General features: G+C 43.1%; 1 protein-coding gene across 3 annotated transcripts; it reads right to left on the bottom strand.

The window, feature by feature from the left end:
* Positions 1 to 1,960: 1,960 nt before the first annotated feature.
* On the bottom strand, positions 1,961 to 65,417 carry CSNK2A1 (casein kinase 2 alpha 1). 3 transcript variants are annotated; one of them, XM_037993992.2, is made up of 14 exons: positions 65,299 to 65,417; positions 48,573 to 48,689; positions 28,003 to 28,212; positions 25,302 to 25,413; positions 19,714 to 19,815; positions 19,137 to 19,187; positions 17,610 to 17,669; positions 15,618 to 15,701; positions 11,819 to 11,929; positions 9,820 to 9,921; positions 8,420 to 8,520; positions 7,116 to 7,264; positions 6,065 to 6,151; positions 1,961 to 3,355 (listed from the first exon to the last, which is right to left on the bottom strand). In XM_037993992.2, the coding sequence occupies exons 3-14, from the start codon at positions 28,101 to 28,103 to the stop codon at positions 3,240 to 3,242; spliced, it is 1,176 nt and encodes a 391-aa protein (XP_037849920.1). In that variant the 5' UTR covers positions 28,104 to 28,212; positions 48,573 to 48,689; positions 65,299 to 65,417; the 3' UTR covers positions 1,961 to 3,239. The 3 variants fall into 3 exon arrangements, with proteins under 3 accessions (XP_037849920.1, XP_037849919.1, XP_037849923.1); XM_037993991.2 differs by lacking the exon at positions 48,573 to 48,689; XM_037993995.2 differs by lacking the exons at positions 28,003 to 28,212; positions 48,573 to 48,689 and having other exon boundaries at positions 65,299 to 65,401.
* Positions 65,418 to 110,102: the final 44,685 nt, after the last annotated feature.

Below are 110,102 nucleotides of genomic sequence, written 5' to 3' on the forward strand. Positions count from 1 at the left end.
GTGGGACAAAATTAGGTTTTTCAAGAGATACTTAAATGGTCAGTTCTAATTATAACCATACTTGTCAAAAGGCGAAACAAAGATGAAAGTTAAAAACTGAGAAGAAATTAAAAAGCCCAAATCTGTCACCCAATCTCTAATTTTCTCTGCTACTTTAGGACTATAGTAATTAGCCATACCCTGAGGATCTACTTTACAAAATATATTGTCTGACAGTCCCACTCTAACAATTTAATCTATCTCATGTAAGTTGGACAGGCATTTCAAGTACAAGAAACAGAATTCAAAACGTGAAAACTGAGCCATCTATCACACACGGTGTCGGTTGGAGAAGCATATTGCTCAGGCTGCAGGGACATTTCATTTATTTAAATGTTTTTATTAAAAAAAAAAAATTAAAGACCTTCATGGCACAACTTCTTCCCAGCACAATTACGTTTTAGTTATACCAATTACAATACAATTACAACCAATAAATCAAGGTGGGGGAGGGACTTCTGGCTTCAAACTTAAAGAAAAGCAGAGGAAGAGGGGAGGGACCACTTCAAACAAAGTTTAAAAATATTTTTAAAAATCTTTCAGAGTAATTGCCAACATAACTTTTTATATCGGCCATTCCATCTCCTGCCATCTAAGCAATGCAGACACAGGTAGTGCTGAGAAATAAAGTGTCCCAATACAAAGTATACAGATGAGGTAATTTACAACAACACATAAGTTGTTACTCTGTAAACCCTTGCCTCCCCCCCACCCCCCACCCAACTGGGTCTTTTGTTTTTTTGTTTTTCTCTCTCCATGCTTCTGCAGTGACTCTAAGTAGCATTTTTAAAAACTTCTATTTATTTTAAAAGGCTCTTGGGTGGCACCTCAGAGTCCTCTGCATTCACCTTCGGTTTCTTCCAAGGTCTGATGGGTGTAAGGAGGTCCAGCTGTCTGCAGCTCTCCGCATCAGCCTAAGCCACACCTAAATTTCCGAGCTACAAGGATCGGGTGTGAAGTCTTGATTTACAACCCTCTCCCCACCTCAAAAGAAAGAACTCATTAGTTATAAGTGTCCTGTTCAAATCACAATCCAGTGCAAACATAATCACAAATTGCATCTCTGGCACATCTGGTGCTTTTAGCTTCTGCACAAATTCAACATGGTAACCCTCACAGCATTCTAGGGCATAAAAGGGTCAAGTACAATAAATATCCACTGTAAGTGGTCATAAGGAAGAAAATCACCCTGCCACACAGTCAGAATGTTTTCCCTTCAACTCTCCCTATTGTTGAGAAGCGCTATGAAAGGAGGCTTTAGCGTCCTCTAAAGTTAACCATTAAATTCACTAAAGCCACCACCTTGATAAAGTTACTAAAGCCAAGATGGGTTACAAAGTTAGATAAGTTCATTAAATTCAACTCCCCAAACAATTACGTTTACCTATGATGCCTAGGTGAGAAAGGCCTGTGAATCTATAAAGGTAGGAGAATGGGGAACTAAGATTTTAGGCCTTAAAGTATGTTGGAAGAATTTTTCCTAGTTCCCACAAGCAGCTACTGTAATGAATTAACAGGAGAAAATACAGAGCTGATGGTTTTGCTATTGTGCTTAAAAAACTAGGCTTCCTCAGTGAAGCACCTGATAAACTTAGGTGGTTGGATTACAGTGGAAAGTCCACTTTACACACACACACACACAAACACACAAAAACTGGCGACTTTTTCCATCCCCAATCCCTGCACTGCTGAGACACAAAATAAGTTTTATGGCAAAGGATCCTTAATCCCCAGAGACGCTTTGGCTTGTGGTGCTTTTTTTTAAGGCCTCTCTGCCCTGCCCGGTACCATGGGTCGAACAAGGGGTGTATAAAAGTGGGGGCCTTGGGAAGCCTCCACGGTACAGGGCTGCAGGCCCCCCAGATGTGAACATGAGACACCCACCCAGCAAGACCTTTACACAGGGAACTTAAATCTAACCTTGATAAATAAAACCAAACGTTTATTTACACCAAAGAATTCCAACACTGGATCTTTCACATATGAAGGACAAAGTATTATATATATACACACAGCAAGGGGTGGCAAGGCTGTAACAAGAGAGTTTATAGTTTTCCCACAATTACAGGTCTACCATTTCAGCTTCAATGGAGATAGTGGCTTTGCTCCTATCTCTCAAGATACATTTACAAGACTGAGGAGCAGGTCTTCTCACTGGATGGCATGTGAGGGAAGGGGAAGGTCAGAGGAAAAGAAGGTAGAAAGCTTAAAATGGAACTCAGTGTGGCCACATCTCCCATTAGCTCTAGCATGAAACCTGTATAGACAATGTTTGTTTCTTTTGTAAAAAGCAATAAGTTATGCCCAGTAACTAAATGAATTCAAAATGGCCAAGACAAAGAAAACTGAGAAAGATTTGCCTTCCCCCTCCTACCAGCTATGGAGCACAGCATATTGGGAGATGAACAGGGAAAAGACCAAGGTAAGGAGCCTGGGAGGGAAGGTATCAAAATTTTAAACTGAACTAAAACTAAAATTATAAATGAGTTGGATTTAGGGGTAGATCAATAAGACATGATTCTTACTGAACAGAAGTTTTTAGTATCTGTCTGCATTTTGGGTAGATTTTCAACATCTCGATGTAACTAAGACACACTTCCACGAGAGCCATTAAGATAACCCCACTGAAGCGCTTATGGAGTAAAGTGATGTAAGTGACCAGCAAGCAGTCCACTGCTCCCACAGATTGGGTCCTCCCTTCCTTCTTTCCTTCCTGCCTCCTTTCTTCCCGCCTCCCCTGAGAAGCTACATTTTTGTAATCTCTGAAGAAGAGCACGAGATACCAATCCCCTAAAGTGTGGGATGGTGGAGGACAATGGTGGGAATGGGAAGAAATCTCCATCCAAATGCAGCAGCCGGGATTGAGGCTGGTTTATCTTTGCTCTTTTGTAATGAGGAACTAAATTTGGGAGGGGAGAAAAAAAATTTGTCCATGAAATATTCCACCTGCAGGTAATTTTTCAGGGAATCCCCTGAGTTATGAAAAGTTCGAGTTAAAAAAAAAAAAAAGAAAAAAGAAAAAAGAAAATCAGCCTATTATAATTTTTTTTTTTTATGACTGAACTACTATAAATCCACAAGCAACGGTTCAGACACGGTGCTTCTGAAGTGTTTCACCCCTCCCCACCAGGCGCAAGCTGCATCAAGGAGAGGGTGGACTCCCCCACCTCTGCTCAGGCATCAGGAGACAGATAGGGCCGTTACTGCTGAGCGCCCGCGGCAGCTGGAACAGGCATCCCAAGGGGGTTGGCAGCAGCAATCACTGGTGAGCCTGCCAGAGGTCCAAGGGGTGAAGGGGTTGGCACTGAAGAAATCCCTGAAAGAAAACAGCTGTCAGTGAGCCAAAGACACCAACCATGGCAATATTACCAGTTTCTCATAGCACTCACTGCAAAAGGAATACAATAATTCTTTATTGAAGACTTCTTCTTAGCCAGATTTTTACTTATACTTCAAGTCTGATCCTCAAATATTCAAGTTAAAGTGTCAAGTCCTAATCAATTTAAGAGGCAGGTAAAGATATCTAGGCTTGGACAGCTTAAGGAGTTTGTCCAAGGTACACGATTAGCAAGTGGCAACCATGGTTTGGATGCTAACCCAGGCCTGTCTAGGGCAGAGATGTCCAACCAGGTGACCAGTAGCCAATCACATGTGGCTGCTGAGCACTTGAAATACGGCTAGTGTAACTGAGGAACTACATTTTAAATTTTATTCAATTGCAATTAAATAGCCTCACATGGCTAGTCACTACCATACTGAACAGCACAGGACTGCAGTCAAAGCTCATGTGCTCTTACACCATGCTGTCTTGATAGCTGGCAGCTTTCAAAATTACTAAAAGTCAATTTGAATGGGGAAAGAGCACTTTCTGTCTAAGCTAAAATTGTGTTTTGGAATTTATTTCCATTTGATTTCTTCTACCTCTCTAATCGTGTGTGTGTGTGTGTGTGTGTGTGTACACACAGCTAATATATTCACATGGTTCAAAATACAAAAGGTTAAAAAAAGTATACAAAGGCCAGGTGCAGTGGCTCACACCTATAATGTCAGCACTTTGGGAGGCTGACGTGAGTGGATCACCTGAGGTCAGGAGTTCAAGACTAGCCTGGCCAACATGGTGAAACCCCCCCCCCATCTCTACTAATAATACAAAAAAATTAGCCAGGTGGTGTGGCACACGCCTGTAATCCCAGCTACTTGGGAAGCTGAGGCAGGAGAATCGCTTGAACCCAGGAAGCAGAGGTTGCAGTGAGCCAAGATCGCACCATTGCACTCCAGCCTGGGAAACAGAGTGAGACAAAACAAAAAACCCAAAAAAGTATACAGTGAAAAATCTCCCACACCCTACTGCTTGGCCAACTTATGGCACCATTTTTGGGGGCATATCCTTCCAGAGATATTTAACACATGTACATGAATATAATTTTATAAGAATATGCATATAAGAATCATATATAGGCCAGGTGCAGTCGTTCATGCCTATAACCCCAACACTTTGGGAGGCTGAGCTGGCTGGATCACTTGAGATCAGGAGTTCGAGACCAGCCTGGTCAACATGGTGAAACCCCATGTCTACTAAAAATACAAAAATTAGCTGGGCATGATGGCAGGCGCCTGCAGTCCCAGCTACCTGGGAGGCTGAGGCGGGAGAATCACTTGAACCCAGGAGGCGGAGGCTGCAGTGGCTGAAACTGTGCCACTGCACTCTACCCTGGGTGACAGAGCAAGACTTCGTCTCAAAAAAAAAAAAAAAATCATATATGAGAACACTATTATACATTCTTCTCCACTCCTGCTCTTAGACCTGGCTCTGCATCTCACTTTTTTTTGAGACAGACTCTCACGCTCACCCAGGCTGGAGCGCAGCGGTGAGATTTTGGCTCACTGCAATCTCTGCCTCCCAGGTTCAAGCGATTATCTTGCCTTAGCCTCCAAGTAGCTGGGATTAAAGGAGGGATTAAAGGAGCCTGCCACCATGCCTAGCTAATTTTTTGTATTTCCAGTAGAGACAGGGTTTTGCCATGCTGGCCAGGCTGGTCTCGAACTCCTGACCTCAAGTGAGCCACCTGCCTCAGCCTCCCAAAGTGCTGTGATTACAGGCATGAGCCACTGCACCTGGCCCTGCATCTTGCGTTTTAAATTTCACATTATTATATTGGAGTTGGAGACCTAACAGAACATGAAACACTTATTCATTCTTTTCTCTGGCTGCATCATAGTCCATTAAATGGATATACCATAATTGATTTAACCAGTTTCCTACTGATAGCTATTCTCAATGTTTTGTTATTACAAATAAGGCTACAAGTAAGTTTGGATATACATTACTGTGTACAGAGGTAGGATACTCAAGGGGTAAATTCTAGAAGGCAGCTAGTTCTTTTTTTTTAAAAAAAAGGGGGGGAGGGGAACAGCAATTATTTGAGGGTATGTAAGTAAATGCCTTCACTACCACAGTGCACCGACTTGGATGTTGCCTACATGTCTAATTCTTATGCTACGTGCCTGTAGTTCCTTTGGAATAATTGGGTCCTCTATAAAGATTCACTATACATCATAATGATTCAATAATGAAAAACAATTTTACTTATGTTTTTACAACTGATAGGCACTCTATAGTTACTGTGGCAAATATCACAAAACTGTCCTTGTACACATATACACCTATGCACAAACCCCACCTCTATACCCATTTCTTAACATTGTTTCTAAGGGCCACGTAACTACTGTCATTTCAAACTACAAGATGAAATGGTGTTTTTCCTTTTCATGGCTTGGCATTTTCAAACCCCTATGCCAGAAATTTTCAGTTAGGAATGCTGGAATTCTAGCCTAGAAGGGGATACCCTACTCAAGACAGTATTATTAAAGAATACCAAGTGTCAAGCACGCAGAAACCTGGTTAAAAAAAAGTCATAAGGCCACCAGTACAGAGAAGAGAAGGTATACAAGAAATCAGATCACAAAGCTAAGAATAGTAATTGACTTCCACATTTTTTTGAAGAAAATTTACCAATGAACTGACCTGACATCATATTGGCGCTGCTGACGGGCGTACTGCCCCCTGGCATGCTAGATGAACCCATTCGAGCCTGGTCCTTCACAACAGTGTCTAAAAAAGAGACAAAAAGGCTAGGTTCTGTTTTGCTTGAAAGATTAAACTAATGGTCTGGGAGCCTGAAAGCAGCCAGCTTCATTCTTTGCATTTTATTTATACTCTACATTATTCCCCAAAGAACTTAAGGTGGCAATTGCCTGCACCATTAGACAAGTGGTAAAAAATAGAAATAGCTTTCCTATCAAACTGTGGTAAAAGCTAACCCTTCAACCAAATGGTAGAAAGATGAGGTAATTATTTATAGTAGAGCTAATTTTAAATGAAGCTGGTCCTGTTGAGGTTTAATAGAGACAAGACACTGTAACTTGGCAAAGACAGTAATATATTACCAGTGTGCCCACAGCTCAGTACCAAGTAGGACAAAGCTATAGGTCCATGTAGGTTAGGGCTATGACCACATTCTCTATCCCAATCAGCCTGTCTGTCTGCTTCAGGTACAGGAGACTGGGCAAAAGTATAAATGATTCACTAGAAAACCATTACACTATTATCAAAGGAAAAATGTAATGTTGTAGCTAACATCACAGTAAGGATGGGGTGGATCTAAGTGGTATTTTCACTTAGAAAGGCACAGGTGGCTATATGCACAAATCTAAGTCAAGGTGTTCATACAATATTAAGATTTGTAAGCCTCATTAGCCCTTTCCAATGAATGATTACTAGAGAAAGGACAGATACAGGGCTGTGTATTTTAATTCAAACCATTCCAGACTGAGGTGTCATCCTCACAGTATGAAAGAAGTGTATTTAGGAATGCTCTTGTGTCATGTATTCTATTAGAGAAGAATTCTTCCAAAAATTCTGCAATGTAGTTGCCATCACTATCCCCACTGAAAGAATCTGAGGCTCAGTGTGGGTGAATTAACTTTGCAGCAGGCCAACAGGAGCTGGGATTACGACTCTGTTCTATAGGACTCTGGGCCTACACAAACTCAGTGGGCTAGATATCTGGACTCACAGAAATAGGGGTGTTCCATGGCCTCTCTTGCAGTAAGCCGTGACTGGTGGTCATATCGCAGCAGTTTGTCCAGGAAATCCAAGGCCTCAGGGCTGACAAGGTGCTGATTTTCACTGTGGACAAAGCGTTCCCATCGCTTTCGAGAGTGTCTGCAGGACCAAAAGAGGGAATGAGAAATGGGCCACGTGGGCAGAGAAGTTCGACATTTCATTTCTACATTTTTCTTAGTGGCTAAAAGCCCAGCCAAAAGCAAAGAGGGATCAAAACTCAAGAGAGTAATCTTGCACCACTGTGCCACTGAGTGGGACAACAAAGCTAACTGGAGACTGGAAATAACATAGGTAGAGTAAATAAAGACATCTGAGTCCTCTCAGTTTCAAGAAACATAATTCAGGTTACTTGACAGGACGTAACTGCTTCTGTGTAGCAAGGAGGGTCAGGTGGCTGAGCTCACCAGGCCTATTTCCCATCCCCACACATATTCCTGGCATCTCTGCCACTTGGCCAGAAAAAGCCTTTGCATCAGGAAAGTTCGTCTCCTCCTGTTAAGTGGTTAAGTGTTTAAGTACTGTATCTAGTCACTACTGTTAGAGTTGGTTGTCTGCATACAGTCTTTTTTGTTTGTTTGTTTTTGTGAGACAGGGTCTCACTCTGTTGCCCAGACTGGAGTGCAGCCACATGTTCACGGCTCTCTGCAGCACTCCCTCCTGGGCTCAAGGGAAGCTCCTGCCTCAGCTTCCTGGTAGTCTGGACTACTGGCACACATCACCATCCAGGGCTGACTTTTTATTTTTTCATGGAGTCGAGGGTCTCATTATGTAGCCCTGGCTGGTCTCCAACTCCGGGGCTCAAGTGATCCTCCTGCCTTGGCCTCCTAAAGTTCTGGGATTACAGATATAAGTCACTGTGCCCAGCCTGCACATCAGTCTTAAAGCATGCATTTTCTATTTCAATTTCTTTCTCTTGGAGAGAGGTTTTTCACTTAAAGAAGCAAGGTAAATGAAGACAGATTTTGATTTTTGCCTCAACTGTAACCCTTCTACTAGAATCTACACTTCATTCATTTTGTAGGAATCCTCTAGCTATAATCCCTCCATCAGACTCCTGTAAGTGAATTTGAATAAAGGGCCATTCAATGCAATGACTTTATCAGAGGCCTGCTCAATGCAGCATCCTGTGGCACTGGACCACTGACATTCTGACAGTGTTGGCGAAGAGAATGTAACTGTTTTGAAGATCCTAAGTGCCAGTTCACACCCAAAGTGCTTAAGCCACAGACGCACATATTTTGTTTCATGACTTACCTGCCCAAGATATCATTGAAACGTGGATCTAATTCAATGTTGTATTTGTCAATATAGTCATATAAATCTTCTGTCCCCAGAACCTTGGCTATCCTCACCAACTAGTATTAAAGAAAGACAAAAACCCATACCACAAGCATATTATATGATCAAATCAACAATTAATAATGACTGAATTAACATAAAGGGGTCATCATGTCTATAGGTATGAATGCTGCCTCCTAACAGTTTTAGACTTCAACTCAATCGGATAGTGTTAGAAAAAGCAAACTACTTTATAAACCGGTTTCTTTCTCTTGAAATGTCATCCTGGCGAACTCATTTTTCTCCCCTCAAAACCCAATTGAAGATGTCACTTCTTTTGGGAAGCTCCCATTGCACACTCCACTACTCATCGCTACTGCCTTTTGTGCCTTGTCCACACTTCTCCTCTGAAGTTATGACTATAATCTATTTTGTTGTATGTTTGACTCCCTTACAAGATCAACTATGAACTACTCGAGGGAAGAACTATTCTTTCTTTTTCTGTATTCCTCAGTACTGCATGACTTGATACAGAGTTATTGACTTTAATGGAATTCAGGTTGTATTCTTTAAACACATTAAAATTGGACACGGTACTCAAAGGGAACAAGGCAATAGTACCTTCCACAAGGTCCTAGAATCATTCCAGGTTCTTGTGAATGAAAGAGCCCTTTGATCTTCAAGCGGGAAGTGGAGTTAGTTTAAGAAACATCTATAACTCAACCCATATAAAGAGACAAAAGGATCACAGAAATAATAGGCTAACATATTAGAGAAAACTTCGTATTGGAGAATAAGGTTGTATTAGGAGAATTCTAAGGTAATGTCCTATTTTAAAAATCTGGATAACAATTTGTATGTATTCTTCACAATAAAACAAGCAATGCAAACGACAAGGACTAAGAGGGAAAGTCTGATTTCTTTTTTTTTTTTTTGAGACGGAGTCTTGCTTTGTCGCCCAGGCTGGAGTGCAGTGGCTGGATCTCAGCTCACTGCAAGCTCCGCCTCCCGGGTTTACGCCATTCTCCTGCCTCAGCCTCCCGAGTAGCTGGGACTACAGGCGCCCGCCACCTCGCCCGGCTAGTTTTTTGTATTTTTTGGTAGAGTCGGGGTTTCACCGAGTTAGCCAGGATGGTCTCGATCTCCTGACCTCGTGATCCGCCCGTCTCGGCCTCCCAAAGTGCTGGGATTACAGGCTTGAGCCACCGCGCCCGGCCCAAGTCTGATTTCAAAAGGCTAAGCTGGTAGCTCCCAAAACATCAATCTAAGGATCAGTATCAGGGTGGCTGAACAAACAGTGAACTGAAAATTATAGGCAGTCCCAACTATCATTGCATTAGACCAGTAAATTTTTCAATAGCTATAACGTATATTACCTGATCATAATTGTCATGTCCATGGAAAAATGGCTCCTTCCGAAAGATCATACTTGCCAGCATACAACCCAAACTCCACATATCCAAACTATAATCGTACATCTGCATAAAAGTAAACTCACTGTTATTATTTGTGAATCCCCAGGCTTGTCACTTCAAAATAAAAGATTAAAAAAAAAAAATTACTCCACTGACTCAAAATCAAAACACTAATAACATCTTCATCTATTTCTTTTTTTTAGTCCTTTTTTTTTTTTTTTTTTGGAGACAGAGTCTCACTCTGCTGCCCAGGCTGCAATGCAGTGGCACAATCATGGCTCACCACAACCTCCGCCTCCCGGGTTCAAGTGATTCTCCTGCCTCAGCCCCCTGAGTAGCTGGAACTACAGGCACGTGCCACCATGCCCAGCTAATTTTGTATTTTTAGTAGAGACGACGTTTCACTATGTTGGCCAGGCTGGTCTTGAACGCCTGACCTCATGATCCACTCGCCTCAGGCTCCCAAAGTGCTAGGATCACAGGCATGAGCCACTGCGCCTGGCTAGTTTTTTTCTTTCACGCATCTTTCACTAGGTTTTAAGATAATTTTTACTTTTTAAAATTTTTTATTTGAGACAGAGTCTTGCTCTGTCGCACAGACTGGAGTGCAGGGGTGTGATCTTGGCTCATTGCAACCTCAGCTTCCCAGGTTCAAGCAATTCTCTGCCTCAGCCTCCCGAGCAGCTGGGATTACAAATGCCCACCACCATGCCCAGCTAATTTTTTTGTATTTTTAGTAGAGACAGGGTTTCACCATCTTGGCCAGGCTGGTCTTGAACTCCTGACCTCGTGATCCACCTGCCTTGGCCTTTCCAAGTGCTGGGATTACAGGTGTGAGCCACTGTGCCTGGCTTTTTTTTTTTTTTTTTAAAAAAGACACAGGGTCTTGCTCTGTTGCTCAGGCTGGAGTGTAGTGGCACGATCATAGCTCACTGTAACCTCCAACTCCTGGGCTTAGGCCTTGAGTCGGTAGGATTACAGGCATACACCACTATGCTCAGCTAATAAACATACTATTTTGAATTGTTTTCTTCACTTACACAAAAAAAAAAATCCTCCAAATTGTTAGCCCACGGAGACCATCTAATGTGTATCATTAGTATTTTATTACATAAATGTTTCAGAATTTAATCTTTAATTTTCCTATAACAGGACAGTGTTCTGTTTTTCACAATTATTAGTAAGACTGTACAAACTATTTTTATGCATAAAATGCTTTCTGAGCTCAGGGCTATAGCCTTAAGATCCCAAGAAAGAAATTCCTACAAGAACAAAGAGTCTGAAACTTTTAAAAACAACTGGTAATAACTTGGAAAGACTGGCATAAAAGATACTCCCAAGAAAACTTCAGATTTTTAAAACTTGGCAAATCTATTATTAATTTGGTTCCTTTCTCCTTTTTCTGTGAGGAGAAAGAAGGCTTCTCGGGGGAGCTGGGGAGAAGACCTTTATACTTAGTATACAATTCAGAAGAACAAGAAAACATTCTTGAATTTACTCTGAAGACTGGTTAAACTTAGTTACAGGATGGGCATGGTGGCTCATGCCTGTAATCTCAGCACTTTGGGGAGCCAAGGTGGGAGGATGGGTTGTGCCCAGGAGTTTGAGATCAGCCTGGGCACTATAGTGAGACTTTCTCTCTACACACAAAAAATTAAAAATTAGCTGGATGTGGTAGCGCACGCCTGTAGTCCCAGCTACTCAGGAGGCTAAGCTGGGAGGATCACTTGAGCCCAGAAGTTTGGGGCTGCAGTGAGCTATGCACATGGCATTGTACTCCAGCCTGGGCAACAGAGGAAAACCCTGCCTCAAAAAACGAACAAAAGGCCGGGCACAGTGGTTCACGCCTATAATCCCAGCACCTAAACGTACAAAATGATACTTTTTTTTTTTTTTTTTTTTGTAAATTATGTGCGAAATAAACACAGGACCAAAATTATGCCTGCCCTTCTCTTCTCACCTGATAGTCTACAAGTAGCTCAGGACCTTTGAAGTATCGGGAAGCAACTCGGACATTATATTCTTGGCCAGGATGATAAAACTCAGCCAAACCCCAGTCTATTAGTCGTAGCTGAAAAAGAAAAAATCATGAGCAATTTTATCTTTCTCTAAGCTACCCATATTGTGCCATTAGCATACTCTTGATAAAATACACCAGATACGCCACTCTGTACTGAAACCCCTTCACTGACTACTTATGGCCTTCAGGATGAAAACAAAACGCAGCTTGACATACAACTTTCTCCATGATTTTGTTCCTAAAAGACACAATCTCATTTGTGCTTTTACAAATTTCTTAAACTGCTCAATGACTAAAATGTCCCTACGACCCAGCCTATAATCCTATTGGTAAGCATCTCCTTAACTTTTGGGATATTTAAGTTAGCTCCTCAATGAAGTCTTCTCTAATTATCTAGATAGAACTGATCATTGCCTTCAGCCCCCTGAATTTTAGATATATTTCTTTAACAGAACCTAAACTCTTTATTACATGTTTTCTACCTTTCTTTTTCAATATGGATGACAAGCCCTAGGGGGTAGGGACTGTTTTATTCACCTTTGTAATTTTCAGAATTCAACATAATGCCTGGTATACAGGAGAAAAACGAATAAATATTTGCTGGATAGACGAAATAACAGAAAAGTCGTACAATACAGCTTTTACCAAAACGCATCTTAAATATGGAAAAAGGGGTAAGAGGCAAGCTTATCTGCCCACTGTGCACAGCACGACCATGATCTGAAGTACCAGCAGTAGGCCCTGAGGAATAACATCAGACTCCTCTGGCATTAAGTTTACTGCCTACATCTCAAAACTAAACCTTTGATTACTCCGTGCAAAACTACCTCCACTCATAGTCTCCCCCTGCTCAGTTAAAGGTGATATTCATCCTATCATATAAGCCAAAACTTAAGATTCACCCTGGATTCCTGTTTCCCTCAGACCTCACATTTAATCTGTCAACAAATCCTGAAGCCTCTACCATATTCTGACCATTATCATCACCACCTCCACTGCCACTGCCCTGATCCAAGCCACCACCAAGTCTTGTTTGATATACTGCCATAGCCCCTTATCCTAATCGGTCTCACTGCTTTCATTCTTGCCCTCTAAACAGTTTAATAAATACTAAACAAATAGTTTAATAGTTATTTAAAAAATAATTAAATATTTTAAAATAAACATAAACAGCTTTTTAAAAGGATTGTTCAGGTTGCTATGGAGAGATTATAGATTCACAGGAAATTGCAAAAGTAGTAGAGATTCTCTGTACCCTTTACCCAGTTTCCCCTAATAGTAACATCTTACATAACTACAGTACAATATCAAAACCAAGAAACTGACAATTCAGAAAGATCTTATTCAGGTTTCACCAGTGTTACATGCACGCGCATGTTTGTGTGTGTGTGTGTTTCTATGCAATTTTATCATATGTGTAAATTCATATTATTTCAACAAGATATAGAACTGTTCCATCACCACACACGTCTTGTGTGTTAGCCCAACCCCTGGCAAGCCCTCTGTTCTTGATCTCTACCATTTTGAGAATGCTACAGAAATGGAGTCACTGGCATATAACTCTTTTTAAGATTGCCTTTTTTCACTAAGCATGAGATCCACCCAAGTTGTTGCAGGTATCATAGTTCTCTCCTTTTTATTGTTGAGAAATACTACTTCATAATAATAATATATGGTATGGATATGCCAGTTTGTTTAACCATTCCCTCATTGAAGGGCACTTCCCCACCAACCCCTTTTTTTTTTTTTTGAGATGCAGTCTTGCTCTGTCACCCAGGCTGGAACGCAGTGGCACGATCTCGGCTTACTGCAACTTCCACCTCCCGGGTTCGAGCAATTCTCCTGCCTCAGCCTCCTGAGCAGCTGGGATTACAGGTGCATGCCACCACACTCGGCTAATTTTTGTATTTTTTTAGTAGAGACGGGGTTTCACCATGTTGGCCAGGCTGGTCTCCAACTCCTGAACTCGTGACCTGCCGGTCTTGGCCTCCCAAAATGCTGGGATTACAGGCCTGAGCTACCGTGCCCAGCTTTTTCCCTCAATTTTAAGCTATTAAAAATATAGTTGCATTCATATACAGGCTTTTGTGTGGACCTAAGATTTTGTTGCTCTGAGATAAATGCCACTACAGGATTGTATGGTAAGCATATGTTTAGCTTTTCAAGAAACCAACAAACTATAAAACAACAGTTTAGCATTTTCCAAAATGCTGAACTTTACATTCCTACCAGCAATGTATGAAAGATCAAGTTTCTTCACATTTTTGTCAGCACTTGGTACCATCACCATTTTTCACTTTAGCTGTTCTAATAGATGTGTAGTTAACTGTTAAATTTCAAGTGAGAACACGCCAAAGCTTAGAATGTGCAAAAGCTTGGCCGGGTGTGGTGGCTCACGCCTGTAATCCCAGCACTTTGGGAGGCTGACGCGGACAGATTACAAGGTCAGGAGATCGAGACCCTCCTGGCTAACACGGTAAAGCCCCATCTCTACTAAAAATACAAAAAAATTAGCCGGGCGCCATGGTGGGTGCCTGTAGTCCCAGCTACTTGGGAGGCTGAGGCAGGAAAATGGCACGAACCTGGGAAGCGGAGCTTGCAGTGAGCCGACATCGCGTCACTGCACTCCAGCCTGGGCGACACAGCGAGACCCCGTCTCAAAAAAAAAAAAAAGAATATGCAAGAATATGCAAAAGCTCTCTATCTTCAGAGAAAAGGCCTAACAATGACCAATAAAGTTTTACATGATTTGGTTTTACCTCTTTGATCTCATTTCCTTCTTTCCCTGCATTCATTCTGTCCCAGCTTTATCCTTGAGGCTCTTCCAACATGCCAAACACATCCTTACCTCAAGAGATTTTGTACTTGCTATTTACTCTGCCTTGGGACATGTTTCTTCATAAGACTGCATGGCTGGGTCCCTTCCAGTGCTCTCTAAAATGTCACCTTTCTAGTGAAACCTTCCTTTACAACTGGTTTAAAACTGCAAATACCCTCTTGCCATTCACTATTCTTGTTTTTGATTCTACATCACAATAACTTTCTATCCCACCAGCCTCCCTAAATGTAAGCTCCTAAAGACAAGCGTTTATTGTATGTTTAGTTCACTCATATATCCCTAGCCCCTAGAATGGTGCCTTTTGACATACTATGTGCCTAAAAAAATTTAGTTGCATAAACAAATCACCTACCTCCTCAAAGACCACAACAGATAAATCATCATAGCTTGGTCACCTTAAAAAACTGAAATGTTACAGTATGTGGCCATTACAGCTCTCATGTAAAAACATTTGTAGACAATAGGGGCCTCATGACCAACCTACTAACAGAAATAGCATTTTCTGTACATTTCATCCACTTAACTGTGCACATTTAATTCTCATGAATACCTAGTTGCCTGCAGGGCAATTATTACCCACACTGTACAAGAAAGAAAAAGAAGGCAAATGAAGACAAAGTAGTGTCTCAGTAAACTAGTTATTCAACAAATAAGACTAGAAGCCACGTTTCTGGGCTTAGAAGATGAACATTTTGCCCACTATACTAATGTTTCCTTCTTGGTAGCATTCTTAGGAATATAAATAATGGTTCAAACATATTGATTTGTAAATTCATTCATTCATCAAATATTTATCAAGGGCCGAATAGGTACTAGGGTCTGTGACAAGGGATAAAGTGTTGAAAATGGGCAATTAACTACATCATGGAGATAAATAACACTTGTCGTCTATCACTTTACCTTTCTGTGCTCATGATCAATCATGACATTATGGGGCTTCACATCTCTGTGCATAATTCCCATGCTGTGACAATAATCCAGGGCCTGTGGGAGCAACAGGTAAGAAAGGAGTTAGCCTGAATAATAGTTAAGAGTCCTTTACTTTTCCCTCCATGTTAATTTTCCTTTTAGCCTCACAATACCCCTGGGATTCAAGTTGAGGACAGTCACTTCCACAGGAATGCTTCAGAGACTTGTTCATGATCTCATAGTCAAGCAAACTCAGTTATCTGAGCTTAGAGATCTTTTACTGATATAGTTGTTTCAACATGTTTTCTGTCTTAAAAAGACCCAAAGTATACCCAAATTGCACCACTTCAAATTTTTCCGTCTTGTACAGATCCTAGATTATTTTCACAGACCCCTCAAAGAAAGAAAATAGATCTTTACTACAAACCTCTTATTCAAAGAACAGTAATTCTTTAGCAACTAAGAGTCTATAACAGAGGTTGGCAAACCACAGGCCAAATTTGGCCTGATGTCTGCTTTTGTAAATAATGTTTTATTGGAACATAGCCATGCATATTTGTTTGCACACTGTCTATAGTTGCTTTTGTGCTACAACAGCAGAGCTGAACACTACATGGCCCACAAAGCCTAAAATATTTACTATTTGGCCCTTTAAAGAAGTTTGCCAATGCCTGATTTAGGTGATCAAATCCAATCTGAAATGTTTCCAACCTCAAGCTAAAGGGAACTGAGTTACTATAATCTTCGGGGTTTGTTAATACCAGCCTTTCAGTCAACCGATGTTATTGGCCAAATTCTTGTCCTTCCTGAAGGGCAACTTGGGTTCCTACAGTTCCCAGGGCTAGGCAATCATATCTGTAACTTTCTAAAGCCTTGCTTGCCACACACTGCATGAGCCAATGGAAAGATCAAGTATCTCTGCTGGCACAATCTCCTCAGGGTACTTCTAAGGCTCCAACAGCAGACTTTATGTCAACTCTTGTTTAGTAAGAAACCTTAGCCAACTTTTAGCAATTCTCTCATCTAGAAAGCTGACCTTGTGACTACTGGGAACAAGATATTTGGTGACCCCACTTCAGAAATGAAAGTAAATTTTCAATTAGCAATCTGTAAGCAGAAATTTACACAATCCTTAGGACAATTACCCTTTGAGAACTGAGTTGAAGTTTACTGTTTTATTTGTTGAATCTTCAGTGAAATAAAGTATACCAGAAGCTAGCACATCAGGTGTTTTCACGAGCTTTGAAAAATTAATTTTAACTTACATAGGGGCACACAGAGATTACAAATATTTGTTAAGGGGTCAGTCCCAGCTATTTTACAAACACCCTTTTTCAAATTGTTCTAAATTATACTCCTACTAGACCCCATTCCATAACCCTTGGCACAAGGGTTCTGATCTTATTATTATTAATTTTTATTTATTTATGTATTTAGAGACAAGAGTCTCACTCTGTGCCACTGCACTCCAGCCTGTGCAACAATCATAGCTCACTGCTGCCTCAAATTCCTGAGATCCTCCTGTCACAGCCTCCCAAGTAGCTGGAATTACAAGCATGAGCCACCATGCCCAGCTAATTTTTAATATTTTGTAGAGACAGGGTCTCATTATGTTGCCCAGGCTGGTCTTGATCTGCTGGCCTCCAGCAATCCTCCTGCCTTGGCCTCCCAAGTAGCTGGGACTTACAGGTGCACACCACCATGCCCAGGTAATTAAAAAAAATTTTTTTGAAGAGATGAGGGTCTCACTATGTCACCCAGGCTGGTCTTTTGATCTCCCGGCCTCAAGCAATCCTCCTGCCTCAGTCTTCCAAAGTGCTGGGATTATAGGTATGATACTATTAACTTATTAAAAACTTACATAGAGGTCTCTTCTTTCAACATACTTTACAAAGTTAATTTGCTGGCTTTTCTACCATCAATTTACTATTTAACAAAGAGAAGACCAATTTAAAAAATATTTAGTATCCAAGGTTCACTTACCTTCAGAATCTCATACATGTAAAATCGAATATCATAGTCTGTTAACGTCTGGTACAATTGCTGTTAAAGACAAATGTTTGAGCCATGAAATAATGCTGACAGAAAGGCATTTTTCACCCTCACCCACAGTAATTCAAACCAAGACTTGGCTCATTTACCGTTGTTCCAAGATCTGTCCATTCACTGCTCTCTATTTCTCCAACATTACATTAATTTTAAAGAGATACTCTGGGTCTTCAACTCTTAAAAGTGAAGAATTACTTAAACATATATTGCAAAAGCTATAATCCACTGTTAGAAACATACCGATCTAGATACGTTAATATGCACTGATACACACCTATAATTTAGTTTGTTTTTATCTTCAGACCTTCTCAAAAAAGACATTTTGGCAAATATACTGCCTCCTTACTAGGGAACTAACTCATTTTTGGCTTATATAGTTAGCCCTGCAGATCACCAGTGGGTATGCAGATGGCATGATGCCAAACCTGTTAAGTCAATTTAAAAAACTATTCTTGTTCCAATAGGAAAGTAAACTCTGTGAACAATTGTTATGTATCCTTTCCAGTTTCCAAAGAGTTGCAGAATGTTTTTTACATGGACATGTCTTTTTTTTTTTTTTTTGAGACAGGGTCTTACTCTGTTGCCCAAGCTGGAGTGCCGTGCTGCAATCATTAACTCACAGCAACCTCAAACTCCTAGGCTCAAGCGATCCTCCTACCTCAGCTTCCCCAGCAGCTAGGACTACAGGCGTAAGCCACCATGCCCAGCCATATGTACATCTCTTTAAATGGTTGGCAATGTCTTCTGACAAAGTTTTTCTTGAAATTATCATTCCGACTCTAAAATAGCTCCTCTTCCTTTTTCGCTATCTCTGCAAAAGAATTCACTAATTTATTAATGTATAACATTCTGTATCCTGGAGTGGTGGAAAGGCAAATCAAAGATCTTCTACAACTTTTACTCCAAAAGAGTAGCTACATTCTTCTGTAAAATTGGAACTGTATGAAATTAAGTAGGCCACTGGATAGATTGGAATTCTGAGATATCTCTTATAGAGGTTTGTGTTATGGCAGAATTTGACATTACCCTTCCTCGATCCCTGCCTTTTAAGATCTATCGCCCACAGTTCCTGAGGAATCCTAAGAAATACGCAGTCCCTATTTTTATATATACAATATATTTCTTCCTGAACACTATTGTTTAAAGTGAATGCCATAAGGCCAGATCCTAAGTGAACATGTGTTGCTGCCTTCATTAGGTTGAACATCAGAAGAAACTGTCAACTAAGTAGTGAGAAGTAAATGTATTGGTCATTAAAAAAAACATTAAACAAATGGGCAAAATATCAAGATGCAGAAAGTGGACACTGCTTGTATAGGAGTTCCTCTATCTTAATTTGCACTGTAAGGAAGAAAATCTTTTTAAAAACAAATTCGAAGCAAGCTCTTCTAACAGCATCATCCCCAAAGGCTAAGTGGTCTAAAAACCCACTAGCCCGAAACAGTTGGTTATATATTATACCTTGAAGTCTGTGTTGTTTACGTGTTCAAAAACCAAGGCGGGGGTTCGTGACTAGGGGAAAAGAACAAAAACAAAAACACACATTAGCAATAGCCCTGACAGCTTTAGTGGGGACAATGTTTGCGGATGCTGCATGGTGAATTTGGCAGTCCTCGCCTCAGTAGTAAGAAACCCTCTATTGCTACAAGCCCTCCCCGCTCTGATTATCACCACACTTAGGTCATTTTTGGGATGGATTTCAAACAGAAGACATGGAGCTGAAGTCTCACCAGGCTCTAGGCAGCCCGACAATGCGCCCATCGCCCATCGGCATCGGACCTGAGTTTGCAAAATGGATTAACACATTTCAGTTTCCAGTGCTATCAGTCTCTTAGCCTAGAAGAATAAGAAATAGTCTGTGGGTGGAGGTCTCTTTGAAAGAAAGACCCAAGCTAGTTAAATGGTATATCTGATTAAGCACTTTCAAAGCAGGACTTAATGATGAGGGTTGGGGGAGGGAACAAAAAGAGGCCAGTTGTGCTCCAGGTCAAACACCATCTCAGCCCTGGTGGGCCTTGCTAACACCTACTATACTCACCACAGGGTCTTTTACAATGTCTGCCAGTGTGATGATGTTGGGACCTCCTCTCAAATTCTCCAAAATCTTTATTTCACGCTTAATTTTCTTCTTTTTTACTGGCTGAAAGGGGAAAAGTACATCAGCAAAAAAAAAAAAAAAAAAGACACTCTTTTTCAGAGTATTTCAACATGTAGTGTAATACATAAATGGCTTACTTATGAGCACCCTGAAGGAAGAAAATGTCACATTCGTCTCTGAATCCTTCTCCGAGCACTGTGCCAGGTATTCTACAGGTACTTACAAACGTTGAATTGAAAGAAAAAAAGATTTCTATTCCAAAGACCAGACTTCTGCAGAATTAGTATTTCAATCATCAGTCTTGATGTTCATGTTTTAAAACATGTTAAACATGTTAATGTCTTAAAACCTTACAAAGTAGCAATTTAAATGGTAATACTAAAGTATATCTTGAAAAGCTTTTTATCAATTAGGATGAAACATGGGCCCTTTCCATTTCTTCCTCTAATCAGGGCCAACAACAAGGATGGTCAAAACATCTTTATGTAGCATAACCCTGAGGGTAAAGTGTGGGTCTTGGAGTCATAATGCCCAATGTGAAACCTACCTTTACTACCTGCTAGCTGTAATGGCAAACTACATAACCTCTCTAAGCCTTTCGTTGTAATGGCAAACTACATAACCTCTCTAAGCCTTTTGTTAAGGGTAAAATGAATAACAAGAGTACCCATCTCATAAGATTGTTCCAAGACTCAAATGAGGTATTTGAAAGACTTCGGAATATGGCTAGAACATAACATAATAATAACTGTCTAGACTGATCACCAATACTCTTTTTTTTTTCTTTTTGAGGTGGAGTCTCGCTCTGTCGCCCAGGCTGGAGCGCAGTGGCATGATATCAGCTCAAGCTCCACCTCCCGGGTTCACACCATTCTCCTGCCTCAGCCTCCCATCACCATGCCCAGCTAATTTTTGTATTTTTAGTAGAGACGGGGTTTCACCGTGTAAGGCAGGATGGTCTCGATCTCCTGACCTCGTGATCTGCCTGCCTCGGCCTCCCAAAGTGCCAATACTCTTACAAATGAATCCCTCCATTCTAAAAAGAGTACTCTGCAGAGTGTATCTTAAACATTCCTTTGTCCTCACCCATCCTTTCCACATCTGTTCTAGTATAGAATCCTTTCCATTTTTTTTCTGAGGAGGGCCTTGGACCAACTGTACCTCCTTTATAAAGCCTCCTCCATCTTTTCTTTTCTTTTCTTTTCTTTTTTTGAGATGGAGTCTTGCTCTGTCGCCCAGGCTGGAGTGCAGTGGCACGATCTCAGCTCACTGCAACTTCCACCTCCCAGGTTCAAGGAATTCTCCTGCCTCAGCCTCCGGAGTGGCTGGGATTATAGGCACACGCCACCACGCCTGGCTAATTTTTGTATTTTTAGTAGAGATGGGTTTTACCATGTTGGCCAGGCTGATCTCGAACTCCTGACCTCATGATCCACCTGCCTTGGCTTTCTAAAGTGCTGGAATTACAGGCATGAGCCACTGTGCCTGGGCTTATAAAGCCTTCTCCTGAATAGTCTAAAACAGTCCTGGACCAAAGGAAATACAATGCAAACCACATATGTAATTTTAAATGTGTTTCTTGTGTAGCCACATCAAGAAACTTAAAAAAGGACAAAATTAATGTATTTTATTAATCTAAAAATCTTATTTTAACATATAAATCAATGTAAAAAATTACTAATCTATTTTACCTTCTTTTTTCTGTATTAAACCTTTGAAATCTAATATATTTTACCCTTACAGCATATCTCAATTCAGCCCAGCCACATTTCAAGTGCTTAACAGCCTCATGCGGCCTGTGTGCCTGCTGTACTGGACTGTGCAGGTCTTTTCCGTGAGTGCTGGTCACCTCAGACTGGATGCCCTGCATAGAACTCTTAGAAGTTAAATACATCTCATCTCTTCATTTACAAGATTGGTAGTTACTAAAGTTTGATGACCAACAATTACCTGGATTTTTTTAACATACAGACTCACAGAACCCACCAAGATTTACTAAATCAGAATCTTGAGAGGGAAACGGGGTATTTATTTTTAGATACTTTCCAGGCTGATGATCCAGGTCCAGAAACTACTAAATAATATACTATAAATTCTTTTAACTTTGTCTTAAGCCTCAAGCACATGGTAGCAGAAAGCAAGCAGATTTTGGAAACACTGACAGTTCTCAAAACCTGGCTTTGTGGTTGTGCAGTGTTCAGAAAAGCATTTAAATGTTTCTCATTGCTGAAAGGGACTATACTTGCCCGTCAGTGATTTACATACCACAGTTAGAACAGGTCCAATGCAAAGGGGTACCCAATAAATAGAAGCTATTTTACTGATGACTTCCATGTAGTCCACATTGAATTCAACCCACGACCTCTTACCCAATACAATATCTACCTAAGAAACAAGATAATAGAAGTTTTCTCTTCCTGCTGGGAAATCTTTCTACCCTGCAGAGACTAACCCAACAACTTACCTCCTGTTTTTCATTAACCCAATTGCTGGATTTTTTAGTGGGAAAAAAAGCTTCTGGTTGACAAAACTATTCTACAGAATCCTTCGAATTTATAAACTTAAAAAGCTGGTTTGTGACAGACCAGGCAGCTGACTCAGGCCCTAATTTAATGCGATCAATGCAACTTTTTCTTATTAAATACATAGGGGAGATTAAAAATTTTAAATATGGTTTACAAAGGAACTTCATCTATACTTACACCACCTACCCACAGTTACAGTAAAATATACAATACAGTTAGAAAAACTGAGCTGAAAAAAATCTTTCTAAATCACCCTTCACTCAAAACCATCAAGGGCTCACAATTATCTACAAGAGACAAGTCAGAATTTTAAGACTGCAAGGAAATGCAGAGATTTTTTCCAGGCCTTCACCAACTTAATCTCTCTTTCCAAGTTCAACTCCTATATATGGTCACATAACATCTTTCACACGAAATATTTCTCTCACTTTTCCCTCTTCCTCTTTTCTTATCTTGGTGCACTCTATAGCCTGCTTCCCTTCACCACTTCCACCCAACACCTATCCAAATCCTCCTCCCATTTAGCCTGAAGACAGCTCCAGGGAGCTTTTCCTAACTACTACCCTCTTCTGAACTGTAGACCCACTATCCATGCTTTTCATGTGGCTCTAAATAATAATATATCACCTCATTCTATCATATACCTTTCCATATGAATATCACCATACAATCATAAAGAACTCTAGTCTCCAAGGTATGTATATATGCACACAATTTTGTATTTAATCCTTTCTGTTTTTCGACACAGGGTCTCACTCCCATCGCCCAGGCTGGAGTGCAGTGGGTTTCATCACAGATCAGTGCAACCTTCAACTTCCAGGCTCAAGTGATCCTCCCACTTTAGGCCCTCGAGTAGCTGCGACTAAAGGCACATGCCACTACACTCAGCCAACATTCTTTTTAATAGATGGATAAACATGTCCTAGGTTAAAAGGACTACTGTGGCTAGTCACCCAAATGTTTTGATTTCCAACCTAGTTCTCTTTCTACATATTTCAAGAGAGATATAAATACTTAAACTCTTTGGTTCTCAAATGGCATGTGAAGCACCCCAGCAATGCACAGGAGTACTGTGGAATACTTTACTTTTTTGAGGAAAACACACCAACCAATCATTGCATCTGCCAGACACTGAGTGCACTACCAGCTTGAGGTAGTTCGTAGTTTCAACATTAGATTGTATTATATTCCTTGTGAGGGCGCATATTTTTTGTGAAGCTGGGTTTGCAGTAGTTGCTGTGATAAAAAGCAAGTACTGCGCAAAAATCAATGACAGGATATGAGGGTGGTGGTGTCCAATCCGATTACAACATTTGAAAAGCTATGCAGTAACAGGTCTACATAACCCGATGGTAATAAATTATAGTTACTAAGAATAAAATTATTATTTTTCTTTTTATTTATGTGAATAACTTTTTAAATGGCTACCAAGTTGTTAAAATAGAAATACTTAGCGGCCAGGTGCAGTGGCTCTTGCCTGTAATCCTGGCACACTGAGAGGCCGAGGGGGGCAGATCACCTGAGGTCAGGAGTGTGAGACCAGCCTGACCAATATGGTGAAACCCCATCTCTACTAAAAATACAAAAATTAGCCGGGCGTGCTGGCGTGCACCTGTAGTCCCAACTACTCGGGAGGCTGAGGCAGGAGAATTGCTTGAACCCAGGAGGTGGAGGTTGCAGTGAGCCGAGATCTCGCCACTGCACTCCAGCCTGGGTGACAGAGCGAGACTCCGTCTCAAAACAAAAACAACAACAACAAAAAATAAATAAAACTTACTTAGCTATTTGGACCTTGCTACTTAATACACAGATGAGGTATTTCCTGACTTACGAGTACCATGAAAAATTACTAAGATAGTATAAGTGTTATAAATTGAGAAAGTTTGGAAACTTCTACTTTTCAGTGTCAAATATGAAAAAGTTCCTATGGTAAGGAACTGTATGTTAAGTTCCCAATATAAGACAGTGCACAGCATAGTTATAACTAAATTAAAAGTTGTATATTGGTAGCCCAGAGGCCACATCTGGCCTGTGCATTGTTTTTTTTTTTTTTTTTTTTTTTTTTTTTTGAAACGGAGTCTTGCTCTGTCGCCCAGGCTGGAGTGCAGTGGCCAGATCTCAGCTCACTGCAAGCTCCGCCTCCCGGGTTCACGCCATTCTCCTGCCTCAGCTTCCTGAGTAGCTGGGACTACAGGCGCCCGCCACCTCGCCTGGCTAGTTTTTTTGTATTTTTTAGTAGAGACGGGGTTTCACCGTGTTAGCCAGGATGGTCTCGATCTCCTGACCTCGTGATCCACCCGTTTCGGCCTCCCAAAGTGCTGGGATTACAGGCTTGAGCCACCGCGCCCGGCCTGTGCATTGTTTTTTTAAATCTTGAGCCAACACTTACAAGTCAGGAGAATTCATATACAAATATAAATTTCTGGCTTTTTTTGGCAAAACAGAGTATGAAGCAACAATGGACTTGCATTACTGCAGGGCAATCATCAGCTTCAGCTGAGAAGCAGCTAACTCCTTTTGAAGAGGCATGTGTTTCCCAGTTTGTTTCAGTCCCTATCACTCACATCTAAGCATGGGCAATTACACCAGACTAGCTGCACTGATATCATCTGTCTGTCCCCCTTAAGTCCTGTGACTCCTCATCCTTACAAAGTAGAGGCAATTATTTATTTATTGAAAATAAAAGCCTCATTATATAATGAAAAGTATAGGAAATAAGTATTAGGCAAGAACTGGGAGAGAACAGACTGTACCTTTACTCCCTTACTCTGCCACAACCTAGCAATATAAGTCAACTCAAATCATTTCTCTTGCTTCAGTTTCCTGATCTGTCAAATAAGCAGAACTTGTTCTATTGAGTTCACAGTATACAACAAGATTTTATTTATTTGCTTTGGCACCAAAAACTTTTTAAATGCTGTTTTAAAAAAGTCTTCACAATCTTCACAACTATTTTTAAAAATCTATATTCCAAATACCTCTGAAATTATCACTTGTACTCACCTTGAGAATTTTAACAACTACTTTTTCATTATTTGTGATGTTGATGGCTTCAAATACTTCACTGTATTTACCTCGGCCTAATTTTCGAACCAGCTGGTAGTCATCTTGATTTCTGTGGACACAAATAAAATGACTTATAAACGGTCAAATTATCAAGCATCAATTCAACTTCCAGGAATCTACTGCCAGCAGGTGTAAAAGAAATAAGAGGTATTTCAAATAATTCCCAAATTGGTTTCATTGTATTTTTTTTAATTAGGCCACTTAAAAATACGTGTGTTCCAAATCCTAGAATTAGAAAAACTTACACCTTTCAATTATTCTTTCAAATCCCAAACTGTTTACATCTTTATTGGCACATGACATGGAGCTAGCTTGTATTAAGGTTTGTTCTAAATATGTTTGTCTCCGACAAGAGACAGCTTTCCCCAAGAGAATAATTTTTATATATTCTTGTCCCTTAGGGCTTGGTCCAGTGTTGGCACTTAGCAGGAACTCAAAACATTTTGCAAGACTGTTTCAATCTAGCTAACTTTGGCAGCAGCTGATTTTTAACAGGCCTCTTTGAAGGTAAATGGCTTTCAAATGTATAGGCTTAATCTATTTGCCCTCCAGGGCAAGCTCTGGGGATAGTACATGTGTAGTAAAGTTCACAGAGCACACTATAGATTGTAAACTATAGTCAGTGATCCCCTCCTCTACTTACACCCATATTCTGTGACCAATAAGCAACACCAGAGGTAATAAACAGAGGTAGAATAAGGGAAATGCCAACATTTTCCTCCTGCCCCTGCCTGCTTTCAGTGTAGAGGGCTTTGCTCTGAAGAATGACAAACACAGTTCCATTAAGGCCTAAATTCTATCTACTCCTGCTGGAGCTACTAAGTATCCAATATGAACCAAATCAACCATATCAACCATTCATTTTCCTCAAGTAGCTAAAAAGAAAGTGAATGAAAAGACAAAAGGTACTAAAAACAATGGACAACATTATAATCACGGCAGGTCTAGGGGAAGAAAGCTCCTACTTCTGTCTGTCTGAGTTCTCTTCCTATGGGAGGGTATACAAAACAAATGCAAGCAAACAAACAGTAGTACCATGTCAAAAGCCCAAAAGGGCTCTTTAGTGCCATTTAGGCAGAACCAAGTGCAAAGCACTCAATTTGAAGACAGCAGTTGAAATTCCTATAGTAAACAGTGTTACCTAGAGTCCAAAGCCTGTGACATAAATGGAAAACTGTTAGATTATCAGTAGTAACAACATTTATTGGTAGTAAACCACACTGGCACTTAATGGTGTCTTTACAGCATACAGTGTCTCTGTATTCAGAAGCAATGTATTTACTGTTAAGAATCATGGCATACTCAAGTTAGCTGGGTGGGGCGGCAGATGCCTGTAATCCCAGCTACTCCGGAGGCTGAGGTGGCAGAATCGCGTGAACCCAGGAGGCGGAGGTCGCAGTGAGCCGAGATCACGCCACTGCACTGCAGCCAGGGCAACAGAGCAAGACTCATCTCCACACACATACACACAAAAATCATGACATACTCAAGATTAAAAATACACCCTATGACAATTTAGGGAAGCATCCACTAACCACTTACAGGTTATGGAAATCACACGCAGTCAGATATAAAATACAGCATACAAGAGCTGCAGCTTTGGTTTTCAAATTGCTTTCTTTTGCACTTGAATATCAAAATGCTTTTATCACACAAGTATGATCTGACCAATTAAATGTCTACCACACTGGGACAGGAAATGCAAACATCCAAATGAGTCTGTACAGAGAATTAGGAGGGCAAACACAGCTGCTCAGGCAGATTACAACTGTTCAAGATAGAATTTGGGCTGAATTCCATGTTAAGACATGCCTAGTCTCAGGATAAGGGCAAATGTTTAAGAATTTAATTCTGCTTCTCATCAGAAAGAAGTTACCTTTTTGGAGAACTGTTTCATCCTCCTGTATTAACATGAAACAACATTCTCTATCTCAAAATACTTTATGTAAGATTTTGGTGTTTTCAAAGTCTCTCAAGTATCGACTCTCACTGATCTGCAATGCCCTTAGCTTGATAAGCAAGCTGATAGGTAACTTTTTGTTACCAGGTGCCTGTATAGAATACTGTCATGAGTTATTTAATGACATTCTGAGAAATGTGTTAAACATCAGAGTGTTTACACAAACCTACATGGTATGGCATACTACGTATCTAGGGTATAGCCTATGGCTCCTAGGATACAAATGTGTACCGTAATAAAAAGGCAATTGTAACACAATGGTATTTGTGTATCTAAACATAGAAAAGGTAATGAATGCACTGTTGATGTTACGATGACATTATTAGGCCACAGAAATTTTTCAGCTCTCTTATAATCTTATGGTACTGTCCTACATGTGGTCTGTCATTAATTCAAATGTTGTTATGTGGTGCATGACGGCATATAAATCAGAGAAAAGGATAAGAAACTAAAATGATTTTTAAATGGTAAGCCCATTAAAATTGTTCACTTGCCAAACAACTCTGCTTCTTCACTGCAAAACCAAATTTTCAGCTCAAAAGAAGAAAACACAAATTGGGCTTTGATCTTGAGGTATACACATACAGAGTCATGGAGGTTTTCTGACAAAAACTACTCAACAGATCCACAAGATTCAGCCCTTTGAGTGAGTATAATGAAGTCAACAAAAACAATTACCCCCATTCCACCACATGTGACTCGTAATCCCAGTATTCTCGAGGTCTGTGTGTATTAACATCTGTGTAAACTCTGGCCCTGCTTGGCACGGGTCCCGACATGTCAGACAGGTTGGCGGACAAAGCTGGACTTGATGTTTGGAGATCTGGCAGTCACTGTGTTCAGAGGCAGCTGGGGGTAAGACCTTGTTTCAGACCTGTTTTCTTCAAACTGCAGAAACAAAATGCACAAAGTCCAAGGAATCATTTGCAGAAGGTATATGGGAAGGAAATAATCTTACAAATAATAACGGCTTGAAATATATCTCTGGCTCTCCTACTTATAGCCAATAAATATAACTCAACTGTGTCAACCAGTGCTTCCTATGAGAAGAAAAATACCAAGAAATACAGTAAACTGACATTTGCTTTAACCATATTTTGCCAAGTATCCTGTTACCTATGCATGCAAAATTTGAATAATTTTGTAAGACAGCCTGGAAGGGAAAAATGGCATTGAGGATAGATACATCAGCATTACCACTATTTATATATTCTACAAAAGGTATTGGCAAGAAAAGTACTTTCCTTTCAGCAGCTTTCTGTAACTTAAGTAGGGGAGCTAAAAGGTTCTAGAATGGCGGCAAAGCCGAGAGTACAACTTGTCAGTCTGACTCATATTTGATGAAACCAGGAAGAGAATAAAGACTTGTTCTCATATGTCAAAGTTCCATGTCATCTTATAGCAATCCATATCTTTTGGGGGAACCTTATGGTAATAATCAGTAGAAACTTGATCACCATTTGAAAGACATACTTGATTTCAATGAATTTAAAAACAGAAATCAGTAATATTCTCTTTATATTTAATACAGGAGCTTAAAAACTGGCATAAACAGTAATACAGACTAGCTGAACTATGCAAAATTTGACACTGGTGGAAAGTAAGTAAAATGTTAGAAATATGCTATCAAATCAGGTTCCTTTCCAATGATGTCTTCCCTATCTCCCATAGCATTTGCTGATTCCCCTCATTATGCACTTAGATGAAATTGTATTGAGTTTCCAAATGTGATAACTGAGAAGGACACAACACTTATGCAGTTTCCTGACTGAGACAGCATAACTTCAATTTGTATGTGTGTATGTATGTACGTATGTATGTAAAGACAGGGTCTTATTCCACTGCCCAGGCTGGAGTGCAGTGGTGTGATCATGGCTCACTGAAGCTTCAACTTCCTGGGCTTGGGTGATTCTTCCACCTCAGCCTCCCAGGTAGCTGGGACTACAGGCATGTGCCACCACCCTCAGCTAATTTTTTGTATTTTCAGTAGAGACGGTGTTTCACCATGTTGCACAGGCTGGTCTTGAACTCCTAGGCTAAAGCAATCCTCCCACTTCAGCCTCCCAAAGTGCTGAGATCACAGGTGTGAGCCACCGCACCCAGCTGTAACTTCAATTCAGAAAAAGAGGAAGTGTCTATTTAAAAAGGGGAAAGAGGTACTATACTCCTAAAACATGTCCATATCATAAAAGACAAATGGAGGCTAAAGAGACACTGCATAAATGCAATACTCTATTCTAGACTGTATTCCATACTGCAGCAGGTGGAGGTGGGGATGCTATAAAAAACAGTATTGACAGAACTGGAATTCAGAGGGTATTAAATTATTGTATCAATGTAAATTTGTGAGGTTGGTACATAATCGCAACAGTTAAGATAATATATCTATTCTTTTTTGAGACGGAGTTTCCCTCTTGTTGCTCACGCTGGAGTGCAATGGCGTGATCTCAGCTCACTGCAACCTCTGCCACCTCCCGGGTTCATGCGATTCTCCTGCCTCAGCCGCCCGAGTAGCTGGGATTACAGGCATGTGTCACCATGCCCGGCTAATTTTGTATTTTTAGTAGAGACGGGGTTTCTCCATGTTGGTTAGGCTGGTCTCAAACTCCCGACCTCAGGTGATCCACCCGCCTCGGCCTCCCAAAGTGCTAAGATTACAGACGTGAGCCACCGCGCGCAGCTCAAGAATATGTCTATTCCTTTTTTTTTGAGACAGAGTCTCGCTCAGTTGCCCAGGCTGGAGTGCAGTGGCCGGATCTCCGCTTACTGCAAGTTCCGCCTCCCGGGTTTACGCCATTCTCCTGCCTCAGCCTCCCAAGTAGCTGGGACTACAGGTGTCCGCCACCTCGCCCGGCTAGTTTTTTTTGCATTTTTTAGTAGAGACGGGGTTTCACCGTGTTAGCCAGGATGGTCTCAATCTCCTGACCTCGTGATCCGCCTGTCTTGGTCTCCCAAAGTGCTGGGATTACAGGCTTCAGCCACCGCGCCCGGCAAGAATATGTCTATTCTTAAGAAATTTTCCTGAATTAGAAGTAAACAGCCATGATGCATATAATCTATCCTAAAATGATTTAGAAAAAAAGTGTGCCCACATGTCTACATGTGTATATATAGAGCACACATGACTGCACACAAATGATAAAACAAGTTGGGTAAAATATTACAATAGGTAAATTTGCGTAAAGCGAATAGAGATGCCCTCTGTACGATTTCTATTTACTTTTTGTTGAAACTTTGTTTGAAACAAGGTGTCACTCTGCAGGCCAGGCTAGAGTACAGTGGTATGATCAACAGCTCACCGCAGCCTTGACCTCCCAGGCTCAAGCAATCCTCCCACCTCCGCCTCCCAAGTAGTTGGGACCACAGGCGTGGGTTACCACACCTGGCTAATTAAAAAAAATTTTTTTCTGTAAAAATGGGGTCTCCCTATGTTGCTCAGGCTGGTCTCAAACTCCTGGGTTCAAGTGATGCTCCCACACAGCCTCCCAAAGTGCTGTGATTATAGAAGTGAGGCACTGTGCCCAGCTTGTTGAAACACTTTTTAAAATTGTGGTAAAATATACATAAAATAAACTTTATGGCCAGGCACAGTGGCTCACTATGGGAGGCTGAAGAGGGTAGATCGCTTGAACCCAGGAGTTCACACCCAGTCTGGGCAACATGGCAAAACCCCGTCTCTACTGAAAATACAAAAAATCAGCCAGGTGTGGTGGTGTGTGCCTGCAGTCCCAGCTACTTGGGAGGCTGAGGTGGGAGAATCACCGGAGCCCAGGAAGTTGAGGCTACAGTGAGCTGTGATTGTACTACTGCACTGCAGCCTAGGTGACAAGAGACAGACTCCAACTAAAAAAAATAAAAACTACCATTTTATCTACATTTAAACATAAAGTTCAATTGCATTAAGTATATTCACATTCTTGTGCAATTATCACCAGATCATCCATTTCTATAAATTTTTACTATCCCAAATTAAAACTACGTGTCCACTAAACACTAATTTTCCCTCCCTCTAACTCTTCGCAACCACTATTCTATTTTCTGTCTGAGTTGGCTATTCTAGGAACCTCATACAAGTGGAATCAGACATTTGTCTTTTGTTTCGTTTATTTAATTTAGCATAATGTCTTCAAGGTTGATCCATGTTGTAGCATGTGTTAGAATTCCAATCCTTTTAAAGGCTGAATGATACTGCACTGTATATATATGTATATATGTATATATATATTTGTCTTACGTATATACACACACACACACAAAAACACACACACACTACATTTTGCTTATCCATTTATCTGCTGATGGACACTTGTTGCTTCCACAGCTTGGCTATTGTAAATAATGCTGCTATGGACATAGGTGTACAAACATCTGTCTGAGACCTTGCTTTCAAATCTTTTAGGTATATATCCAGAAGTGGAATTGCTGAACCACGTAGTAATTCTATGTTTAATTTTTTGAGGAACCAGCATATTGTTGCAACAAGCTGGGCACCGTGGCTCACTCCTATAGAGCAACTGTATCATTTTACACTCCCACGAACAGGGCAAAGGCTACAACTTCTCTATACCCTTACTAACATTTGTTATTTTCTGTTTTTTGCTTGTTTTTATAGAGACAGGGGTCTTGCTTATACCCAGGCTGGTCTTGAGCTCCTGGCCCTCAAGGGATCCTTGTACCTCGGCCTCCCAAAGTGCTCTCAAAACAGGCTGTGCCTGGCCTATTTTCTGGTTTTTCTTCCTTTTTTTTCCCCAGTAACAGCCCTCCTACTGAGTATGAAGTCGTATCTCATTGACTGTGATTTTAATTTGCATTTCCCTAATGATTAATGTTGAGCATCTTTTCACATGCTTATTGGCCATTTGTGTATTTGCTCTGGAGAAAAGTCTGTTCAAAGCCATTGTCCATTTTTTGATTGGGTTGTTTGTTGACGATGCATTTGTTATCTATACTATTTTTTTGCTGCTTACAAACTGCTCATCTTTCCAAAGCTGTATTTAAGCTGTAACTTAGCTACCATACCCAGAGAGAAGCCAGAAGACATACCTCCTTATGCTCATGGTGTCAGCAGCTAAAGGCTTTCAGAAGAATAGCAAGAGACTGGGATGGAGATTATTTCTGTATTCCTTAACCGTGGCAAACACAATTAATGATACTCCACTCCAAATACAAGAGATCAAAAGATTCACATGCTGACTTATGAATTCTTCCACCCAAAAAACTCCTGTAACTTGCCTCTGTTCAACTCAAACCTCCTGAGGTTCCATAAATGTACTAAATGACCAGAAAACAACAGTCATTAAAGTACCAGAAGCCTTTAAAATTATTTCTATTTCTTTGATTTTATAAAACCTGGGTGACATTAATCTATTTTCACTTAGTATCAGTTAAAGGTGTAACCACACACACACACAAACACATCAAACATGCAAAAAAACAGATGTTTTCTTGTATTTTTTCTTCTTCCCAAAGAAACAAGGTCACCTATGTTGCAGGATTGGATGACTTTCTGTGACTCCTATGCCTGCACTGACAGCAATGAAAGATACTAGGAAAACAGTAGATAAAGCTGTGGGTGTGAATATGGCCAAAATAGTATAAACAACAGCATGAACCCAAAAGAAACACTATCCCCAGAAATTTATGACTTTTAATATACTAAACTTTTAAATTCTCAGCCTCTCCTCTGACTGAAACAGTATCTTTCTCTTTAGTCTCTACATACCTTTACACTTCACTCTTCCGGTTAACATTTTATACTTGTAAGACAGCCTTCATCTGTGGATCTAAAACCCCTCTTCCTATAGCTTAAAAAGTGATCTCTCTGTTGGGCTTTTTCCCAGCTTTGGTTCATCACTTATAAAACTTAACTGTGCTTGCAGACTGAAGGGAAAATGAAGTGAGATGATCTTCCAGAAAGGGCTCAGAAACACCAAATGCATGTAAATTTGTATTAAGTAATTACTATCCCCTAGTTCCTTAGTGAAAGCTAATAAGCAGAAACCTATCTTTGCAGAATCTTCATTCTTTAAAATACAAAAATTATAGTAGCTGTGATTAGCTCCCGGCTCCTGAGTTAACCCGAGGGCTAACTCACAAGGAGACATGACATTAAAAAATGAGTCCTAATTTCTCCCTGGAAATCATCTGACATATGGAGAATAGCCAACTCCTATTACTAGTCCATGTACATTCTTATCACCCAGTCGTCTTCTGCTGTCTCAAGGCCCTGGCATCCTCTGTGAGGAGTAGAAAAAGACTAATTACCAACGAAACTCTTGAGATTCTCAAGTACTTGTGTGAATGACCCTTGAAGCTTTGGGGATCATCAACTGGGACCTAATTTATGAACTAGCAGATCTGATTCTCCACTGGGAAGACAACAAGCTAACTGTTTTTGCAGTACCCCTAAAGAGGTGCTTCACCTTACTGTCATACATACCAAATAATCTGCTTATAGTAAGAAAGGTATTCACATGAATTTCAAATGGCTGGCCTTCATTAATTATACGGCAAAATAAAACAGAGGGTTCTTCAACTATGACTCTGTAACTTCAGATAGATAAAAGGGTACTAAGGGATTGGGGGTTAAGGGATGGTGATAAAAAGGGGATGTGGAGCCCAGTGTGGTGGCTCATGCCTATAATCCCAGCACTTTGGGAGGATCACTTGAGCCCAGGAGTCTGAGACCACCCTGGGCAACATAGCGAGACCTCCTCTCTACCAATAACATAAAAATGAGCTGGGTGTAGTGGAGTACAGCTGTGGTCCCAGGTACTTGGTAGGCTGAGGTGAGAGGATCACTTGAGCCTGGGAGGTCAAGGTTGCAGTAAGCCATGATCTCGCCACTGCACTCCAACGTGGGTGACAGAGAAAGATCCTGTCTCAAAAACAAACAAACAAACAAACAAAAAACAAAAACAAGAGGGGATGTGAAAACACAGAAAAGAGAGGTCAAAGATAAATATTATCATTATTATTTTTTTGAGACAGGAGATAGGGTCTTGCTCTGTCACCCAGGCTGGAGTGCAGTGGTGCAATCTCGGCTCACTGAAACCTCCACCTGACCTCCTGGGCTTGAGCAATCCTCCCACCTCAGCCTCCCGAGTAGTTGGGACTATAGCAGTAGGCCATCAGGCCCAGCTAATATTTGTATTTTTTGTAGAGACGCGGTTTCGTCATGATGCCCAGGCTGGTCTCAGACTCCTGGACTCAAGTGATCCACCAGCCTCGGCCTCCCAAAGTGCTGAGATTACAGGTGCGAGCCACCGTGCCCAACCAAGATAAACATTATCTTATTTAGAAATAGTATTTCACTTATACCTCTGCAAATGCATAAGTATATTCACATGTAGCCCAACAGGAAGAAAACACACAGCCTACATTTCTCAATTTTTGCTTTGATTCTTCCCTACATTCCTTATTTTGTCTACCCCTTAAATATATAACCATCTACTATGAAAAAGTACTGTCCTAGGCCTTAGGAATATAAGTGAACAAGGCAGAACAGGGGTGAGACAAGTATGCCATTAAAGATTTTACCTATGGATGCAATTTATAGATTCAATGTCATCCCCATCAAGCCACCAATGACTTTCTTCACAGAACTGGAAAAAACTACTTTAAAGTTCATATGGAACCAAAAAAAAGCCCGTATTGACAAGACAATGCTAGGCCAAAAGAACAAAGCTGGAGGCATCACTACCTGACTGCAAGCTATACTACAAGGCTACAGTAACCGAAACAGCATGGTACTGGTACCAAAACAGAGATATAGACCAATGGAACAGAAGAGAGCCCTCAGAAATAATACCACACATCTACAACCATCTGATCTTTGACAAACCTGACAAAAACAAGAAATGGGGAAAGGATTCCCTATTTAATAAATGGTGCTGGGAAAACTGGCTAGCCATATGTAGAAAGCTGAAATTGGATCCCTTCCTTACACCTTATACAAAAATTAATTCAAGATGGATTAAAGACTTAAATGTCAGACCTAAAGCCATAAAAATCCCAGAAGAAAACCTAGGCAATACCATTCAGGACATAGGCATGGGCAAGGACTTCATGTCTAAAACACCAAAACCAATGGCAACAAAAGCCAAAATTGACAAATGGGATCTAATTAAACTAAAGAGCTTCTGCACAGCAAAAGAAACTACCATCAGAGTGAACGGGAAACCTACAGAATGGGAGAATATTTTTGCAATCTACCATCTAACAAAGTGCTAATATCCAGAATCTACAAAGAACCTAAACAAATTTACAAGAAAAAAAATCAAACAACCCCATCAAAAAGTGGGTGAAGGACATGAACAGACACTTCTCAAAAGAAGACATTTATGCAGCCAACAGACACATGAAAAACTGCTCATCATCACTGGCCATCAGAGAAATGCAAATCAAAACCACAATGAGATATCATCTCACACAAGTTAGAATGGTGATTACTAAAAAGTCAGGAAACAACAGGTGCTGGAGAGGATGTGGAGAAATACGAACACTTTTACACTGTTGGTGGGACTGTAAACTAGTTCAACCATTGTGGAAGACAATGTGGTGATTCCTCAAGGATCTAGAACTAGAAATACCATTTGACCCAGCCATCCCATTACTGGGTATATACCCAAAGGACTGTAAATCATGCTGCTATAAAGACACATGCACACTTATGTTTATTGTGGCACTATTCACAATAGCAAAGACTTGGAACCAACCCAAATGCCCATCAATGACAGACTAAAGAAAATGTGGCACATATACACCATGGAATACTATGCAGCCATAAAAAAGAATGAGTTCACGTCCTTTGCAGGGACATGGATGAAGCTGGAAACCATCATTCTCAGCAAACTATCGCAAGGACAGAAAACCAAACACCGCATGTTCTCACTCATAGGTGGGAACTGAACAATGAGATCACTTGGACACAGGAAGGGGAACATCACACACCAGGGCCTGTTGTAGGATAGGGGGAGGGGGGAGGGATAGCATTTGGAGATATACCTAATATAAATGACGAGTTAATGGGTGCAGCACACCAACATGGCACATGCATACATATGTAACAAACCTGCACATTGTGCACATGTACCATAGAATTTAAGGTATAATAATAAAAAAATAAAAAAATAGATTTTACCTATGGACTAAGGGTAACAGAAACTCGTTGAAAAGTTTTAAGCAGAAAAGTGACCCATACATATTGTTTTTAAAATTTTTACTCTGGCTGAGTGGGGGAACAGGACTTAGGGAGACAGAAGGCTGTTACAGTAGCACATGTGAGAAATGATGACCTAAGGTGGTGGCAGTGGAGATCATTGGACTAATATGAGAAACAAAATTTATGGTGTAAAATCAATAGCTCTGAGTCAACTGGAAAATGTTGTATTAAGTGGGAGGTGACTCTTGGATTTCTTGCTTGACAGATTGTCGGTGCCATTCACGGAGATAAAAGTGCACAAGACAGGTTTTGGGCTTAAGGTTAAAATGGCTTTGAATCATTCAAACGAAGATTCTGAATAGGCAGTTAGATATTACAAGTCTGGAGCTAAAACAGTTTCTCAGCTTTAAGTATCTAATTCTCCCAACAACTCTATGAGGCAAGCATTAGTTTCTCTATCTACAAATAAGAATAGCCTAAGTTCAGTAGCTTGACCAAGAATATCCAATACAGTTACAGTTGGTATTCAAAGACAGTGAGTTGCCCCCAAGTTTTCTCACTCCTACAGAACATAATCACTTTCTACTGCACATTCACATACACACCAGTCTTCACATCTTAATTTCTCAACTGGACCCTAAGTTCTACAAAGTTAAGAACCATGCTTAATTTACCTTTTTAATTTACAGTACCTAGCCTAAGGCTTTGCATTTTGTAGCACATTCAGTAAACATTATTTGGTGATCAAATTAATCTTGGCTTATTTTTTTAAAATGAAATGAAAATCAAGTTGCATCCAAAGTATAGGGTGTTCCTAAATACTTCAGGTCATTTGGTACACAACTAGGAGAACTGGAAAACCAAGTCAAAGGTTCTTGAGTAATTGTTCCCTTCCCTCTCTCTTTCCCAATACTACAGCTTCTATTAAATAACAGGACTACAACTAGGATTTGTCTTTTTTCCCTCGATAATTCAAATTAAGAGGATATTGAAGAAACTTGATTTTAGCAATTTTTATAGCAGCTTATTTGCAAAACGGAAAAAGTGCCTGAGTCCCAGATATTTGGAAGATCGATTCTCCTCTCCACTGTTCATAATACTAGTATATCTTAAGGCAATCTAACAGAAAATGCACTGCCTTTCTTATTAAGTTCCATTTTAAATTGTCTTACTTAGTGCTTACTGTTCCCATGTAATTGCATAAAAGGAGGTGTAACTTTAGTGGCTAACTATTTCAGACCACTACATCCACCTTAACGCCATCAGAATGACTTTGAAGACATGGCTAAGTCGTATATGCTCAATGTTTAGCCTAACAGAAGCCAATAATCAGTTATGAGAAAAGCACCACGTCAATGAATTTTTCCCTACTGAAGTCAGACCACATCAAAGCCAACTGCACGGATCTGCATGACTTATTCTTTAATAAAGTATAAGTAAATAAAAAGAAAATGTCATTAAACCATAAGGAAAAATTGTCTATTGCCAAAATCATAAGTTTACTGATATACACTGAATATAGCAAAATTAATTTCAATAAAAACTCCTCTTGCCCTTAGCTAGCCCCTCCTTTTAATCTCTTATGTTCAGTTGTTATTTTTCAATCTGGCAACTAAAAAAAAACTAGAGGCTTAGTAACAGTCCAATACCAGAAAATTATACAAACAAGTTTGCTTAGTCATTTCTGCTAATGTATTTTTATTGATGAATTTCCTAGTATTAGAAATGGAAAAGATCATTCTAGAACTTTAAGTCAATTTTTGAACTGTAATACAATTAGTTCTTTTTAACCCTAATGTTTACCAGTCTCCATCTTAAAAGGAAAAAAAAAAAATCTCTCTCTCATCCCTAAATGAACCATACCAAATGAACAAGACTCATCATCATCCAGACAGGACAAAGATTTCTATAGTAAAGAATGAGGAATGTGCTTAGATTGCACTGACTGCACGATTTAGGACTGCTTGTTTAAAGGAAAAGCAGTTATATAGGAAAACACCTTTTATGCACTGCTGCAGAGAATGAACTCTTATTCCAAGCAATCAGGCAACATAAACTGGTAAGAGATAAACAAGACTTGTGAAACTCAGGGAGAGCTTAAATATGTATACTTTTCTACCTTGCTATAGAAGCAAAGAGAAAAATTCAGTCAAACTTGTCCATTTCCCTTTACAAAAGTGGCACTGATTAGAAAGTCAAATGAATAAAAAAAAGCACAAGTAGCTAATGTTACCTGAATTACTTATTTCAAACGTCCACACTTACCCTTAATTTCTCTCTTCCTTTCAAATCAAGAGCAGAATGCTCATGCAGTAAGCATTTACTGAATGTTTACTATATACCAGGAAATGTGTGCCTGACTGCCAGGAAGGCATTCTTTCTCTTGGCCCTGGAGAATAAAGAGAAAGTATCTCTGCCCTCAGACAAAGAAAACAGACCATTACAATCTCAAGTGATCAGTGCTTGAAAGAATTAAGTCATGGTGGTCTATAGACATTGAAAGGTATTTAAACCATCACCAACCCATCATTCATGCAACCGATATTTATGGAGTATCTAAAATGGGGAAAAACTGTAAGGAAAAAAAAAAAACTATGCTTAAAGTATACATAGGAATTATTCAGACGGAAAATATTAAAACAAGAAATTGCAAAGTGTAACACTTTAAAGCAAGTTAGGAATTTTAAAGACCTATAATTTTGTACCCTAAAATGACCAAAGGCTGGCACATTTTTTTTTTTATCTCCTATAAGAAACGTATCATTGGATGCGACATGCAACATGGCATCAGGTTTAAACAAGCAACTGATGTGCAAAAAAAGCACATCAGGTCAGCAACCTTTTTATATCTGATTTGGAGACTGTTAGTTTACTCGACAATTACCATTTGCGCTTAAAACAAAAAATATCATTAATTAACAAGCTTTGGAATTCTTTTTCTTTTTCTACTTCCAACACTATTCAGTTCCTTGTCGCCCAGGCTAGAGTGAAGTGGCACAATCATAGCTCACTGCCACCTTGAATTCCTGGGCCCAAGTAATCCTCCCACCTCAGCCTCCCAAGTAACTGAGGCTACAGGTATGTGTCACCATGCCTGGCCCACTCAATTTTAAATAAGACAGAGAAGTAATTATAGCCAAAAGGGAATAGAAAATGCAAACCCAGAGATACAAGCAAGCAAGGAAGCCCAGAAAGCCTTTGTTGATCCTGAAAATTAGAATTTTGTTCTCACATAAACCAAAGCCCAGGGCTCTCACAAGATAAAAAGTCTAATAGGAGGCCCTCTTCATAAGGTGGGACTTTGGAGGGACACATCCTAACAGTGAGAGTGGTTGGGGAGTAGAAGATCCAGGGAGGAATTAAAGCCCTACTGGAGGGAGTATCATATCTTAAGCTCGTTTTAAGGTGGTCTCTGGATTAGTGCCCCTGCATACCTGAAATAAGCAAGCTCTCCATGGAGAAAAGTACCTTACTGTGGGCCTCAAATGATTACTACAAATATCTATTTTTATTTATTTATTTATTTATTTATTTATTTATTTATTTTTATTTTTTTGAGACAGAGTCTCGCTCTGTCACCCAGGCTGGAGTACAGAGGCCTGATCTCAGCTCACTGCAAGCTCCGCCTCCCAGGTTCATGCCATTCTCCTGCCTCAGCCTCTGCTACAGGTACCTGCCACCATGCTCGGTTAATTTTTTGTATTTTTTTTTTTTAATTAGAGACAAGGTTTCACCGTGTTAGCCAGGATGGTCTCGATCTCCTGACCTCGTGATCTGCCCGCCTCGGCCTCCCAAAGTGCTGGGATTACAGGTATGAGCCACCACGACCAGCCAAATATCTATTTTTAAATACAATGTCCTAGCAGATCTCAAAAAACAAGAGGAAAAATATAGTGAAATCGTTTAATATACTTTTTTTTTTTTTTTGGCAACAAAGTCTTGTTCTGCCGCCAAGGCTGGTGTGCAGTGGCATGATCTCAGTTCACTGCAACCTCTGTCTCCCAAGTTCAAGTGAATCTCCTGCTTCAGCCTCCAGAGTAGCTGGGACTGTAGGTGCACACCACCATGCCCAGCTAATTTTTGTATTTTTAGTAGAGAGGGGGTTTTGCCATGTTGGCCAGGCTGGTCTTGAACTTCTGACCTCAAGTGACCCGCCCATCTTGGCCTCCCAAAGTGCTGTGATTATAGGTGTGAGCCACCACGCCCAGCCAGTTTGATATACTTTTAATTGGTACTAGCAGAAAAGGAGAGAATGGGATAAAGGCAGTAACTGAAGATAGTTGAAAATATCCTAGAAGCAATTAGACACAATCAAATTCCAGAAGCAAACAATGTCCAAACAAGATCAATAAAAAGAAATCCAAAACCAAACATATCATCACAAAATAGCAGGAAAAAACAAAGATTAGCTGGGTGCAATGGCACAGGCCTGTAGCCCCAGCTATTTGGGAGGCTGATGCAGGAGGACTGCTTGTGCCCAGGAGTTGGAGGCCAGCCTGGGCAAAACAGCAAGACCTTGTCTCAAACAAAAACAAAAAACTAAAGACAAAGATAAACCTAAAAAGCAAGTACAGAAAGAAAAACGCAGATTATATTCAAAGAGCAACATCAGAACAGCTGATTTTTTAAAACCAACAATGAAGCCAAGATAGTTTAATACCTGCAGTATGCTGAAAAAAAATAGCTGCCAAATTAAAATTCTGTTATCAAGCAAATGTCTCTAAAGAAAGAAGAAAAATAATCCCATTTTGGAAGGTCTGAATTGAAAGAGAAAATAAAGAGCAAAAAAGAGGAAAATTTACAGACAGCTCCAAATAAACATTGATTATACAAAAGAATAACAACAATACCTTGAGAAGTTTTTAAAAATAGAAGACATAACAATAAAAACACAGTGTATTGAGAAGATTTCAAAGTATTCTTTCTAAAGTTCTTTTATTATATGAAAAAAAGATAAAATTACAATACCAGGCTTTGTTAAGTTATAGTTGCAAGTCACAACATGTATGACGACAACTAATTACAGAATAAAAATAACACGTATTTCCAAACCAGAAAGGGGGAAAAGTAAAATCATAAAAAGAATCCAAAAGAATGTTAAGGGAGAAGAACAAAATCTAGAACATAAGAAACATAGGGAAAAAAAGTTAAACTGGAATATGATTAATTATATCAAATATAAGTGGAATAAATTATCCAGGTAAAAGACAAAGACTATCATGTCAGACCAAATTAAAAAAGAAATCCAAATGAACCAGAATAACCCAAACAATTCTGAAAAATCATAAAGCTGGAAGAATTATGCTATCTGATTTTAAACTTATTACAAGGCTATAGTTGTCAAAACAGTGTACTGGCAAAAGGATAAAACATAGATCAAGGGAACAGAATAAAGAGTACAGAAATACACCCACACAAATAAGGCCAATTAATTTTTGACAAAGGTACAAAGGCAGTTCAATGGAGAAAGGACATATATATATATATATATATATATTTTCAAACACCACGGTCTGCCTCCAGGTTGGAGTGCAGGGGCATGATCTCAGCCCACTGCAACTTTTGCCTACCGGGTGCAAGTGATTCTCCTGCCTCAGCCTCCCAAGTAGCTACAACCACAGGTGTGGGTCAGCATGCCCTGCTCATTTTTGTATTTTTACTAGAGACAGGGTTTTACCATATTGCCCAGGCTGGTCTCAATTTTCCTTTTTTTTTTTTTGAGACGGAGTCTTGCTCTGTCGCCCAGGCTGGAGTGCAGTGGCGCGATCTCGGCTCACTGCAAGCTCCACCTCCCGGGTTCGCACCATTCTGCCTCAGCCTCTCGAGTGGCTGGGACTATAGGCGTCCACCACCACGCCTGGCTAATTTTGTGTATTTTTGGTAGAGACGGGGTTTCACCGTGTCAGTCAAGATGGTCTCGATCTCCTGACCTCATGAACTGCCTGCCTGGGCCTCCCAAAGTGCTGGGATTACAAGCATGAGCCACCAAGCCCGGCCTAGTCTCAAATTTCTGAGATCAACTGACCCACCCACTTTGGCCTCCCAAAGTGCTGGGATTACAGGCATAATAATCTTTTCTATAAATTGTTTTGGAAGACTTGGAGATCAGTATGCAAAAAATCATAAACTTCAATCTAAATCTCACACTTTATATAAATGATAATCCATAATGAATCATAGATATAAACGTAAAACTTGGGCCAGATGCGCTAGCTCATGACTGTATAATCCCAGCCTGGGTGACAAGGCAAGACTCTACCTCTGGGGAAAAAACCAACAACATATAAATGTAAAATTATCAAATCTTCTTGCATCCAGGGGTTAGGCAGAGTTTGAAGACATGACATTAAAGACATGGGCTGTAAAATTCATAAACTGAACTTCATCAACATTAAAATATTTCTGCTCTGTGAAAGTCACTATTTAGAAAATAAGCCAGACACAAGAAGAATGTATTTGCAAATCACAAATCTGAATAAAGAACTTGTATCTGTAACATATAAAAAACTCAACAATAAGAAAACTCAATTTAAAAATGGGCAAAAGACATGAACATACACACCACAAAAGAAAATACACAGGTAAGTTGAGTATGTGAAAAGATACACAACACTTCCAGACAGCAGAGAAAATGAAATTAAATCATACCACTACCACTACAGATCTATTAAAATAGCTAAAATTAAAAAAAAAACAAAACAAAACTGACTATACCAAAAGCTGGTGTGGATGCAGAGTAACAGTAACTAATTCATTCCTGGTGGGAAAGCAAAATGGTTTTGGAAAACAGTTTGGCAGTTTCTTACATTAAACATGTACTTAACTATACAACCAGCATTCCCACTCCTAGGTATTTACTCAAGAGAAATGGAAACCTGTATCTACACAAAAACCTACACACAAACATTTAAGGCAGCTTTATCTACAATTGTGAAAAAATAGAAACAACCAAGGTGTCCAACAGTTACATGAATAAACAAATGGTTTGCCATGGGATGCTTAGCAATGAAAAGGAACAGATTACTGATTTGTGCAACGAAATGGGTGAATCGTTTTTCTTTTTTTAGTAGAGACAGGGTCTTGCTTTGTTGCCCAGGCTGGTCTCAAACGCCTGGCCTCAAGCAATCCTTTGGCTTCAGCCTCCCAAAGTGGCAGGATTACAGGTGTGAGCTGCTACACCTGAACAATATGGTGAATCTTAAAGTGAAGAAGCCAGAAACAAAAGCCTACATATTGTATACTTCCATTTACATCATGGGTCCCCAGTCTCCGGGCCATGGGCCTGTACCAGTTTGTGGCCTGTTAGGAACCAGGCTACACAGCAGGAGATGAGCAGCGGGAGTCACTCGCATTACTGCCTGAGCTCTGCCTCCTGTTCGATCAGCAACATTAGATTCTCATAGGAGAACCCTACTGTGATCTGCGCATGTGAGGGATCTAGGTTTCGTGCTCCTTATGAGACTCTAACGCCTGATGATCTGTTATCATCAGGCACTAGATTCTTGAGGAGGTGGAGCTCAATTTTCCTCCTTTTAGAAAAGGAAATAAGCATGGAAAGAGAGCCTAAATTTCTCCCTTTCCATGCTTATTAATCACAAGGACATTCCTAAGTCCAATGGGCTTGGAAACGGAGAAATAGCAACTCTACAGTAGAAAAACCTGGCAGACTTTACTGAAGTATCACTAGTGTTAAGTCACTTTGACATCATATGCCCCTGATACAATGTGATGAGAAGGGCACTTCACCTCTGTGGCAGTCTTCTCAAAAATCCATAACCACAATCTTGAGAAAATATCAAACCTGTACTGAAGGACATTCTATAAAATACATCACCAGTCTTCTTCAAAAGTTTCCAAGTAATGAAAATTAAAGACAGACTAAGAAGCTTCACAGACTGGAGAATACTAAGGAGACATGATGACTAAATTAATGTGGTATCCTGGACTGGCTCCTTGAACAGAAAAAGGATATAACTGGTAAAATCCAAATAAAGCTTGCAGTTGAGTTAATACTATTATACCGATGTTAATTTCTTAATTATTTTATTATTTATATTTTATTATTCATTTTTCTTTTTTTAGAGATGGGGTCTCACTTTGTCACCCAGGCAGGAGTCCAGTGGTGTGATCCTAGCTCTCCCAGTTCACAGCAGCCTCGAACTCATGGGCTCAAGCGATCCTCCTGCCTCAGCCTCCTAAGTAGCTAGGACTACAGGCACATGTCACCATGCCCACCTAACTTTAATTTTTTGTAGAGATGGGGTCTTGCCATGTTGCCCAGGTTGCTCTCAAACTTCTGGCCTCAAGCAATCCTCCCCACCACGGCCTCCAGTTACCAGGGTAGCAGGTGTGAGCCACCACGCCTGGCCGAATTTCTTAGTGTTGATGACATATCACCGCTATGGCAAGATGTGAACATTAGGAGATACTGAGGGAAGCATATATGGAGATTCTATCTGTAACTCCTGTAAATCTAAAATTTTCAGTGTTACAAGTTAAACACTGCCAATATTTAACTTGAAATGCTAAAGAGGATGAGATGCTAGAGAAGATGAGGAAAAACTGAAACTCATACATTTCTAGTGTGAATGCAAAATAGTACTGTACAGCCATTCTAGAAAACAGTTTGGCAACTTCTTTACAAAGAAGTTAAATGTACATTTTTCATATGACCCAGCAATCCAACTCAGTTATTTACCCTAGAAAAATGAAAACTGACGTCCACAAAAGCCTATAATGTTATGTTCACAGCAGCTCTATTCATAATCATCAAAGAATGAAAACCAAAATGTCCTTCAAGGAGTGAATGGATAAAAATAACTATAATCTATCCATAAACGGAATACTACTAATAAAAAGGAACTAACCATTTACACACACAATAAATTTGATGAATCTCAGAGGCAGTATGCTGAATGAAATAAGCCAGTCTCAAAATATTACATAATGTTTGATTTCATTTATATGAACATTCATGAAAAGATAAAACTGTAGTGAGGCTGGGCACAGTGGCTCACACCTGTAATCCCAGCACTTTGGGAGGTTGAAGCGGACGGATCACTAGGTCAGGAGATCAAGACCATCCTAGTTAACATAGTGAAAACCAGTCTCTACTAAAAATACAAAAAATTAGCCGGGCATGGTGGCGGGCGCCTGTAGTCCCAGCTACTCGGGAGGCTGAGGCAGAAGAATGGCATAAACCTGGGAGGTGGAGCTTGCAGTGAGCCGATGCGCCAATGCACTCCAGCCTGGGTGAGAGCGCGAGACTCTGTCTCAAAAAAAAAAAAAAAAAAAAAAAAAAACCAAAAAACTGTACTAACTCAGAACAGAAACAGTGGTTGCTAGAGATTAGGGGTGGGAGGCTGGGTATGTTACCATGGGTAACATGCAGAAGGTGATATAACTGTTCTATGTCCCAGTTGTGATGGTAGTTACTTGAATCTATGTATATATTAAAATTCATAAAACAGTATACACAAAAAGGAGTCAATTTTACTGTGTATTAATTGGAAAAAGAAAATTTAAAAAAAGGAAAAAAATTCTATCACATGCTGTCTAAAAGAGATACACCTAGGCTGGGCACGGCTGCTCACGCCTGTAATCCCAGCACTTTGGGAGGCCGAGGTGGGCAGATCACCTGAGGTCAGGAGCTCAAGACCACCCTGGCCAAAACAGTGACACCCATCTCTACTAAAAATACAAAAATGAGCTGGGTGTGGTGATGCATGCCTGTAGTCCCAGCTACTCTTAGAGGCTGAGGCAGGGGAATCACTTGAACCAGGGAGGTGAAGGTTGTAGCGAGATAGCACCATTGCACTACAGCCTGGGAGACAGAGTGAGACTCCTTCTTGTAAAAAAAAAAAAAAAAATTAATAAACAAATAAGTAAAAGAGATACATCTAAGTCAGGTGTGGTGGCTCACATCTATAATCCTAGCACTTTGGGAGGCCAAGGTGGGTGCATCACTTGAGGTCAGGAGTTTGAGATCAGCCTGGCCAACATAGCGAAACCTCATCTCTACTTAAAAACAACAACAACAACAACAACAACAACAACAACGACAACAAAACACAAAACTTAGCTGGGTGTGGTGGCAGGTGCCTATAATCCCAGCTACTTGGGAGGCTGAGGCTGGAGAACTGCTTGAACCCAGGAGGTGGAGGTTGCAGTGAGCACTCCAGCATGGGTGACAGAGACTCCATCACAAAATAAATAAATAAATAAATAAATAATACATTTAAAACATCGGATATATACACATGATGTATACATGCATTGAAACATCACAATACATCACAATATATCCCATAAATATGTATGATTATATATCAATTAGAAATTAAGAGCTGGGCAGAGCTCAGGGATCCCTGCACTTTGGGAGACTGAAGAGGAAAGATGGTTTGAGGCTGAGTTCGTGACCAGCCTGGGCAACACAGCAAGACTACCATCTCTACAGAAAAATTTAAAAGCTAGCTAAGTATGGCGCACGCACCTGTGATCCTAGCTACTCAGAAGGCTGAAGTAGGAGATCATGCGAACTCAGGAGTTCAAGGCTTCAGTGAGTTATGATCACAGTGCTGCACTCCAACCTGGCTGACAGAGACCCTGCCTCAAAATCAATCAATCAATCAATCAATTTTAAATAAAATAAAACATAGGCTACACATAGTTTGTTCATAAAAATCCAATATTTCAAAACATGTGGGATACAATTAAAGCAGGACTTAGAAATGTATAAACTTAGGCCAGGCGCAGTTGCTCATGCCTGTAATCCCAGCACTTTGGGAGGCTGAGGTGAGTGGATCACTTGAACCTAGGAGTTCGAGACCAGCCTGGGCAACACAGCAAGATCTTGCCTCTACAAAAGTAAAAATTAAAAAAATCAGCTAGGCACAGTGGCTCACACCTGTAATCCCAGCACTTTGGGAGGCCGAGGCAGGCGGATCACAAGGTCAGGAGATCAAGACCATCCTGGCTAACAGGGTGACACCCTGTCTCTACTAAAAATACAAAAATTAGCTGGGCATGGTGGTGGACGCCTGTAGTCCCAGCTACTCAGGAGGCTGAGGCAGGAGAATGGTGTGAACCTGGGAGGCGGAGCTTGCAGTGAGCTGAGATGGCACCACTGCACTCCAGCCTGGTGATACAGTGAGACTCTATCTCAAAAAAAGACAGACAGACAGAGAGAAAGAGAGAGAGGGAAGGAGGGAGGGAGGGAGAATTAGGGTAAATGTCCAATATCAAGAATGAAAATGAGGCAGTGAGAGAAATTAGGGTAAACGTCCAGTATAATGAATGGAAATGATACATCACTACAGATCCTACAGATGGTAAAAAGATAAGACAATATCATGAACAACTCTTGCCCATAAGCTTGAAATTCCCAGAAGAAAAATAATTTATGAAAACTGATACAAGATGCCAGTCTGATTCTCAGGAAGAAAAAACAAAAACTGACACAAAAAATGAAAACCATAAATGGTCCCATAACCAATAAATTCAATCAGTATTGTTTCAACCTGTTCTATCCTAATGTCTTTGTACTGCACAGCTTAACATTTTTTCAAAACATTTGTTTAAACTGAACTTGCTTCCCACTCCTCTCCAGGTCTCTCTGCTTTTATACATTGATTATGCCTTCCAATACTGCTAAGAGAAATCCTACTCACCCTTCAAGAATCAGCAAACTTTACATCCGCTATGAAGCATTCCCATCTCTCTCCAAAATGAGCCAAGTACCTCTTCTACAGGGCCACAGCAACCCCATATACTCTCTGACATTGTCACACTGAATGTATTTTGTTTACATACACCTCTCTCCTCAGATTAAGAATTCAAGTACTTGGACTTTGATTTATTTCTCTTGGCGTAAGCCCTGTGGTTCACCCCATTGCCCAGGCTGGTCTCAAACTCCTGAACTCAGGTGATCCAACCGCTTCAGCCTCCCAAAGCACTAGGGTTACAGGCACGAGCCACTGTGCCCTGCCTGTGGTTGATTTTTAAAATGCTCCTCAGTCTTACCTATAAATGTTATTGCATCCATCCTTTTTAAACCAGAGAAAAAAGGTTTCCTGCTATCACTTACCAAAGAGATGTGAAACTAGTCAGTATGGGTGAATGATGTTTCTTGGAGCTTTTATGAGGTTCCAGGCTGCATGATTTACCATGTGATGAGCACACTGCTTGACAAGCCTTGACAGAGCTACAAAAACAGTTCAGCACTCCGTTACTGAATGGATCTTGGATTTAAAAGACATCATGAGGTTGCAGAAGAATAAGTACACTAGAACCACTAACACCTACATCTGATGTTGGATATGTGATTTAACCTACCTGATTAAAGTGAGAAAACTGCAGAATATAAGGATTATCACCCTTCTCCCACTCCCTTCTTCACTGCCATGAAGGTAGGTTACATACGAGACAACCATCATCTCTGTAGGTGATCAACAACCAACAGTTAATAAGGTAGGTTGTCCTAAAACTGACAAAAATAGAACAGGCTGGAAGCAAGGGCAGTAAAACTGGTTGCCTTTCAATTCTGAAGATATTATGTGAATGCCTATGTCAGTCACCGATTCTTGGGATGTATCTTTTTTGTGTGTGTGACAGGGTCTTGCTCTGTTACCCAGGCTGGAATGCAGTGGTACGATCACAGCTCACTGCAGCCTTGACCTCCCAGGCTCAAGCAATCCTCCTCCCTCAGCTTCTTTAGTAGCTGGGACCATAGGCATACACTACTGTCCCCTGCTAATTAAATTTTTTTCTTTTTTTCTTTCTTTCTTTTTTCTTTTTTGCTGAGATGTGGTTTTGCTATGCTACCCAGGCTGGTCTGGAAGTCCTAAGCTCAAGCAATCCTCCTACCTTGGCCTCCCAAGATGCCGGGATTACAGGCATGAGACACTATGCCCAGCCAGATTTATCACTGTTAAACCAGCAAGTCCATGACCTAAGTAATGTCTTTCTCATTTTACGGAAGGCAAAACTGCGTAACCTTCCCAATGTCAAAGATAGTGATTGGAAAACATTTGTCTAGATTCACAGCCTATTCTTTTGTTCTATAGCAAGGGACTGTAAACTGGGACCACAAACACAGCTAACCCCCATACCCAGGGTTTCAGTTACCCGCAGTCAACTGCAGTCTGAAAATATTAAATGGAAAATTCCAGAAATAAACAATTTGTAAGTTTTATTTTTGTTTGTTTTTAGAGATGGGGCTTCACTCAGTCACCCAGGCTGGAGTGCAATGGTGCAACCGTGGCTCACTGTAGCAGCCTCTACCTCCCATCTCTGCCTCCCTTGTAGTTGGGACCACGGGCATATACCACCACTCCCAGCTTTTTTTTTTTTTTTTTTGTAAAGGTTTCTCACTACGTTGTCCAGGCTGGTCTTGAACTCCTGGGCTCAAGCAATCCTCCCACGTTACCCTCCCAAAGTGCTGGGATTACAGGCATGAGCCATTGCATCCAGCCATGTTTTAAATTGTACATGGTTCTGAGTAATGTGATGAAATCTTGCACCATCTCGTACCATCCCGCCCTGGATGTGAATCATCCCTTTGTCCAGCTGTATATGCCACCTGCTCATTAGTCACTTGGTAGCCTTCTTGGTTACTTGAATGTTGCAGTATTGCAGTGCTTATCTTCAAGTTACCCTTATTTTACTTAAGAAATTCCCCAAAATGCAAGAGTAGCGATGCTTAGAATCTGGAAATGCCAATGTGAGGCTGTAAAGTGCTTCCTTTAAGTAAAAAGGTGAAAGTTCTTGACTTAATATGGGAAAAAAATTGTATGCGGAAATTGCTAAGATCTATAGTAAGAACAAATCTTCTATCAGTGATAATGTGAAGAGGGACAAATAAATAACCGCAAAAGTTATAACTGCAGTATGTGATAAATGCTTAGTTAAGAAGGAAAAGGCATTAAATTTGTGGGTGGAAGACATGAACAGAAAACTGTGTTCCAACCTGATGACAATCAGGTTTGGTATTATCTGTGGTTTCAGGAATCCACTGGGGATCTTGGAATATATTTCCCACAGATGGCTGGGAACAGGACTACTCTGTGTGCGTATCTCCTATCTGGCTCACATACTACTTTTTAAAAATTGAGATAAAATCCATTTAGGGTACAATTGGTACCCTAAAATGGTGTGTTTTAGTATATTCACAATGTTGTGGAACCATCACTACTGATTCCAGAACACGTCATCGCCCCAAAAAGAAACTCAGTACCTCAGAGGAGTAACTCCTGACAGCCTCTTCCTACAATCCTCTGGCAACCAAAAATCTGCTTTCTGTCTCCATGTATTTGCCTATTATGGACATTTCACATAAATGGAATCATGCAATATGTGGCCTCTTTCACTTAGCAAAATGTCTACAAGGTTATCCACATTGTTGCAAGTATCAGTAGTTAATTTCCTTTTGTGGCTGAATTCACTGTATAAATATACCACATTTTGGTTATCCATTCATTGATTGACAGATATTTGGACTGTCTCCACTTTTTGGCTACTATGAACAATGTTGCTAGGTGCATTTGTATACAAGTTTTTCACTTTTTTTTTCTTCTTTTTTTAGAGTCAGGACCTTGCTCTGTCACCCAGGCTGGAGTGCAAGTGGCATGATCATAGCTCATTTCACTGCAGCCTCACACTCCTGAGCTTAGGTGAGCATCCTACCTGAGCCTTCCAAGTAGCTGGGACTATGGGTGTGTGCCACCATGCCCAGCTAATTTTCTGTATTTTTAGTAGAGACGGGGTTTTGCCATGTTGCCCAGGCTGGTCTTGAACTCCTAGATTCAAGCGATTATCCCATCTCAGCCTTCTAAAGTGTTGGGACTACAGCATAAGCCACAGTGCCGGCCTTCACACTGTTTTTACAAAGTGAATCAGGGCCAGGCGTAGTGGCTCACACCTGTAATCCCAGCAGTTTGGGAGGCCGAGGCAGGCGGATCACCTGAGGTCAGGAGTTCGTGACAGCCTTGGCCAACACGGTGAAGCCCCATCTCTACTAAAAATACAAAATTAGCCAGGCATGGCGGTGGTGGGCACCTGTAATCCCAGCTACTTGGGAGCCTGAGACAGGAGAATCACTTGAACCTGGGAGATGGAGGTTAAAGAGAGCTGAGATTGCGCCATTGCACTCCAGTCTGGACAACAAGAGCGAAATTCCGTCTCAAAAAAAAAAAAAAGTATTAAGTTGAATTATGTATTAACATTGTTCATAATTAATATTTTTCAAAGTGACAGTTACCAACACTAAAAAAAAAATTTAACTTTCTATTTCTTAAAAGAAATAAAGGAGGAGGGAGGGCAGGTAGGTCTGTCTGTCTGGTAACAACGGTTCTTCCTTCCTGCACTAACAAAAACCACCTGGGTATGCTAAGCTGTGACTGTCCAACAACTGGCTCTTTTAAAAGACACCCAATGGAGATACCACACGTAAACCTGGACAACTCTTCCTTTACCTTATTGGCTCGACTCCTGAAGGCATTTGAGCTATCAATCCCTGGTCCATACTAAATACATAAATTTATAAATACATAATAAGACAGGGGAAACTCTCATTTAGACTACAAAAATTATGGAACTGAAAATGCAGTTCAACAATGACATCAGTGGCCATGAACTATCTGGTAAATGTATATAGAGTAGCATGTACACGTAATTTTTTTTGAAGAAAAAAATTATTACAGGCTCAGGAAATCTGTAAACTTCAGCAAAATTAATAATTCCTGAGTTAGACAAATAGAAACACATCTAAGAAGGCTAACTTGGTGATTTACATAAATATTAAAAAATTAAACTGCTCAAACTAAGTATACGCCATTCTTTCCTGAAGGAAGACAAGAAGACAATGTATCCTAGGCTTCAGAGTATGAGACCCAAGCTTGATGAATGATTAACAAAATGTCAGCCTCAGAAAAAATACAGTGGCATTCAGAGTTAGTCAGGTAGAGATAACAGTTTTACAAAAGGGAACTTTACTTCTGCCTCACATTATTGCTTAGAAAGTAAGAACTGAATTTCTTCACTACTGTCCAACCTTAAATCATTTACAATCTTGTATTTTAAAGCATACCCTTTGAATCACATGTCCAAAGAGAATTACTTGGGGGTCAGAGAGGTACCTTAAAATGGCTTTAAAAACTTAAAGCCAAGATTATTTTAAGATTGCTTACCCCCTTGAATCTTAAAACTGTTAAGATATCCAATTACTGAGCTTTCTAAATTAGTGTTCCCAGTTTTTTTTTTTTTTTTTTTTTGAGACGGAGTCTTGCTCTGTCACCAGGCCTGGAGTGCAGTGGCACCACCTCGGCTCACTGCAACCTCCACTTCCCGGGTTCAAGCGATTCCCCTGCCTCAGCCTGCCGAGCAGCTGGACTACAGGCAAGCACCACCATGCCCGGCTAATATATATATATATATTTTTTGTATTTTAGTAGAGACAGGGTTTCACTATGTTGGCCAGGATGGTCTCGAATTCCTAACCTTGTGATCCACCCGCCTCGGCCTCAAAAAGTGCTGGGATTACAGGTGTGAGACACCACGCCTGGCCCAGTCTTTTTAAAAGTCAAGACAGAAAGAAAATAATATTGTATGGCACAATGGGGTAAATGATCAAGACTGCTCTGGATATGAGGTCACTGGTTTGGATGCTGTATCTAAGCTATATTCTGCATGAATGGCCAGAGGTGGGAGGGGACCAGTATCTCAACACATCTGTAACACACCCTGACACAATACACTGGTTGAGAAATTCTAGTTTAAATAACTTGGGGAGATCACAACCTGAAGAGTCAAAATCCATGCAGCAGGTTAAGAAAACTATTTCACAATTCCCCTTATTTCAAGAGATACGCAATCATCTTTTGCAGCTTTCAATTACAGTCCAGATGTACTAACAGGCAACTATTTCATCTGGAAGATCATCTATTTGGAGGTCACTGACACAAAAAAACAAAAACAACAAAGACAAGCCAAGCCTCCTTACCTTAGCTCAGAAGGATAAGCCAAAAGAAAACAGGTTAATGGTAAAAATGTATGATTAAATGAAGTTATTGTTTTTTTCCCCCACTTCATATTGATTTATCTTTTCCCATGTCAATTTAAGGTGGTAACCATGGCCAACAACATTCTCTCTCACCTATCACACTAATGCCAAATAAGTAGTAGTGTTTTTGTTTTTTCAAGTGGGGAAATATATATAGCTCAAAAAAACAAAAAAATATGTAGCAACTAACTCCTTGGCAGTTCCCTTGACTCTCTGACCTTCAAGTCCCAAGGTTCTAAGCACATAATAAATAAGAAAACTACCTGTTCAAACCCAACAGAATGTTTTTTTCTGGTTTGATTAAGGCTCTGAATTTGGAACACAAATATTCTCAGTAATACTTGGTAATTCATTAAGTTATTGCTTGTGTAAACTTGCAGGATACTTAACTTTAGGAGATTATAAATCCTAACATTTATAGGATTATAGGCCCCTGGGGGCCTTCTGCTTTTATTCCTACTTACAAAACATTCAACATTTTTGTTTTTAAAAACAATGCACACAGGCCAGGTGCAGTGGCTCATGCCTATAATCCCAGCACTTTGGGAGGCCAAGGCGGGTGGATCACCTGAGGTCAGGAGTTCAAGACCAGTCTGGCCAGTATGGCACAACCCCATCTCTACTAAAAATACAAAAATTAGCCAGGTGTGGTGGCGCACACCTGTAGTCCCAGCTACTTGGGAGGCTGAGGCAGAAGCATCACTTGAACCCAGGAAGCAGAGGTTGCAGTGAGCTGAGATCATGCCACTGCACTCCAGCCTGCGTAACAGAGAGAGATTCTGTCTCAAAATAAATAAATACATACATACAAAAAAATTAAAGCAATACACGTAAGTATTACTTCCATAAAACAAACCAGGAAGTACAGTAAAACATAAAATATTAGCATTTGGGCCTTTTGTGTGAATTACATTTCTCCACCTTCAACCCAGAAAAGGGATCTGAGTGTCAATGTGACATAAATGACATAGCAACAGTGTGAGATCTTCCAATGAAGGGAGGTATTAGAAGAAAATCCAAGCAGTTTGATTTGGATTAACAGTTCTACCCCAAACACCTAAGAGAAATTTGAACTCCAGTACTGTCTCCTATAATATGGAATATAACAAATGGACAGAAGTCATCATCTCTACACCTTTTTACCATGCCACACAAGCAAAATAAAGTTACAATGTGAAACTTTATTCCACTGGCTATAACCCTCTGGAACCAAAAGATGGAAAACTTCATTTGGGATATACAGTAATCTAAAGAAAAATTCAGCATTTATGAATTTAATAACTGCTGCTACCATTTGAATACCTCTTATAAACCAAACACAGTATCAGATGCATATTCTGATTTTAGAAATAAACTCAGAGGTTAAATAATCTGCCAAAAACAACAGGATTACTAAGTGGTGGAAGCCAGATCTGTTTAGAATTCAAAGCCTAAATAGGTTCTTTTCACTAAATTTAATACTATTTCCTTAATTCTCCAAACTGATTTATTATAGCCTATCCAAAATACTATAGTAAAATGAACTGCTTTAAATTTGGAGGCAAGGAAGGGGTGGGACACTGAGTTTCAATAGTCAGGGTTCTTCATTATTTTCTTACCTGAATAGGCTGGCCACCAGGCCACAAATTGTATAAAAATCAGATTTTAAATGATGGAAAAGCTTTTCTGTGTGGCTGCTGAAGGGAGAAAGGAAGACAACTGAGACAAGCCCCACCATGCTGGCTGGGGCTTGGTGACATCTGTGGGCCTCAGTGTTGGGCTCCAGATGCAACAAAGCCTAAAGTTTTGAATATGTATGAAGGTCAATGTGATGTTTTCCAAAAACAGTCATAAAAGATGGCTGTAAAAAACCCACTAGGATAACAACTGTATGTAACAAGAGCATATAGGTAGCTGCAGATGAATGTTCAGGTCCTTAGCTGTGGTGTTTAAAAATTCTTCAGACCAGGCCGGGTGCTCATGCCTGGAATCCCAGCACTCTGGAAGGCCGAAATGCGTGGACTGCCTGAGCTCAGGTGTTCGAGACCAGCCTTGGCAACATGGTGAAACCCCGTCTCTACTAGAATACAAAAAAAAAAAAAATTAGCCAGGCATGGCGGCGTGCGCCTGTAGTCCCAGCTACTTGGAAGGGTGAGGCAGGAGAATTGCTTGAACCCGGGAGGTGGAGGTTGCAGTGATCTAAGGTTGTGCCACTGCACTCCAGCCTGGCAACAGAGTGAGATGCTGTCTCCCAAAAAAAAAAAAAAAAAAAAAATTCTTCAGACCAGTGCGGTGGCTCATGACTGTAATCTCAGCACTTCGGGAGGCTGAGGCAAGAGGACTGCTTGAGCCCAGGAGTTTGAGACCAGCCTGGGCAACACGGTGAGACGTCTCTACAAAAAAATTCAAAAACTACCCACAAAGAAAACCCTAGGTCAAGATAGCTTCACTGGAAGGAAAAATGAACTGGTCAGGAAGACAGACAAATAGAAACAAATAATGAAAACATTTTATTTACCATTGATAACCTTCTTACAATAAATTATGTAGCAAAATACATGTTTGAATACTTTTAATTGCTAGGCAATAGTCTATTTCTTTTTTTTTTTTGAGATGGAATCTCGCTCTGTCGCCCAGTCTGGAGTGCAGTGGCCGGATCTCAGCTCACTGCAAGCTCCGCCTCCCAGGTTTACGCCATTCTCCTGCCTCAGCCTCCTGAGTAGCTGGGACTACAGGCGCCCGCCACCTCGCCCGGCTAGTTTTTCGTATTTTTTAGTAGAGACGGGGTTTCACCGGGTTCGCCAGGATGGTCTCGATCTCCTGACCTCGTGATCCGCCCGTCTCGGCCTCCCAAAGTGCTGGGATTACAGGCTTGAGCCACCGCGCCCGGCCGTCTATTTTCTTTTTTTTTTTTTTTTTTGAGACGGAGTTTCGCTCTTGTTGCCCAGGCTGGAGTGCAATGGCACAGATTCTGGCTCACTGCAAACTCCGCCTCCCAGGTTCAAGCGATTCTCCTGCCTCGGCCTCCATAGTAGCTGGGGAGGCATGCACCACCACGCCTGGCTAATTTTGTATTTTTAGTAGAGATGGGGTTTCTCCATGTTGGTCAGGCTGGTCTCGAACTCCCGACCTCAGACCAGTCCGCCTGCCTCGGCCTCACAAAGTGCTGGGATTACAGGCACGAGCCACTGCACCCGGCCTATTTTCATTTTTTTACAAAAGGTAGACAACTCCAAAGCAGATGGCCATTTGTAGCCATTCTATATAATCATGAATACACAAAACACTGGCCAGTGGCTCACGCCTGTAACCCCAGCACTCTGGGAGGCTGAGGTGGGTGGATCACCTGAGGTCAGGACTTCGAGACCAGCGTGGCCAACACGGTGAAACCCCACTTCTACTAAAAATACAAAAATTAGCCGGTTAGGTTGGCAAGCTCCTGTAATTCCAGTTACTTGGGAGGCTGACAGAGGAGAACCACTTGAACCCAGGAGGCAGAGATTGCGCTACTACACTCCAGCTTGGGCAACGGAGCGAGACTCCATCTCAAAAAAAAAAAAAAAAAAAAGTTTTAAAGTGCCGATAAATACAAGTTCCTGGTCTGCTTACAGTTTATCACTTAATAATACAAAGCAAACAAGAAAGCCAAGTTAGTGGATTACCTGAGAGAACAAGACACAGAGAAGATGTTAATGCAGGGAGGTGGCCTTCTCCAAACACATCCCTAACACACACTATTCAAGTAATTCCCAAACTGTGATAAAAGAACCACTGGGAATAAGACCTCTGATCTATATTCACAAGTCTATAGGTGAGCAAAGGTAGACCTTTTCCTGTGTCTGAGATGGGAAGATAACCTTCTCTATCTAGAAGCAAAAGAACCCTAGACTCACCAAGACTAGCTAACAGACACTGTACACGAGTAATTGAGGTAATCTACACTGGGCGTGAGTTACATACTGATCCACCCCTAGGCAGCAATTCATACCACCCAACAGGCTACATTAGAAACAGGAAGTACAGGTCAAAAGTCTCATTAAAAAAATAAGAACTCTTGGCAGCTGAAAATGAAAATAAAGAATGAAGAATGACAGCACTGGCAATAAACACTGTTTTCTCTGAAAGGGAAGGGAAAGAACTAATGTTGGGCACCTATATGCCAGACATTTTATAAATTTTCTCCTTTAATCCTCAGTAATCCTGAGATGATAATACTAGCTGGTACTCTAGTTATTAATGCTCACAAAAATCCTGAGGTAGGTACTACTAATTCCCATGTTACAGATGAAGAAACTGAAGGTTAGTAAGTTGCCCAAGGTAGTTGTTATCCCAACTGTAGAGACAAGAACTCCCAGACTTGAAGAAGTTAAGTAAACTTCCCCAAACTCAAAGTGGGAGTTCTTTCCCACTATCCGGCTGCCTTCCCCTCCCTACCAGCAATCTCAATTAATTCTCTATTCTACCCCCTTCTCATTTCTGTAGCTGTTTCAGAAACTATACCTAAGATACAAAGCAAATAGGAGTTATCATAAGAAAACACCTCCAAAAGATACTAAGTTGTGCTATGATATGCCTATTATTAGAAAATGTCACTCAATTTTAAGCTTGGAGGGCAGTGACAGTTTGGAGATCTTCAGCACAATACCTGCCAGAAATGTAGCAGGTACTCAGGATCTGCTGAATGAACAACATCTTTTGAGTGGTTATGAATTCAATAACCCAAAATGACTATCTTGTACTTCTGGATATGACATGATACCATTTTTTGGAAAATAATTTATCCATTCATTTTAAACAGGGTAGCTTTCTTAAAATTTATAGAACATTGATGAGATAGCTAAATTGAGAAATGCCCATTAAAGCATTAGTCATAACTTCAGGAAAATTCCAAGTGTTCACTTTTCCAAGCAAATTAAAATGTTTCAGCTAATAAAACCTGTCAGAAAAACCCACAAGACAAGAAAGTATAAAAAGAAAAGAGGAGCCAATATAAGAGCATTTAAGATGTCACACATAAAAAATTATAAAACATTAACCTAACTTGTACCTTGGTATTTAACCCTAAAACTGTCACCTCAGATAACACAATATTTTCCATGCAAGAAAACATTATCACCATGAATGTAAAGAAGCTTGCCCACCATAGCAACTGTTGCTAAGAACGGTTTTTTAATATCTAAGACTGAAAGACAGAATTTGTAGAAACCAGTTAAAATGCCACTCCTAGCAGTATCTTGTGATACTGTGAGTGCTTTCACCTTAAACTTTTAAAAAGACTCAATCTTTGACTTCTACATGTTTAAAAAAAAAAAAAGGTACATCTGGGAGCACTCAGTGTAAGAAAACTACCAATTGTCTATAACCCAATGAAAATACATCCTTTGTTACAATGATAGCAGTTACTTTTCCTTAATAATCCTAGAGGAATTTCTTCATTTGAAAAGCTGGCTGGCCTAGATTTCACTATAAACTAAATGACATGCTACTTTTGAAATTATCCATCTCAGAAGTTCAAAGAAATTTAGGTATAAGAACACATTAATACTCTCACGAAACAAACCTTATCCAGGTTACCCATGAATTGTGACAGATCAAAGTCCAGTTTCTCATTTCAAATCAAGTATCACATTATTTATTACCTTAAAATACTAAGCCCTTACCTAATTCAATGACAAATCATACTGGTTTTCAGTTTCTTAACTTGTACAAATCATACTGAAATATTTATGCAAAAGCTGTCATACAGTTGAATATTACAGACAGTTAACATCTCTTTTTTTTTTTTTTTTTTGAGACGGAGTCTCACTCTGTCCCCCAGGCTGGAGTGCATGATCTCGGCTCACTGCAACCAACCTCCATCTCCCAGGTTCAAGTGATTCTCAGCCTCCTGAGTAGCTGGGACCACAGGCACGCACCACCACATTCAGCTAATTTTAGTAGAGACAGGGTTTTACCATGTTGGCCAGGCTGGCCTTGAACTCCTGACCTCAAGTGATCCACCCACCTCGGCCTCTCAAAGAGCTGGGATTACAGGTGTGAGCCACCAAGCCCGGCCAACAGTAGAAAAGGGTACTCAGGGAATATAGTTTGAAAGTCATGACTGTTGGCTGGACCAGGATTCTAGACTAGCTCTAGGGCTGAGATATCTTAGTAGATCAGTTAACCATTCATGTGGTCCAATTTCCCTTACTCTAAACCCAAAGTCAAACATAATCTCTAAAGTCTTTCATGCCCTGAAATGCTAATCTTGTAATTTTTTTTTTATTCAGGTAATAACTCAAAAGAAATGGTCTCATTTCCTTCATCATCTGACTAAAATTTAGTTAATCCATATTTTATGAATCCAACCAATAGGACACTGTTAAAGAACAAAAACAAAAGACTTTTCTTGAAAGCTAGAAACTCCATTCTGTAGTGATGATTCCCAGATCTGACTCTTAAACTCAACAACTTCAACAGACAATGACAGGGAGAAAAGATCTTACAACTTTAGCTGAGCTGGGGTGGGGTGGGAGGTGTGAGAGAACAGAGAGATAGTTACAAATTCACAAAAATATATCATCCATTTCCATCTCCTCTAAAAAATATGAAATAAGCCTTAAAAGGCTGTCATATAAACCATGATTAAGTCAATAAAAACTAATGAAGAAATTATGTCATTTATCCAAAATATGGAAAAACCACCTATTTACAGGAATCCTATTAATATCCTAGATCTTCAGAAACTACATTTCACTAAGTTGGTCATCAAGCCCCTTCAAACTGCATCTAAGGACAATAATAATATTCAAACATCAAGAAAGAGGTACAGGTTCCACTCAACACCATTATTCCGTGGAGTCTTCCAGGACTAAGTCATTTTATAGAATCTTTGCTATCTTTGTTCTCTAGAAAATAATATCCCAAAGACTCTGAAATAAAACCAGCAAAACTCCTGTATTTGTTTTCCATTGTGACATAACAAATTATCACAAACAAAACAACACAAATTGATTATCTTATAGAAGTCAGCGGGCTTGACTGGGTCTCACAAGGGCTAAATGAGGGTATCCAGTGGACTAGTTCCCTGCTGGAAACTCTGGAGAAAATCTGCTTCCACATTCATTCATATTGGCTGAATTTAGTTCCTTGCAGCTGTAGGACTGAGGTTCCCACTTCCTTGCTGGTTTTCAGCTGGGACTGGCCTTTCCTACTAGAGGCTGCCTGCATTCCCCCTCTCATGCTTTCAATGTGGTCCCCTCCAGTAATGGCAGGCTAAGTCGTTCTCATGCTTCAAATCTCGGACTTCCCCTTCTGCCTCATCTCTGACACCAGCCAGAAAAAGTTCTCTGCTTTTAAGTGCTTATGTGAGTAGAATAAACCCACGCAGAAAATCCAAGATAATCCACCTAAGATCCTTAACTTTAATTAAATCTACATAACATACTCAGGTTCCAGGGTTTATAGTATGGAAATCATAGGGGAGCCATTCTGCTTACAACAGTCTGCCTTCTGGTTTCCAAGGATTCATCTCTCTCCCAAATGCAAAACACATCCATCCCATCCCAAGGTCCCAAAGGTTTCCCATCTAAAGCTTATTTCAAAAGTCCCAAATCTCATTCATCTATTCAGGTGTGGATGAGGTTCTGGGGATAAAACAGTAAGTCCAACTCCTAGGGCACAGTTCCTAAGAAAACAAGTTCTCTGCTCCCAACATACTATTGTGAGACAGATATAGAATAACAGTTATAAACATTCCAGTTCAAACGGGCAAAATGTAAAAGAAAACAGAGCCACGGGTCCAAAGTAGTTTCAAAATCTAGGGAATCTCTATTCCACTTCAAAGCCTGGGAAAAAATCCTCTCCAGCTTTTAGCTCCACCCCTCTGGGCTCTCCTATCTCCGTCTGAGTCACCCTTCTTTTTTTACGAAAAGCAACACATTCACATGTGAGTAGTTTTATCAGTCTGCTTCCTATCAGTAGAATTTGGGGGGTCCAACAGCCCTATTACTTTCTGTCTCTTTCAATCCAAAAGAGAATTGTTTATGTTGGCATAAAATTCTCAAGAACCTAACAGGCTGTGGAAGTATTCCACAGGGGTTCACTCCATTAAAGTTCACATTCACAAATAAACCAGGCTGCACATTTAATACTTTGCTTGGAAATCTCAGCTAAATATACAAGTTCATCACTTACAAATTTGGCTTTCCATATAACCATAGGATAAAATTCTGCTAAATTTAGTTGCTGCTACGTAACAAGGGTCCCCTTTCTGCCCGTTTCCAATAAGAAAGACCTCACTTCTGTCTGGGCCCTCATTAGCAGAGTCACTAACACCCATATTGCTATTAAAAGTCTGTCCTAGGCCTTTTCTTTTTTGACAGGGTCTCACTCTGCCACCCAGCCTGGAGTGCAGTGGTGCCATTACCACTCCCTGCAGCCTCGACTTCCTGGGCTCAAGTGATCCTCCTGTGTTCTAGGCCTTTTCTATCATGACCCTTAAAATTATTCTAACCTTTATCTACTGCCACTTCCATTTTTAGGTAATAGTACCCCACTCCTGGTACCAAAATCTATACTAGTATTCAACTGCTGCTATAACAAATTACTACAAACGTAGTGGCTAAAAATAACACAAATTTATTATTTCACAGTTACTTAGGTCAGAAGTTGGGTGGGCTTGGCTAGCTAGGTCTTCTGCTTAGGGTCTCATGAGGCCAAAAAATCAAGGTGTCTCAAGGTTGCATTCCTTGATGGAAACTCTGGGAAATTCACTTTCAAGCTCAATCAGGTTGTTGGCCAAATTCAGGTTCCTTCTGGTTGCAGGACTGAGGTCCCCATTTCTTGCTGGTTGTCAGCCAGGGACTGGTCTTTGCCACTAGAGGCTGCCCACATTCCTTCTGATAACTTTTCATGTGGTCCTCTCTAGCAAAAGCAAATGGAGTCCTTCTCAAGCTTCAAATCTCTCTGATTTCCTTTTCTGCCCATTTCTCTGACCCCAGTTGGAGAAAGTTCTCTGCTTTTAAGGACTCATGTGATTAGACTGGGCCCACCCAGAAAATCCAGGATAATTTTTCTATTTTAAGATTCTTAAACTTAATTACACCTGCCAAGTTCCTTTTGCCATGTAACATAGGGTAGTTATAGATTCTGGGGATTAAGGTATAGACAACTTGGGAAGAGGGAGATGTAATTCTGCCTACTACAAATCCAACTCCTATGGAAGGGTTTTTTTTTTTTCTTAAGATGGAGTCTTGCTATGTTGCCCAGGCTGGAGTGCAGTTGTGTGATCTCAGCTCATTGCAAGCTCCGCCTCCCGGGTTCACACTATTCTCCTGCCTCAGCCGCCCAAGTAGCTGGGACTACAGGCACCCGCCACCATGCCCGGCTAATCTTTTGTATTTTTAGTCGAGACGGGGTTTCACCATGTTATCCTGGATGGTCTCGATCTCCTGACCTCGTGGTCCGCCCCCCTAGGCCTCCCAAAGTGCTGGGATTACAGGCGTGAGCCACCGTGCCCAGCCCCTATGGAAGGGATTAAACTCACTTCCTAAAGAAAATCATCCCTTTCTTTAAGAGTGTGAAGTAAAGGTGTACAAATTTTACTTATGTGAAGTAAAGTATATATACATACATATGTCTTTACTTATGTAACACAAAGATTTATGTTCAGAGATAGAGACAATAGTAAAAACAAGGACTCACTCTGGATGAGTGAGTAGGCAAAGGAACTAAATGCGCAATATGGAAAAGGAGTTGCTACCTGTTTCATCCTCAAACTGCAAGGCACTTCACCCATAACTACTTAGAAACTAACCCACGCTCCTCCTTAAATGTGTATTTCTCTTCTCTGTATTCCACAAAAAAGTACATAACTAGGCATTGTTTTGTTTTTAAAGAAAAGTCACCTCAGGGGGACCTAACCTTGTAATGAGTTGATTAATCAATCTAAGCAAATTTCCAATCTTTCATTCAAGTCATACACCCTCCCCCAATAGCAAACCAAAGCCAAAAATTTCAAAGTCACAGAAGGACAAAAACGTGCCCTGCTTAAGACTGCAGGTGAACTTTTGAGAATACCACAGAGGAGAACTAGTATTGGTACTGGACTTTCAGCCCCAGGTTCACCAAGCCAGTAAAGCCAAATACTTACAACAAAAACCTACAACTACAAAGATAATATTCTAAAGCCCTGTCTACAGTCAAATTCTTGACTATAAATTTTACCTAGAACAGAAGAGCCCCCAATATACCAGCTAGTCCCTTTACAGTGACAGGTAAAAGCTACTTACTACACTTACCACCTGCCAGACACTGTAGTAAGCACTTGACACAAATTGTCTTATTTACTCCTCTCCATAAACTCACAAGCTAGAAAATACCATCATCCCCCTTTTACAAACGGGAAAACAGGCTTAGAGAGTTTAGGTCACACAACTAAGTAGCAATGGCCCTGATATTTGACAACCTAGGCAGTGTGGTTTTTAATCACTGGGCCTATACTGCACTCCTTAGATGGCATGAAGTCTCCAATTCTTGGAAAAATCTTCCCTTCTTAGTTTTCTTTTCTTTTTTTTTTTGAGACGGAGTCTCGCTGTCCCCCAGGCTGGAGTGCACTGGCAAATCTCAGCTCACTGCCACCTCCGCCTCCCAGGTTCAAGCGATTCTCCTGCTTCAGCCTCCTGAGTAGCTGGGATTACAGGCGACCGCCACCAAGCCCGGCTGATTTTTGTATTTTTAGTAAAGACGGGGTTTCACCGTGTTGGTCAGGCTGGTCTCGAACTCTTGACCTCGTGATCCACCCGCTTCGGCCTCCCAAAGTGTTGGGATTACAGGCGTGAGCCACCACGCCCGGACTCCCTTTTTAGTTTTCATTTCCTCTCCTCATATCCCATTCTCGTAGAATTAAACAGTTGAAAAGTAATCAAGTCTTCCCAAATAATTTGCTATCTCTTTTTCAGAACTCTTTCCTCCACACAAAGCAATAGTCAAGATGCAACTTCTCCTGACCCTGACTCTGCTTCCCCAAAACAAACTACAGAAGCTCCACCCATCACCTGCTTAATCTAGAAATGTTCCAACACTGCAAAAACACACAACGAAAAACAAAATTGAAAAGTCCTACACTTTCAAAAGGTCACCAACATATGTATACTCTTAGCCAAGCTTTCTCTCCACACCTCTTTTTCTATCCAGACTCCTAACTAGTCCTTAACTCCAACTCTAGACGCTCTGCCCCACGTCTTGGTCCCTTCCCACTTTCTCCCCAGCAACTCCGCCTGGGGTTCTCTCCACCTCGCACCCACTCTGCAGGTGGGAAGCTCAGCCCCGCCCAGATGGACTCTAAGAAGGCCCCTACTCCAGCTGCCTAGTTCCGCCGCAGGGTTCACCGCACACTACCCAGCAGGCACCACTCCCTCCGCACCCTCCCCCAGCACCCCACTGCGGCCCCACCCCTCAAGTTCCCTTCCCCCTCTGACGACCCCCTCCTCCAAGTTGTCCCCTAGTCCCCACCCAGTCCGGCCCTTTCCTATGCAATAAGCTGGACTCCGGCAGCCGATTCCCACCCTCACATCGGCCTCTGCCCCCCAACCTCGCCCTCCGCCCTGGGGGGTGGCCCTGGGCCTCCCAGATGGGCTGCAGGGGCCTCGGTTGGTGTATGTGTGAAGGTGGGGGCAGGGGAAGGCGACGGGCCGCTCGGGAGTCTGCTGGAAGCGTGAGTGGCGGCCGCGCTCCGCTGCCCTATCCTGCGCCCACCCCACCCTCTAACGACCTCGCCTGGCGACTCCCAAGGTACCTGTGGTGGAAGCGGCAGCGGCAGTAGCCGCTCTCCCCTCTGCTCACACAGACAATATGGCGGCGGTGGAGGAGGAGACACACGGCTCGGCCGCCAGCCGCAGGGACCAGAGCGAGGCTGCAGCCGCGGCTGCCGGAAGCGGAAACCCCCTCCCACCAGGAGGCGGGGCGAGACAGCTTCCGACTCCGCCCCCAGAGGAATCTAGCTGAGTGCGGCCATGCTGGGCTGTCCTATTGTAGCCTTAGGGATTCAGTTCTGGCCTAGGGTGCAAAATGGAAGGAATTCCCAACGCAAAGCAGAATAAGGAGACTTGCAATAGTTACGCGCCTTTTATTTCAATAGTGTTAACAAATGACAACAGAGAGAATACGAACCTCCCACTAGGTGAACAGTTGGTTTGATCCAAGTTAAGATGGCGGTACCCAGGTTTCCCGCACTTCACCCAGCTGGCCCCTCCTTTCTTGAAAAGAACCATGCGCGACCTGCAGAGCTGTAGAGCCAAGCATTCTGGGAGCTGAAGTCCCTTTTGCTCTGACCCCCTCGTTTAAAATTAGGGTTTCAGCAACACTTCCTATTCAAACTTGGAGTTCGGAAGAAGTGAATGAAAGTTGGACCCTAGAACGGGCATGGCGCAGGAGTCTGGGAAGTGAGGATACTAGGTCTCAAGAGACCAAGGCCCAATTCCTTCCTCCTACAGAAGTCTTGCCTAGAGCTCTGCCTTCAAAGTATAGTGTATTTTCCCCTTCTATCTGCCTCCCACCCCCGCTCTCCTTTCCCGAGCTACCTCCCCAAAACAGTCACAGAGCACCTTCTACCATGCAAAGTTCATCATGGTCTCCTCATGATCAAAAATCTCCCATGGACCTCTTTGTGCACCAACCATAGCCCAAACTCTTCACTTGACATTCAAAGTCCTCCATAATTTGGCCAAACCCTCCTTTCCAGCCTCCTATTTTGCCACTCTCATCTCAAATTCCGGAAGCTTCCACCCACTAAGACTGCAAACAATTCCTGGAACTTAGCTGTGTTGCCTCCCTCGCTTTGCACTGGCAGTTACTTCTCTTACTGTCACCTCATGGACTGGATAATTTCTGTATGCCGATTGAACTAATTCAGGGATCCTTTCCTCTTGGGGTCTTCTCTCTGTTGAACTCCCTCAAACCCAGGCACTATCAGTTAGTAACCTGAGGACCTCAGTCTGTCTCCTCCATCAGACTGTGAGCCCCCAGTGGACAGAGCTCCATCTGATGATCAACCTCTCCTTTGCAGGCCCTGCTAAAAGCTGAAGCATCTAGGAGTTGCTGAAAGGAGTTCAAGTGTTAGTCTCACCTCTGATGGGACAGAGGTGTGAGCACTGGAATGAGGGTGAGGAGGCCAGGTTATTTCAGTACCAACCATTATCCCTAGCTGTCTCAGAATAGCTGGTTGTCTCAGGAATAGGCCTCTCCACACTCCACAGCCCTCCTTTCACAGTTTGTCAGCTGACTAGCACCTCTGCTCCCAAAGAGGCATCTCCTGCCCACGTGAGGTTAGGGCTGGTGGTGGCTGCAGACTTATCGTGATGGCCTCAGGGAGGTGGCTGTGGCCTTCTCTGGACCTCATCTGCTAGGCAGCTTGTGACATCTGATCCCAATTGCCTGGGAACCCATAACAGTTTTTCTCTCAGTATCCTGTAACTGGTGATTCCTCACCTCTGGGCCTCAATTTCCCCACTTGTGGACTGAGGAGGTTATACAAGATAATCCCAAAGTTTCTGAGAAGTCATCTTTCAGGAAATGAAAGTTACTTCTACCTACCTCTTGAACGTATCTTTTTGGCTCTCGTGGCTTTGTTTTTCCCAACTGTATTCACATTTGTTTAACTCACAACAATGCATCATTTGCTATGAGCCAGACACTGTGCTAGGTACTAGGGATGTGTTATGAGCAAGACATACACCAGGTGCTTACTGGTGGAGCTCACCTTTTAAAGTGAGAAGCAAGTAATGCACAGGTAAACAAATGCATAAACAAAGTAATTTCAGGTAGCAATAAGTGCTACGAAAGGAAAAGATAAGTAGCTGTGAAGTATAGAACTTTAGCCTGAGTGGTTCAGAAGGTCCCTTTGAGAAGGAAACAGTAAGTGCAAACATCCCAAGGCAGGAAAGAGCATCACAAGTTTGAAGAAGGAAGCCATGGTGGCTGAAGCACTGCAAATAAAGGGAAGAAGAGGAAGAAATATGGTGGGAGATGTGGGCAGGGCATTCAGGTAATGATAAGCTGGGTTTTCATCTGAGTAATGAAGATATTTCCCATTGCTTAGCCTTCTTGCCTTTCTGATCTCAGCCTCTCTCACAGCATTAGTTCTTCATTCTTCTTCCTAGTTCTGGCCTCTATCTGTGACTTCATTCAGAGGGCTCACCTGGGCACACATATACAACCCTAATACTCATGCAGGACATAATTGAAACCCAACTCCTGCCATCTGCCAGGCCAACCTCATATAGGTCTCCCGTCTCAAGAGGCTTCCCATCCCGAGTGTTCACCTAGTTGTGGACTTAACATTTATCCTTAACTCTTACTCTCCCTGATCCCCCACATCACAACTCTCAGGCTAGTCTTTCTGCAAACGACAGCAGCAGGAGCAACAGTTAAGATGTTGAGAGTAATTGCACTGTGCCACACACTGAATGTTCATCATCTCACTTAATCCTCATGTCAGCCTGATGAGGCAGAAACCAAAAGTATCTCGCTGTACAGATGAGGAGACTCAGGTTCACAGAGATCACAGACCATGCCCAAGGTCACATGCTGGAGATGGAGCTTGCATTTCAACCTGGGCTATTAGAGTGAGTCTCTCTCTCTCTCTCGCTCTCTCTTTCTTTTGAGACAGGGTCTTGCTCTGTTGGCCAGGCTGGAGTGCAGTGGCATGATCATAGCTCATTATAACCTTGAACTCCTGTGATTAAGCGATCCTCCCACCTTAGCCTCCTGAGTAGCTAGGACTACAGACATGCACCACCATGCCTGGCTCATTTTTAATTTAGTATTATTTTTATTACTATTATTATTATTGTACAGATGGGGTCTTGCTATGTTGCCAGGGCTGGTCTTGAACTCCTAGGCTCAAGCAATTCTCCTGCCTTGGCCTCCCAAAGTGCTAGGATTTCAGGCAAAAGTTTTAATCATGCACTAAGAACCTAAGTGTATTAGCTTTCTATTGCTGCTTAACAAAATCATCCCAAAATATAGTGGCTTAAAACAACAATAGTTTATTTTATGTTTGTGTGGATTGGCAGTTTGGACATGTCTCAGCTGGGACAGCTCTTTTCTGCTCCAAGTGGTCTTTCCTGGCTTACTCTTACATTTGCTGTCAGTGAGCCCGTCAGCAAACTGGTTAGAACTCTATGGCCTCATTCACATGTCTGACAGCTGGTTGGGGTTGTTGGCTTGAGTACCTTGGTTCTCCTCCATATTGCTTCTTCAGTAAGCTAACTCAGGCTTCCTTTCATGATGGCCTCCAAAAGAAAGAAAACAAAAGCAGTGAGATATCTTCAGACCTAGGCTTAGAAATAATATAGTGTCATTTTCCCTGTATTATATTGATCAAAGGCAGTCACATGGCCAGCTCAGATTCAAGGAAAGTAGAAATAGATTCCATTTCTTCATGAGAAAAACATCAAATCATACTGCACAAGGAGTCATGTGTATAAGGATGGTGGAATTGTTGTGGCCACCTTTGCAAACATTATATCACATAAGTAACCATAGGCATGGAACTGGTTAAAGAAATTATGGTACAGTCAGACATGGAGCTATTCACAGCAATGAGAGCTAACATTTTTGAGCACTTAATATGTGTCACTGTACAAGATGCTTTACATCTATTAACTCATTTAATCCTCACAACAGCTCTCTGTGACCAGTACATTTTTAATCCCCATTTTAGAGATTAAGTACACCAAGTCTCAGAGAGGTTAAACAACTAGTCCAACATCGAACAGCAAGTGACAAAGCCATTGAAAAGAATGAGGACAGTATTATGTCCTGACATAGAAATCTGGCCCTGACATTCTGTTATACAATACAAAGCAAGAGACAAACAGTAGTTTGGTCAGAAAACATTTAAAAAGCACATTTAAAATATTAGGAGATGTGTGTGTGTTTTTTTTTGTTTTGTTTTTTTGAGGTGGAGTTTCACTCTTGTTGCCCAGGATGGAGTGCAATGGTGCGATCTTGGCTCACTGCAACCTCCACCTTCCAGGTTCAAGCGATTCTCCTGCCTCAATCTCCCAAGTAGCTGGGATTATAGGTGCCGACCATGCCCAGCTAATTTTTGTATTTTTAGTAGAGATGGGATTTCACCATGTTGGCCAGACTGGTCTTGAACTCCTGACCTCAGGTGATCGCCTGTCTTGGCCTCCCAAAGTGCTGGGATTACACGTGTGAGCCACTGTGCCCGGGTGGAGATATATGTCTTATAAAAATTAGTAGAATAAAAAATTTTTACATTTCTTATAAAAATTAGTAGATGTATATGTCTTATAGTTTTAGATAAATTCAGGAATAATTTACTGCAAACTATTAATGGAGCTTATCTTTGAAGAGAAGAAACAGAGAAAACTTTTATTTAAACACCTCTGTTTGTATTGCTTGAATTTTTTTTTTTTTGAGAGAGGGTCTTGCTCTGTTGCCCAGGCTGAAGTGCCGTGGAAACAGTCACAGCTTACTGCAGCCTCAACCTCCAGGGCTCAAGTCGTCCTTGCACCTCAGTCTCCCAAGTAGTTGAGGCCACAGGTGTGTGCCACCATGCCTGGCTAATTTATTTTTATATTTTGTGGAGATAGGGTCTCCCCATATTGGCCGTGCTGGTCACAAACTCCTGGGTTCAAGTGATCCTCCCGCCTTGGCCTCCCAAAGGGCTGGAATTACAGTAGGCACAAAGCCTGGTCTTTGAATTTTTTTACAGCAATCATAAATTTTTATTTCAATACCTTATAAAGAAGAAAATGTTTTTAAAATGTCCTTCAGTTTGGCTCTCACCTATGTCTTTTCCTATTTGGTTTTATTTTTATTGTTTTTTTGTTTTCTTTTTTGACACCACCCCAGTCCAACCCCTTATCAATTCTGGCCTGAAGTTTTGTGGCTACCCTGAGGGCCCTTCCTCTCTCCCTCTGCAGTGCATCCTGCTTGCTGCTGGGGGACAGTTGATTAACCATCATGTTCCATTTTTGTCTAAGAGTTTTCAATGGTATTGCATTGCCTGCTCAGACAGTTCAAACCCTTTGGCCTAATGTATTGGGTGTTTGAGGTTTGACTCCAACTTGGTTGGATTCCAGCTCTGTCACTTGCTAGCAGTATAAATGTGAACAAGTTATTAGATCTCTCTGAGCCTCGATTTCCACATCTTTTTTAAAAAAATGAAAGAAAAGACCAGACACGGTGGCTCATGCCTGTAGTTCCAGCACTTTGGGAGGCCGAGGTGGGTGGATCACCTGAGGTCAGGAGTTCGAGACCAGTCTGGCCAACATGGCAAAACCTTGTCTCTACTAAAAGTACAAAAATTAGCCGGGCGTGGTGGCACGTGCCTGTAACCCCAGCTACTCAGGGGCTGAGGCAGGGAGAATTGCTTGAACCTGGGAGGCGGAAGTTGCAGTGAGCCGAGATTGTGCCACTGTACTCCAGCCTACGTGACAGAGCAAAACTGTCTCAAAGGAAAGAAGGAAATAAAAGAAAGAAAGAAAGAGAAAGGGAGGGAGGGGGAGGGAGGAAGGGAGGAAGGAAGGAAGGAAGGAAGGAAGGAAGGAAGGAAGGAAGGAAGGAAGGAAAGAAAGAAAGAAGGAAGGAAAGAAAAGGATATAGCATTACATATTTTGTGGCAAATTAGATTACTGTTCAGTGACTGTTCACTTCCTCCCCCAGCCAGGGGCAATTGATACTTTCGTGCCCCACTAATATTAGGCTTGGCCATATGGTTTGCTTTGGCCAGTGGAATATACATATCAGTGAAAATGTGCAAATTCTAGCCTAGGCCTTAAGAGGTCTCTCTTGTTTTCAACTGGCTGTCTTAGAATTTTCACCTCTGCCTTGAAGAGCTGTCATTGGTGCCTTACATCTTTTGAAACAGACTTCCAATCAAGGTTGTGGTAGGCAAGTCTGAGAAAAGAATAGTTTTTTAGTCTTTAGTTTTAGTTTGTATTAATTAAATTATAATTTATCATTTTTCATGAACTCCATATTTTTGAATGAGAGGAAACTAAAGAGGTGGGAAGAGAATGTTCTGTCTCAATTAAGAAAACAGTAGCTTCTATCCAAACCTCCAACATCAAACAGGCTAGTCCTAGAAGAATAAAAGACACACATAGTAGATCTGAAATTGAGTCAATCCCAGCAGAGCCCAGCCAAGATCAGCCAAACCCAAATGACTACATATGAGAGAGGGAGAAATCAATGTTTGCTTCTATTAGCACAGAGTCTTGGGGTAGTTTGATATGCAACATTATTATAGGAATAGCCAACTAAAAGATTCACATCATAGGGCTTTTTTTCAGGGTTAAATAAATGAATACAGGAAACACCTTAAAAATAGACTGGCACATAGCAAGGGTGTAATCCATGTGAACTACTCTTATTGGGGGTGCAACTGTGAACAAAACAAAGCCCCTATTCTCATGAATCTTATGTATGTGGAGAGATATATGGAATGGTGGCTGGTGGTGAGTGTTATGGAGGAAAATAAAGCAAAGACCGTGAAGTGGGCTTATGCCTGGTGAATTTCAGGAATGGTCAGTAGATAGGGCAGCTGAGCCAAATGAGTGACTGATCTTGGCTAGGTTCTGCTGGGGTTGACTCAAATTCAGGTCAACTACATGTGTCTTTTATTCTTCTGGGATGAACCTGTTTGATTCCGGGGTTTGTACAGAAGGGAAGACAATGTCTCAGAGGTTCACAAGGGGCTGGATTGTGCACAGCCATGTAGGGCTATTGTGAGGACTTGCTTCTGCTCTGAATGAGGTGGGGAGCTATGGGAGAGTTTTGACCAGATGGAGGGCAGGCTCTGCTATGCATTTTTATAGGATTTGTCCAGCTGCTAAGTGTGGACTAACTGGACCAGGAATAAGGGCTGAAGCAGGGAGAAAAGATAAGAAGCTAAGACACAAACCAGGCAAGAGATGGTGATGGTTTGAACAAAAGTTGGACTCCGAGGTTCTTTTCAAAGTAAAATCAAAAGAATTTACTGATAGATTTGGTATGGGGTGTTTGAGAAAAAAAAAAAAAATTGAGGATGACTCCAAGGCTTCTGGTCTGAGGAACTGAAAGAAAGAATTTGCCAGTAACTGAGATGAAGAAGGCTGTAGAAGAGAACTTCTGGGGGCAGGTGGAGAAATAGAGGAGGAATTAGCAGTTCCATTTGGGACTTGTTAAATTTAAGTAAGCTATGAGACTTCCAAGTGCAGATGACTAATCAGAAGTTAGATGTATGAATCTGAGCCCAGGAGAGAGGTCCAGGCTGGAGATGTAATTTTGGGGAGTTACTATGTACTAAACTGTGTCCTCCCCAAATTTATATATTGAAACCCTAACACCCAATGTGACACTATTTGGAGATAGGACCTTTAAGGAAGTTAAAAGAGATCGTAGAGTGGGCCCTAATTCAACAGGACTGTTGTCCTTACAGGAAGATGAAGAGATATCAGAGGTCATTCTTTCCCCATGCAGGTGCTCAGAGGAAAGGCTGTGTGAGGACACAGCAAGAAGGCAGCCGTTTATAAGCCGGGCAGAAAGCCTTCACCAGAAACCCTCCCTGACAGCACCTTGATCTCAGATTTCCAGCCTCCCAGTGAGAGGCTGAACTGTGAGAACATAAATTTCTGTTGTTTAATCCTCTCAATCTGTGGTATTTTTTTATGGTAGTTCGAGCAGACTACTACTGAGTCATCAACAGAGAAACGGTTTTTAAAGTCATGACGGGCCAGGCGTGGTGGCTCACACCTGTAATCCCAGCACTTTGGGAGGCTGAGGCAGGCAGATCACTTGAAACCAGGAGTCTGAGACCAGCCTGGCCAACGTGGTGAAACTCCGTCTCTATTAAAATACAAAAATTAGTCGTGTGTGGTGGTGTAATCCCAGCCTGTAATCCCCGCTACTCAGGAGGCTGAGGCAGGAGAATTGCTTCAAAGCGGGAGGCGGAGGTTGCAGTGAGCTGAGATCAAGCCACTGCACTCCAGCCTGGGCGACAAGAGTGAAACTGTTTCATAAATAAATAAATAGCCATAAGGCTGGGTGAAATTGCCAAGGGAATGAATGTAGACAGAGACGGAAGACCAAGGACTGAGCCATGGGGCATCCAACAGTAAGAGACAAGGAACTAACAAAGGAGCCTGAGAAGGAGGAGCAAGTGGGGTAAGTGTCCTGGGGACCAAGTAAAAAAAGTATTTCGTGGAGGCAGTGCTGATCCCCTGATCCCCTGTGTCAGATGCTGCTGAGGGGTCAGAAAAGAACAGAACAAAGAGCTGATTTACAAAGTGGAGGGCATTGTTTTGACAGGAGAGAGTGTAGGTAGATTGGTGGGAACAAAAGTCTGATTGGAGTGGGATTAAGAGAGAATAGGAGAAAATATAAATACAGACATAGAAAGGAAGGAAAAAAGGAAGGAAGGAAGGAAGGGAAGGAAGGAAGGGAAGGAGGGAAGGGAGGAAGGAAGGAAGGAAGGAAGGCAGGCAGGCTGGCTCTTTTTTTTTCTTTTTGAGATGGAGTCTCACTCTGTCACCCAGGCTGGAGTGCAGTGGTGTGATCTTGGCTCACTGCAACCTCTGCCTCCCAGGTTGAAGCGATTCTCCTGCCTCAGCCTTCTGAGTAGCTGGGATTACAGGTGTGTGCCACCACATCTGGCTAATTTTTGTATTTTTAGTAGAGATGGGGTTTCACTATGTTGGCCAGGCTGGTCTCGAACTCCTGACCTCAGGTGATCTGCTTGCCTCGGCCTCCCAAAGTGCTGGGATTAGAGGTATGAGCCACCGCACCTGGCCTGGAGAGCTCTTTTTAAGAGTAGAAACCTGGGCCAGGCGCGGTGGCTCATGCCTGTAATCCTAGCACTTTGGGAGGCCGAGTCAGGCAGATCACCTGAGGTCAGGAGTTCGAGACCAGCCTGGCCAACATGGTGAAAACCCATCTCTACTAGAAATACAAAGTTAGCCAGGTGTGGTAGCACACACCTATAATCCCAGCTCCTCGGGGGGCTGAGGCAGGAGAATCGCTTGAACCCGGGAGGCGGAGGTTGCAGTGAGCTGAGATAATGCCATCGCATTCCAGCCTGAGCAATAAGAGTGAAACTACATCTCAAAAAAAAAAAAAAAAAAAAAAAGAGTAGACAGCCAATGACTAAATGTAGAAGAATAGGAGTTGGCAACCGCCATAGGAGAGAATCATTAATGGACACTGCAGTAGTGGATTAAAGTTTGATGAGAAATAAGGCATTTGTGCAGTCTTAGAATATCTTCGCCCAAGATACTTATTAATTACAAAGGGTAAAATAGTAACTTTACAGTGGAGAAACCCAGCAGACACCACTCGACCAAGTGATAAAGTGAACATCACCAGTAGCAGGGTAAATTGACATCACGTGACTTCCGAGATGATGCACTGAGTGGGACGTAGCGTCACTTCGGTGATATTTCTGCCAAAGAGGCATAATTGACTCATGAGGAAACATTACAGAAGCCCAAAGTGGCCAGGCGCGGTGACTCACGCCTGTAATCCCAGCACTTTGGGAGGCCGAGGCGTGTGGATCACGAGGTCAGGAGTTTGAGACCAGCCTGACTAACATGGTGAAAACCTGTCTCTACTAAAAATACAAAAAACTAGCTGGGCGAGGTGGCGGGCGCCTGTAGTCCCAGCTACTTGGGAGGCTGAGGCAGGAGAATGGCGTAAATGCGGGAGGTGGAACTTGCAGTGAGCTGAGATCCAGCCACTGCACCCCAGCCTGGGCGACAGAGCGAGACTCCGTCTCAAAAAAAAAACAAAAACAAAAAACAAAAATTAGCTAGGCATGGTGGCGTGTGCCTGTAATCCCAACTACTCAGGAGGCTGAGGCAAGAAAATCGCTTGAACCCAGGATGCAGAGGTTGCAGTGAGCCCAGATTGCACCACTGCACTCTAGCCTGGGCAACACAGCAAGACTCTGCAAAAAAAAAAAAAAAAAAAAAAAAAAAAAAGGCCCAAAGTGAGGGATATCTTTGCAAAATAACAGGCCTTACTCTTTAAAAATGTTGAAGTGATAAAAGGCAAAGAAAGACTGAGGAATAGTCTTAGATGAAGGAGAATAATATAATTACAATTATTGAATGCCATGTGAGATCCTAGATTAAGAAAAAATCATTTTCATTTACTACAATATATATTAACTAGACAAGTGGTGAAATCTGAATAAGATCTGTAGATTAGATCATGGTTTTGCATCAATGTAAAACATTCCAAGTTTGGTTATTATAAGAGAATGTCCTTTCTTTTAGGAAATGTGTACTGGTTTTTAGGCCTGTAACTTACCATGAAAGAGTTCAGGGTTGGAGGAAAGAGAAATAAATGATAAAGCAAAGATGGTAAAATCTGGGTAATGGGTATTTGGCTATTCTGTTTTTATTTTTGAAACAGGGTCTCACTCTGTTACCCTAGCTGGAGTACAGTGGTGGGATAATAGCTCACTGCAGCCTCAACCTCCCAGGCTCAAACAATGCTCCCACTTCAACCTCCTGAGTAGCTGGGACCACAATTGCGCACCACCACACCTGACTAATTTTTAAATATTTTGTAGAGATGGGGTCTCCCAGTGTTGCCCAGGCTGGTCTCAAATTCATAGGCTCAAGCAAAATACTGGGATTTCAGGTGTTAGCCATTGTGCCTGGTGATATTTGAGTGTTCTTTGTACTACTTTGTAACTTTTCTGTAAGTGACATTATGTCAAAATAAATTCTAAAAAGAGAGAATAGAAGGAAAGGAAGTAGAGACACGGAGGCAGTGAGTCCAGGTAACTTTTTGAGAAGTTTTGCTATAGGACTGAGGACAGGTGGCAGGCGGAGAGCAAAATGGGGTCAAGATAAGTTGTTCAAAGGCAGAAATTGTAGCATGTTTTTATGCTAATGAGAGATATTCAGTAAATTGGAAAAAAATAATAATGCAGAGAAAGAGAGAGAGAGAGAAAAAGAGAGAGAGAGAGAGAAGAGAGTGGCTAGAATGGTGTCTCCGAAGAGAGAGAAGGATGACCTTGATCTTGGGGCACAGATGGCTCATCCGTGGTCACAGAAGGGAGGGGAGAGTATTTGGGTACCAGATTGGTAGGTAGGTAGCTGTGCAGAGGAAATGTGTGGAAATGCTTTCTGATTGCTACCGTTTTCCCTGTGAAATAGTAAGCAAGGTCCTCAGCTAAGAGTGAGAATGGGGAAGAAGGTGATGGAGGTTTGAGAAGATAGGAAGGAAGTGCTTAGGGAAAGTGAATGGATCTACTGTGATTGTCAGGCAGAGCAAAAGACTCCACTGAAGCTATCATCATTCAAGTAAAGTGAGGCCAGTCTACATGGTGGTGTGTTTTTCTCCAGTCACATTCCACTGCAGGGGGACAAACACAAAGAGATATGGAGTTGGCACCAACTAACAGGTGTTTAGCCAGAGAGGGGCAGGGAGATCTTGGGAGTATGCAGCACAATGGGGATAAAGTTATACCATGTCTGTAATCCTCAAGGAAGGAAGGAAGGACAGGGAAACACCAAGGTTCAGAAAGGTTTAGTGACTTACCCGAGCTTGCACAGCTAGTGAGTTGGTCTCTGCGTGCAGGCACTGTGGCTCATAGCTTATTCTCTCACCAGCCCAGCATGCGTAGGCTGTCTCCAGCGTGTAGCATGGCATCTGGCACGTGTAGCCTCTGCTAACAAGTGAATTAAATTGTACCTGGGGTTCTCTCTGCCTTTCATTCTATGCCTCTGAAGAATACTAAAATAAACAAACAAACAAAACAAAACCAAAAAAACCTAACTTCTTCCTTCCTTTCAAGCTGTCTTTGATGTCTTAGCATGCATGGTGAAGGAGATGGACCATCAGTCTCCTTTGGGTGGCCATTGGTTCATGCCTGCACTCTGGCTTTCAGCAGGTCATTCTCAGCACATACTCTGGGACAGACACTTCCTCAGGTTCTCAGTACACAGCAGGAAACACGTCAGTGTTCCTGACCTGGTGGAGCTCAGTCAAGCGGGGAGAAGATAAGCAGACAAATCTAGCATTGCAAACTGGGATTATTGCCAGGAGAGACAAGCGGGCGGGGTATGAGAGTGCACGAGAGTAAAGCTGACCTAGTGGAGGGAGGGAAGAAGAGTTTACCCAAGGAAGGCCAGGAGGGGGTGGCCCGTGGGGCTGACCAAAGAGGAGAAACAGCATGGGCAAAGGTCCTAAGATAGGAACATGCCTGTTAATGGCATACCAAGGAGGCCAACGTGGTCCAGACATACATGGAGAGGGTGGAGGGTGGGAGGGAACACTGTGGGAAATGAGATGGGAGAGATTGGCAGGGTCCAGTACACCCTGTAGAGGAATTTGATTTAAGAATAATAGGGTTTAAGCAGGGAATGATTTCGTAAGGTTTTACATTTAACAGCCGGGTGCGGTGGCTCACGCCTGTAATCCCAGCACTTTGGGAGGCCGAGGCGGGCAGATCATGAGGTCAGGAAATCGAGACCATCCTGGCTAACATGGTGAAACCCTGTCTCTACTAAAAATACGAAAAAAAAAAAAAAAAAAAAAACCTAGCCGGGCGTGGTGGCAGGCGCCTGTAGTCCCAGTTACTCAGGAGGCTGAGGCAGGAGAACGGTGTGAACTGGGAGGCGGAGCTTGCAATGAGCCGAGATCTTGCCACTGCACTCCAGCCTGGGGCGACAGAGCAAGACTCCTCTCAAAAAAAAAAAATATATATATATATATATACAGACACACACAAACACACACACATACACACACATATGCATGTATACATATATACATATACATATATATGTATACACACACACACACACACAAATTAGCAGGGCGTGGCGGCATGCACCTGTATTCCCAGCTACTTGTGAGTCTGAGTCAGGAGGATTTCATGAACCCAAGGAGTTCAGGCTGCAAAGAGCCTGCACTCTAGCCTCAGTGACAAAGTGAGATCCTGTCTCAACAACAACAAAAAATTATTTTACATGTATAAAAGATCTCTTTGGCTGCTGGGCCAGGAGCAGGGAGGATGGGAGGCAGGGAGAGGAGTAGAGGTGTGGGAGGAGGGGAGGCAGGGAGAGGAGTAGAGGTGTGGGAGGAGGGGAGGCAGGAGAGGAATGGAGGTGTGGGAGGAGGGGAGGCAGGAGAGGAGTGGAGGTGTGGGAGGAGGGGAGGCAGGAGAGGAGTGGAGGTGTGGGAGGATGGGAGGCAGGGAGAGGAGTAGAGGTGTGGGAGGAGGGGAGGCAGGAGAGGAGTAGAGGTGTGGGAGGAGGGGAGGCAGGAGAGGAGTAGAGGTGTGGGAGGAGGGGAGGCAGGAGAGGAGTAGAGGTGTGGGAGGAGGGGAGGCAGGAGAGGAGTGGAGGTGTGGGAGGAGGGGAGGCAGGAGAGGAGTGGAGGTGTGGGAGGATGGGAGGCAGGGAGAGGAGTGGAGGTGTGGGAGGAGGGGAGGCAGGAGAGGAGTGGAGGTGTGGGAGGAGGGGAGGCAGGAGAGGAGTGGAGGTGTGGGAGGAGGGGAGGCAGGAGAGGAGTGGAGGTGTGGGAGGAGGGGAGGCAGGAGAGGAGTGGAGGTGTGGGAGGAGGGGAGGCAGTGGGTGGGCCAGGAGAGAGATGATGTGGCACGGGCTAAGATGGAAGCAGTGCAGATAAAGAGAGATGGGTTGAGTTGGGACATATTTTGGAGCTGGAGTTCACCCCAGGGAAACTGAGGCCTAGTGCTTCCAAGGATAGCTCTTCAGCTCTCCCAGCCCAATGGAGGCTTTTTGATACTTCTGCACTGTGGGGTCACATGCAGGTGGTTGCACGGGGGGATGAGTGGCCAGGACAGGTGACCTCTGACTTTTGTCTGGTGATGCGTGAGTCTTGAACTGGGCTTTGAAGGAGCCATGGGTACCTTGCTGGGCAGGTGGAGCATGTCCTTAGAGGATCATCCCATCATCCCCACGTAACCCTAGACAGGTCGCTTCTGCTCTCTGAGCCATAGTTCTCACACTTGTAACATGAAGAGGGACAGCAGTATCCACTTTGGCGACATCATTCCTATCTTACAGATGAGACAACTAGGCCACATACAGTGGCTTATGCCTGTAATCCTAGCACTGTGGGAGGCTGAGGCAGGCAGATCGCTTGAGCCCACGCATTTGAGACCAGCCTGGGCAACATGGAAAAATTCTGTCTCTACAGAAAATACAAAAATTAGCTGTGTGTGTGGTGTGGTGGCACGTGCCTGTAGTCCCAGCTACTTGGGAGGCTGAGGTAGGAGGATCACTTGAGCCTGGGAGGTGGAGGTTACAGTGAGCTGAGATCTACCACTACACTCCAGGCTGACAGAGTGAGACTTTGTCTTAAAACCTCCCCCCAAAACAAACAAAACTCCAAAAGAAAACAGATGAGACAACGGAGTTGCCGTGAAAGGAAGTGGCTCTTTAGGGTCATACACGAATAAATGACACAGCCAAGACTAGCATCCAGGCCAGAGCCTGTGCTGTGCTGTGCTGTGCTGTTGACCTTTCTGCATCATCATTTGCCTCCCATATCTTTCCTGGGCTCTTCAGTCCTGGGGATGCTTAACTCACCCAACATTGTATTTCAAGCACAGGGAATCCAGGACTAGTTAGTTCAGTGGTTAGGGGTATGGACGGCTTGAATTCAATTTCCAGCCCCACCAAGGGGCCTTATTCTGTCTGCACCTTGGTTTTCTCCTCTGCAAAATGGGACTAACAGTGCACACCCTTGTAACCACCTGGTAGGGGAACTGTACAGATGTAATGATTTGTGCAGGTGAGTCATTTACAAGCCTTTGGAGTGGCTGGCACCCATCATTGTTTGCTGTTGCTGTGATTATCATGCCATTGGACTATGGCTTGAAACCTACAGGCCCAAGGCTCCCTTCGACAGTAGTTATAATGCTTCTTTTCTAAAATAAAATACATGAGTAACATAACCTGCTGACACACATAGTTTTTTTTTTTTTTTTTTGAGACTGAGTGTTGCTCTGTCATCCAGGTTGGAGTGCAGTGGTGCAATCTTGGCTCACTGCAACCTCCGCCTCCCGGGTTCAAGTGATTCTCCTGCCTCAGCCTCCCGAGCAGGTGAGGCTACAGGTGTGCGCCACCATACCCAGCTAATTTTTGCATTTTTAGTAGAGACAGGGTTTCACCATATTGGCCAGGATGGTCTCAATCTCTTGACCTCATGATCCTTCTGCCCTGGCGTCCCAAAGTGCTGGGATTACAGGTGTAAGCTACCACATCCAACCATACATAGTTTTAAACATAAATGTCCTATTTGTAATTTAAAAGAAAATAAAATTAAAATAATCTAGAATAAATTAATATGTACACGTTCCAGGGCAATGTGTAGAAAACATCACAAAGTAGTTGGGTGGGCGCTGCTCTGGGTGGAATCATTGAGAATCTGCCGGCTGAATTGGTAACGCCGCACTGGCAGCACATGCACCGTGACTGCATGGCTGTGATAGTCTGAAATGTGAGCAGTTCTAGGTAAAGTTCGGAACCAAACACAATCCATTCTGTTCCCAATCGCTGCAGACTAAATATTTGTCTCCTCCAAACTCTAACGTCAAAGCCTAATCCCCAACGTGGTGGTATTAGGAGCTGGGGCCTTTTGGAGGTGATTAGGTTATGAGTGCAGAGTACTCATGAATGGGATTAGTGCCCCTAGAAAAGAGGCCCCAGAGAGCTCTGCTGCCCCTTCTACCATGTGAGGACACAGTGAGAAGCCATCTTTGAACCAGGAAGCGGCCCTCACCAGACATGGAATCTGCCAGCTCCTGGATGTTGGACTTGCCAGGCTTTGGATCCGTAAGAAATAAATTTCTGTTGCTTATAAGCCACCAGTCTGTGGTAATTTGGTACAGTGGCCTGAACTGACTAAGACACCGATTTATGTGGAGGTTGCTTTCCTGGCAGAGTCATTGTGTATTAAAACCAAGCAAACACACACTGTGCTGAAAAAGGCAAAACTATAGAGACAATAAAAAGATTAGTGGTTGCCAGGGCTCAGGGGAGGGGAGAGAGGGATGCATAGGTGGAGCACAGGGCATTTTTAGGGCAGGGAACCTCTTCCGTATGACACTGTATTGGTAGATAAAGGATGTTACGCACTTGTCAAAACCCAGTGTGGGCCAGGCATGGTGGCTCACGCCTGTAATCCCAACATTTTGGGAGGCCGAGATGGGCAGATTGCCTGAGCTCAGGAGTTTGCAACCAGCCTGGGCAACATGGTGAAACCCCGTCTCTACTAAAAAATACAAAAAATTAGCCAGGTGTGGCGGCGTGTGCCTGTAGTCCCAGCTACTCGGGAGGCTGACGCAGGAGAATTGCTTGAACCCAGGAGGTGGAGGGTGCAGTGAGCCAAGATCATGCCACTGCCCTCCAGCCTGAGTGACAGAGCGAGACTTTGTCTCAAAAACAAAAAACAAACAAACAAACAAACAAAAAACCCAGCATGGTAGAACTGTGCAACACAAAGAGTGAACTGTAAGGTAAACTGTGGATTTCAGTTAATAATTCTGTGCCAAAATTGGTTCATCAGTTATAACAAACGCACCATACTAACGCAAAATGTTAATAACAGGAGAAACTGCATGTTTGGAGAAGGAGTACAAGGGAACTGTCTATGATTTCTGTGTCATTTTTCTTTTTCTTTTTTGAGAGAGGGTCTTGCTCTGTTCTCCAGGCTAAAGTGCAGTGGCACGATTAGAATCCACTGCAGCCTCAAACTCCTGGGTTCAAGCAATCCTTTAGCCTCAGCCTCCCGAGTAGCTAGGACCACATGCATGTGCCACCATGCCTGGGAAATTTAAAAAAAAAAAAAAATTGTGGAGACAGGATCTTGCTAGGTTGCTCAGGCTGGTCTCAAACTCTTGGCGTCAAGCAATCCTCCCATTTCGGCCTCCCAAAGCACTGGGATTACAGGCATGAACCAGTGTGCCCAGTCTCTGCAGTTTTTCTCTAAGCCTAAAACTTCTCTAAAAAAGTAATCTATAAAACACGAAAAACAAATTGAAACCCCCCACATATTGTGTTTATATGTAAAATAGAATTCGGTCCTTGGCTCAGATAATTAAAAACAAGGTTTTTACCTATGCTAACTACCAAGGGGAGATTTGAAAATCACGACTTGAGAAGCACTACAGGATGTCTGCACCCTTGGTCCCCTCCTGTATGGCCGCGGCACCCCCTGGTCACTGGGAACTGTCCAACATTCTTGGTGACACTGCCCCCCTGAGGATCTCTGCACTGGATCTTTGCTCCCTCTCCTTTAGAACCCACAGCTGCTGACTTGCTGACCTTGGGTGATGTCTGATTGAAAGGTCTCCCTGGCCTTAGGAACCTCAAGGTGCCACTGTGGACACAGCTCCCACATTTCAGCTTCCAGAAATCCTGCTTCAACTCCAGATCCCAGCACCCCCTCATTATGTGGACTTGAATGAGTCACATCAATTTATTGAGCCTCAGTTTCCTCATTGATGGGAGAAGGGTGATTTGATAACAACTGCCATACTAGAGTATATTTATTAATTCAGTAAATAGGTATTGAACACCTACTGTCTGTACTGAGGATTCAACAGCGAGCAGAACAAACATCTCTGTCTTACTGGAGCTCATGGTCTCGTGACGGGGACACACAAAAATCAAACAAATATACAAGATAATGTCAGTGATAAATAAAAGTAAGGCGGAGTCACAGATGGAAAGAGGGTAGGGCAAGGGATCCTTGGCAAGTGTCGTCCTGGATGGCTTCCCAGAGGAGATGGCATTTGAACAGGGCTGGGAATGAAGTGAAGGAACGGGCCACGAAAGTCTCAGGGGGAAGAGGCAACAGCAAACACCAAAACCTCGAGGTGGGAATATGCTTGGTGAGTTCGAGAAACAGCAAGCAGGCCAGTGAGGCTGGTGGGAAGTGAGGAAGAGGGAAGAGGAAGTGAGGACAGAGATCTGGAGAAGCGAGACTGTGTAAGGAATTGGGGGTTTATCCCAAATGCAGCAGGGAGAAAACTTGAAGAGTTATTTGCTAGGGAAGGCTTCCTGTGTTGTCTGCCCTTGCAGGTGAGAAAAGGTGACAAGCACACTCTAAAGCCAACTCTATTTCCCATGACCGTGGTCTGGGACACTGAGCAGAAAGCATACTGTTCTCCTTGGAGTCAAAGGCTTCGTGTCTGCCATGCTGTAGTTCCCATGAATTACCACCAGGTGACGACTCTGGGTCGTGCTTCTAACTTGCAGATTCTTGATTCCTGGAGGGCTTGCTAAAACACCGACTGCTCGTGGCCTCAGGCGATCCTTCAGCCCCAACCTTCCAAAGCGCTGGATTACGGATGTGAGCCACCACGCCCGACCTGACAGCCATGTTTTTAGCTTTTACAAACAAAACTTTGGCCTTAGCACTATCTTTGTGAGAGGGACCGATCATTCCTGTTTTCCAGATAGGTCTAGTGAGGCTGAGAGAGGAAGAATCATTATCTCCAAGAGCAAAAGTGATAAAACTGGCACTCGGCCCCATGTCTGCCTGACTTCAGGGCCCCCAATCCTTCAGGGATGTCACACCCATGTGCCCAGTGCTGCTGTGGGAATTTTAAAAACTCTTCCAATTTAATCATTACAACTGAACAAATCCCATGAAACCTTAATGTCTCCATTTTAGAGATGAGAAAACTGAGGACTAGAACTGAGAAATAAGTCACTCAATGTCACTGAGCTATTCTAAGGCTGACATCATGCATTTTGGAGTCAGAGAGACCTGAATTTCAACTCGAGCTCACACTCTGCTTAGCTTTGCTCACCTAATTTCTCTGAGCCACAGTTTAAGATGGGAATAAGAGCCCCTCCTGCTTGGTAGCTGTTGGTAATATTTATGAACAAATCTAGGCCTGGGGCCTCTTAGACTTACAGTGACACCAACCTCTTCTGTTCTGGAATCAGGAGGGAAAGTGATTAACCTGGCATTGGCCATCCCCAGCCCAACTGGGATCAGAAGGATCCTGGAAGGATAGGCAAAGACTGGGGAGGGAGCTTGCTTAGCAGAGATGTGAGGGAACTCATAGGAGTCCCCACAGGGTGTCCAGGTAGGCATAGGTGTGGACGGCTGGACAGGGACTCCAGTCTGCCAACCAAGAACAGGGATAGAGCCTGGGCTTTGGGGTCAGGCAGCTTGAAGTTCTCTGGGTTCCAGCTCCCAGATCTGTAAAGTGGAACAGTAATGACTCTTCCTTGTTTTGGATTATTGAGAGGACCCTGGGGAACAGTGGGCTCAGCTGGAGGGATGACATTCTAAAGTGTTCTCTGGGACCTTAACCCCAGTCTCATAGGAGATGGGCCTTTGACTATGGCCTTTCTGGAACCCGAGAATGTTAACAATCACATAACGTTAATAACAGTGATGGCAGATAACATCTGTCGTGGATTAGAGGCCACTGGGAAGTTCTCCCTCACAGTTCTAGGTTCTTTGGATCAGAAACATGGCGCAAACACAGCCAAGGGTGGTTTAGGGCCTTGCAACTTACAAAGTCCTTCCACAGCATTGCACTGCATCCTGTGTTAAGACAAATTCTCCAAAAATTAAGCACTCTGCTAAGTGCTTGACAGGCCTTATTTCATTCTTTCAAAACACTTTGAAGTAGGTGTTGCCTTGACCCCCATTCTTCAGCCTAGGAAATAGGAGCCATAGAGAGGTCAAGTGACTTGCCTAAGGCTACGCAGCTGGAACACAGAGCGCCTCATCCCAAGGGTTGCACAGCAAGTCAGAGGCCGAGAGGGCCTTGGAGGGACCTGAGGCTCCCCTAGCCACTCTCGCCTGGCTCTGATTCCTCCAATCCCACCTGGAAGTGGCTGGAAGTGAGAAGGAGAGGCCGGGAGGGGTGCTGAGCCTGAAGGGAGGCTTTAGGACTCAGGCCAGGAAGGCAGAGAAGGAGGGGAGGGACGGAAATGCCCCTTCCCCTGGAGCAGCTGAGGGGAGAGATAAAGGCATGAGGAGATGTAGCTGGGGCCAAGACAAGGAGGAAGAGAAAAGCTCAGGAGCTAGAAGGAATAACTACCTGGGGAGGAAGCCCAGTTCCAAGAGAGAAGGCCAGGGATGGGATGGGGTGGGCTAGGCCCTTAGGCTGGGGTCCTGGGTCCTAATTTTAGCAGGTAGCAGGATCCTGAACTGGATAGAGGGTTTCCTTCAGTTGGTACCCTATCATTCCTGTGTTATAAGAGGTTGGGGCCACTGAGGTGAACCCAGGATTCAGCCTTCAAGGTTCACACACTTGAGTCCAGCTGAATGACAGAATAAGCCATAGGACACTGTCCCAGGACTGACTGACTTCCTTCAACAAATATCTATGGAGGACTTACCACGGGCCAGGCTGGGCTCCCAGCAGGAAACAAGGTCCCTCCGAAGATAGAATAACACCTTCGTTAAGGAGCCTCCAATCTCATAGAAGAGATGGACAAAAAGCAGAAAATGAATTGGTGTCCAGTATCCCTTTTGGCTGTAAAGGTGGTCAGGGGAAAATGAATGGATTGGAGTCTACCTATTTTGTGATGGTGGTCAGGGAGGGCCCCTCTGAGAAGGTGACATCTGAACAGAGGCCTGAATGAGATGAGGCAGTAACTATGAATCTGGGGGAAGAGCATTTTAGGCAAGCGCAAAGGCCAGGGGAAAGGCCCTGAGGCAACAGGACGCTGGTGTGGAGGAAGGAGGGCACTAAGCAAGGAGGCCAGTGTGGCTGCTGGTCAGAGATAAGAGAGTGAAGGAAGATGAGGGCAGAGTTCACCGGGGCAGATCACATAGAGCCTCAAAGTCTACTGTATGGATTTTAGCTGCATTTCATGTGACATGGACATTGAAGGGTTTTTGTGTGTGTTTGTTTGTTTTTGAGAGGGATTCTCACTCTGTCACCCAGGCTGGAGTGCAGTGGCACGTCTCAGCTCACTGCAACCTCCACCTCCCACATTCAAGTGATTCTCTTGCCTCAGCCTCCCAAGTAGCTGGGATTACAGGTGTGTACCACTATGCCTGGCTAATTTTTGTATTTTTAGTAGACACAGGGTTTCGCCATGTTAGCCAAGCTGGTCTTGAACTCCTGACCTCAAGTGATCCACCTGCCTCCGCCTCCCAAAGTGCTGGGACTACAGGTGTAAGCCACTGCGGCCAGTTAACATTGGAAGGTTTTGAGCAGAGGACTGTGGTGTGACCTGACTCAGGTTTTACCAGGATCCCCCGAGAGATGTTCTGGTGGCCACTGAAGAAGACTGGAGGGTGGAGCACGCAAGGGCTGATGCAGGGAGCCCAGTGAGGAGGCTGGTCAATGAGCATGGCAGTTTGGTCAACGATCTGGGGTGCTAAATATCAACAGAAACAAAAATATTTATCGCATGCTTTCTGTGGGTCACACACTATTCTAAGTGCTTGCTTGACATTTAATGCTTTTAATCTTCAGTACAGATTTTAGGTAGATCATATTTTTGTACATTTACGTCTATTTGTATCTGGACAGATTTATTTTTTATTTTTTATTATTGAGATGAAATTCACATAACATAAATCAACCATTTGAAAGTATGGCCTTTAGTACATTCACGATATTGTACAACCATGCTTTTATCTAGTTCCAAAATATTTCAACACCCTCCGCCAACGAAACTTTGTACCCATCAAAGATAGATGATATTTTTATCCTCATTTTACAGATGAACAAACAGAGGCATGGACAAGCAGAGTCATGTGCCCCAGGTCACACAGCCAGGAAATGGAACAAGCTGGCCACAGGTGTTGGGAGGAACATGTTGACAAGCTGCCCAGGATGGCCTGGAGGCCCCTTTGGGGACCCCCAGGTAACAGCACCAAACTGCCTTTTATTTATTTATATTTATTTATTTATTTTGAGACAGAATTTTGCTCCTGTTGCCCAGGCTGCAGTGCAATGGTGCAATCTTGGCTCACTGCAACCTCTGCCTCCTGGGTTCAAGCGATTCTCCTGCCTCAGTCTCCCAAGTAGCTGGGATTACAGGCATGTGCCACCATGCCTGGCTAATTTTTTGTATTTAGTAAAGACAGGGTTTCATTATGTTGGTCAGGCTAGTCTCGAACTCTTGACCTCAGGTGATCTGCCACTCCCGACCTCAGGTGATCCGCCAGCCTCCGCTTGCCAAAGTGCTGGCATTACAAGCGTGAGCCACCACGCCCAGCCCAAACTGCATTTTAAGAAGGGCATGTCAGTCGGGCATGGTGGCTCACACCTGTAATCCCAGAATTTTGGGAGGCCGAAGCGGGCGGATCACCTGAGGTCGTGAGTTTGAGACCAGCCTGACCAACATGGAGAAACCCGTCTCTACTAAAAATACAAAATTAACTGGGCGTTGTATGCCTGTAATCCCAGCTACTCGGGAGGCTGAGGCAGGAGAATCACTTGAACTTGAACCAGGGAGGCGGCGGAGGTTGCGGTGAGCCAAGATCACACCACTGTGCTCCAGAAACCACTGGGAAGGCCGAACAGTGGCCCCAGTACCCTCTCTCAGGATGGCACACAGAGGAGAATGGGGACTCTGGAGCCAGGCTGTTGCGTTCAATTCCCACCTTTTTTCCATGTTGTGAAGTTGGGATAATAAGAGCACCAATCTCATCAGTGTTGGGGGAAAGTGAATTTCCCATTAGTAGAGCTCAGCGCTGCCCATAGTATTTGCTCAATAAACAGCAGCCTGCATTCTCTTTCCTGCACTCTCCACTCCTGGAAATAAGTCAAGCAGATACCTAAATGCAATCTCAGTGTTGGGCCTCGTAAAACATCTGGGACAAGACACCTCCATTACCAGAAAAAAACGCAGTCACAAAAATGTCAAGATTGGGAGGATAGTGCCCATTTTTATTTATTTATTATTACTTTTTTTTTTTTTTTTTTTTTAGAGAAAGTCTCACTCTGTGGCCCAGGTAGAAGTGCAGTGGCACTATCTTGGCTCACTGCAATCTCCACCTCCCAGGTTCAAGCAATTCTCCTGGCTCAGCCTCCCCAGTAGCTGGTATTACAGGCACCCACCACCACGCCTGGCTAATTTTTGTATTTTTAGTGGAGACGGGGTTTTACTATGTTGGCCAGGCTGGTCTCGAACTGCTGACCTCAAGTGATCTGTCCGCCTTGGCCTCCCAAAATGCTGGGATTATAGATGTGAGCCACCGCACCCGTCCCTGATACCCATTTTTAAAAATCACATACAATCAAAATCCAGGATATACTTTACATAAAAATCAAAAGCACCCATTTTGTCCATCCCTTGCTTTGGGTTTATCTACCAGTCTTGTTGGCTCCATTACTAATATACATCCAGGTCCCATTCCATCTTCCCAACCCTTCTCAGCCCTTCATCCTTCAGCTGCACCTCTATGGCAGGGAGCCACCTCATGAATGTCAGTTTTGGACTTGAGAGCTGATGGTCGGGGGTGTACCTGGGCTTGTGGAGACACAGTCAGGGAGCCCCGGGTCTAGATCTGAGTCTGCCTGGGCTGCTGTCCATTGCGTAATCTTCAGCAGGCCACAACCTCTCTCTGAGTCGCAGTTTTCTTTTGCTTAAAGTGGAGATGAAAGAGTCTGTCTCGCTGGGCAGTCAAGAAGGTCCAACAAGATAACTTCATCCCTGGTGAGACAGTGGAGGAGAGACCCCCAGGAGGAGGCAGGGATTTCATTCTGCAGGTACTGCACTTGGTTCTGGGAGTGGGATGGCAGACTAGAGTGTCACTGTCTTTGTTCTCAGAGCTTTGGTTGTGGAATGGGAATGGGAAGGTAAGGGAGGGTACCCCCGGCAGGGGCACAGCATAAACCAGGGTGTGGAGGTGGGATGGTGAAGCAGGACGCCCCGGAGCTCTGTCCCTAGCAGCTGACAGTGCAGAGAGGAGCAGAGGGAGAAGTGATGTTTTACTCTCAGCCTCAGGAGAACACAGGAGAATCTCAGGCATCAAATTTAGTCCAGGGCACTTACCCAGGCAAAACTGGACAGCTCCACCTCAACTTTGTAGAGGCACAGAGAAAGCTGTGGGGAACCACCTTCCTGCTCTTGTCATGAAGTCCCCCTTGATTGGAAGCCCAAGCCTCAGGCCAGGACCTTCCCCAACAGAGGCAGCCTTCCCCAAGGGGCCAAGACTTTGGCGGAATGTCTGGGGTGCTCATGGCAGCGCCTCTCACCTGGTCCCCCAAATCAATTTCTGCTTGGCCTCTGCAGGCTCTGACCTCGTTGAGTCACAAGGGCCCAGTTCTCTGCCTCTGAGGCTAAAGGTGAGACCGTATCCTGGCTGAGGAGTGACTAAAAGACCTCTGTGTGTAGAGACCGGGTTTTGCTATGTTGGCCAGGCTGGTCTCGAACTCCTGACCCCAAGTGATTCACCTTAAGGTGAATGTGTGCCTGTGTATGCGCACGTGCAGAGCATGAACCATCACTCTGTTTGGGCTAGGCAGCTGGACTAATCGTCCATTTCCCCCCCTCCGGCCCGGAGACCTCCTCCAGGCCCCCAGCTGCCCTGATGGGCCAGGTCAGCCCCCCTACAGGAGCCCCCAGCCGCTCCCCATTCGGCTTTCCTTGTATTGTGCGCTGCCTGGTTCCTCGAGGAAATGGGGCGGCTGCTGGGTGCGGGGGCGGCCGCCAGCAGCCCCACCCCCTTCCCCCCATTGTCACTCCTGGCTTCGGCCCCTAGCCCCTGCTGCCGACACTAAAAATAGACTTGTTCACAGGGAGACGGCCCCACCCCTGAGCGGGGCCCCAGGCTCAGTGTCGGGTTGGGGTTGCCAAGACAGAGGGGCCCTGGGGACCGAGGTGGCTCCGCTAAGAGACCGGGGTCAAAACACGTTAGGACTGTACGAACTTAGGCCCCCTTTTCTCCTCTCTGAGCCTCAATTTCCTCATCTTTAAAATGGGGTAAGGCTACCTACCTGCTAAGGTTGCTCTTGACAATGAACAGAAGCTGGGTGAGTCACTAGCGCACTGTGTTCTTGTCCTGCCTGTGGTTTGGTGCTGCCTGGGAGGCTTGAGAACCTGGAGGACAGATGGCATAACACACGCCTTCATCCTCAATCTGCCTTGAATGATTGCCAAGGACTTCCAATTCCCCCTAAACAGAGGAGCTGGAAGAGACCACTTGGAAATCCAAAAGTGTCCGCAGCTCTGCTGTGTGAGCCTGGGTAGGTGCCTGCTGTCTGGCATCCGTGAGCTCACACGTGAAGTATGCAGCCAGGCTGGGACTTGAACCTGTGTCTGCAGCCTCTGAAGACTGTTTTTTCCGCTTCAAGGGGCTGCCTCCATGCTGATGACTCCAAGGACTTCCTGACTGGGATAACCCTGACTTTTCGTCTACAAACACATGATTCATGGTGAAGGAAGATGCTGGGCAGTGGGCATGGAAGTCTCAGCTGGGGGCTGGGTAGTTCCCCTTGAGCCCATGCAGATGGGCAGCTGTCCTCAGATGCCACCTGCAGCCATTAGGTTGGGCCCTGCAAAGGAGATACTGGCATGTGTCTGTCTTTTTGTCTACCAGGTTCTTTTTTGTTGTTGTTCCTTTGTCCTTTTTTTGAAACCATGGAATATTTCAAATATGGGTCTTTCATATACATTCAAAATCTTGAACTCTTAGAATTACTTTTGTTACAGTTGCAATTTTTTAAAATTTTTATTTTATTTATTTGTCTGTTTATTTTTTGAGACAGAGTCTCGCTCTGTCACCCAGGTTAGAGTGCAGTGGCCTGATCTTGGCTCACTCACTGCAACCTTCGTCTCCCAGGTTCAAGCGATTCTCCTGCTTCAGCCTTCCAAGTAGCTGGGATTACAGACACGCCCCACGATGCTCAGCTAATTTTTGTATTTTTAGTAGAGACAGGGTTTCACCATGTTGGCCAGGCTGGTCTTGAACTCCTGACCTCAGGTGATCCATCCACCTTGGCCTCCCAAGGCGCTGGGATTACAGGTGTGAGCCACTGCACCCGGCCTGCAATTTGATATATGTCTATGTAATTACCTGTCTTCCATTAATCCTGGGCCCTAGAACAGGGACTGAGACTTTATTATTAATCCATGTATACCCCCAGAAACAAATACAGTACTAATACAGTACAAATAGAGACAAGCAGACTTGTCTCTATTGCTTGTGTTTTGGGATTTGTGGGGGCACTTTGTGACCCAGTTTTGTCGTAAATCTTGTCCATGGGGTTTTGGTTTTGCTACCCAATTGCTTTGACAATTTTTATGTGGGGATTTAGAAAGATTCAAAAGCTGAGTTTTCCACTGCAGACATACCCATCTTCCCAAATCTTGACTCTTTCTAAATATATTTTTACATGAAAAAAAAAAAAATCAGCACTCAAGTGTATTCAGTGACAGGTTTCTCTCAGACCCTTGGAAATGACCACTGTTACTTAGCTGGGGCTTCTTTCTTTTCTTTCTTTCTTTCTTTCTTTCTTTCTTTCTTTCTTTCTTTCTTTCTTTCTTTCTTTCTTTCTTTCTTTCTTTCTTTCTTTCTTTTCTTTCTTTCTTTTCTTTCACAGGGTCTTGCTCTGTCTCTCAGGCTGTAGTGCAGTGGCATGATCTTGGCTCACTGCAAACTCTGCCTCCCGGGTTCAAGGAATTATTCTGCCTAAACCTCCTGAGTAGCTGGGATTACAGGCGCATGCCACTACTCCTGGCTAATTTTTGTATTTTTAGTAGAGATGGTGTTTCACCATGTTGGCGAGGCTGGTCTCGAACCCCCGACCTTGTGATCTGCCCACCTTGGCCTCCCAAAGTGCTGGGATTACAGGCATAAGCCACCATGCCCAGCCCGAGGCTCCCTTCTTATATTTTATGTGTATCAAGCAAACTTAGGTATCTGGTCTAATTCTTACACAAAGAGTGTACTTCCCCACTTAAAAATGGCTACATTGGACTGGGTGTGGTGGCTCATGCCTGTAATCCCAGCACTTTGGGAGGCTGAGGCGGGCGGATCATTTGAGGTCAGGAGTTCGACACCAGCCTGGCCAACATGGTGAAACCTTGTCTCTACTAAAAATACAAAAAAATTAGCCAGGTGTGGTGGCAGGTGCCTGTAATCCCAGCTACTCTGGAGGCTGAGGTGAGAGTCTCTCAAATCCAGGAGGCAGAAGTTGCAGTAAGCTGAGATCACAGCACTGCACTCCAGCCTAGGTGACAGAGCAAGACTCTATCTCAAAAATAAATAAATAAATAAATAAATAAATAAATAAATAAATAAATAAAATAAAGTAAATGGCTACATTAAAAGTAGGATTTTTAGCTTTTGTTCCGTAGACCTCTTTGGCATATGGTGAAGTGTGATGGACCCCTTTTCAAAATGTGTGTGTTTTTTTTTTAATTAGTCTTTTTTTTTTTTTTCCAATAGAGGTGGAGTCTGACTGTGCTGCTTAGCCTGGTCTCCAACTTCTGGGCTCAAGTGATCCTCCTGCCTTGGCCTCCCAGAGAGCAGGGATTACTGGCATGAGCTACTGCACCTGGCTTTTTTTTTTTTTTTAATGTTTTATAAATGCATAAAATAAAATGCATGATATTACAAAGGAAACCAATTATACTGAAATGCTGTTACTGCAATATCAACAAGCGTTTGTGATGCAGTGTTGAGGTAAACTTCTTTATTAGTACGTTAAAAAACAAGATGGGGAAGCAGGTTGCAGGTCACCATGAATGTAAACAATATGTAATGTTATCTGCAACCACTGTTATATGAAATGAAAGTACCTTTGACTTCTGTTGTAACAGTCACTGCTAACCCTACCATGCTTTTTGATCCACATTCATACTTGAAGGAAATGCTGCATTTCAATTAGAGGTTAGTGAATATAAAGTTATTTTTTCCCACCCAAGTTCATGAAGTTTCTGAGTTCTAGACCAGGTTAAGAACCCCTGCTAAAAAGTGTGGCTGTCCCTCACTTGATCCAATCAGTCTCTTATTGAAAAGTCACCCCATCTCAGCATTTCTTCAAATCTCATCCTTACACAGTTGGGTAAACTGAGGCCCAGGCTGGAGAACAAACTTGGGTCATTCTGCCCTGTGGGGATGGCAGAATCCAGTGTCCTGATTCGTGGCCCAGGTTATTTTCCAGCTCCTCCCCTACCAGGCGGGTGGCAGGGACCCCCCTCGGCCCCACCTCCCTGCTCGCCAGGAGCAGCTGGCGTCCTGTCCTGAGAGTGACCCAGCCCCGCCCCGCCCTCGCCCCACCCTGGCTGGCCAGCTGTGGATGTGACAGGAGGCTTGGCTCTGGCTCACTCCGGCACATTCCTGGCCCAGCCACTGTTTTCCTCTTCTTCTTCTTCTTCTTTTTTTTTGTTTTTGGCGGTGACTTTTTCTCCCACACCCCTCCCACTCCTTTTCCTCAAAAATGCTGTGTCTTTCCCCAGAGGGTCCCTCTGGGCGGCTCCGGGAGGGAAATGTGGCCTGGATTTCCTGGAACACGTGGAGCTGGAGTATCAGCGCTGGGAGGAGGGAAGCTGTTGGCAGCAGGGCATTCCCCCAACATAACTGGGCCTCCCTGGAGAAAGAGGGTGAGCGGAGCCTCAATATTCCCTTTGCACTGCGCCCTCTGAGCAGTGGCACCTGCAGCTGCAGCGAGTGGGCTGCTGCCTCGCGGATAGTGAGACGCCTCTAGGGAACCGTGGCTCTGTGATCTTGGGCAAGCTGGGCACTCTCTCTGAGCTTGGGTTTCCTTGCTCCTTAGAACTGAGGATGTGATCAGGATCTGCCACAGCTGGTGGGACAGTCCAGTGAGGTGATGGCTGTACATGGTCCCTTTCCAAACAGAGAACAATAAGTGAAGTGTTGGGGGCATCTGGGGTTGCAGGTTTGGGGGCTGTATTTGGGGCAGCAGGGGTGGAGCCAGAGAATTTCCATCCTTCCTTCTTTCCTTCATTCATTCATGAGACAAATGTGTGTCAGACAATTACCATTGTGCCTCTCGGGGTTCACAATGAAGAGACAAGTAAATGCCTCCTGTAGGGGCAGGTGCAGGTGCAGGTGAGTGCTCTAAGAAAAAATGAAGCAGGATGCGGGGATAGAGTTTCTCAGGGTGCTGGGGAGGGCCACTCTGCTGGGGCACCACATGAGTCCAGGCAGAGGGACCAGAGGGTGCTGAAGGCTGTGAGGTGGAAGCAAGCAAGGAAGGGAAGAGAAGGCAAGGTTTGTGTGGAGTGGGGGAGAAAGCAGAGAGGGCTGTGGGGACTTCTGGGTGAGGAAAGGACTTTGGCTCGATACATGAGAAGCTACAAAGGGCTTCGATCCTGCAGTGACACAGTCTGTAAAGGACCCACAGGGGCTGTATAGGAGGCACGCACGTGGAGCAGTGGCTGGGAGGCCAAGCAGCTAGGGTCCTGGCTGCAGCTCCTCCCTGGCTCTGTGAACGTGGGCAGGATACTTCTCCTTGAGCCTCATTTTCCTCCTCAGTAGAGTGGGCTCACGGAGCTCTGATGACTAAGAGGAAGGGTCATCACTGACCCTTTGCCATCACTTTGCCTGTGTCTACACCCTTGCGTGTAAGCTACAGCTCTCCATAAGTGGGAGCTGTTTTTTTCTATGAGCCTTTGAGGATGGGAGCCACTTGCTTAGGGGCAGGCTCTGGGGACAGAGCCAAAGGCTGGTTCTGAGCCTGGGTAGAGCAGTGGCTGCTCAGATTTTGGGGACATGTAGCGTCATGATCTGGGGTGGGGATATCCCTGAGTTGTCTGCAGCCCTTTTCCCGTTATGGGTACATGGCTGGATTTAGGGAATCCTCGGGCAAGAGAAGAAGGGCTAGGTGCTGCCCCTGAGATCTGTGAGATGGGAGGTGGCTGGGGATTCAGAGGTTCTCTGAGGTTGCAGAATGCCCTGTCAACCACTCTCCCATACCCAGAGGGGGCTGGACCTCTCTCTCTTGCCCTCAGTCTTGGTTTTCTCATCTGTGAGGTGGGCACAATAAGTCCTAATCCTGGCAGTGATAAGAAAGTTTGGGGAAGGAGTGATTTGTCATGCATGATGTGGTTGAACAGGACCCTGCCCTTAAGAAAGAGGGAGCCCACCTGCCCAGGCACTGTGCTGAACTTCTGTGCATTAGGTGAACGTGGACAGGATATCACTTCACTGGAACTTTCTGTGGCTTCTCTTTGCTCTCCTACAGAGGTTCCATGGGAGGTGGGAGCTGGGGGCTAACCCTGCATACCTTATAAACCTCAACTCACATCCTCCTGGCTTTCTGTATCCAGGTTCACAGGCCTCCTGAATCTCCCTCCTTAATGCCCACCTTGTTCTGGCCTCTGAGACATTGTTACTCCCTGTATTCCTTCCTCTTGCCCTAGTAAACTCTCCCTCCCTACTCAGCTCAGTTTAACTATCTCTTCCTGGAGGAAGCCCACCCTGTCCTGTAAACTAGGCTGAGTCTCACATTGCAGCATCTTAACGGTGCTGCCTCCTCTCCTGGTAACACCTGTCACTGTTGTAATATCACATGTGTTGCTGCAATTGTCCACATTGCTGGTTGTTGACTCTCCCCACATTAGGTTGCTGACCATCCCCACATTAGGACTGTGTGTTCCATGAGGGCAGGTACGTTTTCTCGATCACAGCCATGTCCCCAACAGTAACAGCAAATAGCAGATGCTTAATAAATGCTTTCTGGATAAATGGAGGGGTGAAATAATTTTGACAATCAGAAGAAGATGCCCCCCTTTTCCAGATAAGGAACCAAAGGTACAGAGAGATTAAGTAACATGCCCCAAGGTCACACAGCCAGAATCAGATGGTGTCTGTCTGGGAATGTTTCCCTGCAAACCAGGCTTAGAAGGTGGGCAGATGGGGTTATGCAGAGCGGAGCTAGGATCATCTGGATAAGGGAGGGTTGTGGGGGCAAGCCCCACCCATCCTTGTTTTCTCCACTCGAATGGTGGTTTGTGGCTGTTTTCTTCAAGGGCAACTCAGGTGACCTTCAGGTTGGGGCCTCCTGGGTCCCAGGGGCCTGCTGGGTGGAGGGCCTGGTCTGGCTGGGCTGCTTTTCTCGCCCCTTTGCCTGCCCGCTGGCTTCACGCACAGATTACAACTTCCCCTCCTCGGCTGTCTTACGCAGGCCACCTCCGGCTCGCCATTGTCTCATTGTTTGCTGAGGGAAGCTCCAGGAGGAAATTAACCTGCTGCTCACCCCAAGCAGGGAGTTTCACCCCCAGCCCCCACCCAGGGAATGCCTGTGGGGAGGGCAGGAGGAGTGGGGGCCGGTAGCAGACAATACAACAGGCAGCCTTGAAGTGAGTGAGCTCTCTGACCGGGAAATATGCAAGCAGAAGCTACATTCACAGCACCTATTTACTAGGCCCTCTCCCAGCCCAGGTTACACATCAGGCAGCTGGAGGCACAGATGCTAGACAAGGGTCTTGTCCTTAAAGACCCTGTAGCCTAGAGGAGATGCTGGGCAGGGCCTCAAAGTTAAATGCCTTGGGGGCCAGACAGGTAACAGAAATCTGCAGGCCTGCTAGCAATGCTGAGTGGTCAGGGACATAGCTAAATGAAAACTATCCTGAGCCACGAAGGAAGGCTTTTAGACTCCAATTTTATTTTAACATGTTGCTAATCAAACAAATGAATCCTCCAGCCTGATGTAGACTGCGGAACCCCAACCTAGACCTTTAGAAAGGAATTCTTGTTCTGGGGTGAAATTGGATCAATAGTTACTGGTGTCTGCCCCTATGGCTTTAGCTGTAGCTGTGGTGGTCAGTTCCCAGCACACTGACAGCATCCCTTTTCAAACACCCAGCAGTCATTTGGCTTCTCTGAAGACTTGGGAACTCCCTCAGGGACCTGGGAGGAGTTGATGCCACTAGGGGTACCCCTCAGTCAATGGGGAGTGGGAGTTAGTGGGTAAATGCCCTATCCTTTTATCCATTGGAGGTCCCTGGTCACTCAAAGGTTTGCAGTGAGATGGGGCACTGGTTGCCCATACTGGAAACCGGCTCAATAACTCACTTTTTATACCTTTCCTCTCTTCACTCTCACTCTCCCAGATCCCTCTGGCTTCCTGGGCTACTGGCTCCCAAATCCTTGTCTCAGCCTCCGCTTTTAGGGAAACCCAAACTAAAACAATCTCTAACGTTCTTTCCAAACAGCTTATGATTCTAAACTTAGGTGATTCTAATATCCGATGACTTTAACTCTGTGATGATAAGTTTTCATAAGTAAACCCAACTGTGATTCCAGAATGATGTCGTTCTAATGTGGCTGAGATACACCTATCAGAACTGGAATGCTCCATTTTGTACAACTGAATTTTGCTCCTCTTGAGCTCCCATTTTTCTTCCGATGCTAGAAAATGCAAACTTCAAAAAAATCTAGACAAAAACCAGTTATTTCAGATTTGAACTCAGTTGGGTGAATCAAGCTTTCCCTGGCATCCCGTTTCTCCCGGATTGATTTAAGTCCTGGAAGGGAGGGGGCATCTTGGCATTGGTTGAGGGAAGAACGGGTCTGTGACTGGTATTTCTCAAGCTATACCAACCCATCTGGCTCTCCAGCATGCTCCTGCCCCCTTGGCATTCACTGGAAATGCCCCGCCCATGTCGATGCTTTGACTTCTAGGATCAAAGAAGCATAGCTTTCTCCTCCTGGGCCATACACTATAAGAGTCGCGTCCACTCCATTCAGTCATCTGAAAAGATGTGGTCACTTTTTACACCTCACAGGGCCCTGTATACAAACTCATCATTCAATCAAATGTATTTGCTGAGTATCTAGCACATGCTGGCATTGAGCCAGGCACTGAGGACACAAAGATGAAAAGATGAAAAGACAGGCCCCTTTCCTCAAGTCATTTACAAGCCAAATAATGTATAAATATTTTCAACTTACATATTGTGATGTCCATTATGAAGGAACCCAACAGGGTGGGCAGAGAAAGCCTCTTGAAAGAGTTGTCATTGGAGCCAAAGTCTAAAGTGAGGGGAAGCCACAAAAAGGTTTAGCAAGAAAGACATGTCTGATTATATCTGTAACTGTAAAACATTTTCTTTTTTCTCTTTCTTTTTTTATTTTATTTTATTTTTTGGAGACAGGGTCTCACTTTGTCATATAGGCCAGAGGGCACTGGGGCAATTTTGGCTCACTGCAGCCTCAACCTATGGGGCTCAAGCGATCTGCTTCTTCAGCCCCCCAAGTAGCTGGGATTCTAGGCATATGCCACCATGCCTGGTTAACTTTTTTGCATTTTTTGTAGAGACAGGGTTTCACCATGTTGCCCAGGCTGGTCTCGAACTCCTGAGCTCAAGTGATATGCCCACCTTGGCCTGCCAAAGCATTAGGATTAGAGGTGTGAGCCACCACGCTCGGCCGGTAACTGTAAAACATTTTGTAATATTGAAAGCATCTCCTCCATTTTTTCATACATTTTACTTTCCTCTATTTATTAGTGGCCTCCATCACCTTAGAGATTCATGTCTCAAAGGCCAAGGCTTTTGGTTTACAAGAGTCATGCAAATTTAGTCAAAGCCCTGAGTAATTTGAGAGTGTACAATTTATGCCATAAATAATAGATTGAGAAGAATAGATGAGTCAAATTGGTTTTCCTCTTTAGGAAACGAGATAAAGATTATCTGGAGGTGGGGAGAAGGGAAGTGTAGCAGAGATGTCCAGCTGTCATGCAATTATCTGACTTCCCCTTCTTCTATAGCTGCAGATGGCCATGTATCTACGCTACATTTCGCCATCTCCCTTGCAGTTAGGCATGGCCACGTGACCAGGCTCTGGCAAAGGATATGTGAACCGAATGATGTGTGCAAATTCTGGGTCATGCATTGAAAGAAAAAAAGGGGCATCCTCTTCCCACACCTCTTCTTCCCTTCCTGCCAATTAGAATTTGGCATGGTGGCAGGAGCAGTAGCAGCTGTCTTAGACCACAAGACTGAAGCCACACGTTGAGGATGTCAGAACAACAAAATGGAAGGATCCCAGGTGTCTGACGTCATGGGACTCATAGCAGCCTAGACTGCTTGCCCCCTGCTGGTTAGTGAGAGAGAAATCAATAGCTGAGTTAGCATCCCAAGTAATACAGAGGGTCAGAAATATAGGAAATTAGCCTGTTGTTGTGGCTCATGCCTGTAATCCCAGCACTTTGGGAGGCTGAGTTGGGCAGATCACTTGAGGTCAGGTTTCGAGACCAGCCTGGCCAACATGGAGAACCCTGTCTGTACTAAAAATACAAAAACTAGCGGCGGCATGGTAGCACATGTGCCTGTAGTCACAGCTACTCAGGAGGCTGAGGCTGGAGAATTGCTTGAACCCCAGAGGCAGAGGTTGCAGTGAGCTGAGATCGTGCCACTGCACTCCAGCATGGGGAACAGAGCAAGGCTCTGTCTCAAAAAAAAAAAGAGAGAGAGAGACAAAAGAAGTATAGAAAATTAGTGTGCATAGACTCTGGTGTAACCCTGAAAAAAGAATAGAAACTTCGTGTGGTCTTGAGGGGTCTAAGATCTGGGCCCAGAGCCTCAACTCTGGGTAGAACCCAAGGAAGCCATGAACCTAACTGCCTGAGTGTGTGTGCAGGCACCTGGAGCAGGACACTTCTGAACACACAGAAGTGAGGGAATGGAGGTGAACTGAGGGGAAAAAGCAAAAGAAGACACCCAAAATCGACCAAGATTAAGTTTCTCCCACCTAGTGGAATAGAGGCTGTTTATTTTGGGTGTGAGCTGAGAGTTGTACCTGCATCCCATTTTATTATTATTGTATTATTATTTCTGGATCCCAGCCCAGCAATTAACAGGAACCTGAATGGAGGCTGAGTTTTATCAATAAATTTTTGCTGAGCACCAAGGCCCAGGCTCAGGTCCCAGTCCAGCTCCCTACTTGCTGGGTGGCCTTGAGCATGTTACTTCTCTTTTCTGAGCCTTGGTGATCTCACTGGGAACATAAAGGGGTTGAACTCCAGGATGCTTAAGGTGGCTCTTTTTGCACTGATGTCCTGTGGTTTTTCTCTGGGTCTGGCACTGAGGGGAGTTCAGGAAAAGTGTGATAAACTCTATTTCAGTTCATAGAGGGACAAGACACAGTCACATGGGCACACACGTATACACACACACGCAAATGTGATTAACCAAACATCCTGGTAGCCAAGAAGATATGTAATATTAAGGTTTAGAATACAGGCTTTGAAGTCAAACAGACCAGAGTTAACAACCCCATCTTCATCACTAACTAGCTGGTGACCTTGGATAAGTCACTTTATTTCTGAGTCTTGGGTTTCTCCCATTTAAAAGGAGGATGATAATGCCTATATTTAGGGCTTTCATGTAATAAAATAATTTATGTACAGCTCCAAGATCATGCCAGGCACATTGTGGGTACTCAATAAATGGTGGTTATTTTGATGAGGATTGTGAGTCATGGTGAGAACCAAGTGAAAGGTGGAGAAGGACAGAGCTGGGAGGTCTTGAGTATGGACTAGGAAGATCCATGAAGGCCAGGGTGTGAGGAGGCTCTTGGAGAAGGCAGAATGTGAACAGTGCAGGTATGTGTAAAAGCGTGACCAGAGGGGATGAAACACCCTTTTAGGAGAAGGAGAAAATAGACACAGAAGCGAAGTAGAGCTAGGCTTGAGAAAATTGCTTCCTCTTCCTGAACCTTATTTTTCCTCTTTGTAAAGTGAGTGTAGCAATATCTGCCTTGCGATGTTGTTGGAGTGATTATTGAGATGTTAGAAGTCAAGCTCCCATTAAGATGCCTGGCTCATGTAAGGCATCAAATATTAGTTTCATTCCTTTCCCAAGAGAGGGCACTCACAAAATGTCAGGGCTAGTAACACAAGGGATAAATATTTGAGGGAATGGATACCTCATTCTCCATGATGTGATTATGTCACATTGCATACCTACATCAGAACATCCATGTACCCCATAAATATATACACCTAATATGTACCCCCAAAATTAAAAAATAAATATATTTTTTAAAAAATCCCCCCAAAACAAAAATAAATGAACAAACAAAGACAAAATATCAGGGCTAGAGTGACCCTCAGAGCCTTTCTATGGTAACATACACATCTATTCATGAGCTGTTCACACATCATTCATCAATCTATACAGCTATCACTTAGCATTTTTCATATATCCATTCAAACACCAACAATTCATTCATCACCCATTCTTCATTCATCTAGCCAAAAGTCCATTCATCCTTCACTCACCATCTATCCTTATCCATCATCATGCATTCATCAGCAACCCACCATCTAACTACTTATCATCCATTCTATATTCATCCCTCATCAATCTATTTTGTAGCCATACACCCATTCAGCCAACTACTCAAGCAGCCATCATTCTTCCATCTGTCTATCCATTTATCATTTATCCATCATCCATCTATCCATCTGCCATTCATTAGCCATCACCATCTCTCATGAATTTATTTTTTCCTCAACTATCCATTCTTCATGCATCTATCTATCTATTTATCACTCACTGATCCATCCCTCTATTATTTCATTCATCATTTATCCATCCACCATTTTTCATGTGTGAAATATTCATTCAAAATCTATCCTTCATTCATTTCTTCATAGCTATCATTTACAAGCCAAACATCAATCCACCAATTTACTCTTCCTCCATTCCTCTTTCATGTATCATCCATCCTTCATTCACTCTTTCACTAAATATCTGTCATCTATTAGCCATGCCTATCATCATCTATGCATCTTCCATCAACATAACCACCTATGATCTATGTAATTTAATCATCCATCTGTATATGTTTATCCAGTCATTCATTCATTTATGTTTCATCTTCCATATTGCCTGTCAGGTAATATACACCAGAGATACAGACTAAATAAGCTACAGCCTGTCCTCAAGTTGTTCAGAGTCTAGTGGAGAAAGATAAATAAGCACAAGATAACTGCTGTACCAGAGGAATGACTATACCAAGCACCCCAGGGGAGACCACACGGGAGAGAGCCACAGACTCTGAGGGAACTGAGGAAGGACTCACAAAGGAGGTGGCAGTTCATTAAACTGGGTCTTGAAGAATGATTAGAAAGTCCACTGGTTTATTTTTTTATTATTTATTTATTTATTTGAGACGGAGTCTCTCTCTGTCGCCCAGGGTGGAGTGCAGTGGCATGATCTCGGCTCACTGCAAGCTCTGCCTTCCGGGTTTACGCCATTCTCCTGCCTCAGCCTCCTGAGTAGCTGGGACTACTACTAATTAGGCGCCCGCCACCGCGCCCGGCTAATTTTTTGTATTTTTAGTAGAGCCGGGGTTTCACCGTGTTAGCCAGGATGGTCTCAATCTCTTGACCTTGTGATCCACCCGCCTCGGCCTCGCAAAGTGCTGGGATTACAGGCATGAGCCACCGCGCCCGGCCTATTTATTTTTTTTAATGAGACAGAGTCTCACTCTGTCTCCTAGGCTGGAGTGCAGTGGCACAATCTTGGCTCACTGCAACCTCTGCCTTCCAGATTCAAGCAATTCTCGTGCCTCAGCCTCCCAAGTAGCTAGGACTACAGGTGCGTGCCACCATGCCTGGCTAATTCTTTTGTATTTTTAGTAGAGATGGCGTTTTACCATGTTGGCCAGCCTGGTCTTGAACTCCTGACCTCAAGTGATCTGCTCCTGACCTCAAGTGATCTGCCTGACTTGGCCTCCCAAAGTGCTGGGATTACAGGCATGAGTGAGCCACTGTGCCCAGGCCAAAGGTCCCCTGGTATTTTTACGGGGGGAAATGAGTCCTAAGAGAGGAAGTGACTGTGCACAATCATAGTAAGAGTTAATTAACAGGACAGAGACTTGTAACCAAATCTCTAGCCTACTAGACTAGTTCTGTTTCCACTTCTTGTGGGAAACAGTAAGTCACTCAAGGAAAGACAAGTAAGCAAAGAAAACTTGCCTCAAAGCACCAGGAGAAGGCTGCTGTTTTAGGATCTGGTTGTAGATGGGGTGGAGAAGGGGATTTCCCTAGACCTCAGCTTCTCATTCAGGGAGAGGTAACAGCAGAAGCCCCAGGAAGATTTGACAAAGAGCAGGAAAGAAGGAGGAGGAGAGACAGAGCACAGTGAGGTGAGGAGAAAAACAGGGCAGGCACAGTGGGGCTCACACCTGTAATCCCAGTGCTTTGGGAGGTCGAGGTGGGAGGATCACTTGAGGCCATGACTTGGAGACCAGCCTGGGAAACTCCATCTCTACCAAAAAAATTAACCGGGTGTGGTGGCATGTGCCTGTAGTCCTAGCTGAGGCAGAAGGATCCCTTGAGCCCAGGAGTTTGAGGCCGGCTGCAGTGAACTAAGATTGTGCCTCTGCACTCCAGCCTGGGTGACAGAGCGAGCCCCTGCTTCAAAAGGGAAAAAAAAAATTTAAAAAACCCCATTTAGTATTTTCTTGTGGCCATTACTCGGGTAATTAATAATAATATTGTTACTGCTGGGCACAGTGGCTTATGACTGCAATCCCAGCACTTTGGGAGGCCGAGGTGGGTGGATCATTTGAGGTCAGGAGTTTGAGACCAGCCTGGCCAACATGGTGAAACCCGTCTCTACTAAAACTTTGCAAATTAGCCAGGCATGGTTGCACATGCCTGTAGTCCCAGCTACTTGGGAGGCTGAGTCAGGAGAATCACTTGAATCCGGGAGGTAGAGGTTGCAGTGAGCCGAAATTGTGCCATTGCACTCCAGCCTGGGAGGACAGAGCGAGACTCTGTCTCAAAAAAAAAAAAAAAAAAAAATAATAATAATAATAATGTTACTATTCTAGCAGCCATGTTTTATTGAGCACAGACTACGTGCTGAACAGTGTGCCATCAATTTTTCATGCATCATACCATTTTATACCTTACCCTCAGCAGCCCCAAGGAGCAGTTATTCTTCTTGTCCCCATTTTGTGAATGAGGAAAGTAAATTCCTGAGAAGTTAAGCTAGGATTTAAATGTGTCTGTGTGACTACAAATTCCATGTCCTTTCCACTCCTCTCTGCTGCCTCTCTCATCATTCTTTGGGTGTGGTATATGGTTACATTAGTCACTGGGCATGGGGACCAAGGGGAAAGGAGGAGGGGAGTAGGAAGAGGAGAATCATAGGTGACTCAGACATACATGTGCATTTACTAAGATAGATGCATCATTTTACTAGAGATTTTCTCTGTATCCTCAGACTCTGAAACAGTGGACATAGTAGGAAAGAAAAAACTTGTTGAATTTTCATAGCTATCATTTACAAGCCAAACATCAACCCACCAAGAAATATCTTCTATTTCTTGTTGCATTATCTTGCAAAGAAAATGGATGATCAATTAGAATATAGGGTATACAGGTTTCTGACACAAGTCCAAAGTTTTTTTTTTTTTTGAGATGGAGTCTTGCTTTGAGCTAGACTCTCCCAGGTGTGGAGTGCAGTGGCACAATCTCGGCTCACTGCAACCTCCACCTCCCAGGTTCAAGTGATTCTCCTGCCTCAGCCTCCCAAGTAGCTGGGATTACAGCTGCCTGCCACCACCCTGGCTATTTTTTTTTTTTTTTTTAGTAGAGATGGGGTTTCGCCATGTTGGCCAGGCTGGTCTCAAACTTCTGATCTCAAGTGATCTGCTTGCCTCGGCCTCCCACAGTGCTGGGATTATAGATGTGAGCCACTGTGCCTGGCCAAATCCAAAGTATTAATAGCATAAAGATATACTTTTTTTTTCTCCCAGGTCTGGGAGTAGGCTGGGCATGGTAGCTCAGGCCTGTGGTCCCAGCGCTATGATTGTGCTGCTGCACTCTAGCCTGGATGACAGAGGGAGATCCTATCTCAAAATAATAATAGTAATAATAATAATCCAAGACTAGCTTGTTTGGGTTCCAGGCTTCTTCCATCTTGTAGCTCTGCCACCCCCAGGGTGTTGCCCTAGTCCCCATGGTCTCAAATGTCACCTACATATCTACACCACAGGCAGTAAGCAGTGGGAAAGGCATGGGGCAACTATGACTTGCAGATTGCTCTCTCCACTTCTGTTCACCTACCACTGGTCAGAATTTAGTTGTGTGGCTATAACCAGCTGCAAGGGAGGCTGGGAAATGTAGTCTTTATTCTGAGAGGCTGTGTGTTCAGGTAAAAGTGAGAGGTTTTATTTCCATAGGAGAAGTGGAAAATGGATATGAGGGGCAAGTAGGGGTCTCTGGCATAGATGAGAAGAAGATGTATGGACACCAATATTCTCTATCATGTGAAGACTCCTAGGATCACATATCATCTCTCCCATTAGACAGCAGGCTCCCTGAGGGCAGGGGGCTACATTAACCACCCTGGTGTCTCTGAAAGCTTCTAGCTCAGACTTAAGGAAGAAGACTTTTTCAGTCCCGGATAGAGGTCTAATGATTTGATGGAACCAGAGCAAGTAGGTTAGAGGCCTTTTGCCTGGTGATGACCAAAGTGGAGAGGCCAGGCGTCTGGGAGGCGGCCAGCAACAGTAGAGAGAGACGCAGGAAAGTGACTTGCAAGGGGGCTGGAGTGGGTGAAAGGTCAGAGAAGAGTCTGGAAAGGAGGATGCAGTGTTGCAGGGCGAGCAGAGCTGGGGGAAGGAAGGGATAATTTAGTAATCACAGCTCTTCCCTCAACACAATGCTCAAGAGCTCACAAAGCATCTTGGCCTCTATTTTCTCACTGGTGAGGATAGATGGTACCTGAAGTTAGGTGGCAGGTGGGAGGGTGCTTTGGAGTGCCACCAGCCCATTCCTGTCTAGAGAACTGTCACTGGTTTCCTTCTTCCTTTCCCAGTTCCTTCCTCTCTCTTTCCCTTTCTCCCTTCCTTCCTTCCTTCCTTGATTTCTCTCTTCTTCCTCTGTAAGTGCATATATACACACATATAACATAAACACACACATAGACATACATGAATATGTATATCTGAATATATGTCTCTGTATGTACAGATACATACATATACATATACGTGTATGTATATGTACATACACATATGTGACGACTAAAGTGGAGAGGGCTAAAAGATGAGGCCAGGTGTCTGGGAGGCGGCCAGCCACAGTAGAGAGAGATGCAGGCAGGTGACTTGCAAGGGGACTGGAGTGGGTGAAAGGTCAGAGAAGAAGTGTGTATATGTGTATGTGTGTATATGTATATGTACATATATGTGTGTGTGTATATATATATGTGTGTGTATATGTATAATCACCTACTATGTGCCAGGAGGTATTGTGAAAGTTACTGATAAACACACTGGTGAGCAAACCAGACAAGATCCTTGCCCTCATGGAGCTTATGCTTAAGAGAGACAGATACTACACAAATAAATGCACAAATAGCTATGTAACGGTTAAATGTGACCAATGATTAGCACTATGCAGAAGTGCAGAATGCTGTGAGAGCATACTCATTATGTATTCCAGCATTTATTAAACAAATATGTAATAAAACAAATTATATGTATTAGAGATTTGCCTTTTTTTTTTTTTTTTGAGACGGAATCTTGCTCTGTCACCCAGGCTGGAGTGCAATGGCACGATCTTGGCTCACTGCAACCTCTGCCACCCAGGTTCAAGCGATTCTTCTGCCTCAACCTCCCGAGTAGCTGGGATTACAGGTATGTGCCACCACGTCTGGCTAATATTTGTTTTTTTTAGTAGAGACAGAGTTTCAGCATCTTGGCCAGGATTGTCTTGAACTCCTGACCTTGTGATCCACCCATCTCGGCCTCCCAAAGTGCTGGGATTATAGGCATCAGCCACTGTGCCCAGCCTAGAGATAATTTTTAGAAAGGAATAAAATCATGCTCTTGTTCAAATATAAAATGAACATGTGTCAAAGATTTATTTAACACATCAATTTATGCAGTAACCAATAAGGTGTTAAAAACTACTTCAAAGGAGAATCCAAAGAGAAGAGGCATATATAGGTAATGAGGAGTGCTTACATTAATTTGCTGAAGATGCAAAACTGTTTTCTTCCAAGAGGACTGGGGGAATGAATTGCATCTTATTATTATAATTATAATTATAATTATTATTATTTTGAGACAGGGTCTCTCTCTGTTGCCAAAGGGCTAGATTGCAGTGGTGTGATCATGACTCTCTGCAGCCTCAACCTCCTGGGCTTAAGCGATCCTCCCACCTCGGCCTCCTGAGTAGCTGGGACTGTAGATGAGTGATATGTGACACCACACTAGCTAATTTTTAAATAATTTTTTGTAGAGAAGGGTTTCTGTATGTTGCCCAGGCTGGTCTCAAACTCCTGGGTTCAAGTGATCCCGCCACAGCCTCCCAAAGTGCTGGGATTACAGGTGTGAGCCACCACATCTGGCCTCAAGTGCATCTTGAGCAGAAGAAATGTGTCTGCATCTCTGTGACAAGAATTGTTTTTATTATCATCAATCTTGTTACAACGTACGGAAGTGTACACTAGCTCAAAAATGCGAAATGCATCGGCCACCACAGAATCAGCTAACCTGAAATGATGTAAAGACAATTCATACCGTTCTGGAGGACTTCCAGTAATCTTTGTGGACGTTGTTTTTTTTTTTTTTCAGCTTCAAAGTATTTTACAGTTTTTCCTGATGTGAGTCAGACCGGTACTAGACACTAATAATACAGAGGTAAACCATACAGACACAATTTCTCCCTCAAGGACAATGTTCCCTTATGTTCTAACTGGGGTGGAGAGCTGGGGAACAGTTTTTGGAAGCCAAACTGAGTCTTTGCCATTTTTGTTTTATACAGTCATATGTTAATTAACAACAGGAGTACATTCTGAGAAATGTGTCATTAGGTGATTTCATTCTTGTGCAAACATCATAGAATGTACTTGCACAACTCTAGATGGTACAAGCTACCATGCACCTAGGCTCTACGCTATAACCTATTTCTTCTGGGCTACAAATTTGTACCTCATGTTACTGTACTGAATGTTGTAGGCAATCGTAACACAATGGTAAGTATTTTTGTATCTAAGCATAGCTAAATATAGAAAAGATACAGAAAAAATATGTAGAAAAGATTATTTGTTAAAAAGACACACTTGTGTCTTTACTGTGAGTGGATCTTGCAGGACTGGAAGTCACTCTTGGTGAGTTAGGAAGTGGTGAGTGGATGTGAAAGTCTAAGACATTACTGTACACTACTGTAGACTTTATAAACACCGTACACTTAGGCTCTACCAAATTTATTTTAAAAATTTATTTATTTCTTCAATAGTTAACTTTAGCTTACTGTAACTGTTCTGTTTTATAAACTTAAAAAAATTTTTAAAACATTTTTTGTATTATTTCATAGTAACACTTAGCTTAAAATAGGAACACATTGTACAGCTGTGTAAAAATATTTTCTGTCTTTATATCCTTATTCTATAAGCCTTTTTCTACTTTTAATTTTTTTTTTTTACTTAAATTTTTGTTGTTGTTATTAAAAACTAAGACACAAACACACACATTAGCTTCAGCCTACACAAGGTCAGGATCATCAATATCACTGTCTTCCAGCTCCATGTCTTGTTCCACTGGAAGGTTTTCAGGGCAATAACACATGTGGAGCTATCATATCCTATGATAACAATACCTTCTTCTGAATACCTCCTGAAAAACCTATCTGAGGCTGTTTTACAGTTAACTTATTTTTGTTAGTAAGTAGAAGGAGCACACTCTAAAATAACAATAAAAAGTATAGTAAATATGTAAATCAATAAGTTGTTTATTATCATTATGAAGTATTATGTAGCGTACTTTTTTTTTTTTTTTTTTGAGATGGAGTTTTGCTCTGGTTGCCCAGGCTAGAATGCAATGGCACAATCTTGGCTCACTGCAACTTCTGTTTCCCGGGTTCAAGTGATTCTCTTGCCTCAGCCTCCTGAGTAGCTGGGATTACAGGCATGCACCACCACGCCAGGCTAATTTTGTATTTTTAATCGAGATGGGGTTTCTCCATGTTGGTCAGGCTGGTCTTGAACTCCCGACCTCAGGTGATCCCCCCGCCTCGGTCTCCCAAAGTGCTGGGGTTACAGGCGTGAGCCACCGTGCCTGGCCTATAACTTTTGTTGTTGTTGTTGTTATTGTTGTTGTTTGTTTGTTTTTTGAGATGGAGTCTCGCTCTGTCACCCAGGCTGGAGTGCAGTGACGCTATCTCGGCCCACTGCAACCTCTGCCTCCTGTGTTCAAGTGATTCTCCTGCCTCAGCCTCCTGAGTAGCTGGGATCACAGGCGTGAGTCACCATGCCTAGCTAATTTTTGTATTTTTAGTAGAGATGGGGTTTCGCCATGTTGGCCAGGCTGGTCTTGAACTCCTGACCTCTGGAGATCCACCTGCCTCAGCTTCCCAAAGTGCTGGGATTACAGGCGTGAGCCACTGTGCCTGTCTGTGTACATAATTGTATGTGCTAGACTTTTATACCACTGCAGTGTAATAGGTTTGTCTACGGCAGGCTCACCCGAAATATGTGAATAATATATTACACTATGATGTTAGAACAGCTGCGATGTCACTTGGTGATAGGAATTTTTCAGCTTCATTATAATATTATGGGACAAGCGTCATATACATGGATGGTCATTGACCAAAATGTCCTTATGGGATGCATGACTATAATTAAATGACAAAAGCACTTTGTACTCTGAGAAAAAACAACACTACCTGTC

The sequence above is a fragment of the Chlorocebus sabaeus genome, chromosome 2, assembly GCF_047675955.1.
Source record: "Chlorocebus sabaeus isolate Y175 chromosome 2, mChlSab1.0.hap1, whole genome shotgun sequence".
In the NCBI taxonomy this organism is placed as follows: Eukaryota; Metazoa; Chordata; class Mammalia; order Primates; family Cercopithecidae; genus Chlorocebus; species Chlorocebus sabaeus.

Coding starts and splice junctions, on each gene's coding strand:
- CSNK2A1 (XM_037993991.2), bottom strand. CDS start 28,103: ATGTCGGGACCCGTGCCAAGCAGGGCCAGAGTTTACACAGATGTTAAT. Junction 7,265..8,419: donor TTCAATGATATCTTGGGCAG/GTAAGTCATGAA, acceptor TTGGTCCTGCAG/ACACTCTCGAAAGCGATGGG. Junction 6,152..7,115: donor CATGGAACACCCCTATTTCT/GTGAGTCCAGAT, acceptor TCTCTTTTTTAG/ACACTGTTGTGAAGGACCAG.